The sequence below is a fragment of the Gymnoscopelus microlampas genome (genome assembly GCF_963454915.1).
Source record: "Gymnoscopelus microlampas genome assembly, chromosome: 10".
Taxonomy (NCBI): domain Eukaryota; kingdom Metazoa; phylum Chordata; class Actinopteri; order Myctophiformes; family Myctophidae; genus Gymnoscopelus; species Gymnoscopelus microlampas.
The window spans coordinates 14,310,091-14,454,269 of NC_139947.1; the positions used below are offsets into that span (position 1 = coordinate 14,310,091).

Below are 144,179 nucleotides of genomic sequence, written 5' to 3' on the forward strand. Positions count from 1 at the left end.
GCTCATATAGCGCGGCACCGAGTGCCGCGCTATGAGCTTGTAGATCTGCTATTTTTTTTTAATCGTGAAAATCCTTGAATATATATTGTTTTAAAGCGAACATTTGTAACTAAAATCTTTGCTTCTGGGGGTCCCTGGAACAAAATATTTTGAGATGGGGGTCGGTGGCCAAATTAAATATAATTTTGGGGGTCCTTGACATGAAAACATTTGAGCACCACTGATATAGAAACATACGTTTTTCGGAAAACTGTTGGGATTTAGAAGACATTTGTAGAATCGGCTTCAGGTCTTATGGGTGAAGCTGGTCGGTGCCATTGATACCGGGAGCTGCCAGCAGGGGAGGAAAGTACTGGTGAGCTAGCCAGATGTATGGAGGATGGAGAGGCTCATCCAAGGGTGAACTAGAGAGAGAGAGAGAGGCTCTATCTCTCTATCCATGGATTCCAAAGTTTGACCCTGGCCATCACTTACACAACTGATGAAGTCAAGTAGAAGACGGCTCAAGGTAGGAACTCAAGCTGTACTATTGCTGTCATTTTGGAACCCAATGACTGGGTGGTAATGAAACATGTTCAGTGACTGTTTCTTGCTCTGGGTTTGAAGGCTGAAGTGAATCTAGTGAGTATGTCTGTTGTGTTATACGTTGTGTTATATCAACATGTGTGTTGTGTCTGCCGTTGAAGGTAATGAGTTGTAAACGGGTGCAGTATGTATTGTCTACGTGTCTCTGGTAACTTCAGTTAGCCAATGTGAGGTTGCTATTTCCTTTAAGGTTCCAGCTAGAGGGTTTTGGCTCTGACGCAACAGCCATAAATTGATTGACTGATGTGGATCTACATTATGTGTGTTTGTTGTGACTGCTTTTGAAGGTTGAGTTGTGACAGGGTTCATGACTGGCTTGGTGGCAAAACCTGGCATGTCTATGTAGGCCTATTCCTCATGGCCCATGGCCATAATTCATTCTTTCTATCTTTCTATCTTGATTTCTTGATCTTTCTCACACACGCACGCACGCACGCACGCACGCACACACGCACGCACGCACGCGCGCACACGTTGGCTTTCAAAGACTTGTGGCCAGGAACTGACACAGCCCTGGGCAGGCCACCCGGCCTGGTGAAGACCTGCACTCTGAAGGAGTGCCCCTTTTCTAGTAGTTGTTTTCCTTCAGGTATGAAGGCTCATCAATGGTGACAGCACAGGGCAGGTTGCGTGCCACTTCTCTCTCAGTTATGGCTGTGGTATAGAGATCTATTGAAGTGTAAATGTTATGGATAGGCCTGGGTTCAACAGCAAAGACTGCTTAACGTGGCAGCAGCAGAACTAAGAGGTGTCATGAACAATAATAATTGCCTTTGGTGTGTGTGTGTGTGTGTGTGTGTGTGTGCGTGCGTGCAATCCGTGCATGCATGCGCTTGTGCATGCGTGTGTGTGTGTGTGTGTGTGTGCGCATTTGACTGCGTGACTCCAAACATAGTTTATTCACTTCTTTGTTTTTATTCTATTAAGAATAAAAGTGTGGTTTCCCTGTACAATCTGAAGCCAGTGGAGTAAAGTAACTAAATACATGTACTCAAGTACTGTACTTAAGTACGCTTTTGAGGAATTTTTACTTATATGGGTATACTGGAGTATACCCATTTTCAATACTTTTACTTCTACTCCACTACATCTCAGAGGCAAATATTGTACTTTTACTCCACTACAATTATTTGACAGCTTTAGTTACTAGTTACTTTGCAGATTTAGATTATTACCACAAAACATACATTAACCATGGTACTTTTACTGAAGTAAAAAAAAATGGAGTGCTTTTTCCACCACTGTCTGTAGCTATGGATAACAAGTTACCAACCCTGTGTCCTATGTAGTTTGTGAACGAGGCAGCAATGATTTGCTAATGTGTTAAACGTGAGACTATAGCCGGGTGAGATGAGCTGTATTTGGCATAGCAGTGTCAGCTGAGCTGTGTGCTTCACTGTGATTGGTCTAATGGGCTCTATAGCAGGGGGACAAGACCAAAGCAGGTTGTCTTCTTTATCCCAGGCGCCTATTCCATGGGTGCTTCAGGGCCCGAGCACCCGTGCTGAATGCCAACGCACCCACGGGGAAATGATAGGACTGCTCATATGCACCAGTCAGGCGGTTAATGTGTTATAATACACGTACACATGATGTTCCCGTGTCTGATATGCCACACCTTAGAGAGAGAGAGAGAGAGAGAGAGAGAGAGAGAGAGAGAGAGAGAGAGAGAGAGAGAGAGAGAGAGAGAGAGAGAGAGAGAGAGAGAGAGAGAGAGAGAGAGAGAGAGAGAGAGAGAGAGAGAGAGAGAGAGAGAGAGAGAGAGAGAGAGAGAGAGAGAGAATCTATTCAAGTCCATCCACAATCCAAATAATTGTAACTCGCTTATGTTATGATACAGTAATAGTTATACAACAAAAAGAACAAGGTTTTGCCTCCAGGTACTTATATAAAATACACACAGACAAATGTTGTGCAGTGGAGTTATGGGAAGTTGACCGGTCCAACAAAATTGGTTGAAGTGGGTTCCAAAATGGCATGATCGCTATCCGTGGTGCTGAACTCTTAGCTTCGCCTCTGTGTCCGCACGCTAAAAAGCATTTAATTAACTCATATAGCCTATGTTTTTACTGTTTCAAATGCTTTGAAATTGTGTGAGAAAAATGTAGTAAGACTCGTAAACCCAGCAGTTGCCAGTATGTGTCTGTGGTAAAGCAATGTAACATCAAGCCACTTGGCCTTTTGTGTTGTCTATTGTTTGAGGGCAAAAAGGCCAAATGATAGTGCAGCAAGGCGTTCTGCAGGAATAATAATAATAATAGGGAGGACTTTATTTTGAATACATAGTATGACTATCAGTGAAATAAATAATTGAAAAAGCCGTTTATTCCACAAAATAATTATTGGTATTTACGAAATTACAAATATTATTTCTACAAACTCCTGAGTCCAAAGTTCATACTATACATGCTCAGCACTGGACTAATCAGGGTCACTGGGCTCATTTGGAGATGGGGAGTAAAGGGGATTTAATAATAGGCTCTATGCACAGCAGCCATATTATCACTTCCTTCACAGGTGTTACCAATGATACTAATGAAGGCTCTGTTCCATTTAGTGTAGCACAGTGGTTTCCACGACCCCATAACTCTGAGAGTGTACAAATGGAACCAAATGGACCCTTACGGGTCCATTTGGTTCCATTTGTACACTCTCAGAGTTACACACCCGTAAGGGGCCATTTGGAAGCCCATGAGGGTCCCTGGACCCAAACTTTAGAACAACTGATGTAGCAGAGTGTTTCCAGTGAGCCAACATGCACAATATCAGCACCCTGACTCTGTTTGACCAGAATGGAACAGAGCCTTCATTAGTATCATTGGTAACACCTGTGAATTTCTTCATAATATGGCTGCTGTGAATAGAGCCTATTCAGAATTTCAGTAAATGACACTGGTGTCTAAAAACCTAGACTAGAAAGAGGCAGAGGAGAAAGCAATGACACCAGCTTGGACTCTGGGCTTGTTTGGGTGGGGCATCAAGGCCACTGTGGCCTCAGGGCATACATTTTAGTTATCCAAAAGATAATGCAATACAATGCACCGAATCTAAGAGGGTATTTTAAAGTGACATCTCAAAGCCCTGATCAGACTATACTCTTTCCACTTATCTCTGTATTGTCCTGCCCAGCTCACCAGGTTAATGCTTTTCTGTTTCATATCATCCATCGCTTCCTGTTTTATTTTGGACCAAACTATAACCTCCTTATCTCTAACGTTCTGCCCTTGTGTGTTTCCCGCCTGTGTGACTGTCTACCCCGCCCTGATTACTGATCACCTGCCCCCCCGTCATCATTAACCTAGTTGCACTAAAAGTGTTTGTTAGAACTAGTATAGACCCCTTAACAGACGACGTCACACTGATAAGAACCAGTATGCGTGCAACCAGTATGCGCGCAATGGAACCCATTCTGTCAGGTCTCGCTAGGACGCGCCTCACCAGCCAACACACAAGAGGGGGTTGGGGTGTGCTGAAACCAGCGCACCCCGAAACAACAGGTTGAGAATTGATTGCATGAAACAATCACATGTGCATCCAGTCTCAATGTTGGTAAACAAATAATTGGTCTATATTTTGATTCCAATATTTTTGTACTTTTGCTCAAGTAAACTTTTGAACAGATTGTAACAGAGTATTTATTTTATATATATTTGTTTAGATATTTACTTCAAGGTAGGGTAAGTGATATATTTTGTTTTTTTATTTATTTTTGTTAAAAAGGTTAAAGTACTATATTCTGATAGTAATCATTGCTACAGAGTGTTTGTTTGTTCACAGGGGTCTCCAGCTCTTTAGTAAACAGAATATAGTACATTTTCAGGTAGGTGAAAACATGTTAGCCAATCAGCAGAGAGCACTGAAAATGCATTTTCTGTTTAATAAAGAGCTAGAGACATGGAGACTCCTTTTACTGAACAAACACTCTATGTCTATAGCAATGAGTACTATCAGAATATAGAGCTATTTAACACTTATTTTAACCAAAGTAAATCACTTACCCTACCTTTTAAGTAAATACAATCTGTGTAAAAAAAAATGTTTAAAATAAACTTCTTGCACCATTGAAGAGGTTGGCTGGCTGTGTGAAAAGAGGAACGTTAACCGGGAAAGCATCAGTGTCATTTTAGATGCTAGTGTTGGCTATTCAAAATTAGCAGATATACAAGCTCACAGCGCACCACTTCGTACATCTGCTATTTTAGATTTTTTTTTTTTTTTAATATATATATATATTTATTTTTTTACACAAATCTTCTCTTCTGGGGGGTCCCTGGCACAAAGCATTTTCAGAAGGGGATCCACGGCCAAATACATATCACGTTGGGGGTCCTTGACACGAAAAGGTTTGAGAATTACTGATTCAGAAGGCATTTGTAGAATCGGCCTCAGGTCTTAATGGGTTAATGAGCGTGTGTGTAGCGGACGGGAGGGAATTGAACCACGTGACGCCCTTGTCGTCACGGCGATTGGGACGTAACTCAGCAGCCACGGGGTTAAGTATGGGCCTTACAACAAGATGACAGACAGACTGCAATATTTCATCGGTGAGACCGAGGAGAGCTTCCTGTGTCAGAGGTTGACATTTCTCACTCTCAGTCAGGTAAAAACAAAAAAAAAGGGGAAAAAAAACACCCAGCCCCAATTCAATCCTCCTGACATGACTTCACCCAGTGGGTGTAAAGTAACTAAGTACATTTACTCAAGTACTGTACTTATAAGTACAATTTTGAGGTACTTTTACTTTTACTGGAGTATTTCCAATTGTCTATACTTTTTACTCCTACTCCATTACACCTCAGAGGCAAATGTTATACTTTTTACTCCACTACAATTATTTGAAAACTTTAGTTACTAGTTACTTTGCAGATATGAATGATTACATTATAAAACACACTTTAACCACTTTAGCCCTATTTTATACGTAGGCCATTTGAAAATAGCAGATCTACAAGCTCACAACGCGTCGCATGGCGACGCGTTGTGAGCTTGTAGATCTGCTATTTTCAAACATTTTAGTACTTTTACTTTTGGTACTTTAAGTATGTTTTGATACCAATACTTATGTACTTTAAGTACACTTTGAATTCCGGACTTTCACTTGCAACAGAGATCCACATTGCAGTATTGATACTTTTACTTAAGCAAATCATTTTAAGTACTTTTTCCACGACTGACTTCAGTGACTTCACCTCCTCCCACAACAACATAGGTCACTTAATTTGAAAAGACAGAACTTGCCGTAAGATAATAAACAAAACATGTTTCCTAGCACTGCCACTTCAAACACTATGCGCTTGAAACACAACCAGTTGTATACTGTATATGCCAGCCATTGATTGTCAAGAGATCTTCTGAGGCCACCCAGAATTATGACTTCTCCCCAAACAGTGTGTAACTCAAATATGGTGGAAGTACGTAAGATAAGCTCCAAGCCAAAGTAAATAGGAACATGTTGCCACCATGGTTCTGACAGACAGACCCTATTGTAAGCACAGGTTCATCGAGACTCCTTCAGGTTTATTCCTCTGGTTTTGAAATTAGAACCAACACAAATGAGCTGGAAGAGCTTGACTAGACCAATCGCGTCTGCCTTTTTCAATAACTTTCATATACTATAGTAAAATACCTGCATGCGTACAATTTTTGTCTAAAATACAAAAAAGTGTCAGGCAGATATATATTTTTCATTTTTCATTTCATTTATTTATTTATTTCATTATGGTTTACAAGATCACATTAATTCATTCATTTATTTTACTTTTTACATATTCCATAAATGAAAAGGAGCAGGATGAAGATAAATCTTCATTTATACCTGCCCCTATCTACCATTAAAATCATCAGTTCCATGCTTCATCTCTCTCTCAGCTAGGGGGTCCTTGGCCTGAAAACGTTGAAGACCCCTGCAGTAGAGTTTGTATGACAGACGGTGAAACTGTTCGCGTTTGTCCCCCCCCCCCCCCCTTTGGGTAGAAGTGAAATAGATTTTGAAGGTGCGCTCCATCCACAAGTTTCCTAGGGCGTTGTGGGCATCACTTCCTGTCGATTTGATCAGGTATATCAGTGATCAAATCGACAGGAAGTGATGCCCACAACGCCCTATAGGAAACTTGTGGATGGAGGCCCCTCAACATGCGATTCCAATTTGGGTATTGGATATTGTGTTCATGAGATATGGCGTTTCTTTGTTAAAAAAGAAAAGAAAAAAGAAGAAGCCCCGCCCACAAATTTATGCAGGCAATTACAGGCAAACGGTATCAAATTTAAATCATTTGTGGTGGAGCTTCTTCCCAGTGTTTTTGACATTTTGACAGCAAATTTAGTTTTAGTCATATAGTCTTTTGAATCAAATTCCATTTAGTTTTAGTCATATTTTAGTCATCTGAAATGTTTTCGACTAAATCTGCAGTTGATTTAGTCGACTAAAATGTATTTTGGCGGTGCCTTGATGGCGTCGTATTGGCTGATTTTACACTTGTTTGCATGCTGAAAATAGCCGATCTACAAGCTCACAACGCGTCGCAGCGCGACGCGTTGTGAGCTTGTAGATCTGCTATTTTCAGATCACAACACCCGAGCGCAACCAAACATAAAATGTCTTTTAGTTCTACTGGATCTCTTCTCCACTAGTCCCTCACTAGCATTTTAGTCCAGTTTTTATTTGTTGACGAAATTGTCAATATATTTAGTCATAGTTTTAGTCGTCTAGCTTAGTTTCTATTTAGTTTTTATTTCGTTTTCGTCAGTGAAAAAAGGTAGTCGACGAACATTTTACGTCATAGTTTTAGTCGACGAAATCAACACTGGTTCTTCCTTTGGTCTACTGGGAGTGTGCGTGCAATGTTGCGCGTAGATCGGTGCAGCGGTGCCCATACAAGATTAGCTGCTCACAGACACACGGACAGGGGTGAAAACATAATTCCCACCACTGGCTGGCCGTTCCGGCCTGGCAGACAGAGATAATGAAGTGAGCAGCCATAGTAGCTGCAAACAGATGCCATGGTCTGTGAGCTGTACAGTGGGAGAGGGATCAAGCATTCCTATGAGCTCTTTGACTGAACATCTCTGGTTCATTGCGATGCATTTGAATCGCAGCACAATCATGCGTTTTCAGGATTCTAGAGGAGATATCCATCTTTAGTTCTCTGGCCACGGTACAAGACCTTCCTCATCTCCATGGAGACAGCTGGCTCAGAGCTCTCCCTCGCTGTGTGTGTGTGTGTGTGTGTGTGTGTGTGTGTGTGTGTGTGTGTGTGTGTGTGTGTGTGTGTGTGTGTGTGTGTGTGTGTGTGTGTGTGTGTGTGTGTGTGTGTGTGTGTGTGTGTGTGTGCGTGTGCGTGCGTGCGTGCGTGCGTGCGTGCGCGCTAGTAGAATTTGAGAAATAGACAATTTTCCTGGTCCTCACAAGAGGAATTGTTGTTTTATGGCTAAATAAAAGTTTTTTTTTAGAGTTAGGTTGGGACACTCTGCACAATGACTACTTTAACTACATTGTGATGCCAATACTTTCGTACTTTTACTCAAGTACAATTTTTGTATATATATATATGACTTTTATACAAGCAGCGTATTTCTACATTGTGGAGTACTTCTGCATATATATATGTATGACATCATATTACACACACCTCTAACCATTACAGAAAAGAAGGAATGTAAAGTACAGCAGACTTATAAGAATGAGCCTGGGCCTTTTTATGGTCATATATAGATATAGCAGGGTTCCTTTTTTTTTATATATCTTTTTATGGTGAATTTCTATTTGATCATGGATACCTCCTGCTCATCTCTGATCAAGTTAATTCATACCAAAAAAAAAAGAAGATCAGACATTGCTTTTAAATCAGGCAGAAAGGAATGTGCTATGTACTGTCAGCTCACCCCGAGGCCTTCGCCTGCGTTTTGCACCAAACATGTTTTTGTAGTGGAGAGGTGAACAGAACACTAATGCCTGATTTAGATATACAGTCATACAGTACTGTCTACAACTCTGGTTCTCAAAATGGGGTCCGGGGTTCCAGGGGGTCCTTATTGGCACAGTGTCAATTAATTTATTAAGTAACAGATCAATACTGCAATGTAGAAAAACTTACACTTACAAGTAAAAGTACCAGTATTCAAAATTTACTTGAGTAAAAGTACAAAAGTATTGGTATCAAAATATACTTAAGTACCAAAAGTGAAAGTACTCATTATGCACTATGTGCATATTTCACAATTGAAATAAATAGGAATTGTTTTCCATTTCACAAGTTTCCAAATGTATAACATCCTTTGAAAATAGCAGATCTACAGGCTCACAATACGTGAGCACAATACGCATTGCAACGCATTGTGAGCTTGTAGATCGGCTATTTTCAATTAGCCGAAATGTATATAGGGCTGAAGTGGTTAATGTATGTTTTGTAATAATAATCAAAATCTACAAAGTAACTAGTAACTAAAGTTTTTAAATAATTGTAGTGGAGTAAAAGTATAATATTTGCCTCTGAGATGTATAGTGGAGTAGAAGTAAAAATACTGAAAATTGGAAATACTCCAGTAAAGTAAAAAAAATACCTCAAAATTGTACTTAAGTGTACTTAGTTACTTTACACCACTGGTTTTGAGAACTACTGGTCTACAAGCTCATGTAGTTTGTAGATCTGATATTTTCAGTGCAGGAGTCGGGACATGGACACCCTGCTGGGTGTCTCATATATGCCTGTAGTCGGGCGGAAACCTTGTATGTCCAAAACCGTTATCGTTGCAATGCTATTATTACACTCATCCAATTCCTCTCATAGTCACAATGCTGTATTTTATTGTACTAAAAGGATATTCACACACCTCACGCCTGAGGTGCCTCAACGTTGTAGGACTGGTGAAATAACTGTCAAGACATGGTAGTAATGGCATGACTCAGGGACAGGGAAATAACTGTCTTTCGTTGTGTTCACGTTCAAGGTGTTGACATAAACAGTAGTTTTAGTTTTATTCCTTACATTTTTATCCCACGATTTTGTAAACCCATTTTTTTCCCACCCAGTGCCAATTGTCTAAGTAATCCTGGGCACTAGCCTACACTCCCTCTGCCAACCTAGGGAGAGCTCAGAGCCGAGCGCATGCCTCCTTCAATGCATGAGAGCTAACAAGCCTTCTTATCACCCGACGGGGGGGAGTTTCCCCAGTAGGACGTAGTGGAAGGAACACGTTATTTCAACCAGTTCCTTTCCCCTCCATCAGGCGCCCGTGCTGACCAGGGGGAGGCAGTATAGAGACCAGGATTACTGCATGTTTTTGTGAGGGTATAGGGGACACGGGGAGAACATGCTAACTCCTCACAGAAAGGCCCTTTCGGCAACCCCACCTAGGGTATGGGCACTGATGACGCGGAGGAGAGAACACGCCCCCCCAGCGCCCACAGCATGCCCGGCGGGAATCGAACCCAGGACCTTCTAGCTGTGAGGCGACAGAGCTACCGACTGCGTCACCGGGCCCCCTAAACAGTAGTTTTATTTAACCACTTAAAGCCCTGCATCCTTATTGTAGGGAAGACTTTAGCAGAACGCATCACATTGCGACAATGCCTGTGAGATTGTAGATCTCCTATTTTTGCCAAATGTTTGCCTGTTTTTAGAAATTGCAAAAATAGGCGAAACTTTGGCGAAAATAGCACAATTTCGTATATTATGACCAGAATAGGGATGCTAGTTTTCATTTGGTTAAATTGAACAGCTACTGTACTTCATCATGATGTTACATGCATTACATGTGGGAGTTAGCTATAATGATTAGGAAAATTAGTTATCATTTTGTGCAACATGTAAAAAAAACGTGACTACCTCAAAAAAGACACGGTCTCCCGCCTCCCCTGTGATCTTTAGGCGCCCGCCCAGGGGGGTCCCTGCTACCCACAACCCAGAACCCTGGTAGATGAAAGAAAAAAGGGATGGAATGCTTGACACTGGGTACAAAGACACTAGGGAGGTAGAGATCATGCAGCCTGGAAGACAGTCTTTGTTGCAACATTTTCTTTTATATAGAAAATATTTTTGATTTGAGGTGATGATGATTTAGAAAAAGAATAGCAGATCTACAAGCTCGTACCTACATCACACAGATACAGGAAATCAATGGAAGACGGCCTGTCTTGGTTTCCTATTGTCTTTGGCCATAGACACATCATCAGTGATGTATCCTGGCTTCACTGAGTGTTTCGGGTCTCGCAACATCAGACACCCTCACTAGAAAAAGTGCTATGGTGCTAAGTGATATTTTTGTTTCCAAATGTGTCAAAATTCCCTCAAAAAGGAAGAAAATAAATGAGCAGATCAACAAGCTCAACGCGTTGTGACCTTCCAGATTGGCTATTGTCAAATAGCCAACGTATAGGGCGTGTGTTTTGTATTAATAATCTAAATCTGCAAAGTATCTAGTAACTAAAGCTGTCACATACTCGTTGTGGTGTTAAAAAGTAGCCTACCACAGCATTTGCCTCTGAGATATAGTGGAGTAGAAGTTTTAACGTAAAAATGTACCTCAAAAGTGTATTTAACTAGGCTACTGTACAGCATACTTGAGTAAATGTACTTAGTTACTTTCCACCACTGCGTATCTTCATCTGGTTTCAGACCCCCCCCCCCCCAGTCCTTTACATGTCATCGCTGTCCGGCAGAAACCATGTATCTCCACATTTCAACGCTTTGCGATTCTTTCATAAATCAATGCCTAGTTCATCACTACAAGAGTGTCACACAAAAAAAAGCAGATCTACAAGCACACCACGACGCGTTGTGAGCTAGTAGATCTGCTATTTTCACTATTTGATGTTTTTAAAATGTCAAAAAAAAGGTATGGTTTTGGACATACAAGGTTTCCACCCGACAGAGCCGATGTGCAGGTTTTTTAGCTGCAGGGCTGTGTTTTCAGTGTTTCTCTTCCACTCTGCCTCATTGCCTCTAATAGGAGCTTCCTGTATGTTATCTCCCAGACTTGTTTCCACAGGAGAGGCTTGATGACTCAAAAAAAAAAAAAAAAAAAGATTTCAAAAGATCCCATGATGAGTTTGCAGAAGTTAATTGGAGTTTATGGGGCTCTGAAACGGCCTTGATTTGTTTTATCCTACAAGCCTTAAATCAAACACCAAAGCAGACTACAAAAAAGACATCGGGTAAATGAAAGACGAAATCCACCGCCGCTCTGTCACAAAAGCCGTGTTTCACTCATTCACACTCGTCTTGTGTGTGAGTTATGCCACCTGCAGGGGCCCTGGGGGGGGCCCCTCCTGAGGTGACCCCGTTCCACAGCCAAGCACTCAGTTGTTCTCTCCCATATCACATGGGTTATCACCATTAAATGTAAAAAAAAATATTGACAATATTGTGCATTTTTTTATGCACCATATATATGTGCGCTACACCATGCATATTGTATAGTGCACATACTGTCTGATGCATGGCTTCTCACAGTTTAGCTCATGCACACTTGAACATTCTACTATAAACACACAAAATCTGTGTGTGTGTGTGTGTGTGTGTGTGTCTGTCTGTCTGTCTGTCTGTCTGTCTGTCTGTCTGTCTGTCTGTGTATTTTGAGTATCGGTTGACCAATCGACTTCAAACTTGCCATGTGTGTCTCCGAAGACCGGGCGAGTGATGAGACAGGCGGTTGTCCATAAAATATCAATACATTCACAAATCTCTGTATCTGTCTTTCTGTTCTACAGTATGTTCCTATTTTGGCCATATGGAGATGCCGAATCTAGAGCTTTAACCTTTTAACCAAAACATTTTTGGTTTAACCAAAAATATCAATTACAGCACCTTTCAACATTTGGGAGTTTGTTTTCGAGATATTTCTTCTGTTTCTAGTGGACGTTTGGTTTGTCTTTTTGTACCTTTTTTTTGGGGTCAAATAGATGTGTTTTTTTGTGACGTCCTGCAGCAATGATCCATCCACAGCCGTCTACAGCAGTGGTTCTCAAACTTTTTCATGTCAAGGACCCCCAAAATGATATGTATTTGGCCGCGGACCCCCATCTCAAAATGTTTTGTTCCAGGCACCCCCAGAAGCAAAGATTTGAGTTACAAATGTTCGCTTTAAAAATATATATATTCAAAGGTTTGCACAAATGTTCTCGATTTTTCAAAAATAGCAGATCTACAAGCTCATAGCGCGGCACTCGGTGCCGCGCTATGAGCTTGTAGATCTGCTATTTTTGAATAGCCAAAGTACAAAAAGTAAAAGTGGTTCAAATTATTGTGACGCTATATTAACTCATTTTGCTGGGGACCCCCTGGTACCCCCCCCCAAGGACCCCTGGGGGTCCCCGGACCCCACTTTGAGAAGCAATGGTCTAAAGAGATCTACACAACTGCAGAAGGGCCGCATTCATTCATTCCTCACATCTCTCTCAGCTGGTCCAAGAGGCATTCCAAACTCCTTGGCTCTCTCTCACACAGGCCCAAAGTAACAAACTAGCTATGGAATGCATACTGTCTTCTCTAAGTGGATTTGACTCCCAGGGTAATACATTTTCTGTGTGTGAGCCATAGCTAAGGTAGGGTTGTATAATGATGAAGCGTTGAGGCTTGTCTTGGACGAAACAATGTCACACAAAGTAATGAGCTGGCTTCAAGTGTTTGTTATTACAAAAGACATTTTTTCCCCTGTTCGAGGTGCAATCGTCATAAAGCAACCCAGTCTCCACTGGGTTGCATAAAGATGTGAACTGTGCTGTAGCGCATCGGTTCTCAATGTGGGGTCCGGGGACCCCCAGGGGTCCTTGGGGGGGTACCAGGGGGTTCCCAGCAAAATTAGTTAATTTTGCATTCAATTCAGTTTAACCACTTGAGCCCGATATACATTGGCTATTTAAAAAAAAAATCTTCCCTGGCACAAAATATTTTCAGATGGTGGTCCGCGGCCAAGTACATATTGGGGGTCCTTGACATGAAAATGTTTGAGAACCACTGCTGTAGCGTGCTGTGCTGCAGCTCAGCGTGGCGAAGGAAGGTATACTATTGGGCATTCCAAAGATATTATTGCAATGACATTTCAAAAAGTATAGATAATAAAGAAATTGAGGGTTCTAATTGAGGTTTCTATACATACAATACATGCAGTACGGAGCGGCGGTAAAATGGCTGTCTGGTAATCGGAAGGTCACCGGTTCGCCTCCCAGCCCGTGTCGAAGTGTCGAAGTGTCCCTGAGCAAGACACTTGACCCCACCCCTAAATGCTCATCATAGCCATCTGAGCAGCCATCAGTTGGGTGAAGTTAAAAAAGCATATCATTTCCCCTATGGGATTAATATGTTCGTGAAATCAAATACAGAAATAAACCTCATAGTTGACACGATGCCATCTGGTTGGCTGGGTGGACAGTCAGATTGACTGTTCACCTCACAAACCTAAAATCATTGTGTCCTTGAGCAAAGCGCGTTTTTTTGCCTCTGGGGTCACCACCTCCTTTTTTTGTGTACAAACAGGAACTCGGTTTGGCCCCTCCCCTTTCTTAGTCCACTTCCTCCCGGGTGCGTCTGTGTTTATTCCCACTAACAACAAGCTGGCAGATTCTGCTGTCTTGAGAGATTAAACATCTCCCAAAAATAGAAGTAGAACATTCCTAATTCCATGTCTGCAGTATGTTGGTTTAAGCTCTATGCTAGCCAATTTACATTTTTACTGTGAAGTCAGGCTTAAGAGTTCTAAAAATGATTCCATTTGTTTCATGATCCAGGGGCCTCTTTAGTCTGTGACGTTGCCTCATTTTAAACAGGCCTACACCATTAGTAGGTTTGAAACCGCGGTGTATCAATGCAATCTGGTTCCAAATCAAGGCCTCTTATATGATTAAAGATGTTCCAGCGCACAAGAACAGGCAGGAATCACCGCATTCTGTGAAGTTATGACTTGCGCATGACAACAGGTATGCCTTAAACAAACTTTGTAACACTGGTATTTCATGAGTGAGAAGAGGACAAATAATGATGAATAGACTAAACAAAATGACGTATATTGCAATGTTGTAGGAGCAAAACCCAACCCATGTTAATTTTATCTCACATACTGTATAGTGCCCTAGGGCCAAATAACAGGTCACATTAAGTAGCCTAGTTCACGTGGTTCCCAAACGTTTTACCTCAAGACACAAAAGAGAGAGTAGACGTTGTCTACAAGTTCACAACGCGTCGCTTCACATCACGTGTGAGCAAGCTTGTCACTGGTTTTCAAACCTTTTGGGCCCAAGGCACACCAATGGTCTTGGAGATGAGCATTTTCACAGTTTTAACATTTGTGAAGATGTTTTAACATGAATGAATAAAATGCTTGTCTATAATAATGTCCAAAAATTTGGACATCAGGTTGAAAGTGGTTAAAATATTTTTAAGGTACAGTATTTGCCTCTGTACCGGTATAATGTATTATGCTATATTAAATTGAATAGTCAAATAATTCATAACATTTTAGTATGGTTATGTATGTTGCAATATAACAATGTGTGGTCCTACTTACAGTAACAGTACAGTACGTATCTTCCCAGCACCCAGAGAGACCTGGGTTGTGGTCAAACCTCATTGCTCCACACGTCGAGCCGTGATGTGACGAGCTGATCAAGGTCTGCAGCGCGCTGTCAGATCTGTTTGCATAATCAGAGTAAAGTTTTTGTTAGGGTAAGACACTTCTGTTTACCCAGAGCCAAGAAGCAGTCACTGGGGCGTGTTGATGTTGTTACCTTTGCCTTTACCCACAAGTATCTGTAAGATGTGAGGTTAAATCGCTGCCTTCATGCCTTGGTGTTAATATAGGTGGATTAACCCTTTTAGACCGGGAATGCATCTGTGCCATTTACATTTTTTCTACTATTCAAAAATAGCAGATATACAAGCTCATAGCGCGGCACCGAGTGCCGCACTATGAGCTTGTAGACCTGCTATTTTTTGGGAAAAATCCGGAAAATGTGCGCAAATCTTTGTATATACATTTTTGAAAGCAAACATTTGTAACTCAAATCTTTGCTTCTGGGGGTTCTACTAATGTCTTCTAAATCTCCAACAGTTTTTTGAAAAAACGTATGTTGCTATAATATCAGTGGTTCTCAAACTCTTTCATGTCAAGGACCACCCAAAATGGTATGTATTTGGCCGTGGACCCCCAACCGAAAAACATTTTGTTCCAGGGACCCCCAGAAGTTGTAACAGAGTTAAAAATGTTCGCTTAAAAAAAAAAAGAAAAATCAAAGATTTGCACAAAATGTTCACGATTTTTCAAAAGTAGCAGATCTACAAGCTCATAGTGCGGCACTCGGTGCCGCGCTATGAGCTTGTATATCTGCTATTTTTGAATAGCCAAAGAAATCTTAAAATGACACAGACGCGTTCCCGGTCTCAAAGGGTTAAGCCTGCCACCACGGCTGGCCCCGTTGTGTTGCCGTTCTCCTCGGCGTGGAACGAGGCTTTTCTCTTTGTGCAAATAAAGTGATGCAGGTTGGCACAGAGCGCTGCAGGAATGTGCTGCTCTTCTTCTTTTTTTTTTATTGAATGCATAAATTCTGGGAGTCCAAACATTTGCAGACAGTACTTTGCAACCCCAAGGAGGATCCTCTGAGAGCGCCGTGCCAAAAAGGAAGGAAAAAAAAGAGAAACCCCGTAAATGCACACACAGTACAATCCTGAGCATTAACACAGGCCATGGGAGGGTTGTGTTAATAATAACGCTTATGATTTTACTGTGTTAGAGCAGTGATCTTCGACCTTTTCTGGATCAGGGGACCGCCACTTGACGATCTCGAGTGTTTTTTTGCGGCCCACCCACTTCTGACCGCTTAACACGGCAGTGTTGATTGGTCAGTTGGGTGGGCCGCGTGTATTGTCAGATGCATGTTTATTTTAGTGATCAACCGATCGATTGTGTTTTCCGGCTTGGATCGATGGAGCTAACGTAGTACACTTTAAAGTTCCTGTTCATCAGTATCACAAGGAATTAGAAGAATGAAGTATCTATTTTTTAAAGAACAAATACCATGGCTTCTTTCTTTCTTTTTTTTACATTGTCAAATAGTTTTGGGGGGGGTCTCACTTGCAATATCCTCACGGCCCACTAGTAGGCCATGGCCCATGGGTTGGGAAAGGCTGGCGTATAGAGCAGTACTTCTACAAAACCTTTCAGGCCGTGACCCCCCCCAAAAGAATCCTATTTGAACTGGGGAACCCCAGTAACAAGGACTTGTAAGTGGGAGTTGAGGCATTACATTTTGTTTGACTTGGATACAAATTGTGAGGCGTTTTGAGCATGTAGATCGGCTATTTTGTTTTTTAAAACCTCTCTCTGGTAATATTTCACAATTTGGCCAATGTTTGACAATTATTTATAGTTGTTTGATTACTTTTGGAGTATTAAAAAGGTCACTTAAATTGTCACCTTAGATAACACTTATACTTAATGTTGGTTTGTTTACTGTCCAGTGAGAAAACAATGTTGCACATTAAGCAAATCATCTGAACAGCGGTTTTCAACCCTTTTCGCGCCAAGGACCCCCAAATTGCCTAGCCCACAGACCCTCATTTCAAAAGATATGCCAGGGACTCAATCTACACTGTATCATCATCATCAGTGTTCATTTAACTCTGAGACTCTCAGAGTTACAGACACAATTTGGTTCCTAACTATTAATTTGCCTGGGGACCCCCTGGAACCCCCTCAAGGACCACCGGTGGTCCCCGGACCACAGGTTGAGAACCAGTGCGATAGAGGAGTGAAGCAGAGCCCCGTTGCAGTGTGATGGCTCTCTGGGATGATCCCTCTGTCAGTGTGGCCCTCTGTCTCTGATGGAATTACTGTCATAGTTGGCAGGATGAGGATCTCCAGCGATAAGAGAGGTGTTGATACGGAAGCGTCTGGCACACTGCTGCTGCTTGTGGGAGATCCAGACATATTCCATTCTCACCTTCATCTTCAGCAAATCCCACGCCAGCAACTATCTGTCCGGGCATCGGGGGATTGACGTATTAGCCTGACGTGAATTGTGTACTTTGTGTTGTACGTTTGCAATACGTGCAACAAACGGTGAATTAATCCATTGAGACCAGGAAAAGCGTCTGTTGTCATTTTAGATTTGAGCTAAAAAAGCATTATTTTATGCTTTGGCTATTCAAAAATAGCAGATATACAAGCTTGTAGATCTGCTATTTTTTGAAAATTATGTTTTTTTTGCAAATCTTTGATTGATATTCTTTTAAAGCGAACATTTTAACTCAAATCTTTGCTTCTGGGGGGTCCCTGGAACAAAATATTTTGAGATGGAGGTCCGCGGCAATATACTTTTTGTTGTTTGGTTGCTATATCAGTGGTGCTCCAACTTTTTCCATGTCAAGGAGTAAAAAAATGTCGCTTTAAAAAAATGTACACATTCAAATATTTGCACAAATTGTCAAGATTTTTCAAAAATAGCAGATCTACAAGCTCATAGCGCGGCACTCGGTGCCGCGCTATGAGCTTGTAGATCTGCTATTTTTGAATAGCCAAAGGAATCCTAAAATGACACAGATGCGTTCCCGATTTGAATGGATTAAAAGCAACAACAAAATTCATGTTCATGCTCATCTAGGTCATCTTCAGTGTCTCTATCTTCTTTCCCCTTGGTTCTCAAATAGCAGGGATTTTCCTGAATTATGTTGCCCAAGGCCTCCTTCTGAAAGGGATTGATTGATTACCTGGATTTAAGCCGGAATCTCACAATTTAACACAAATCATGAAAGACACCACGGAATAAAGCGTGAAGGTGTCGGGTGGCGTTTAGAGTTTCACACACATACATACACAGACGCGCTCTTTTTAAACGGTATCAACAGTTTTGTATCATAATAATGGCTCTGTGGTTCTCGAAGTGGAGACCAGGGACGGTTGGTTAAAGGGATAGCTCACCCCCCAAATGACTTTTTTTCTATCGATTAGTCACTATTGGCTTAGGAATGCAAGAAAATGTATAGAAAAAATGATATTTTTTGGGTGAACTATCCCTTTAATATAGCATTAAAAATGTTTAGCCACTTTGACCCTATATCGGCTATTTGAAAAGAGACGACCTACAATCTCAGTTGTCACGGTTTGTGAGCTTGTAGATCTGTCAGTCCTATAGTCATAACATCTGCTGTTTTCCCAAAAATCGTAAAAAAGAATTTGAGAAAACAATTTAACAACACAAATCTTGTATGGGGGTCCCTGCTAGCACAACATATTTTCAGATAGGGGGGCCCGTGACCCACTACATATTGACTCGGGGGTCCTTGACATGAAAAAGGGTTGAGAACCACTGACACAGATGAATTACAAATGTGTGATATTGATAGGGACGGCTCAGGGCCCGTCGTGCTACTGTGCATGTGGCAGGTTGAGTTCTCTCGCACAGAAGCTGACAGGCCGTGTCATTACAGAGTCATAAACAGATTAAAACTTGTTGACATCTTTCCACACGCGCTGGCATCCAGCAGACGAATTGTAAAATGAAGTGTTGTTGGCCGTGTGCGTGTTCATTCACATGCTAAGAAAATACACTCCTCCTCGCAGGACACACACACACACACACACATGCACTCGCACACGCACACGTACACACGCATAAGTGTACACACACATGCACACACAGACTATTTCTGCATGGCATTCTACTGTATCTGCCATACTCTCTTCTCTCTCTCTCTTTCTCTTTCTCTCTCTCTGTTTCTCTCTCACACACACAGCACACACACACACACACACACACGCACATGCACACATACTTGCTCGCTCACTCACTCTCTGTTTCTCTCTGTCTCGCTCACACACACAAACACACATGCACACACACACACACACGCGTGCACGCGTACCCACGCACACACAGACTGTCTTCCTATTTCTACCTGACATCCTACTGTATCTGCCATTCTCTCTTTTCTCTGTCTCTCTCTCACACAAACACACACATACACACGCATGCACATGCGCACACGCACACATACCTGCTCGCTCGCTTGCTCACACTCTCTCTCTCTCTCTCTCTCTCTCTCACACACACACACACACACACACACACACACACACACACACACAGAGATATGGCCAAAACCCTGGAGGGACTTACCATTTTTCATGTAATTACAGCAAACCTGCCTGACTGGCTTTGAGACAGCTTGTGAAATGAGGGACTTAGACTTGACTAGCGTTGTACAGTACATCTGAGCAATTACAATTTGCAAAAAGATCGTTTCACTCCCTTCACTTTTAATTCAGAGGTCCAATGTGTTGAGAGCACCTGGATCTGTCTCAGGCATTCTTTTAGGCATGTCACACACTAAACCTATGGTGGTCACTTCTGAACCACTACACTGCATAAGACAAGTTCCCAATGCTGTGCATTGTGTCCATTATTCACTGTTACTGCTGCTATGGTTTATAACAGTGGTTCTCATAGTGTTTAATTTGGTATGCATTTTAGGGCACTGACCCTTACGGGTCCATTTGGTTCCATTTGTACACTGTCAGAGTTACAAACATGCAGTGGTGGAAAGGTGGAAGTACTCACATTCTTTACTTAAGTAAATGTATCAATACCACAATGTAGAAATACTCTATTACAAGTAAAAGTCCAGTAATCAAAATTTAGATCAAAAGTATCAAAATGTATTAAAATATTTTGAAAATAGCAGATCTACAAGCTCACCACTGCAAAACATGTAAGGTTCCATTTGGTTCCTAGCAATCAATGAGCTGGGGACCCCCTGGAACCCTCTTAAGGACCCCTGGGGGTCCCCAGGCCGCACTTTGAGAACCACTCGTTTATATAAAAGAAAAGAAAACCCATAATTCCCAAAATACACAAGGTTTCTTTTTTCCAAAGGTCAGAGTGGCGCAAATGAACACACACTCCTATGGTAGATTAATCTGCACAAGTTCCCTTTGTTGTGAGTGACAGGAACTTGGATTTCAGGTCTTGAAGTCAAGCACCAATACAGCTCTAACGGGTCAATATTCTCATGTTGACTGTGTTGAGCCTGTTGCTTTATAAGTCTTTCAGAACTCACGTTTATCTTTGTCTGAGCTGTGTGTACCCTGTCAATAAAACCGCCCTCCTCTGGTTTCCCATCATAATACTTCATGCCCGCGTCCTCAGATTGAGCTTATATATATAGAAGCCTCGTCGCACATGTTACCGGTATGTGTTCATGATTGTGGAATGTTTCCACTATAATGTAAGCTATACGCATACAGCATGTGTCGGTGGTTCTCAAACCTTTTCATGCCAAGGACCCCCAAATTGATATTTATTTGGCCGCGGACCCCCCCATTCCAGGGATCTCCCGAAGCAAAGATTTTAGTTAAAAATGTTCGCTTTAAAAGATATACATATTCTAAGATTTGCCACATTTTCAAGATTTTTCAAAAATAGCAGTACAACAGTACAAGCTCATAGTGCGGCACTCTGAGCTTGTAGATCTGCTGTTTTTGAATAGCCAAAGTATAAAATATGGATTAAGTGGTTAAAATGATTGTGACGCTTTATTAATTATTAATTTATTTATTATTATTTATTAATTTTGCTGTTGACCCCCTGCTAAAGTATCCAAAAAATACAAATACTCAAGACACTCAAAACAATTACTTACTGCACTCAAGGTAAATGTACTTTGTTCCCATCCATCACCACTGGTTGACATTAATGTAACAAATGCATACAGTGCATCGTCTCTGTCGGGTGGAAATGTCCAAAACTGTTACTTTTCAGGATTCAAATTCGAAAGCATCGAAAGTAGCAGATCTATAAGCTCGAAACGCGTCGCGATTTGCAATGTTGCTTTTGACAACTAAATTTATGATGTAAAATGTTCGTCGACTACTTACTGACAAAAACGAAATAAAAACTAAGCTATGATGACTAAAACTAAGACTAAATATATTGACAATTTTGTCAACAAATAAAAACTAGACTAAAACGTTAGTGAGGGCCGAGTTTGGTTGCGCTCGGGTGCTGCGCTCTGAAAATAGCAGATCTACAGGCTCACAACGCGCCGTGCTGTGACGTGGTGTGTGCTTGTAGATCTGCTATTTTCAGCATGCAACCGAGTGTAAAATCAACCATTACGACGCCATCAAGGCACGGCCAATTTTAGTCGACTAAATCAACTGTAGTTTTTAGTCGACTATAATCTCACGATATTTAGTCGACTAAAACTAGACAAAAACTAAAACATATCAGATGACTAAAATATGACTTCAACTAAAAAAAACACAAAAAGTTAGAATATGGAGATTCTGCCCGACAACAGCAGCAATACACAAACATTTATATATATCATGATATGACCCAATAATAACTCTCTGACATCCACTGTCTGTTCACACAGAGGGACATTAGTTAGAATGGAATTTCCCCCTCAGGGACTTGAACAGAGCGCTGTCTCTGTGTGTACGTTGAGACGCTGTCTTTGGGGTGTTCGGCACAACGTCTCTGAGGTAATGTAGTGTCTCTGTCTTTGCTCAAGATAAACCTGTCATTACTGAACTTAGGACCTTGTTACATTTCTGACACACAAGCCTTTCCTTATTTCAAAGTGGGGTTTGCAGGAAGCAAATCGTGGCAACAAAGCATTCTTATCAACGGAGCGATCAAAAAACAAACAAACATTTTACCTTTCTTAAAAACCCATTCAATCCGGGAACGCGTCTGTGTCATTTTTAGATGTCTTCGGGCTATTCAAAAATAGCAGATATACAAGCTCCCTATGAGCTTGTAGATCTGCTATTTTTGGAAAAATCGTGAAAATTTGTGCAAATCTTTGAATACATATATTTTTTTATGTATTCAATATTTGTAACTCAAATCTTTGCCTCTGGGGGGTCCCTGGAACAAAATATGTTGAGATGGGGGGGGGGGGGTCTGCAGCCAAATACATATAATGTTGGGGGTCCTTGACATGAAAAAGTTTGAGAACCACTGATATAGCAACATACGTTTTTCAGAAAACTGTTAGGATTTAGAAGACATTTGTAAAGATTTGCAAACATTTTCAAGATAGCAAAAAAAAAATAGCAGATCTACAAGCTCATACTGCGGCACTCGGTGCCGCGCTATGAGCTTCTATATCTGCTATCTTTGAATAGCCAAAGAAATCTTAAGACAGGTTCCCGGATTGAATGGGTTCAGCATCTCTGTGTGATGCAGGGCCTCGTCCCCAGGGGGCGACTGTTCCTTGGCATTCCCCCCTTTGCCATGCAAACTGTACCCAGTATCTCAACTTACTGCAGTGGTTGTCAAAGTGGGGGTCCTCTGGGTTCTTTGAGGGTGGTCCACAAAATGGACCCTTTACAGGTCTGTATAGGTCTGAGAATGTACAAATAGATTCTCAGAGTTGTTGGGGGGGGGGGGGGGGGGGGGGTCCTTGAAGTCAAGAGCGGCTGTTTGGGAACTGAAAGGTTCCTGGTTTGTTCCCCAAGACACTGAACCCCTAACTGCTCCTGATGATCAGGTTGTTGTTGTTGTTGGGTGTGTGTGTGTGTGTGTGTGTGTGTGTGTGTGTGTGTGTGTGTGTGTGTGTGTGTGTGTGTGTGTGTGTGTGTGTGTGTGTGTGTGTGTGTGTGTGTGTGTGTGTGTGTGTGTGTGTGTGTGTGTGTGTGTGTGCGTGCGTGCGTGCGTGCGTGCGTGCGTGCGCGCGCGCGCGCGCGCGCGCGCGAATGAAACAACACTGGACAAAGGAAAAAGGTGCAATAAAAAGCCGCCCATTTACCATGGACAGAAAACTGACTGTGCGGTAAGACATTGATTGTTCCTTTTTAATTTCAAGGAGCCCCCAGTTTTATATACGCATGAGACCTCAGAACCCCACTGACCACCTTTTATCTCTGGGATCCCAAGCTACACTGCAAAATCATCTGTGTTACTGTCAGGCACTTGTAAAAAGGACTTGAGCAGGAAACCAGGTTCAAATCCGGGGTAAAAGAGGAAAGTTACATAGTAGAGCTTTAAATAGGACAGTCTACATAATGAGTCTTACTTTTGGTACTGTATTTTAATGGCAATCCTTTTTTTTTTTACTCAAGTCAGATTTTAACAGAGCATTTTTTATATTGCAGTATTGCTACTTTTACTAAAGCAAAAATAAATCAGAGTACTTCTTCCACCACTGGTTACCTACAGCACTGTATATACTGTACAACACTGCCGGTAAAACAAACAGGTGAGCTTAAGGGCTGTTGTTCCATTCTAATCCACCTGCAGTGTTTGCATGGTCAGGTGCAAGAGAGAGAGAGAAGACACAGGGGGGTCTACACAGTCACCCCATCACTACACTGAGTCACCAACACTAAACAGCAGCTCCTTTGATATGGCAGCCTTAAGTCAGACACCCTGCAGGATCACTCACTCACTAATTATACTCTTATGCCTGTGTTGCTCTATAAACAGGCCTAAGACCATGCCAAGATGTTCAGGGGTGTAATATACATGTTGCTCTGAAGTGGGGTTGCTCTACCCTTTGGAGTTTTGTTTATAAATACACATATACTGTACACACACACACACACACGCACACACGCACGCACGCACACACATGCGCGCGCGCATCATGCATGCCACAACAACCAACCAACCACACACATGCACAAGTGTATGCACAAATGCACACGACGAACACACACGCACGCCCATGCACAGATGTGGAGACACACGCATTCATGCATTCTCACAAGAACCACACATGCACGCACGCACGCACCCACGCATGCATACTCACCTGCAGTGCTTGGAAATCGGTGGTAGCTACAGATTTATGGTCTCCAGTCTGGCTCGCCGTGTGTGTTATTGCTGGAAGGCTGCCATGGCTTCCCTATCTGCTCTCTCCGGTGTGACCCGGTGCATTAGGGCAGCCATGTAGTGTTTTCTCCCGCCAGCAATTAAGCGTCAAAGTAAGTACACCATTATACTTTTAAAACGCATTAAAAAGGCAAGATCCGTCCTGTTTTCTTTGACTTATCGTGACATCAGATTGCCACGGTGCACAGTTAACAGTTGATATTCAACGCGATAAGACTTAACGACGCAGCCGGTTGTCAGAGATATGAAATCTTCTGTCTTTTCTCTCTTCATATCGCACCCGTGTGATTGACTGACACTTTTTATTGATAGTATAAAAATATATGGCATATAAATAGATGAATATAGGCTACTGTATCCAGCCTTTAGCAGGAGGCATCATATCTTGTTGGATATTCTTGAAAGGAAAAACTACGCCAGTGGTTCTCAAACTTTTTACTTTCAAGAAACCCCCAGTTTGAAGGAAACAAAGTCCATTTTGGTTCCTAACTATCAATCATTTAGCTGGAGACCCCCTGAAACCCCCTCAAGGACCCCTGGGGGTCCCCGGACCACACTGTAAGCTCACTGAACTACACAATAAAGGCCAAGTGTTTATTTCCATTGTGGACCTTCTGGTTTTGTCACATAAACGTACGAATGACATAAATTTACATGAACCACACCTGGCTGGCGTCCCTATTTTTGGGCATGTCATTATAGGCAGAAATTGTCAAAATGTTCAAAAATGTTATTGTAGACGGCTTGCAGACCGGCTATTTTTTCTATTCGTCGTATGATGAAGTATACAGACTGCTTTAACCACGTCGTAAACCCTATACTTAAGTTGACCGGCGTCCCCCAGGGCTCTGTACTAGGCCCCCTTTCTGTTCTTCCTTCTACACTAAATATCTTCGCTGAACATCGACGATCGACAAGCTCACAATGCGTTGTGACGCATTGTGAGCAACGCATTGAGAGCTTGTAGATAGAAGGTTTTCTTCAGAATAAGGAAGGACGGTAGGATTGTAAACCTTTTCTGCAATCCACAACTGTACGGTACTGTGAGATTGTATAACCGTAATTCAGAGAATTACGTGTCTACCCTAAAGATAGCCCTTTATCTTTTGGCATTTGATTTGCCAACAAAACCCGGCACACGAGTAAAAAACATATGCCCTCGGTGCACACGGGGGAGGGACTCGCCATTTCACTGCAAAAAAAAGAGCCGCAGAGTGACATTGTACAGTAACTCCATTCTGTGTGTCATAACTGTAACCGTACTGTCTCAACAGCTTCAAACATTTCCCTCAAACAAGGGGGGACACCGTTAAAGACAATAATTTGAAGAGAGGGGAGGAACCAGAAGAAAATGCCCCCCCCCCCCACACCCCACACCCCCACACGCTGCTCTCTTCTGACCATAAATCTTCTGACACATGATTCTGTCACTCATACTTTTGTTTTTCCCCTCTGGTTGAGACATGCACAAGCTCTCCTATAAGCACTTGCACGGCCGTAAATTGCAGAGCACAACGTTGTCTTTATGTGATTCTAAAGGGGGATACTGTGCATTAGCCCACAGAGTCAACTCTCCTAACCCAGGGGTAGTGTTTTAGGCTTCTATACTGTGATATGGATGCTACCAAGATAGCACCGACGATATCCGCTCCCCGCATGAGAGAGAGAGAGCGAGATAGAGAGAGAGATCCACGGTGTGTGTGTGTGTGTGTGTGGTTTCCAGAAAAGCTCTTGAAATATGTAATCAGGGCGCAGTAATGCCTTTCTAGTGAAACGGTAGAAATGGAGAGCCGTGAATGCACACGTTAAGAGCCTTCCTTTGAAGCGTGAGCTTGCTTGGGGTGTATAATGATGTATCTTCAAACGATCACCAACACCCCTTATGATACTTTTCCCCCTTGTTTTCGGAGTGTTTGGAACAGAGCTATGGAGGGCCCTCATACCTGCCCCCCCCCCCCACACACACACACACACACACACACACACACACACACACACACACACACAGTACGTCATCTGAGCCAAGCTTACAGTAATCCTCCGACGTCTCGGGCGTCCTCCTGACACGGGATGTTTTGAACAAAAACACCAAACTCACCCTAACCCCAGGAAGGCCTCGGAGAGAGAGAGACGAGAGAGAGAGAGACTCTCACTGATCTGCCTCCAGCAGCATGCCACTCATCCAGTCTGCTAGCTTACTAGTCAGTCAAGCAGCCAGCCAGCCCAGCCAGCCCTTCCCCTACCCTGCCCTCCAAACAATAAAAACTGTCATCTCCTCTCCTTGATTTGATTGTTTCCTCTCTCCCCTGTGTGACAGTGCAACAGGTTCATAATTAACCACAGACTCGTCTCGGTGGCACAGTTTCACTCGGTTGCTGTAGAGGGATTTCGACACCTCTCCCTTAATAATGAGCGCTCGCCTCGGTATTAACGCGGCATAGTTGAAGCAGAGAGAAGCCACTTCAATATCACAAAATGAAACTGGAAACTCAGCCAAGGCTCCTTATCTCACCCTGATCTATTAGACTATCAGTCATGGACTGTCAATTTTAGGATTTTCTTTGATTTGCACGAAGGGAAACCGTAGAGCGCGGATGAAGGGTGTACAAACAAGTCATTGCGAAGTAAACATTCTACGTGTACTTTACTGATGCCGTCATTGCTTCCAGACTCTTGTCTCTTCTTGGCTTGAAAAAGTTCAGAGAGGGAGTTGCTAGTGTGGTTCGCTCCTCCAGCATCTATGCAACCTGTCCGGACACGCTGCTAAATGTATCATTGCAGAAAGCCATGAAACAATTTGAGCTGATGCTGCCAGTTTAAATAACTAAACCATGTGGTCAGAGCTATTATATCATTAATCTTCTGCCTCGCTCTACTCATGCTCTGCCAAGTGATAGAAACACCCTCACCTTCAACCCAAATGAAGTAAAAAGATACCTGAAAGTACTCCTTTTGATATATAACCCAACGATGCTGGTGCGAAAAATCTTTTTTTTTCGGAGGATGCAAAAGAATAGCTGGATGCATTTCAGTCGTGTTGTCCACATTTAACCCCCATGCGGCATGTTTTGGGAATTTTCTGTGAGAAATATGTAGAAAGAAGGAGGTTTGCCAAAAGGTTGGTTTTATCATTAGCCTGGTCTAACTCTCCTCTATGATGTGAGCACTTGGAGGAAGTTTTATGTTCCTGGCTCCCTGTAAATAGCCAGTGTTGAATGTAAACAAGATAAAGGCCGCTGCAGATGGCTAATGGGTGGTAACTCAGGTTATTCACCTCATAAATGAATCCACTGAATGATATTTTCTACACTCATTAACTGTTTTCCTTGTGCTTGCTTACTACAACACTCTCAGAACCGCAAATAAATAACCCCATCAATTCTGAAAACAACAAAAACTCTTTTCTTCGCGGGAACCATTCAACGTGCACCGAATGACCTCCAGCATGAGAATGGAGGCAGTGACAGTGGTGGATGATTCTACAGTTCAGCCCGGGGTCAAAGGTTTGTCTGTGGGGCAAGAGAAGCCAGCTGGATGCTAGTGCTCCCGAGGGTCAGCCTCAGTGATGGTAATGAGATAAAGAATGGGGACAAAAGGCAGCGAGAATTCCACCTATACTTTGCTTTCACCGACTTTATAGATGCTTTACCTTTACAGTATGTTGATTTATGATTACTGTTGTGTTCTACTGGCCCCCGCCGCCTTCGTTTACAATACCGACCGCAGGAAATGAGTGCGCGGCCAGCATTGTGGTTGTTTAGCTAGTCAGACTTAGAGACTGTCACTTGGCTTAGGGAATGCAGGATAAAAGGTTGGTGGGCAGTGACTCTGACATTGTGCCAGACACTGACAAGCGTCCTAAAGAGCTCCTGGCATCAAGTCTTTAGATTCCATTGGAAGTGACCCTGCCAGGAGACTGACAGAGACGTTATTAGGCCATGTTGTTTGGGAAAAAAGAGAGAAAAAGCCGCCCTTCGGTACAAAGCCTCAGAACGGGCCCGAGTGGAAGGATGCGACTGTTCGCCGCAGCTCCCCATAAGAGGAAATAGTGTAATGTTAACGCTATAATCCATTGTCACCCGCCACCGCTGGAGGGGCTGGGTCATTGTCAGCGGGACATAGACACCGGAGAGATCGTTTCCGTCATAAATCACGACTATTCAAAGGGGATGGGTGTCTAGTGACACCGCGCATGAAGCTAACAAAGAGACGTCTGCTGTGACAGAAACTCGGATGAAGTGAGAGCTGTTTTTCATCCTCTGCAGCGGTTTCTGCTGAGAGGACAATTAAGACGTGATCATGGAATGAGGGAACGACATCATTCAATCTGCTTCGAACTACATGAAGGCATAGAAGTGTTCAGAAGTCTGTCGTTGAGATGGCATCTGACAACATTTCTCCCGAGGGATCTTAAAGGGCCATACCGCTGGTCTGGCATGTTTATAGCTACGGTCCGGTTGCGGCCTGTAGCATTCTCAAGAAGCCACAACCACCTCCCAACACCCCCCCCCCCCCCCTTTGCATTTCTGCAAATGCATTGATACATTCTGAAGTTAAAATTGCACACCAGGTCAACTCAAGGAAAAAACAAAACAAGGCAGGCACGCCGACAGAACCTGGCTTAGGACCCATGAGGCATGCAAGCTGAGCGAGGGCCTGTGGCGAGCAAGTGTTCATACCGAGCGAGTGCCCACACAGAGCGAATGCCCACGGCCTAGCCAGTGCCGAGCAGTGCAATGGCTGTGGTCGACTCAGTGCCATCTGTGTTGTGCACATAATACTTGACAATGAAAGTAAATGAGACTATGCCTAGGTTAGTTTACGCATCTACAGGCGCTACAGGCCTCAGGATCCTCTGTGGTATAACTGTCATTACTGCCGACCATCTTCCAAATCATAACTTGGTTTGGTTCCTTTTCGAGGAGGCCACTGGATTCCATTCATTTCAGTACGATATGAAAATCAACTTGCAGGGACTTGCTTGAGATAGACAATCCAACACAGTGAACTTTATGGTGCGGTTATTTCTTTGTCAAATGTTATCCCAGTTTATTTTACGCATTTTCAAGTGCTAAACATTCTAGCCAAATAGTGGATAAAAGATTGATTTATGAACGAAATTCAAACCTCCATGGCTTAAGTGCACAATCATGTTTAGCCAACACTGCCTCAGTTATTTGGTTAAATTACTGTAGGTAGAGAGTTTTGATAACTTAGGAGAAAATGTAAGACAAATATGGCATCATATATTGACACCAGTGGTCCACTACCATGGCTATAGCTAATCTATTGTACGTGTACCAATTAATACGCCACCCTCATTTGAATGATAATCAAACATAACCGTATAGCCAAAGTAAGAACGTTTGCGGGTTAGCACGCCGTACGTAAGCGCGGCTTCTGCTTAAAGACATTTGTGGTGTCTGCAGACTTCAGAGGATTCTATAGGAATTTTTGACCTAATACGAAATTGTATATTCAGATCCAATTTGCCCATGTCTGGGAGCACAAGCAAGATTACCGACGATAACGTTTTATCACAAATACATTGGCAAGAGTTGAAGCTTCTAGCTACAAGATGAAGCTTGACAGGTGATAGCTGGAGAGACATCCACACCAGAGCTGCACTCATCCCAACAGGTGGAAGCTTGCTGCAGGTGGCAAACCTTCAAAGACGAGTTAAGACATCAAACAACTCCCCTGTAGAACATATAGTATGGAAGCCACACGCTGAGATTATGCCGTCCTGTGCAAACACACATGCAAACACACGCAAACACATGCAAACACACACACACACACACGCACACACACACACACACACACACACACACACACACACACACACACACACACACACACACACACACACACACACACACACACACACACACACACACACACACACACACACACATGTGAGGACATAAACATTTTGGATGTAGATCTTGAATAGGATTACATGTTGTATATTTATGAGCAGAAGTACAAGCTCACAACACTGGCACGTAACTACGTACAAACGAGGCATAACTCCATCTCTATAACCCTTGAATGTGACTTAAATACCGAACCATAACCTGAATCTTTTCCTAATGTAAACCTAACTCTAAAAAAGTTTTCTCTTGGAAGGACCAGAATCATTCAAACCTAAATTCTACTGAACTTGTGGGGATGCCCTCACAAGTATAGTACACACACACACACACACACACACACACAGACGCGTGCGCGGAGTGCCACTGAGTTCAGACAACCCGGTGGTAAAATAATAATGTTGTATTCTCAACACCTACAGTAACAGTCTGTATGACAGGCCAGGTGTCATGTGGTTCCGTGTGAGGCTCTCAGTGGTGCAGAGCCGGGCGACGGCAAAGTTGACACAGGCACTCACACACGCTGAAGTGCTCCATATATCGTCACTGTCGGGCAGAAACCTCTTATCTCCGACCTTTAACTTTGTATGTATTTCTCGTAAAATAAACGCCCTACTTCGTCATACTACAGCGTCTCACAAAAATTGCAAAAAATAGCCGATCTACAAGCTCAAAACGCGTCACGTCGTGACGCGTTTTGAGTTTGTAGATCGGCTATTTTTGCCTTTTTTTTTTTTTTTTATCCTGAAAAGTTTATCCAATAGTTTTGGACATATGAGGTTTCCACCGGACAGTGACGACACGCACTCCTCCCTTCACAGTGGCAGTGTGGAGTGTTTCCCCGGGGATTAATAGAGAAAGGTCAAAGCGACTAGTCATCACAGGGAAAATCCTCCAGCGCAGCACTATTCTATAGATACGTGTTGGAAGTGCCACCGTGCTAAAGACTGCCCACTTGGGGCCTAATCCTTCCCCTTCAATGGGTTTTCTTCATTCTTAAGATGTACGTGAGCATGTATTTGACAGAAAGGAACGGAGAAAAGAAACACCTGCTCTTCAAGGGTGCAGCAAGTACAGTACCTGGCAGGATAAGTGCCATCATCCACATAACTTCCAACATCCCTGCATCCATTCTGACTGACTGGACACCTGCGTTATACTTACATGTCTTACTGTAATCGTTCTCAATGTGGGGTCCAGGGACCACCAGGGGTCCAAATGGACCCTTTAGGTGGCCTATAAGTGTTTGTCACAGTCTGACCCAGGTCTGCGTATGGGTGTGTCAAGACTAAGAGCCAGTGTGACCACCTGCGTTCATTCACCTGCAATCAAGCTGGCGGTATTTAAGCCTCAGTGTCACTCCAGTGTTTGCCACATTGTCTTGTGTGTTTTCCAAGCTCTCAAGCCTTGTTCAAGCCCAGTTTTGGGTGTATCTAACCATAGACATAAAAGGTCAAATCCTCCTCCACCTCTGGGGCGTCTGTATCTGCGGGCACCATGTTCGAAATGGCAAGCTCATCGTAAGAGGCACTGAGGCAGCCGCACAGCAGCAACTAGTTAGTTAGCTGGAACTCCACACTCGGACTTAAAATGGGATTGGGATTTCACAGCAGTCTAAACAGGTCCCCAGAGATATGATCAGTTCGTGTGCAGCTTGGGGCTGTACAAACAGACGTTTGTGTGCAGCTTGGGATGAGATTGGCTCAGAACGAAGATGTGTTTGTGCTCAGCGAGCACATTGAGGATATACAGCCATCATTTTATGTTATTGTCATTAGTTGTGTCTTAAGAGTGCTGACATTTTTACCATTGAGCTAATAGAGCCTGCCTGCTTGATCAAGGGATACATTTAATCTTGACCATCAGGTCAAAATTTTGTGTCAGATCCGTTGTCTAGGTGAGACATGACCTTTGACACGATCTAAATGTCTCAATAGAAGACAGGGAGACTAAATGTAACCACCCCAATTGTTATATTGTATTAACATAGTCATTATACCATACAGATTGGACAAAATTCCATTTTATTCATAAAATAAAGTTCCATAGTTACCTAGTCTTTTGAGAATAGCAGATCTACAGGCTCACAATGCGACGCATTGTGAGCTTGTCACGTTTTTTTCAAATAGACAAAGTATAATATACGGCTTAATTAATCTGCAAAGTAACTTGTGACCAAAGTTTTCAAATAACTGTAATGCAGTACAATATTTGCCTCAGAGATATGGTCGAGTAGAATTACAAAGCATCAGCTAAATGGAAATACTCAAGTAAAGCTAAAGTACCTCAAAATTGTACTTAAGTAGCCTTTTACTTGAGTAAAAGTACTTTCCACCACTGATTATATGGAACAGCAGTTAATCCCACGTGTTTGTTTTAACCTGGCTATATTATACAGTAGGTAATGGCATCAAAGCCTCTGGAGGAATGACGTCTACCCATTCATCAGCAGTAGTGGGATTTTGAGGGTGATTCTGGAGCATTTCATTGACTCCATACAAAAAAACCCTGAGACTCTGCTCTGTCATTTAAAGGCTAACACAAGACATGAATGAGTGAGAGTGAATAGGTGACCCACATTACGCCCTCCGAGATGGAAGTGGTAGCCCATTCAAGTACTTGTTAAAGACGCGGGATAGAAGTGTCATGTGCATATCACACACACACACACACACACACACACACACACACACACACACACACACACACACACACACACACACACACACACACACACACACACACACACACACACACACACACACACACACACACACACACACACACACACACACTCTACAGCCCTGGTTTGACTTTAACCGGGGCTGTTTGGAGCAGCTGTCTATTCTTATGCGGGATTCTTTTGTATCAATATTATGAAAGCTGAAAGCTTTCGTCAGACAAAGAGAAGCCACTGTTATTATGCCCCCCTCCCCCTCCCCCTCTCCTTCTCCCCCCCCGCCCCCCACCTTTTCTCTTTTGTTCTGCGGGGATCATCAGTGCCAATGACACATAATACCGCTAATCTACTGTAAGTTAGAGTTGACTTCGACTTCTTCTCACGTGTCTCCGCCGCTTCGAGGAAGACAAGAAAAAGTAGTCGTTTTTTTGTGTCGCTATAACCTTTGTTGTAATCTTACTCTTTAGTCTCCTCGTCTGTACCTGTACTTTAACTGTCTGTCGTGCTGCCTCTGGCGACTGAATTCCCGCTTGCGATCAATAAAGATCTATGTATCTATCTATCGAGGAAGCAGAAGAAGGCATCAAAATATACTTTCAGTACCAAGAGTAAAAGACTCATTTATGCAGAATGTCCCATTTAACTTTCTCAACATTTTTCGAAATCGTTTGAAAATAGCAGATCTACAAGACCTACAAGAAGAAGAAGACGAAGAGGAAGGAAGGAAAGAAAGAAAGAAAGAAAGGAAGAAAAACTGTCTTTCACTGTAAAAATGCCTGTGTGTGTACTGCACGCGAATGGAAACGTTATAAAAGGCACAGCAACAGGTGAAAACCTCCACTTTACGGGGGGAACATTGCGTCTCTTCCCCCTCCCCAGAGGTTATTGGGAACCGCGCAAGCTTTCCATCAACACCGTCTCCCCGCTGCGCTCACACACTTCCAGGAGCCCTCGGATTGGGGAGTGGAATCCGTAACGATCTGTGGGCTTAAGCATCGTTAACATTTCCCTGACACGTCTACCCCGGCCTCTCCTGGTAGACCGCCCTGCATTTTCTCCGCCGCGCTCGGAGTTGTTGTAGCAACGGTGGCTCTGAATGAAGCAGATGTGCGAGGTCATCTATCACCTGACAAGCTTCCACCACCACCCTCCTCCTCCTCCCCTCCCTCAGCCTGCAAGCCCCCTAATTTATGCTCCTTCCCGAAAACAGCGGATCTACAAGCTCGCGAGGCGGCGCGGACGCGCCGCCTCGCGAGCTTGTAGATCCGCTGTTTTCGGTGTTAGGGCTTGAGCAAGTCATCACCGTGACAACCTTGCCCCGGGTCCAGCCTCATCCATTACTCTCTTGGTACCCTACCATTAGCGCACACAACACTTTTCTCCTCACGCTGACACGTTCAGTCGCTTCCCAAAGTCTCTCTGAGATGGGCCCTCAATTAAGCTTGAATACCCCCCCCGCGTCCCCCCCTCCTATCCCCTCCCCTCTCTCTCAAAGAATGTCTCCTTTTTGAGGCCCTGGCTGTGCGTTGCAACACATTGCGCTTGTAGGGCCAAAATCCCTTTGGGGAAAAGCTGATTTATCTTCATGATAGCCCTATATAATACGATAGCTCGCTCCTGCTTTTATGTGCGATTTTTATAACGCCTCTATGAAGTGCAGGGCCTGATTACAATTCATATACGGCCATAAAACCCGGGCAATTACGGCAATCTTATGTTTTATGTCTAGTTTGAATGGGACAGAAATGAATCCTTTGTTAATTAATGTCCGTGGAATGAGCGATTTAAGATAACTAATGCAATAAGGGGTAATGTTCGCCGTCTGTAAAGCGACATGGTCCCTTGTGGGAGATCCTTTGAGGCCAGCGCTGCCCTTATCTCAATTCCCCATCGTGTTTCATTTAATGAGCAGTCTCAGCGATGTGTTTCTTGTCCATAGACTCCAGATTGTACCTGCTCTGACATTGTACAAAAAAAAAGATCTCCCTCCTCAAAGATGGCACAAGGATATTCCCATATTATGTGAACATACCGTAATATAGAGTACCGGTAGATCAGTCAGTGGTTCTCAAAGTGGGGTCTGGGTACCCAGACTCCTTGGGTGGGTTGCAGGGGGTCCCCAGCAAAATAAGTTAATATAGCGTCACCAATGTAGTGTTTTGACCTCCATATTTGAATCTTTGGCTATATTTAAAAATAGCAGATGTACAACTCACCTGCTTGTACATATGCTATTTTGGAAACGGTTTGAAAATTGTTGAATCTTTTTTAACACAAATCTTCTCTTATGAGGGTCCCTGGCACATCATATTTTCAGAGGGGGCTCCGCGTCCAAATACACATCAATTTGGGGGTCCTTGACATGAAAAAGTTTGAGAACCACTGCAGTAGATCAGGATGAATGGTAGACGGCTGTATGTCAGTGGTGGGAAAAGTACTCCAAACTATCAATACCACCATGTGCGAATACTCTGTTACAAGTAAAAGTCTAGTATTCAAAATGTACTTGAGTAAAAGTATTGGCATCAGAATATACTTAAAAGTACCAAAAGTAAAAGTACCCATTACGCAGAATGTCCCATTTCACAAGTTTTCTAATATATAAAATAGCATAGCAGATATAAAAAATAGCAGATCAACAAGCTCGCAAAGCGACACGTTGAGCTTGTAGTGACAAGCTTGTAGATAGGCTATTTTCAAATAGCCAAAGTTGGGCTGAAGTGGTTTGTGTATGTTTTGTAATAATAATCTAAATCTTCAAAGTAACTAGTAATTAACATTTTCAAATAATTGCAGTGGAGTAAAAGTACAATGTTTTCCTCTGAGATGTAGTGGAGCAGAAGTAAAAGTATAGAAAATTGGAAATACATCAAAATGGTACTTATACACAGTACTTGAGTAAATGTACTTAGTTACTTTCCACCACTTGCAGTAGTAATGTACTGTACATCCAGACATGAAAGAAAATCAAACTCTCAGAGCCATGTCTGGTTAATTTTCCTGTTTCTGTATTCCATCAGCAGTAAACACACAGCAGTTTGAACAGTTTCTATCACATACGATATACAACTATGGCAGTGACAGTGAGGGTCATACTTAACATAATTATCAGCTTTTCTCACATGGGTTTAACAACAAAAGCATGGAGGAGGGGGGATCTTGGACATTGAATATGCAAGAGATATAAATAAGACATTCATATAAAAATAGCCTTTTACAAAATATACTCTATCAACCAATATTTTACCAAAAAGTGGAAAATGTGCCTGTGTTTCTGACCGGTGAATATGTCGCGTAAAAAAAAGGCATAGCCTGAGTTATACTGAGTTGCACGTGGGTCTCAACTAAGTATAAAGGAGGCGTACTGTTAAGGACGGGGTAGTTCACCCCAAAAATAATGACTTATTTTCGATCAATTACACACCACCATGAAGCCCTGAATTCATTGAGACTTTTTGTTTTTTGTCGCATTCCTGAGCCAATCAAATTATTGGCTTAGGAATGCGACAACTTTTTTTTAAATTGATATAAAACAAGTGATTTTTGTGGTGAACTACTCCTTCTAATGGCTCTTTTTGACTACGGGTAACCCAGTACCTTCCATTACCTGAAACTTTCCAGAACCAGAGAATTTCTTTGTTTCAATTATAACTACGACCACCCCAGAAGGGGGCAGAGGTACGTCATAAATTAAAAGAAACTCATAAAAAAGTGAAAATAGCCGATCTGCAATCTCACAATGCATGTGTGGCATGTTGTGAGCTTGTAGATCGTCTATTTTCACTTTTTAGTTAGACATTTACAACATAGTTCTGGATTCCCGTAACTCACGTTTTACATACAACCTCCTGAGCAGAGCCCAAAATGACTGTAGGTACTGAGAACCTTATCTGAAACCGAGCCGTATAGCTAGCATAATGGAAACAAATCCAGAACCTGGGAAATACGTTACACCGCACGTCATGGTACAGTGCGCTCGGTTCTTTGTACAGTCCAAAAGAGCCATATGTCAGCTTGAAGAGGGAGTGTTGAAATCAGTCAGTTAGTGTTCAACGTTCTACCTCAGAAAAAGTGTGGGATTCTCTAGACTAGCAGCAAACAGAGGTAAGACAAAACTCATGAGAAAGACCAGGTCAGACATCGAGCCCACAGCAGCTTCACGTGGAACAACACATTCCAGTCATTTCCAGTGTATATTTACCGTGTGGACTAGTTCCGATTGCATTTATATAAACCACAAACCTCCCCTCATCTAGTCATTGTTGTTCCAGAACGGATAAAAAAAAAAAAAAATCAGTAGTTTTTTTTTAATAAAATAAATTAATATTAATTATTTTTTAAATCTCTAAATACAGCATGTTAAATATTCCCGATGGCTGTGTCGTTTTTTTCCCCGTCTGTGCATAAAGGTGTTCCTAGGGCAAGCTAGGAGCAGAGAACTACAGCAGTCAGTCAGTCCAGCATTCCCGATCCAGCATTGATTTAAGAGTGTCGGCTAGTGTCCGTTTCCTCAGCCGGCCCAGCGTGTCCGTACACATCCCATAGCTTAAAGTCTTCCAGTCTAAATGACTCACACACACACACACACACCGTGGCCCCGTCCAACCACACGTCCTCGTTTTGAGTTGTTTCCCTTTATGGTAGATGTTGCACTGATTCCTCAAATTGCACTCCAGCGAAACACCCAAAAAATCCATCACATGGGGGCGGGGGGGTTGGTTGGTTTAAAAGGGGCTTTGTGTGCAAAAAAAGACGTCAGGCTCCATATTCAACGTATTCAGTAGCTTCCACATTGTCGACGACTAGGCTGCGAGAAAACACATCACCTTCTTGTACAACATAACGGTTACTCTGTCCATGAAAACATACATAGGTCAAACTCAAGAACAACGTAAGACAGACGCGAACAAAAATGCCCCGTATGCATACGTATCCACACGCACAACTCTCACACGCACACACACACACACACACACGCACGGCCGTCGTCCAATAAATAATATCACTTGCAGGTGTACACCTCTGTCCTCTCGCTGCACGTGTTGCACTTGACGTAGCAGCACCACAGGAACTTGCAGTTGCACTGCCACACGCGGGAGTACTGGTGCGTGTTGTAGCCCCGTCCGCAGCACATCAGGTCGCACCCGCTGATCTGCTGCATCATTGTCTTGTTGCACACGCGGCCCTGCGTGCCCAGGCTGCCCGTGACCGGGTCGGCCTCGCAGTAGTTGGGCGACTTGTCTATGTAGACCAGGTCCGTGTCCATGGGCTTGCGGTACGAGTAGGGCTTCTTGACCTTGAGGAACTTGGGCCGCTTGTGGCGGCTGGCCTTGACGGGCTCCACGTGCACGGCGTGCGCGTACTTCTCCTTCAGGATGTAGCCCAGCTCGCGGAACTTGGGGAGCGTGGTCCAGCAGGTCTTGGTGGTGCAGGAGCCGGAGACGCCGTGGCACTTGCACTCCAGTCGCATGTTCTTCTCCAGGACCTAGTAGACACAAAAATACATTTGGTTTAAAAGCCGTTAAGACCTGAGGTCGATTCTACAAATGCCTTCTGAATCAGTAGTTCTCAGCGCGGCACGAGCTTGTATATCTGCTATTTTTGAGAACCACAGTTCTAAACCAATGTTCTAAAGCCTAAGAGTTTTCATAAAAACATTTTGCTATACAGTATATAGCTAAAATCTATAATGACATGCTTTCCCGGTTTTAACGCGTTTTAAAAGCTGCAACACATAACTTTTATGTCCTACCCGGGGATTCGAACCCAGGTCCCCTACGTGTGAGCCCAAATGTATATGTTAAGCCTGTTTGGAGAGAGGATACATTGCACTTTTCGTGCAAATTCGTGCAACACCACTTACAGTATTTGTCAACCAGTAGTGGTCCTCCCCGACCACAGGATCTAAATGTCTCAATAGAAGAGCATGGTAGACCCCAGTTGTGTTAGTTATATTATAATAACATACTCTGCCGTACAGATTGGTCAGAAATATTCACTTTAAGTATTCACTTTAAAAAAAACAGTTATGTGTTGCAGCTTTATAGATATCGCTTGTTTTTATAAGTGCTGTTGACAGAGTTTGGAGAAGCCTACAGCCGCATGTAAACGATGGGAACCATTCATTACTCAATTAGGCAAAGTGTTTCATATTGTAGTCTCAATTTACAAAAAAAAAACATTTTGATGTAAAATGAAAAACTCAAAAAACAAACAAATAGAAAAAAAACCTATGCAGGTGAAATGCTCTGTATGGGTGGGGAGTGGGCGTGCTGCAGCACTGTGGTACTGTATACACAGAAGCCAAAATACTGTATCAGATTTCAGGCTCTGTGTGTGTAGCCACCACACACAATACACAAATGTCAGGAGTGATTTGTACAAGGTGCTGAGTGACTGGGATCACGGCAAAACCCTGAGCCGATGACATACGTATACGATGACACAGGATGACACACCACCGCACCGCCACTCACTGCAGCGTCAGGCAGTCACACACCGCAAATAAGGTCAGCACCGTTTTTGAAAAGGAATTTCATTCACACGTCTTTACAACTCTTAAAATGCTGATCGTTTGTGTCCCGCCGTCCTTAACCACCATCTACGTAGTTGAAGGGAGTGCCCCAGGGCTCTTTACTAGGACCCCACCTGTTTCTGCTTTACATACACATCTTAAATAATATATAAGTGAATATATAAATAAATAAATACATATAAGTTATAATATAAGCTTGTAGATTGGCTATTTTTATTTTTTTATTTTTTTTCAAGATATTTTTGGGGGCTTTTATGCCTTTATTTAGACAGGACAGTAGGCTGACAGGAAATGGGGAGAGAGATGGGGGGAGACATACAGCAAAGGTCGTCGGGATCGGGAGTCGAACTCGCGACACGCTGTCAAGCTGGATTACCAGCATATGTGGTATGCGCCTGGACCGCTAGGCCAGCGGACACCCCTAGATTGGCTATTTTTGACGGATTTTCGACGTTAGGGTTCATTCAAGCAGTTGAATTAAAAAGTCAAACTTTTAATACGTTAGCTATGGGTTGTTACCTGGAAAAATCAGTTCTTGTCGGCCAGTTGACTCCGTCTTACCACGGACTATAATAAATTAGACATAAGACCCAAATGGAAACGCAGACGAGGGAGAAGGAGAACTGATAAACAACCTGTCTTGGCTCTCCTTTGACTAATCCATCAGCCGTCCTGTGACCAACACTTGTGACAGCCTTTGTGTGGACGTCTTGGAACCTGGGAGCTGTGGGCACTGCTCACGCTCATTGCTGCTGCTTTGATTAGCATAAATAAAGGCTAGGGGGGGGACGGGACAGCCATCAAAACAGAGAGTCCATTTATTACCAGAGACAAGGGGACGGAGTAAAACCACTGATGGGTTTGAAGCCATGAGTGTAGCTCGCTTCGCTGGGAGGCAATTTAGCTGTCTAGATAAGCCAATCAGAGTCCGGGGCTTCAGAAAACGGCGCACAGAAAGGCAGCAGTGATCTGCTCCCGGGTACAATGTGTGAGAAGGAGGCTTTTCAGTCTGCGTGGGGACGCGTCGCTGGTGTGAATCGCCCCTCTGTGGGCACCCAGAGAAAGAAAGAAAGGAGAGGGAAGCTGGGTTGACTCGGGGAGAGGTGCTTCTTTCCTCTTCACTAACCCCAGTGTGGTGTAAAAGAGCCTCACCCTGGCTGTTTGGCACACTATTCCACTCAATCTTTAACCTCCAGACTTGCTGGAGTCTCTCAGTCTCTCCACAGTGTCTGCAGCCATGGATGCAAGGGGACCGCGCACCGAGCATGTGAACGCATCACACAAAAAAAACCTGGACGGTCTGCTGCTGTTTTCGGCGATTATCTTTATCTGGCACTCTAGTCGGTAAAGTCCACAAGTGTGCAAAAATGGAAAAACGCATGACTCAGTGATGAGCAAAAAGTTGTATCAAAACAGCAAACATTTCCATGGCACATGTACTGACACATCACAACTGATGTGGGTTGATGATATTAGATAAACCATGTCAGGGAATGCAGCAAAGGTAACTGTATACTGTCCCAACAGTGCAGCGCATGGGGGACCGAGCTAATGCCCTTTTGTACAGTGTCAATCTGTTTTCAGCATGAGAGATCTGGGTTGTAATCAAACCCTGCCACTTAAAGAGCTCTTCCCCTACAAGAAACCCTTTATTCCGCTGCCTGTTTAATCTTGGCCCCGTTGCCCAGATCCCTGGCAAGATTCACCCGTCCAAAAGCACGGCGAGGCCTCCCGAATCGCCACAGCCACAGTTACTACTGTGGCCGAGCTCACACTTGTTAATCCCTCTCATTAATCAACATCTCAACCTAACAGTCTGTCATCGCTTACTTGCCATTATGTGCCTCCAAAGATTTGCGATAATGAGCCATTTCCCCGTGCTACACGGTAAATGTGGTGTTCATTTAGAATTGGACCTGTGCAATCATTCATTAAGGGTGTATAAAGCCCTTCATAAACAAATAGTATGTGAGGTTTGTGTCACAATCGTGAAATCTTAGTACAAATAACTATGATTAATGATTTAATTGTGTTTTTAGCATTGAACATTGGAGCATATAAAACTAAATGTTATTTCTGTTTGCCCTTTGTAAACTAAAATTGCACAGGATATGTGAAATAACAGAAATATAAACAGATAAGACTGAATGACCGGCACCAATAATCAAAATAAATGATGTACTATGGCCAACACTTTCAAATGTTTTCTATAGCGAAAATAACCAATCAACAAGCTCACAAAATTGTGAGCTTGTAGATTTTCGCTATTTTTCACAGATGAATTCATACAGATGCAGGGAAACGATTCTGACAATTATGCAAAAATAATTGATGATTAACTCAAATGATTTTGTTCAGGCCATTATGTGATAACTGTGACAGGCGTGTGTGGTTGTTGTGAGTTGAGCGTGACCACCTACCTTGCGTCCCACCTCGTTATTGTGCAGGTTCATCAGCGTCCTGGCGTTCTGCTTGACCTCGCGGGCGTCCACGAACACCTTGGAGAAGCCCAGGCCGTAGCTGATGTCGGCCGAGCACCCGCCCCACTTCCAGCCCTGGCCCTTGCCGTAGAAACCCTGCTTCTCCTTGTCACAGCTGCAGTCGCTCAGGTTGCCCTGGGTGCACGCCGCCGTGATGGCGTGGGCCACCCCCGCTGCGATGATGGCATACGTGAACGCCGCCTCTTTGCTGCCTATAGGGGAAAGACAGGAAAATGGAGGTAGAATGTATGTTTTAATAAGTGTTGTATCGTCTCTGTCGGGTGGAAACCATGTGTCCAAAACTGGACACTTTCTAGGATTCAAATGCTACTTTTGATGCTTTCCTGTGACGCTGTAGTATGATCAAGTAGGGCGTTAATTTATGAAAAAACACAAAAAAGTTTGAATATGGAGATGAGAGGTTTCTGCCCGGCAACAACGGTATGTTATTTCATGAATACTTTTGCATACAAAGAGAACACGATGGGAGGTCAGAAATGGGATCATCATGTGAATCTTGCGGATCCATATGGGAACAGCGTAGCTCCCATTGTGGAATGTGGGACGTCATGTGACCACAGCCAGTGACATCACACATCTATAATGACGTCAGGCGCGTATCTATGACGTATCTATGACGAATCTATGATGTATGTTTTCCAAATTTGGGCAAGGTTTCAGCGCCGATCTGAGCCCCATTGACTTCCATTATAATATTTTAAAAGATATATAAAACAGGAGGTACTTCTTCGGCCTACTGGCAGACATTTGGTGCTGATCGGTTGACGGGTTTGCGAGATTAATTCTGGACAAACAGACATACGGAAGGGCGGTCTGTCCAGACAGACGGACGGACACGCACACACACAAGACCCTCTTATTGACGGCTAGCCTCCTATACAGAGCCACGCTGTAAAACCTCAGCGATGCTCCTCCGGTCTCCAGGGAAAATACAATAAGCAGGGAGCAGAAAAAAAAGCGTTTAACCATTAACAGTATGTGTGCTTACATCACAGTCTTACTGACACATCACTCAAGGGCTGCAGTGTTCTGCAACCTGACCTGGAAACGCTCACTGCCTTTTGAACCAAAATGGCTGTGAGCAGCGCCGTCAATAACACAGCATGAATAAAAGGGGCTTGTTGGGGAAGGAAGAGTTTATTGATCCGCCATCAGAAACTGGTACGCTTTGTGCAAACTCATAGGAGGCTAACATCAGAATCTTCACGCCGGCGTTATCTCTTCCCAAGTCCAGCTACACAAATCATTTACGCACACTGGAGAGGGCCTGAATTATCGACAAATAATTAAAAGTTAACCTGCCAGAATTTACGGGGAAGATCCCAAAGCAAGGTTTCCTGAGTCAAAACAAATAATGAGGCCCATGAGGAAATATGAGCCATAAGGAAACATTTTATTCAAGAGCCCAGGTTTATATCCATCTTGAGATTAGATCGGCTTCCACTCTGCCATAATGCAAACCATTTCTTCTCGCGGAGCACGCATGCAGGAACATGCACCGTGTGCAGATGTGCATATTCATAAATGCGGTATTTATCATGTTTCAAATAGCAGGTATCGCGTTCGCCCAGCATGTAAACAGGAAACCCACCGATGACAGCATGCATCATATCTAGGTGTAAACAAACTCATCTTGTCTCTCTCTTTTGTTCAAAACAAACGTGATACTCTCCCCCAGCCACTTCCTCCTGCAACGTGGTTGACTGTGAGGCTGCCATGTTTCTGATAAACATCTTGGATGCATGCCCTTGCCATTGAAGAAAAAAAAGAAAGAAAGAAAAAAAAAAACTCATATTGAGGCATCAATTATGTGGACGTTTTTATAGAGTCAATGGGCTCGTAGCCAGAAATGAAGGTGTGTCGACACAGTTGGCCAGTCCTGACTGCACTGTTGTTAATTTTTCCCCTTGAGTTCTGAATGCAAGGGGCTCAAAAACAAAGGATGGTATGCATTCCTTGTGATCTCGTAAGAACCCGGTGGAAGAGCTTAAAAACAGAAGAGACACTGGAAAACAAAAAAAGAATGGCTATAATGTCTACTGTAGTACACGGCCCTACTGTTGTGCCACATTTACTGTTTAACAACTATATCGGTGGTTCTCAACCTTTTCTGGCCGGGACCCCCCAAAATAATCATACATTTGAACTGGGGACCCGTCAAAATAATCATATTGTGAAACATTGTGAAACATTGTGAAAATAACTGATCTATAACTTGTGAAAATAACTGATCTATGTTTGCCTTTCTTACATTATTTGACAATTTGGCCAATGTTTGACAATTTTTTATAGGATACTTTTGATGCAGTAATGGTCTTTTTCTCATTTGGTATTAAAAAGGTCTTAAAAGTCCTTAAATTGTCACTTCACTGTCATCTGGGGACCCCCCCCCCCCCCCCCCCAAAATCAAGCTGGACCCCCAGGTTGAGAACCACTGGTCTATATCACATAGTAACTCTCTACACCCCCACCTCTTAATATTACTCACGAGTAGCTAAGATCGATGGCACCGAACATCAAAACACCTCACACACACATTCATCTGAGTGCAGGGTCAGTTACTCTTCCTATGTCCTCAGTGAAAGCGGTGCAGACTGCAGAGAGAGAGAGAGCCTCGCTCCGGCTAAAGCGCCAACAATGGCATTCATTTACACCCGTTCGCCTTCTACCGGCTTAATCTGATCAGTGAAACCAATCTATTTGGCACGGTTGTCCAAGCCATAGCCTTGGACTCTTCTCTTAAAGAACCATAGACCCGGAGAATCTTGACGGGCTTAAGCCATTCATTCAGAGGAACAGATTGGGGAACCACCACTGCTTTCACCTCAAACAGCATGACGATATAATCCCCTCTCACCAGCAGAAAGCAGGAAAGATGGCCCCAAACAGCTGCTATACTGACCATTGAATACAAAGGTATTTGGGCCATTATTGTTCAATAACAACACTAGTGGCGGTGAGAAACTCGGTGGTGTAAAGTAACCAAGTACATTTACTCAAGTACTGAACTTAAAGTACAATTTTGAGGTACTTTTACTTTACTGGAGTATTTCCAATTGTCTATACTTTTACTTCTACTCCACTACATCTCAGAGGCAAATGTTGTACTTTTACTCCACTACAATTGTTCGAAAACTTTAGTCACTTAGTTACTTTGCAGATATAAATTATTATGTTATAAAACATACATTAACCACTTAAGCCCTATTTTATACCTAGGATCTGAAAATAGACGATCTACAAGCTCACAGTCGCGACGCGTTGTGAGCTGGTAGATCTGCTATTTTCAAAAATGTTGGTACTGTACTTCTACTTTTGGAACTGACATGAAGGAGGAGAAGGAAAAAACTGTGGAAAACAAACTCCTTGCAGACTGCAGGCAGTAACCAAAGAGATATATTATTACAAAATATTGCAATGTTCTGTCGTCATGCTTTTACAAGAGAGAACACATTTTAACATACATATTTTATCATACAACCACTGGTGTATGTCAACAGAGCGCTCACGCAGAAAGCCACTGGTCATAATATCAAGACTTGTCATCCATTGTAACGTCCCATCTGCCTGTCTGAGACTATTGTGTCAACAATGACAACACCGGTTTGAACTTTTTTTCTCTTCTCCCTTTTTCTTAATAATTCCCATGAGTGTCGTTGAGCACTTTCAAATCTTCCTGTCCTCTCGACTGTTCCGTCAATGTAACTTATACCCGTGGTAAGATCCCAACATGCCGTATACAGTGAGAGCCACAGCACCCATCGTTAGACAGGATAAAGACTGGTGGACATGCGTCTCTGGAGACTCTCTCTGTCTGGCTGAAAAGAGAGGCCGGCAACATTCACAGGAGCTTTGTTGTAGTGCTGGCTTCAGATGCCTTTTATAAAATGCTCAGAGAGCCTCACTCGGTTAGCTGGAGAACTAGGCCTGCTGTAAATGACACTATAGCTGCACATTGGACCCTCTGGAACAGTGGTTCTCAAACTGTTTTTCTATTTTATCTCAAGGACACCCATACATCTGAGAGTATACAAATGGAACTCTCAGAGTTACAGACCTGTAAGGGTCGGAACCCTGAGGGTCCCTCCATAGACCCCACTTTGAAAACCACTGCTAACATTGGCAGATTGAAATGCAGAGAGCAAGCAGATTTTATCATCCTGGAGCATTGGACATGCAAGACAAAAGTCACCATTTTGATAATGTAGGCTATACTGCATTAAATGATATTGCACATACATTCATTCTTAATTAGCCCACAACATGTAGGCTATTAACAAACATGCCTCCTTGTACTGGATGTTTTAATTGAAGACCAATTGTTGCATTTTAGCTTGAATGAAAACATACCACATGGCAACGTTTGCGCACTTGACGGCGCGTTACGCACACGTGGATGCGTTGGTAACTGGAAGACTCGCCCCAAAACACGCTCACCCCCATTTATTTTCGTATTAGTTTTAGGCCTACTGAGGATATTAGGTTAGAAATAAGTTTAGGTTTAGGTGTAGTTTTACTGAGGTTAAGTATATGAATAAGGTTAGGTTCATGCATTGTTCACTGAGGTTACGTTTAGGAATACCAGGTGGCGACCGTTCCTAGGTCGCCGGATTTGCCCCGGGGCGACTGTGTTTTGGGGCGAGAGTTTTATAATGGACGTTTTGAGATGGACTCTAATGGAAAGGCTCACAATTTAAGGCATTTTTAGTGACAAAAACAAAACAAAAACAAGTCTCAAAGTTGTAATCAAAAATGTATAATTGACAGGCAAACATACCCACTTTCAACTCTTTTCCGAAGACTGTCCTCTCTCCCAGCGCAGAGCAGTTCCACCGGCCGCTCTTGAACTGGAACTGACACTCGTTGATGCCCATCTGCGCTCCCTCTCCGATGACGATGATGGCATCGGGGCGACTCTGGCAGATGATCCGCTGTCTGGGAGCCAGACCTGGGATCTTGTTACAGATGATACTCGCACCCAGGGCCACCACCGACGAGAAGCCACTGTGGATGATAGAGAAGATCATGGATGGATGTGAGATAGTGAGATAAGCAGATCAGTCCTTCAATTAGTGAAGAACATTTTAGTGACTGTTCGAGGCTATTTTATTAGGACTAATGTCTTCCAGTTGTGGAAAAAGTAGGCTACTCCATTTTTGTCACTTAAGTAAAATACTCGATATTGCAATGTAGAAAGTAAAAGTCCAGAATTAAAAATGTACTTGAGTAAAGGTACAGAAGTATTGTCAAAATATACTTAAAGTACCAAAAGTACAAAGTACTATCATGCAGAACGTCTCATTTCACATTTTTTCAAATGTAGAAAATAAAGATCTTTTGAAAATAGATCTAAACTCTGTGAGCTTGTAGATCTGCTTGTTTAAAATGGCCAAAATGTATATAGGGCTGAAGTGGGAAATGCATGTTTTGTAATAATAATCAAAATCGGCAAAGTAACCATACCTAATCAAAGTTTTCAAATAATTGTAGTGGAGTAAAAAAGTACAATATTTGCCCCTGAGAGTGGAGTAGAAGTAAAAGTACTGAAAATTGGACATACTCAAGTAAAGTACTTGTAGCCTACTTAGTTACTTTACAGTACACCACTGGTCTTTCGTTTAGTGAAGAACATTTTAGTTTGACTGTCCGATCCGAGGCTATTTTATTTGGCCTAAATGTCTTAATTACATTTGGACATTTCTAGCATGTAGCCTATAGCTAATTAAGTTTAAACCCTAAAACAACTACATGACTGACTGAACTAAATTATAAAACCTATAGACTACAAGGCATTAGTATATAGCTAACTAACAGCCTGTTAATTTAACATAGTGTAAAAATGTGCCATTAATGGACAACATTTGAATAATTGATTACAAATTGAAATTAAATGGTTAACAATAATGTGCATCAATATGCCAATAGACTTCACGCTGCAGAGCCTACCTTGGTGTTATTGTCAAATTGACAAATTATATCCAGTTATTTAACATAACCAAGAGCCTAACTGATAAATTATAAGCATGGGTTTTATATAATACATGTTTTTGTTTCTTTATAAATCACAAGGTGAGTTTGATTCTTCTCTGCCTTGTGCACATGCACGAGATTATAATAATAAACTTTAATTATATTATAGCACATTTCATGACATCAAATGCAGTCCAGTGTGCTTTACACAAAAAAGAAAAATAACATATTAAACAAGATTAAAAATAATAAGATCAAAAACATGATCAAGATGTTTTTTGGGCAGGATAAAAGGAAATAAAAGCCAGTAGCAACTTTTTACAAGTTTATTTTCAATGTGTAGGCTACATTTTACAATAATAGAAGTCTTTCGAATCGGTCTGCAACATCCACTCCACGATAAAATGAGTAAAAGTACAAAAGATTGGTATCAAAATGTATTTAAAGTACCAAAAGTAGAAAGTACTCATTATGCACAATGTCCCATTTCACAAGTTTTCAAATGTAGAAAATCTTTTGAAAATAGCCGATCTACAAGCTCACAGTGCAGTCGCGAATTTTCAAAAAGATGTAGTAAAACATAACTAAGTAAACAACGGCAAAAACTCACCCAATTTTCAAATAAACAATCGCCAGACAAAGTAAAACTCTTAAAATCCAACGGCGAGTTCTCCGACTCATGGTGAATCCTCCACTTCATACAACGATCCCCACACTGTGCTGATGTCTGCTTCTCCGGTGATCGTCCTCAACAACAGCAGCCCAGGTAATAAGTAGTCCAAACAAGAAGTAGAAACTCCAACTCCAAGTGACGGATCTCATCAAAAAAATCAAAAAAATGTACACTCAAATATTTAATTGATTCATTGCCTGGCACCAAAACAAAAAAAAAGTGATCCCCACAAAAAAGTGCCTTTTTTTTACGTGGCCCCTTCTTCTTTGCTCTGCCCTCTTGTCATTGCGAGGCTGGTGTCCCGGGACAGGTAGGATTAACCCTTAGTGCTGGTGGTGGTGGAGCAGCAAGTGTTTGGTGCTTCTTTTTCTCACAGTTGAGTTGTTCTCCTCCTGGCTGCTGCTGCTGCTGCTACCCGCACAGGTCTGAGCTATGAGCTCTTATATCTGTCTGATCTCATCTATCTGGGGCGTGTTCACACTGTTCACACAGGAGAGCAGCGGTGGGAAAGTAACTGAGTACATGTACTCGAGTACTGTACTTGAGTACAATTTTGAGTTTTTTTTCTTTCTTTTTTAAACTTTACCAGAGTGTTTCCAATTTTTGGTACTTTTACTGTACAAATACTTGTAGGCCTACTTCTACTCCACTATAGTGTTTTGAAAACTTTAGTTTAATACTAGTTACTTTGTAGATTTTTATTATTATTACAAAACATATACATTAACCACTTCAGCCCTATATACAGCCCTATTTCGGCCATTTGAAAATAGCCGATCTACAACCTCACAATGTGTCTCGATGCAACGTGAGCTTGTAGATCTGCTATTTTCTAAAGATTTGAAAACTTGTGACATTCTGCATAATAATGAGTGGGCTACTTTTACTTTGGGTACTTTAAATATATTTTGATACCAATACTCATGTACTTTTACTCAAGTCAATTTTGAATTCCTGACTTTTACTTGTAACAGAGTATTTCTGCATTGCAGTATTGATACTTTTACTCAAGTAAAACATTTGAGTACTTTTTCCACCACTGCAGGAGAGACATGCATGGGGCCCATGCTGTGGAATCCCGCCATGCAGGGCTGAATGAAATGACTGCCTGCCTGAACCACATATTCCACTTGTTGTGTGCTGTGTGCATTCACCTTGTGGTTGATTGAGTGGCATTCCTATTTATTTGGCCATCGGGCATCATGGTGTGTCGACTACATCAAATGTGGATAAAAGGTTGTTTTTTTTTTACTCAAAAAACAAATTGCTGGTTATAGTCCTTACATTTAAATTCCACTATATCTCTTCATGGCAAACAGGCTTTGCATCTGAGCAAAATAAATCTACAAAAAGTATGCTTCACTTTCATTCAACACATGTTGATTACTTTTAATTTTGGTACTTTAAGTAGCCTACATTTTCATGCCAATACTTTTATACTTTTTTTTTACTCAAATAAATGTAGAATTCCGAACTTTTACTTGTAACAGGGTACTTCTACATTGCAGTATTGATACTTTGACTTAAATAAAACATTTGAGTAGCCTACTTTTTCCACCACTGCTTTTTACTCATTTTCTTTCTCTAATGAAATTAGACGGGGCGCTGGCGCGCACTGCGTCTAGTGCAGTGGTTCTCAAACGTTTTCATGTCAAGGACCCCCAAATTGACACTTATTAGCCCGCGGACCCCCATTTGAAAAGATAAGTCAGGGACCCCCCATGAGAGAAGATTTTTACTTATCTAGCAGTGATTCTCAACCATTTTAATATCAAGGACCCCCAGTTTGACATGCATTAGGGCTACGGACCCCATTTAATGGCATCTCTATCTCTGGGACCCCAATTCATATTGTAAATCAATGTTCATTTAACTCTGAGAGTGTACAAATGGAACCAAATGGACCCGTCAGGGTCCATTTGGTTCCATTTGTACACTCTCAGAGTTACAGACCCATAAGGGTCCATTTGGTTCCTATCCATCATTTAGCTGGGGACCCCCTGGAACCCCATCAAGTACCCCTGGGGGTCCCCGGACCCCACTTTGAGAACCAATGGTCTAGTGCGCTCCAGTGGCCGTCGTACTCGTACCTTTGATCGCGGCGCCATCTAGTGGTTATGTGACGCCAATGCTGGTAAAAACTGTCGGTTTGACCCTACATACTTTCCGTAGTTGTACTAAACGTACTGTTCGGTTCGTTTAGTTAGTTTACTTTACCCACGTCTGCTGCTTGTGTCGTTTGTTATTAAATGCTGACTTCCGTAACAACATGGACAGTGAAGCTCCGTATATAGGCAGTGATGGCCTGATCCACATCTTTACTTTCTTAAGTGTGGAAGATCTGATCAACGTCTCAAGCGTTTGTAAGGTAAGCAGGAGTGGCAGTAAAGTGCGGAAGTGATGTGGGAGGATAAGTCACATAGTTCAGTGATACAGACGGGTGACACATTAAAGGGGGAATAAAACAACATAATGATAATACGATTGTCTTATGTCTGAGTAAGATGTTGGTCTGGCTGGCCACTAGCCGCCTTATTTATTATAACTGTACTTTCCTTAGTCATGGTTCACATGACGCTCGTCTGTCACAAGCGTCATGGCGCTACTTGTTCCTGGTTTTTAAAATGTCTACGTTTACAACCGTACATCTACATAAACGTACGGATTTCAAATATAAAGTGCTGACCCCACGGCCACGGATGTAACAAGCTAAAACGCCTGGGTCTAAGTACCCGTATCTTCCGTATTGTTCAATAAAAAGCATTTTAACCCGATCGGTGGCCATTTTCGCCATATGCTTTCAACTACGCGACCCTATCGGTTGGGAGGTGTACTGCACTCTGATACATTCACTGGTACTTAGAGCCGGGCGTTTTAACTTGTTACATCAATGGCCGTCGGGTCAGCACTTTATATTTGAAATCTGAACGTTTATGTACGGGTTGGGTTGTAAATGTAGAAATGTCAAAAACCAGGAACAAGTAGCGCCATGACTGTCATGATTCAGGGCTTTACTTTCCTTTTTTTTTGGTAAACTGCTAATACAGTATTCAATCAATCAATCAATCAATCAATCAAAAAATCAAAACCTAGCCCTGGTCCAGAGCGTTAGTGAGTCAGAGAGAACTCACTAACACTCTGGACCAGGGCTACTAGCCACCTAGACAGCTCTTATGGAGAGATGAAACAGAGAAAAATAAAAGCTATCCCCTTACACTTGATGTTTTTATTATGGTGGTTGGTCATTATGATTCATATAATTTTCATAATCATAACAAACATGCAGTTACCCCTCGTGCAGCTGTGGAGGGGGGCATTGTCATCCTGGAAGAGACCACTGGCATCAGTATAGAAAGTGATCACTCAGAATAACTTTGTATTGATTTGCACTGACCCTCCCATCTATGGGGACAAGTGGTCCCACGCCTGGAAAATGCCCCCCATAAAGGGATCAAGCATTCATGATGACTGTACCGTTCTCTTAGTGTACAACACACATGTACTCGCACACTTTTGGAGAATATAATGAAGGATGACTCATCTGACCATTATCACCTTTTCCCACCTCTCATTGCCTATGTTTTTTTGCACCACTGGACGCAAATACCCCAATAATGAGCCCTCTTTCCTCATAGTCACTTAGATCTCTTACCATCTTGGTCCATATCAAGGTCAGCTGGACCTGTTCAGCATTTTTATAGATGCCACAGAACATGAAGGGATGTTAATTTTATAATACAGTACACCTGTATGGAAGCAGATGCATTTGTTATGTTTTGCCACTCTTATTCAGGTGTTTTACTTTAATTTGTCTCCTGTCTGTATATCTTTTGTCTCAGGGTATTTACTGTTAAAATAGCCTTTTATTAACCATTACAGGATTGTATATATATTTTTCCCTTCTTACCCCTATGTACATTTGTGTGTTTTCAGGATTGGCTTGAAGCTGCACAGACTCCTTGGTTATGGAGGTAAGTTTTTTTGTGAGCTTGTCGATCTGCTATTTTCTGCCAAAGCCCCGTAATAAGGATGCTGGGGTTGAAGTGGTTAATGTAGGATAGGATGGTCAAAACAACGATCTCTCAAAAAAAAATCACTAATGGATTGATTCATGACATATATAATGGGAAAATATCTTTCTCTCTCAGAACTGAGAAGTTTTTTTTAGCAATTGAAATTGCTTTTTTTTGTTTGTTGCATTTATCCACTTATGTGATGAATCATGTTTGAAAGCTTGGCATTGTTACGCTGTAATGCTGCCAGGGTTGAAGACCCTGTTGAAGACTCCTGTTCTATGTGATTTGTTCAGGAGGATGTGCCTCCAGTGCTGGGGCTTCTGTAATATCGCCGTGGTGGACAGTGAACACATGAGGGACGCGTGGAAGAGGTACTACCTGCGTCGCGCCCACATGGAGAGCAAGATGACGCAGGGCAGGTCCGGCTGCGACTACGCCTGCAAAGGCCTGAGGGGTCACACAGGTATTTGCTGTACATGATACTGTACCAGGTCTGTTTCTGTGTCTCTACAGCAGTGGTTCTCAAAACCTTTTCATGCCAAGGACCCCCCAAACTGATATGTATTTGGCCGCGGACCCCCCATCTATTATCTCCCTAGCGATTATTCTATCAATGACTTTTTCGATTAATCAAATGATCGAGAACGTCTTTGTTGTAGTATATTATTCAAATGTATATATTTTAAATTATTTATTTATCAACGAATTGATGAACCACTTAGCCCTATTTTATACTTAGTGTCACGCAAAAAATGTGAAAATCGTAACGCATTGTGCATTGAGCTTAATTGTAGATCGGTTATTTTCCCTATTTTAGAAAGTTGAAGTGCAAATGTTTGCCAACAATGACACATCCAAAATAAGGACAGATTATTAATTGATTATTTTATGAAATCATCAGTGATATATTTTTGAAAATATACAATTGATTTAATCGATTAGTTCGATTAAGTGTTTCACCCCTTCTGCCATGATGCCACGCCACTCTAACCTCATTCTATTGGTGTGAAATGGTTGTCATCATCTATTCCAGGCAGAGTGGTTGGTTTGGTGTACCTGGAGAAGAACACACCCACCGCTACGGAGCCCTGGAGTTTCCGTAGCACCGTCTGCAGTGCCTCTACTGACGGGACAGTGCGAGCGTGGGATGTGAAGAATGTTAGTAAAAAAACAACATTTCATAGACGGATTCATTGTGGATTTGCTGGGTTTGTAGCTTAGGACCAGAGTTGCCCATGCCTTCAAATACTATTTAATTGTTTAATGTAAATATAGAACAATGAAGGCACCCGCACACCGTGCCCGTCTTACGCAGAGCAGGAGAAGAACTTTAAGTAATCATTTCGGTCACGTTTCGGTCACCAAGACCTTCAAGCTGCATGACTGAAGAAGGTCCTGGTGACCGAAACATTGTGTTTAATAAAGTTCTTCTCTTGTATTGTGCAAGTCGAGCAGTATGCGGGTGCCTTGCTGCCTTTTATTGTTCTTCGTTCATGGTTGTGTGCTTCACCTACGCACCTGTCACAACGACAGTATTACCTTGTGTACAAAAGCCTTGCAACAGTTAAAGGTAGGGTAAGTGATTCTCTTTGGCTAAAATAAGTGTTAAATAGCTCTATATTCTGATAGTACTCATTGCTATAGAGTGTTTGTTCAGTAACAGGAGTCTCCATGTCTCTCCAGCTCTTTTCTTTAATAAACAGAAAATGGATTTTCAGGCCGGGATACCAATTTTATCCAATCAGGATAGAGAACTCTGTCAGGATACAGATTAAACAAGTGAGATTGGAAGTGATGACACAAATAAATGAGCAGACACAATTGGAACTGGATCACTATCAAAATTAAGCTGATAAATGGGTATGGTACTCTCTTCTGATTGGCTGAAATGTCGTCACCTACCTGAAAATGTATTTTCTGTATTACTAAAAAGCTGGAGAGACGGGGAGACTCCTGTGAGTGAGTGAACAATCACTCTATAGCAATGATTACTATCAGAATATAGTGCTTTAACCTTTTAACACAAAGCTTTTTCTTCTAACCAGAAAATATCACTTACCCTACCTTTTTTATGTGTAAATATAAAATAACAGTCAATCCTACTCTTCTTTGAATCTGATTATAATAGAACATTTGGTAGGAATGCAACCTTAATTACAGGCAGAGAAGCAGAGACAAATGTGAAAGGTATTGAAGCTCAATTATACTGTACAGACATGAGGGAATTGGCAATGACTACAATAGGGTTGAAAAGTCACTATAAACAGTACCAGTAATGAAACAACATAATGTCAACAGGGGGCGGCATTACTGTATTATTATCTTTATTTAAACATTCATACATCATAAAGGTGGACCACAATAGAAATAAGCCCTCAAGCGTTTTTGTGTTTTATCATGTTGACAGATATGTACCAAAATATGTCTGTCTATGCATTTCAATAAAAAAGTCAATCAATCGATCAATTAAACTCCAAATGTATTATGTATACATGTAGCTAGCATCTTGTGTGGCCATTTAAGTGAACTGAATTTGCTTGTGTTTTTTCGTTTGTTTAGGGGGTGGAGTTGTGGCGCAGCGCCGTGCAGAGTCCTCTGACAAGTATTGTCAGTGACAGGGAGCATGGACTAGTGATTACATCCGATTCCTCGGGGCTTATCAAGAGCTGGCAGGCTCAGACAGGAGTGGAGGTGGCGTCATACGCCACTGCATCTCCACACTGCACGTTACTACCATACACTGTTAAAGACAGCTGCTTTCTCTTTGTAAGTTACCATACCAATTCTTCAAATCTTTGCCCACGTTATCTTTACTCAAGTTCCTCAGTTTCTTTTCTAAAATGTCAACGCTTTCTCTGAATTCAAATGTTTCTCAGGTAGGCACCGCACAAGGATCACTGCACACTCTGAGTGGTCCTGAGTGGTCCAAAACGTCCAGTCTAGTGGTGTGCGACTCTTTCAATGTCAACCTCCTGCTCGCCTCTCCTGACAAGAAATGGATCTTGGCGGGAACCAAAGACAATCGTGATTTGAGTCCAAAGGTAATTCTATCTTTGGTTTAAGCCATTATGACCGGGAACACATCTGTGTGTCGATCTGAGTTATCTGAGTTCGATTTCTTTGGCTGTTCAAAAATAGCAGATATACAAGCTCATAGCGCGGCACCGAGTGCCACGCTATGAGCTTGTAGATCTGCTATTTTTACATCCCAGAGCGGGACCTGAGGTCTTCCGACTCGGGGCTTCTCACCACCCCTCGTAGCAACAGGCGGACCCTTGGCGATAGAGCTTTCAGCGTGGCAGCCCCTGACCTCTGGAACTCTCTCCCAATGGAGATTCGCCAGATGCAAACATTGGACTCCTTCAAGTCCGCACTGAAGAGACACTTATTTACCCAGGCTTTTGGCAATTGATTGTTATTTTGTGTACTGTAAAGCGTCCTTGGGTTTCTGAAAGGCGCTATATAAATCCAAGTTATTATTATTATTATTATTATTATTATTATTATTATTATTATTTTGGAAAAATCGTGAACATTTGTGCAAATCTATGAATATTCTACAAATGTCTTCTAAATCCTAACCGTTTTTTGGAAAAGATTATGTTGCTATAATATCAGTGGTTCCCAAACTTTTTCATGTCAAGATCCCCAAAATATGTATTTCACCGCAGACCCCCATCTCAAAATATGTTGTTCCAGGACCCCCCAGAAGCAAAGATTTGAGTTACAAATGTTCGCTTTAAAAAAGATCTATTGAAAGATTTGCACACATTTTCAGCATTAAAAAAAATAGCAGATCTATGAACTATATATCTGCTATTTTTGAATAGCCTTGAATAAAGTATGGATAAAGTGGTTACACGGATGCATTCCCGGTCTTAATGGGTTAAGCGCCGTAATGCTTGCTTTATATTACATTTCGGTGGTAAATACAGCCGATGATAATTGATAATAGTGGAAAATAAAACCAGGATCAGACGTTTAATTTCTTCTGTATGATGGCAGGTGATCTCTGCTGCCAGTTTGATCAATCCGTCTGCGGAGGAAGATCCTCTGAGCCAATGTCTGCCCGTCCCAGGGTTCCACACGGCCGTCTTCATGCCCACCCAGCCTGCTAGACTGGCCATCGTCCACCAGGGGGAGCGCTCGGGCCCCGCAGTCCTCACTGTGCTGGATGTCAGCATGAAGACATCCAAATACAAGTCAGAGATCCAGGGTATCTATCCACTTTAATCTGTGCTGTGAATGTTGTACCTGTATTCTAAAGCTGGGATAATGGATGCATGCCGTAATCCATGGGACTCCTAGGGGTCCTCAGAGTTACTACAGGGGGGGCCGCCAAATCTTTGTGTGATGGGAACTTCTTTTTTTTAAATACATTAACCCTAGCATCCCTATTCTTAGCTGAAAATAGCAGATCTACAAGCTCACAATGCCTCGCGCTGCGAGCCGTTGTGAGCTTGTAGATCAGCTATTTTTGGCATAGAGGTTTGGTGTAGAGGCGGCAGTGGCTCAGGGGTAGAGTGGCCGGGTAGAGTGAACTGGAAAACCACGGCCGAGCTTCTAGTCTATAGAATCTATGAAAAAGTTTAATCTGCAACACAATTTTTATACAATATGTAGAGCGGGGGGGGGGGGGGGGTCCCTGGGGGTTCCTGCTTCATCTCTCTCTCAGCTAAGGGGTCCTTGGCCCGAAAGACGCTGAAGACCCCTGCCGTAATCGATAAGAACATAAGTATAAAATAGAACTTGCAGCCCTACTTTCAAGTCATGTGGCCCAAGTATGAATTTGCCAATAGACCTCAGTTTGCCCGTGTATAATTTAGAACAGTGGCCCCCAACCAGTGGTCCGGGAACCACCAGTGGTCCTTGAGGGGGTTCCAGGTGGTCCCCAGCTAAATGATGGAGAGTTGGTAACCAAATGGACCCTTATAGATCTTTAACTCTTGAGAGTGTAAAATGAAACCAAATGGACCCTTACGGGTCCATTTGGTTTCATTTTACGCTCTCAAGAGTTAAATTATTGTTAAACATCTGCATTACTTGATTAAAGAATTGTTATTTTTATCAACATTTGCCTGTTATCTATGGTACCACATCAATACAGCATGGAATTGTGGACAAAATCGTACCCAACAATAACAAAATATAATACATTTTGGGCCTGAGAGTCTAAATCTCATCAAACGGTGGTTCCGTGGCTCAAATGCCGAATAAATAATGGGCCTTGATATGAAAAGGGTTGAAAACCACTGATTTTGAAGGTCTCCATTGTAGTGGTGCAGCACAAGAGTTCCTCTTGCCTGCTGTTGAACAAATCTGCACACAACGTCCTTCTGGAGGCCAAGGACGACGACACGCTCGTGATGGCGGATCACCAAGACCTCTGGATCTGTTCTTTGAAGTTCGACACCAGCGTGAAATTCCTGGCTGCAAATGTTTCGTCCATATCTGTGGTAGGCTCTTCTCTTTATGGTAAAAAGTCATATACAATGCACTTCGTAGCTAGCCTGCTAAACCATCCCGCTCGCGTGAATACACATTATTATAATGTGTGGTCGGTGTCTGTCAATTACAGGGCCCTGAGCGCAGACGCTGGTTGGCTCTTCCACTTTTTGTACTAGTGGAGTAGAGTAAAAGTACTGAAAATTGGAAATACTCCAGTAAAGTAAAGAATCCTCAAAATTGTACTTAAGTACAGTACTTGAGTAAATGTACTTAGTTGCTTTACACCACTGCACACGATAATGTCAATTTACGCGACCGGGATGGTTTACCAGGCTACTTTTATAGGTGTGAAACATGTCAATTGTTTGTGTGACATTTGCGTTGGTTAACTTGCAGGCAAGTTGTCAAGAAATCAAGCGTGGCTTCACCAGTGTTGCCAGATTATGTGAGAGAAACAAGCAATCAGGTCTAGGAAAACCAGCCCAAAAGATGCGACTATGGGCCACATGTGCACGATGCGACGCGTTGTGAGCTTGTAGATCGGCTTTTTTCAAATAAAATCTTGCGGGGAAATTATAATAAGCAGATCTGGCAACCCTGGGCGTCACACTTTTCTCAGCTATAATTAGTCAACTATTTTCATGCACTTGTGTTTACAGGATAGCTTCCGTGTGGTGGCTGCGTGTCGGGACCTTTCTTTAAGAGTGTACACATGGACAAAAGACCAAGACCGAGATGAGGGGCGTCACTCCCTGAAGAGCCGATATCACTTACTGGGAGGTTCCCACACAATGTCCAGGTATAATACAGGAGCACTGCGTCAACAACAGATCAGTTAAAGTAGGGCTGCAACAGCTAATGGAAAGAATCAATTTAATTGAAATAATCGATAATCTAAATGAGAGAATCTGTTAACCCATTAAAACCGGGAAAGCATCTGTGTCATTTAGATCATACTAGACCATACCCGGTGAAGTGTGCAGGCGAAAGTAAGCGTGGGGTTATTGCATGTCCTGTCGCGTGAGCAGTGTGCTTCCCCAACTCGTTTCACTCAACTCACCTGTCTCTCCCCGCACCCGCCCCCCGCTATTGAGACCGGGGGTAAAAAGTCCGCGCTGTAGACACACACAGGCGCGACGCGACGCATGCGCAGTTTCATCAAGAGTCCACCATTGTTTGACACATAAACGCTAATAAGAAGCTGAGTTTTGATGAAATTGAAAAACGGGCTTCACAGTTAAGTTCAGATGGTAATGGTCAATGGCTGTGTGCAAAATCAGAGCAATTGCTTGCTCCAGCCACTGAGGAGAACCGGGTAGCTTCACCACTACAGACAGTCACCACTACAGACAGAGGTTACTAGAATTATAGTAGGATATATATGTGTGTGTGTGTGTGTGTGTGTATGTGTATGTGTATGTGTATGTGTATGTGTATATATGTGTATATATATATATATATATATATATATATATATATATATATATATATATATATATATATATATATATATATATATACACACACACACACATTCAGAAATGTAAACAGCACATGGTACAGTAAGACATTAAAGCTAAAAAGATAATCCAGAAAGGTATTGGGGACTTGTTTCCATTGTGGTCCTGTTTATTCAATTCATCAACAGAGCATAAAATAATTAACACAATAATACATGTCATCAACAAAAACAAACACTGCTTGTGTTTAACCACTTGAACCCCAAGCGTCCATATTTTTTGGGGGGACATTAGTCAAAAAAATTGCCAAGCTCACAATGTGTCCCGTTGCGGTGCATTGTGAGCCTGTAGATCTTTGATTTTATGTACAATGTTTATGTAGTTTTTTTTGTCATAGTGTTTTGAATACAATTCCTTTTAGTTTTAGTCATATTTTAGTCATCTGAAATATTTTCTACAGTTGATTTAGACGACTAAAATGTATGTTTGCACAGTAGGCCGTGATGGCATCGTAATGCCTGATCTACAGTATACTTAGCTGTGTGCCGAAAATAGCCGATCTACAACGTGAGATCACAACGCAGACGTGTTGTGAGCTTGTAGATCGACTATTTCCGTCTGCTTTTTGGTCTAGTTTTGTTTTTTATTTGTTTATGAAATTGACTGTGTATTTATTCATAGTTTTAGTCATCATAGCTTAGACAACATTAAAGGGATAGTTCACCCAAAAAATATTGGCTTAAGAATGTGACAAAAAAACAAAAAAAAAGTCTCCATGTGGTGACTAACCGATAGAGGTGAATCATTTTTGGAGGTGAACTATCCCTTTAACACTGGTTGTAACTCAAGTCCAGGACTAGAGGGGTTGAAGACTAGCTGAACACTCAGCTGAACTCAGGGTTTCTTTGCTGCGATAGTGGAAGGCTTTCTGAAATCTTCCTGAAGCTTATCTTGATGCTGACATGAACTGACATGGCATTAATGGTGGCTGAAACACCTAGGCTGATTTTGTAGTATGTTTTTCAATTCCAGTTATACAAAAAGAAGGGAAAAAAAGAACCAGGTCAGGGTAAAAAAAACATGCCAGATCAATGGGCTCTATGCACAGTAGCCATTGGGCCCCTTCATTACTTTCTATACAGCTGTTACCAATGATTCTAAGGCTCTGTTCCATTTAGTGTCGCACAGTCACAGTGTTTCTCAAACTTTTTAATTTCAAGGACCCCCATAACCCTGAGAGTGTAAAAATGGAACCAAATGGTCCATTTGTACACTCTCAGAGTTAACAACAACAGATCCCCAAACCGGTTGTTTTGGGGAGTGCTGCCTGGTGCTTGGTTTGCTCTCTTTTCCCCCTCTACACCAAAGCCTTGTTGCTGAAAATAGTTCACAATATGTTGCATGTGAGCTTGTAGATTGGCTGTTTACGGCAAATACTCCCCCGAGAATGGGGATGCTAAGGTTCAAATGAATCATGTAAAAATATATATATATACGGTATATATCACAGAAGGATTTGGTGGCCCCACCTGTACTGTAGTAAATCAGAGGACCCCTAGGGGTCCCTAATCCCTGTTGAAGACGCATGCAGAAGAGCATTATTGACTGTGTTCAATTGATCTGTAGTTTATGAATGTTTGTTTTTTAGTGGACTGTTTTTTTGTTGTCTCCGCCAGGCCGAAAGGCATGGCGAGAGAGTATGTTTTGCACCCTGTCCGTCCGCGTTTCCGTCCGTCCGACCGTCCATGTGTCCTTCTGTCTGTGAACAGCTAATCTCCGGCACCGTTGGCCCGGTCGCTGCGAAACTGTGCACACACACACACTCCCTGGATGCCAATGCTGAACCTCTGCCCCAAATCTTTCAGATCAGCCTGTCATAGCGCCACCATGAGGCCGACTTTTGCAAAACACATTACTCCTACAGATTTTGTCCAAACATCACGCAAATCGGTACACAGTATCTCTATAGTCATGTGATCAACATGGATCTGTCCGATCTTTCATATTCCATCCTGATTGGCTAATATTGGCTTCCAAAGTTTGCAGGATTGGTTCGTTTTGAACAAAATGCCTCAAATCATGAACGCAGCATGCGATTTCCGTAAACCTTTGCACGCACATTCCCACTGTTGGTAGTCAAGGCAGCCAGTTCCCACCTGATGTTGTGTGGCAGTCCTGACTGCTCCAGACGGTACTGAATAACTGCCAGCTTGCATAAAGTCTTCAGACTAGGACTCAAGTCTAAGATGTACAGGTCATAGGGTGTTTCAACTCCTCCACAGAGGATGATACGATCTCCCAGCATGGAACAGCACATATAGAACGTTTGGGGCGGTCCTTTCCCCTTGGGCTCAACCTTCTTCCAGGAGAAGGTCTTCGGATTGAATTTCCACAGATCAGTGAAAATCTGATTGGCGCAGGAGAAGCCACCATATATGTACAGCTCTCCTTTGTAGGCAAAGGCTGAATGCATGTCGCGTTGTTTTGGAAGAATCTGTGCAGAAGGTGTTTTCAGCCAGAAGTTGGTCTCTGTGTCAAACACTCTGATGTCGTTGCACTGGTTCCCCCAGCCCCCAAATACAAACATCTTTGTCCCGATGATGGTGGCAGAGTGACACAATGAAGCAGGTGGTGGAGTGCCTCCTGTGTTAATTAAAGACCACACCATTGTGGTGGTGTCCAACTTGTGGATGTCATTAGTGCATCTAGTCATCTGGTTGTATCCTCCATGTATAAAAATGACCTTCCCCAAGACACAGGCTGAGTGGTAGTTCCTCCCCTCTGGAACAGTCCCTGACACCTTGGGCTTGAACCATCTGTGGGTGTCGACATCAAATGCATGAAACACGCTGTACTTCTCACGTGTAAGGTAGTTATACCCTCCCCAGATGTAGATGATATCTTCTACCAGCACAGTTGGGTGGACGTAGCACATGGACGGACCCTCAAAGGGACGTTCTCCTCTTCCAGGTGTCACCGGGGGTAACGTCCTCCAGCGTAAAGACACTGTGTTGAAAACTTTCACGTTACCCCTAGCAAAGGCGTACACCTTGTCCTCCACTGCAACAACAGAGGAAGCTTCTTCTACTGGTGTTCCATTCAGATGGACCGTCCAGCGAAACATTTCTCACACCGTAGACCGAGTTGGACTCGTAAGAATCTGGCTCTGCAAAAAAATGCCGTCCTACTATTAAGCAGATACTTGGCTGTTTGTTTGACCAGATCCGAAAGCCGCTATGAGATTATCCAAGAAGTAGGTACAACCGATATGTAATGCTTTAGGCTGGGAAACCAACTACTGATGAGTTGTATTGATGCTTATTTCTCTGGAGGGAGGTCTTGTCGCTCAGGGTCGCTGATGGAACTGAACTAACCAGCCAGTTGTATTGCCTTTATACCATTGGCTGCGGCCCTGGTGTCACTATGGTGATGTCAGTGTGTTCAGCTACGGCAGACGGTGTTCTCGGCTACACGGCAGACAGTGTGTTCATCTACGGTAGACGGTGTGTTCGGCTACACGGCAGACTGTGTTCAGCTACAGCAGACAGTGTTCTCGGCTACACGGCAGACAGTGTGTTCAGCTGTGTTGGCAAATAACTTTCAGCGCAAGTCGCTACAGGCAGATACATCTGTTGGTAAAAGTTGCTAAATTATGTTTTGTTAATTTGACAATTACTTTTAAAGGACATAGTCGTGATGATGACATTGTGATGTCGTTGCACGATGACATCATCGTGCAACGACATCACAATGTCGACACCTTGTTAGTAGAATCTCCTGACCCCCGCCCCCACCCCTACTTTCTCTGTAAATATACCTTATGATTCTACTGAGCTTTATTCCAATATGTGTTGTAGGATATTTTGTATTGTTTTGTATTGTCTGTATTACAATGCGTTGTACTGATGAATTGAGTACTGATGAATTGAGTACAACAAATGTGACTGTACTACCTGTGGGCTACTGTTAATAAGCATGTTAATAAAGTATTCAATCAATGAATCAATCTTGCTAGTTTAGAAAAGGTAACAAATTACTAGACGTCAGCGTTAATTGTTGACGTTCTGTTGACATCTTCCAGACTACAGTCAGGTGGGGTAACCTCATTGGGTATTCTACTAACAAGGTGTTCAAGGGGTTAAACTATGTCCACTTGTATTTTGACAAAATACATTCTTTAGTTGGTTTTAGGGTTTATATGAGGTCACAATGCCATGTTGTGAGCTTGTGGGTCGGCTATTTCTACTCAATTAATTATTTCTAATGTTTCCCCTCAAAATATTAACGAGTTGGTGGGATGATGGAAAACACAACTACATTATGCTATCGTTATTCACATTTATTCAACATTGTGTTTGGCATCAAAACCAGTTAACTACTTTAACCCTGTACATCGGCTATTTGAAAATAGCAGATCTACAAGCTCACAACGCATCACACTGCGAAACGTGGTGAGCTTGTAGATCAACTGTTTAATCTTTTTATTTTTAAATCTTGAAATAAATGTAACACAAAAAACAAATCTTTTATGGGGGTTAGTTGGAACTAAATATTTTCTGAGGGGGGTCCGTGGCCAAACACATATTCATTTGGGGGTCCTTAACAAGAAAACGTGTGAGAACAGCTGTTCTCACACTTTTTGCAGCTGCAGACACGACGGGCACCCGATTGTAAACAATATATGCGTGCACGATGGTGGATGGTCCTGGCTAACGCCTAGAACAATAACATCTCTCACGCGAGTCACCACGGCGGAGTGATCTCGGATCGAAAATTAGTGGTTTTCCCCACTGTAAAAAGTTAAGGAAATGTGGAGTCTATTTTGCAAGGAGTTAGAATGGGAGCAGACGGGAGCCAGTTTTTTTGGCACAGTGATCCATCTGTCTCCTCCTTCTCAGAGTCACCGTGGTGATTCCAGAGCTGCGCTAGCCCCCCCCTTGTGAAAAAAAGCGAAAACATCTAAAAGATTGATTTCACGTAGATGTTAGTTTTGGCACTCATCGTCACTTTTTGCAAAACCGTAGATTTACGGTTTTGGCACCCCAAGTGTTAATTTGAAGCCCATTGACCGAAAGTAAAAGGTTTACGTTCGTCTGACTTGACGAACATGCTAAGCTTTGCTGACCACTGATCGTTCAATAAACTAAAACTAAAAAATAGCAGATAGACAAGCTCACAACTACTGATTTAGAAGGCATTATTGTGGAATCGGCCTCAGATCTTAATGGGTTAATGATGCCTGCCTTGGGTATGTCGTTATAGGAGAAACATTTTCAGAACATTTACAAACTTTCAAGAATAGTAGAAATAGAAGATCAACCAAAAAAACACTGTTTTAAACCTTTCCCTGCTACGTGGTGTCTTGTGTTCCAGGGGCTTCAGTCATGTGGCCTGTGACTACTCCAGCATTGTGGCCGTAGCAGAAGGCAACGATGGGAAAGATGTCCTGAAAGCTTACTCTTTCACCTCCTAAAGACCAAAAGCACCTTGTGAAAACCATGATGGCACTACTGACATTTGCACTGTCCATCCACTACAGTAGCTTTTTTTATTCAAGGGGAACTTTGCCTATTTGTAAAGTATAGTAAGTTTTGTTGTTTGTGAAAATAATCTGACATAACTCAAAACTTACCAATGCGTTCTGTGCCGAGGGCTCGCTTTCTAGGCGCTGTTAAATCTGATTTAACAGATATGCTTATTGTGTATTATGTGGTATTTTAGAAATCCTATGTTTACAAATAATAAATAATAAACACCCACACATTGTCTACTTGCTCAAGACCTTCTACAGGCATTTGATATGCTGAAACATTGCTAATAAAATAAAATAGTTTCTTTATTGAGCAAGTAGACGGTGTGAAGGTGATTTTTATTTTTATTCAGTGTGCTTCTGTGATGCTCCACCAACGCACCTGGGGTCGCCAAATTATTTAGTTTTTTCATTGCCAGAAATCCTATGTTTACAAAAATATATTATACTTGGTTAGTTACAGACCCATAACTCGTCTAGGACCCTAGGACCCCCACACCACTGTGGGGGGGCCAAACGATATGGATAATGTTTTGTTTGTTTTTGTTAACTTCTGTGTTTCTGTGAGTTCACAATCACATTAAACTACTGTACTATGACACTGCATAAAGTACTATATTATTTTTGTTTATCAGTTTCAATCGAGACAAACCGTATTTGTTTTTCATTTGTGTTAGCAAACAACTGTAATATATTGTTACACTATTTGTGAAATCTAATTTTATTTCCCAACATTTCCAGTTTGTCTTTTGTCACGTTTCCAAAAACCACCAACAGGATGTTGCGGTGCAAATATCAGAAAGTCAGAAAAATTATTGACTTTGCACTTAAAAGTCCTTTATTGCCTATACGCTTGTCAATACTGAAAATTACAGAAATTAAGCCATAATGCTGTGTGTGTGAGAGAGAGAGAGAGAGAGAGAGAGAGAGAGAGAGAGAGCTCGGCAGTCAGGCTGGGCTGTGTGAGAGAGAGGGCTCGGCAGTCAGGCTGGGCTGTGAGAGAGAGAGGGCTCGGCAGTCAGGCTGGGCTGTGAGAGAGAGAGGGCTCGGCAGTCAGGCTGGGCTGTGAGAGAGAGAGGGCTCGGCAGTCAGGCTGGGCTGTGAGAGAGAGAGGGCTCGGCAGTCAGGCTGGGCTGTGAGAGAGAGAGGGCTCGGCAGTCAGGCTGGGCTGTGAGAGAGAGAGGGCTCGGCAGTCAGGCTGGGCTGTGAGAGAGAGAGGGCTCGGCAGTCAGGCTGGGCTGTGAGAGAGAGAGGGCTCGGCAGTCAGGCTGGGCTGTGAGAGAGAGGGGGCTCGGCAGTCAGGCTGGGCTGTGAGAGAGAGAGGGCTCGGCAGTCAGGCTGGGGCAAACCCTGCCTGACTGCCGAGCCCTCTCTCTCTCACAGGCAGAGAGAGAGAGGGTGCGCGGTTGGTTGACAGGTGGTTTCCTATAAAACCATTGACTTCAGTAGACTTGTACAGTTGCAGGTGAATAAGGCTGGGAAAGAGGCTAGATTATTATAGTCATCAAAACGAACATGGTATACCGTTGGTTCATCCTGGTTCGGGTAAATCTGGGTGTTTTTAATCTGCATTTTGGTTTCATCTCATTCAGAAGTCGTTTAATTCTACAACTGGACTGGACGTTATTTCCGCGTGGTGATAGCCCAGTCATCCAGATCTCTTTACAGACATTAACGTTACAGTAACTTTGCGATCTTACCGGAGTCTGGATCTCTGGAGTTTGATTATAGAGGAATGAAGAGGAGAGACATGGGTCTCAGACAGAGCCTGGCTGCAGCTGGTCCTGATCACTTTAATGTAAGTATATGAATTATTATAAAGCAGTGTTGTGTCCTATAAAACGTGAATGTTATTTTATAAATTGATGAAACAATTGAAAGGAATGAAGTTGTAAACGGGCCTGCAAAGTAACTAGGGAGACTGGGGTCAAAAGTAACACTATTTACATGTTCCTTCATAATTCACAGAATACTTGAAATATACTAGTCATCATTTGTTATAAAGAAACATATATATGTGCCCTAATTACTAATACAGTTCATCTAAGTTTAAATTGTTTTAGCCGTCATCTTAACTTTAGACAGCAGAAGGAAAATACTGTACATTCAAAAATGTACTGTTTTGAATCAGTTTTTGTTTGTCTGCTGAGATGAGATGATCATTCTATCCTTCTATAGGCAGAGAGAGGACCCTACTGAGCATGTGCAGAAGAAGTCTCATCCCTCTAGCTTGTTTCTAACTTGAGTGTGTTACATTTGCCCCCTGTTACTTTACTGACCCCATTCTCTACGTACTCCAAGTACTGTACTTAAGTACATGGTACTTTTACTTTTCTGGAGTATTTCCAATTTATACAATACTTTACTTACATGTCAGAGGAAAATATTGTACTTTTTACTCCTACAATTATTAGAAAACTTTAGTTATTAGTTACTTTGTAGATTTAGATACATTACCCACCTCAGCCCTATGTACATTTCGGCCATTTGAAAATAGCAGATCTACAAGCTCACAATGTGTTGCGACACATTGTGAGCTTGTAGATCTGCTACTTTCAAAAGATTTGTATACATTTGAAAAGTTGGGACATTCTGTATAATGAGTACTTTCTACTTTTGGTACTTTAAGTACATTTTGAAACCAATACTTTTGTACTTTTCAAGTACATTTTGAATCCCAGACTTTTACTTGTAACAGAGTAGCCTATTTCTACGTTGCAGTATTAATGCTTTTACTTAAGTAAAAAATTTGAGTACTGACTGGGTCTACTGGAGTGTTGGTGACAGCTATTGATAGCCTACTATCAGTTTTGGCAGAAAGATGCCAACTATGAAAAATCATCTCATCTCATTTAGGCTGTAGTGAATCCTGAAGTGAATAGCCTATCTGCAGATTCAGCGCCCTGCAGTCACAGTGGTGGTTACTGTCTTAAACGACCATAAAACAACAGTAACAACAGACTCTACCAGCCTTCAGTGGTGGAAAAAGTACTCAAATGTTTTACTTAAGTAAAAGTATATACTGCAATGTAGAAATACTCTGTTACAAGTAAAAGTCCGGAATTCAAAATGTACTTGAGTAAAAGTATAAAAGTATTTGCATAAAAATGTACTTAAAGTACCAAAAGTAAAAGTACTCATTATACAAAATGTCCCATTTCAAGTTTTCAAATGTATACAATCTTTTGAAAATAGCAGATCTATCTAGATATAGGGCTGAAGTAGCCTGACATTGGCCAGACTGATAACGTGGATTCCCTCTCACGTTCCCCCCCGGTATCAGTCTGGACTTCAGCCCATAGGGAGCGAGTGTGAGAAATCAGAAAATGATCGGGCCAATCAGTGACTGCGTTTGAACTGCTGTCCATACAACAGTGAAAAGCATCAAAATCATTTTCTGATTTCTCATACTCGCTCCCTATGGCCCTAAGTCCAGACTGATACCGGGGGGTTCACGTGAGAGTGAATCCACGTTATCAGTCTGGCTGCCAGGCTAGGGCTGAAGTGGTTACTGTATGTTTTGTAATAATAATCAAAATCTACAAAGTAACTAGTAACTAAAGTTTTCAAATAATTGTAGTGGAGTAAAAAGTAAAATATTTGCCTCTAAGATGTAGTGGAGTAGAAGTAAAAGTATTGGAAATTGGAAATATCTTTCCAATTTTGATAATTTAAAACCTATATAGAATATATTTTAAAGTAATATTTATTCAAGGAAGATCTAGGTTTAGGAGAGGTGGTGTGGCGCACTACCGCCCCCTATTGACGGGCCACCACCGAGTGGAGGAAAAAGTAGGCTTACTGAGTTGTCTTACCTTGATAACTTTGCCTTCTTCAGGCGTGGATCCTTTGATGTCACGGGTGCTGTGGGAGCCTCTCCCCTGCCCTATGTGACTGTATGTATTGTAATAATAATCAAAATCTACAAAGTAACTAAAGTCAAATAATTGTAGTGGAGTAAAAGTACGATATTTGCCTCTGAGATGTAGTGGAGTAAAAGTATTGGAAATTGGAAATAATCGAGTAAAGTACAAATACCTCAAAATTGTACTTAAGTACAGTACATGTACTTTCCACCACTGCCAGCCTTTACTAGCACCATAATACTGTGTTGATAATCTAGCACCTAGCCTACGTGGTTCCGTGTAAACTTGTGACTTTGTCACTTGTAGTGAGCGCGCGCACACAGACTGACTGACTGACTGACTGACCACTCACTCACTCACTCACTCACTCAACAGCTAGTCGCAAGTCACGTCACCTCTGTAATTTAATTCATGAATCCCAGGACCATTATCCATTCTCTTTTGGACTCCTTCAGGACATCTGACAGTAGCATATGACTCCTACAGACTACAGTACTTAACAGCTCACACATGGACCATGTGTGTGGTCAGTGTCTGTCAATCACAGGGCCCTGAGCGCAGACGCTGGTTGGCTCTTCCACTTTTTGGTTTCTGCAAAACCCAGCACTTGGGGTCAGATTGGTCTGCAGAAGACACATGATGATAATGTGAATTTACGCGACCGGGATGGTTTACCAGGCTACTTTACAGCTGTGAAACATGTCAATTGTTTGTGTGACATTTGCGTTGGTAACTTGCAGGCAAGTTGTCAAGAAATCAAGCGTGGCTTCATGCTGCAACACTTTTCTCAGCTATAATTTGTCAATTATTTTCATGCACTTGTGTGTTCACAGGATAGCTTCCGTGTGGTGGCTGCGTGTCGGGACCTTTCTTTAAGAGTGTACACATGGACAAAAGACCAGGACCGAGACCGAGATGAGGGGCGTCACTCCCTGAAGAGCCGATATCACTTACTGGGAGGTTCCCACACAATGTCCAGGTATAATACAGGAGGAGCACTGTGTCAACAGACAGGTTGATGTTAAAGTAGGGGTGCAACAGTTGATGGAAATAATCAATTTATCAATCGATTATTAAAAAAAGAATTGATAATCTAATAAAATAATCGGCTGATAATTGATCCCTGTCTTTGGGCATGTCATTATAGATATGTTTCAAAACCTTTTTGAAAAACTTTCAAGAATAGTGAAAATAGAAGATCAACATGTAATTGTAGGGTGAATGATACCAGAATTTCAAAGGTTACTGGCAGATATAAAGGGCTGGAAAGAAGCCAGAGGTTATGCAATTTATGTAACGACAACCGAGTTCAGTTGGGGATGAGTTTCATGTTTTTGAGTGCAAGGATGTTAGCATTATGAATTTTAGACAAAAATATCTGCCAAAGCCTAAAGTTATTTGTAAATTGGGTGCTTTTCTGAAAAACGTTCTTCCTCTGTTCAAATAATGCATAACTGCATAGTGGGAAATGATATTTCAGCCATGCCTTTTGCTACATCTGTACGAATATTGTTATGTCTATGTATGAATCTGTGCTCCATACCATGTGAACATGGTCTTGAGTTAAATAAATGATGATGATGAACAACAAAAAACACTGTTTTAAACCTTTCCCTGCTACTGGTGTCCTGTGTTCCAGGGGCTTCAGTCATGTGGCCTGTGACTACTCCAGCATTGTGGCCGTAGCAGAAGGCAACGATGGGAAAGATGTCCTGAAGGCTTACTCTTTCACATCCTGAAGACCAAAAGCACCTTGCACCCATAATGGCACTACTGACATATTGCACTGTCCACTAGCCTCGGAAACCCATGCTTTTTTTTATTGTTACAAAAGAAAAAAAGCCTGGGCGAACCATGCAGGAACGTATTCCTGCATTATGTATTATTAGCAACGTTTCATTACAAGACTTCTTCAGGCGTTTGATATGCTGAAACGTTGCTAATAAAATATAACCGTTTCTTTATTGAGCAAGTAGACGGAGTGAAAGTGATTTTTATTTTTCAGTGTGATGCTCCACGAACGCACCTGTCGCCAAATGATTTTGTTTTTGTTGAATACCAGAAATCCTATGTTTACAAAAACAAATTATCCTGGGTAGCATCATCATAAGAGGCCTTATGTTATGGAAAAGGTATGGAATAGATACTGTATTTTGTTTACATACTGTGAACTAAGATCTTCACTGGTTCAAGGGTAACCTACTGTACTATAAATAAACCTTTTGAAACTAAGGTATTCCATTGTTGTACATGCGTATAACCTAAGTCACAAGGCATATTGTATTGCAGCATTTATTCTGATGTGGTCCATTATAAACGGTGCTAAATATTGACAAAAGATATTACTGTGGCAAGATAGTTCTTATACATTGTGATGTTTCACATACCATGGAATTAAGATATTAAGTCTACACAAATCCATTATGTTTTAGGTTTAAAATATATATAATTTAATTTTACATAATATATTGTCGATGTCGGGCAGAAACCAAAACTGTTATAATGGAAAAAATAACCTCTGTTCCAGTGGATCTAATGAAATTATTTAGTCACAAGCTCTTGTTATTACTTTTAATTTGTCAAATATGTATACAACCCACAGACAGACTTAACCACTTTCAACCTGGCGTGCCTATTTTCCTTTTTTATTTGTTTAGTGCAACTCTTTCATATAACAGTAGAGTATGAATACGGACATTCATGAATGAAAAAAACTTTAAAAGATTGAGAATTGAGAGACATCGTCTCTGTCAGGTAGAAACCTCATACTGTATGTCCAAAACGTATTACTTTTCAGGATTCAAATTTAAAGTATCAGATCTACAAGCTCAAATCGAGCTTGTAGATCTGATACTTTTGTGTGACACTGTAGTATGATCGAGTAGGGCATTTACGGAAAAAAACACTAAAGGTTAGAATGTTGAGATAAAAGGTTTCTGCCTGAACAAGGGACGATATACGATATCTTTATATTTATAAAATGATCGTGACAACAAGGCACAAACAGACCCCCTCGTTACCCATTCAATCCGGGAACGCATATACTGTGGCATTTTAGATTTTTAGCTGTAACCATTATTTTATACTTTGGCTATTCAAAAATAGCAGATCTTCAAGCTTACGAGCTTACGACCCCCAGAAGCAAAGATTTGAATAAAAAATGTATATTCAAAGATTTGCACACATTTTCACGATTCCTTTTCTCCAAAAATAGCAGATCTACAAGCTCATAGCACGTGTCGCGCTAAGAGCTTGTAGATCTACTATTTTTTGAATAGCCAAAGAAATCTGAAAATGACAAAGATGCGTTCCCGGTCTTAATGGGTTAACAGGGCTCCACAAGGGTGATGCCCACACACAGCACGCTACATGTAGAAGTCCATTTACATTGGTTATGTTACAGTGAAGGCTGGCAACACTGCACTTTCGTCGTCCTCCACAGCGGCCGTCCATCTCATGTCCAGAAGGATGTACCTCAGGACTTCAGTCATAGTCTTGTACACATTCCTTCCATTCTCTGAGTTCTTCTCCAGCTGTGGAAAAAGACGTACATGGCATGTTCTCAGTCCCCACACACAGACAGGGCTTTGATCAGGAAGTTGTTGTTGAACAGTGTTTCTCAACGCTGGGGACCACCAGCAAATGGACCCCTTATGGGTCTGTAACTCTTTGACGAGTCCGTTTGGTTCCATTTGCACACACTCAGTGTTAAAGGGATAGTTCACCCAAAAAATGACCTATTTTCTATCAACACACGCCATGGAGCCTTGAATTAATGGAGATTTTTTTAGTTTTTGTCACATTCCCAAGCCAATAATTTGATGACCAGCGGAGACTCAATGGAGACTCTTTGAGTCTCCTCCACTAATAGGCTCTATGCACAGCAGCCATATTGGACAGAAATTGGGCCCCTTCCTCGCTTCCTTCACAGGTGTTACCAATGATACTAATGAAGGCTCTGTTCCATTTAGTGTAGCACAGTGGTTCTCAAACGTTTTAATTTCAAGGACCCCCATAACTCTGAGAGTGTACAAATGGAACCAAATGGACCCGGTCCATTTGGTTCCATTTGTACACTCTCAGAGTTACAGCCTCTCAAGGAACCATGAGGGTCCATGGACCACACTTTGAGACCCACTAGTATTTCTAGTGAGCCAACATGCACAATATCAGCACCCTGACTCTGTTTGACCAGAATGGAACAGAGCCTTCATTAGTATCATTGGTAACACCTGTGAAGGAAGTAAGAAGAGGCCCCATTTTTCTCCAAAATGGCTGCTGTGCATAGGAATGCGACAAAAACAAAAAAATCCCCATGAATTCAAGGCTCCATGGGGTGTGTAATTGATGGAAAAAAACTACTGTACACACTGTAGTTTTTCCTTACCCGAGTGAAAGCCTTGATGGTACGATCCAGGAAAGCGTTCTCTACCTCCGCTGGTATTTCCTGCATATGAGCCATACAGTCTAACAGGCAGATTAACGTCTGCTTTGGAGCCTTGGAAGAGATATGAAAGAGATGAAAATGATGAGATTTTGTACATGATTAGTTGGTGTTGGACGTTCCCTAGCTGCTTTGCCAAAGTAGAAAGTGGTTGGTTGAACTACCTAGTGGTGGAAAGTAAGTACTCAAGTACTGTACTTTTTGAGGAACTTTTGCTTTACTTGACTATTTCCAATTTTCAGTACTTTATATTTCTACTCCATTAGAGCTCCACTACAATAATTTGAAAAGTTTCTTATAACTACTTGAAGGGACATTTCACTTTCAAACATGTTTAGGGTAATTTTAACATCTACTCTGGCTTTCGTGAGCGCCCCAGACTTCTACCATAATGGTACTGCTAGCACATCTTCCACCAGTGGAACTACACTGACCTGGTCCAGAGTGTTGAGGACAGTGTGAGCCTCAGTGTTGTTGGGGTCCAGGGTCAGGGCAGCCTGCATGGAGATGACCGGCTCCTTCAGCTGCTCCAGCCACGACCACATCAGCCCAGTCAGCACGAATGGGTCCCTCTCTGAACACAGCTGCTGCTCCCATCCACCACCCAGGTTCAGCTCCGTCTGTACAAACACTCAACGTGAGACGACCCGAACAGCTGCTCTTTGAGCAAAACTAATTATATATTATTTTATATCGTCGATGTCTGGCAGAAACTACATTTTCAGCTTTTAATTTGTTCGTCATAAACCAGTGCTATTTAACACCCTTTACGTCTGTGTGTTGGTTAAAATAATATTGAACCAATGAAAAGTATTAAAAGGCGCTTCTGACAAAACCAGCTAACTCCATTGGATCCTCAAAGGGGGGTGGAGCTAGCTGGTTTTGCTGACTCCAGGCTCCACACACCCTTTGATCTCCAACCTCATTGTGAGCTTGGAGGTTCATTCAGCTGTTCTTATCAATGATGGACAAAACCTCCTAAAACGTTTTGTTTTGTTTTTTCATTTCCTGAAAAATTAACATCTTTGAGTTAGACACCAGAGATAAATTATATATTCCGGCATCACCATAATTTAATAGGGTAAGAGGTTCAGTCACCCGGGAGAGACTCGGAATAGAGTCGCTGCTCCATTACGTGGAAAGGAGACCGTTTCGGGCATCTAGTACGGATGCTTCCTGGGCGTCTCCCTAGGGACGTCCTAAGGGCACATCTTACTGGGAGGAGGCCTTGAGATCCCCCAGCATGAAGTGGCTAATTTGGCCCAGCTAAGGGAAGTCTGAAATTCTCTGCTGGAACTGTTGTCTCCATGACCCAACTCCAGATAAGCGGATGAAGATGGATGGATGCATGTATTATATATTTTATATATACCGTACAGTATATTTATAGCTAGTAGGGCTGTCCTCGACTAAGGACATTTCTTAGTCGGTTAGTTGATTTAATTGACAAATTGGTACAATTTGAGATCCCCCACACGCAATGATGCTAAAGTCCTCTTTAAATCTCTTACTTATACCGGTGCTCATAACTAATTCACAATGGAAAACAAGCACGGAATAGTTGATATGCTGTGACAAGCTCTTGGTTTGTGCTTGGTTAGGCTACTGGACAGAAAACCAGACAGCCACAACAGAGTGGCTCATATGGTAACCGGAACGGTCGGTTACAACAACCCTTTTTTTCCGCAGGGGACCACTCGCCCCACTTGGTGAGAACAGGTAACAGCCCCTAATATTAAGTTAGGACGTAGTTGGGCAAAACAACTGTTACAGCGACTGAGGCGCGCCGTCTGAACACTGCACGTTCGGCATGGCGACTCGCTCGCCTCATGCCTCTTTCAGCGGTGCCTCTCGTGGCTTACTGTAAGTCCGCTTCAGCCGGCTCAGCGCCGTTCAAGTTACGTCATCATCAATCATAAATCATGAACCCCCCCATAGTCTCGCTACCCCGTCAAACGTGGCCGACTGTTCCGAGGTCGGCAGATTTGTGTTGTTGGGGTTGGCGAAAGGGCCTACTCTGTGTGGAGTTTGCATGTTCTCCCCGTGTCTCCTAGGGTAGTTAATACCCTCACAAAAACATGTATTAATCCTGGTCGCTATACCACCTCCCCCATGACAGCCGGGGCGCCTGATGGAGGGGAAGGGAACTGGTTGGAATAACGTGTTCCTTCCACTCGCTAAGTCCTACCGGGGAAACTCCCCCTTGTCGGGTGACAAGAAGGTCGGTTGGCTCTCATGCATTGAAGGAGGCATGAGCTCGGCCCTGGGCTCCCTAGGCTGGTGGGGGGAGTGTAGCGCCCAGGATCACTTAGAAAATTGGCACCGGGTGAAAAAAGGGTTACAAAAATTGTGGGATTTGTGGGGAAAAAAAATAAGATTTGTGTTGTTGTACCGACCGTTCTTGTATTCATTCATATTAGCCGTGTGGTTGCAGCTAAAAACAACAAACGGACAAATTCTGGATTGACTGAGACCAAACTAACCGCTTAATGGACTCTGACACGACAGCCCTAGCTAATGGACGGGCGATTTGAAAACGCAGCATGTAGAGATGACGAGTGTGGATGAAGTTACCTGCCAGGTTAAGACGGCGCGTCTGTGCTGCTCCTCTCCGTCCAGGAACAGGTCCACGGCCAGAGCCTGGGCCACCAGGAGCCTCCGGGACTCCGCAGATAGCTCCGTCTGCAGGGTTATGAACGGCACCTCCGACTCCTCCGCTTCCACCGGACACGGCTTGTTCCCGTTCCTCTGCTCTTCCCTCAGCCTGGCCTTTTTCAAAGACGACTGGCTGCACTGCCTGATGGAGCTCTGCTTGTCGTTTGGCTTTGTCATTTTAATGTTCTCCCACAGCGAGCCCGTGGAGCAGCAGGAGGCGCCGCCCATCGACTGGTTCTGGGAGGAGACGCTAAAGGGCGTGTGAATGTTACTCTGCGACAGCGAGCCCAGAGGCTGAGCCAGCAAGTTGAGATCGGAGCCGAGTCGCTGGAGGTTGGAGTCGCTGTAGCACAGGCTCTTGTGGTGGTAGAAGATGGGCGGCTCGTTGAAGTGTCGGGGTAAGGTGGGAGAGCCCGGTAAGCGGGGCCGCATTTCGTCCGAGTTCTGGCGGCCAAAGTCGGGGCCCAGCTTTTCGACCATGCTCATGGTCATCTCTATGTCCTCGATGTCGGGGGCCTGCAGGACGTCTTCCTCGATGACCTGCCGGTTCTCCGCGATGTCTCTCAGCAGCCTGCAGACGAGCTGGAGGATCTTGGGCAGGTGCCTCAGCTGCCGCCGCTCGTAGCCGTGGAGCACGTGTCCCTGGCGGATCAGGTACTGGGACAGGGTGACCGGGTCGGCGGACCGGGGCGCCGCGCAGGAAAACACTCTCCTCAGGGGGACGAGGAACTGCACAAACTGCCTGACACACTGGAGCTGACCTCTGGTCTGGATGGAGTTGGGACGCTTGGCACGTACGTGAGAAATGGCCTGGTTGGCGGACATCCTGTTGGTGTAGGCCATGAAACATGCCAACAACACACCTGGATGGGGACGAGACAATCTTGTGTGTTAAATACTTTAGGTTAGACTAGACACCTTTACCTTATAATAATTCCTATAGATTCATAATCTGAAACTGTCTTTTTAAAGGGATAGTTCACCCCCAAAATGACTTTTTTCTATCGATTAGTCACCCCGTGGAGACTTGAATTCATGGATATTTTTTAGTTTTAGTTGGAACCGCTGCCTACCGATCCGCTGGTCATCAAATTATTGTTTGATATTAAAAAAAATGAATTCAAGTCTCCGTGGGGTGACTAATTTTAAGATTTTTTTGGGGTGAACTATCCCTTTAATATGTGTACCTGTCCTTCCTAGACCGGCATGACAGTGGACCGCTATCTTCCCCTCCTGCATTGCGAAGGCCATGACCTTCACCATATCCAGGACCCTGGTGAGGTTAGCCACTCCATAGTCAGCCCAGACGAAATTGTAGAAATAAACTGAAATGGTGAGAATGAAAGAATTAGATAAAAATAGTTTCCAGTATTACAGCACATTAACCTTAATTAAAACCGTGAAAACATCTGTGTCATTTTAGATTTTAGCTAAATATATAGCAACATAGGTTTTTCAGAAAACTCTTTAAAACAGTGGTTTGGAACAGTGGTTACCAAAAATAGCAGATCTACAAGCTCACAGTGTGTCACTTCGTGCAGCGCTGCGAGCTTGTACATCTGCTATTTTTGAAAATTTGTGAACAATCTTGAAAGTGTTTGAAAAAAGAAATTGGAATATTTTTTCTTTTGTTTTGCACAAATCTTCTCTTCTGGGGAGGTCCCCTGGCACAAAACATTTTCCGATGGGGGTAGATTCGTCTGGTCCAAGGCTAGGTCCGCGGCCAAATACATATCATTTTGGGGGGTCCTTGGCTCAAAAAAAGGCTTGAGAACTACTGATTTAGAATCAAATCAAACAGAACGGCAGATAAGTGTTTGCACAGCACTCACTGTCGTTCTCCATGAAGACCTCAGGCCGATAGGCAAAGCCACTGTCAGGCTCCAGAGGGTTTCCACAGCTAGCATGTTCCCCAGGTCTCTGGAGGTTGATGACGCTTTTTATACCGTTCCTTCACAGACACACAGATGGTCATAAACACATGGATGGATTAAAGCAAAAATAAAATCTCACCACTGAAAATGTCTGTATGACCAAGTAGTAATGTGTGATTTATGAAACAGTGTGAAAGGAACCTTAAACAATTAACACGATAATATTGTGTTAATTGTTAATTTTACATATTATGTAAAGTTATGATGCTTTTGTAATATTGTTCCTGCTGTAATACATATATGTACAGCCAACCAGGTGAAGAAATCACAGATTGAGGCTTTAACCTTTGTTTTTATATCAAATATACCAGACTATTAAGATTTTAGGAAAGATGCTTCTGAACATCTTAAAATAGCCGATCTACAAGCTCTCAATGCATCACAGACGCATTGAGAGCTTGTAGAATAGGCTATTTTCACTGCGTAACATGCTTCCATAGAAGACATTACATGCTAAACTTCTATAGAATCCAAATGACAGAAATCAGTCGTGAGAACTTTAATCCATGTAAACGAACACACTTTATTATAGTATTGCTATTGACATGATACTGTACCCTAATGCTCTGGAAGTTATCAAAGAACTTTGTAGAGAAAAAAAAGCTGTACCTTTTGAACTGATCAATGATGTTATATTTCTCAATGATTTCAGTGGAAGGTCTGGACGTTGCCAGAAGATAATCAGTAACCCTGAAATGACAGAAACATCATGAATAGGACGTCTCATAGATAAATATTAGTCCATCTCACTTGACACTAGAAGATGCAATAGTTAAAGCAGCACTTTGTAATGAATACATTTAAATGTTGTCCAATCTGTATGGTAGAGTATGTGAATACAATATAATTGGGGTGGTTGTATTTGGTTTCCCTGCTCTTCTATTGAGACATTTAGATCATGTCAAAGGTCATGTCTCACCTAGACACAGGATCTGACACGAAGTTTGACCTGATGGTCAAGATTGAATTTATCCCCTGAGCAAGCAGGCAGGCTCTATTAGCTCAATGGTATTAACCCATTTAGACCTGAAACGCATCTGTGTCACTTTAGATTTCTTTGGCTATTCAAAAATAGCAGATATACAAGCTCATAGCGCGGCACCGAGTGCCGCGCTATGAGCTTGTAGATCTGCTATCAAAAACCTGTTTAGGATTTAGAAACCATTTTAAAGAATCGCCTCAGGTCTTAATGGTATTAAAGAAAATCATCACCTGCGCAGGAAACCGCGTTCAAATCCGAAAGTTACATAGTGCAGCTTTAAACGTGTGCTTATGTAAAGTACTAATGAAGCTGAACGGGTTTACCAGGAGGAGTAGAGGCCTTTGATGGCCTGCTTGTCGTCACTCCAGTGGGCTGGGTTGTCATATTTGCAGGCCGGACCTCCACAGCCCATCGAGCATTGCATTTCTTCGGGGATGACATGGCGTATGAGCTCCCCCACCACCGTGTAATTGGCCCGGGGGGCCGTGACTGCAAAAGTACCCAGATATTTTACGTAAGTAAAAGTAGCAATACCACAATATAAACATACTCTGTTACAAGGAAAAGGCCTGTGTTCGAAATGTTACTTGAGTAAAAGTAAAAAAGTATTGGCATCAAAATATACGTAAAGTACCAAAATTAAAAGTACTAAAATGTTTGAAAATAGTAGATCTACAAGCTCACAACGCGTCGCATCGCGACACGCTGTGAGCTTGCAGATCGGCTATTTTCAAATAGCCTATGTATAATAAAGGGCTAAAGTGGTTAATGTATGTTTTAAAATATAATCATTTATATCTGCAAAGTAACTAAAGTTTTCAAATAATTGTAGTGGAGTAAAAGTACAATATTTGCTTCTGAGATGTAGTGGAGTAGAAGTATAAAGTAGTGAAAATTGGAAATACTCCAGTAAAGTAAAAGTACCTCAAAATTATACTTAATTACAGTACTTGAGTAAATGTACTTAGTTACTTTACACCACTGCTATGTACTATGAATTAACGTTAATCGCTGTATTTGTACAGAGGAAAATTATATGCATTTGAACAACCTTCTGTGTGATTTGCATAAGCTAGTGATTACCATAGTCACAAATAACCTTTGATAAGTGATAAATAAATGATATCTTCACTGGTGAGTTCTAATCCTTGGCTAGCACTATAGCCATATGTATCCTGACATATGAATTTAGCACTAGTCCTTAACAGTTGATATATTACTTCTTATTAGATTAACAGCTGCATTTTAACATCGTAAATCTGTGCCATCTTTACCAAAATCAATCAGGAATCCCCCTCTTGTCTTGGCATGGACTGCCATCTGTACGGTGGGTTGAGGTGACATCAACAGTCATAGCAGAGCCAGACGGTACACATAGCTGTGCTGTTGTACTTGCAGAACAAAAGATGGGCAATACCAGAGTTAACAAATTAAATGAAACACCTTCTTTGTGAAGGCTAGAACTTTCTATTACAATCAAAGGGTTTGTTTGAGAAACACAAATCTTGATAAAAATCAAAAACCAAGATACAAAAATCAACAAAATCAATCACACAGACATTTTTAATCTGCCATAATCCATTTGTAAGGATCAGTGTATAGGATCAGTCATGCTGAACCAACAGTTATGTCTCCTAGTCCTATCTCATTATAATCCACGACCACCACTCAGTCACACAAAATGATCTAATCCAATCCAATTACTTGCTGTAAGGAGGTCGCAGCCGCCATCCCCACCATGACACAAACGTGTCACTTTTCCAAAATGCTGTGACATGAACGTCCACTGCTGTGATGTCCTTTAGATTGCTTGTAAAGATGTCCCCCTCGCCTGCTGTGATTTGACTGTCCTCAGATTGTCCAACAGAATGATCGTAAGCATTCTGTACGCTCTGTCGTAATAACAATAATACATTATTATTACTCTCTGTTGTAACACAGAGAGTAATAATAGTAACACATCCAGGGATCTCACCAGGACCAAAAACTCATCCTTGTATTATAGCAAAAAGAAAAAAAATATTGTCTGTAGGTTGTTCCACTTGTCACACACAAGCACACACTGTAGCCTCACACTGTAGCCTACAGCAGCTCTGGGGTACAGTCACAGTTGGTCTATTTCTGACTCCTTCTGGATTAGTACACTAATCTTATTATCATGAATGTTAGTTCCCACTCCTCAACAAAAATACAATGTAAACGATGAGCACAGTACCGCCGAAGAAAACAAAACTATTGCATTACACTGTCATCTGCAGCATATTGTGTTATGGTATGTTGTGTATGGGGTTGTATAGGCCTGTGACTAGTCATGATAAAAGTATTATCACACCTTTAAGGATAATGTCTGATAATGACGCAGCAGTTCTATTTGTGTCATGAGTGGATGTAATGCGACGCTTCAATTGACTTCATTCAAGTTCTAATAATTTTGTCCAACGGAGGAGCCTCTGTAGCACAGGAATTAAGTGGTGAGAATCTGCTTGCTTTACTTAGAGCATGTTAAAGCTGATTAAGGTAAGGCTACCGAAGTACAGTCTTAAAGGGACATTTCACTTTCAAACATGTTTGGGGACATTTTGAGGTCTATTCTGGCTTTTGAGAACACCCTGGGTAGTTTTTAAGTTACTTGATTCAGTATTTAGATACTTGATATTCATTTTATCAGACACGCCCCCTTCCTATATAAACCCATTGTAACTTCAAACATTTTAACCATGTTAGATTCATTGAAAACACCCGTCCTTGGTTCTGGTTACTGAACCAAGGACGCGTCACCTCACGCGTCTAATGTGTGAGGTGACCCCTCACGTATTAGAAGGCTAATACCAGTCACCAGAACCAAGGACGGGTGCTCTCCATCTGATCTCTTGCAACTAACAGTGTAGACTAGACAGTCAGTCCTGAATAGCAGATTTGAGAAACAAATTGGATTTGCTTGCAGTCTGAACAAAGCCTCAAAATCAGAGAGTGACATGAGAGCAGGATGATTTGTGGCCTTGCGTCCACCTAAAAAGCAGGCATGTGGGTGGGCACACACTTGTGCAGTTAATAAACACAGTGTGGGTTTAATGACTGGGATGGCATGTCTGGAATTTGTTATTAGAATCTACTGGGTAGATTCTGATACTGAAACAACGGCTCACCTAACAATGCATAACAAAACATATAGATGTTTTGATAATGTTTTGATAATGTTATATTTGATAATGTTATTTCAGTATCAGAGCTCAAAATGTTACAGTGGCTGTGTGACTTCATTAGAGAAATTATATTATTGCACATTATCTATGTATTCACATGCATGACCAAATACAATATAAAGTTGGTTAAGTTAGAATTGAAAAGTTTTATGGATATGCAATAATGTGCATACAACAGTTAGTATCAAACTCGCGCGCATAGTACACCATTGAAACTACAAGTTTGTATTTGTTCAGTTATGTTGTAATGTTGTATGTTGGCGTAATTAACACATAATACGTAGAGACTAAGTCAGGACAAGAAACAAGTGATTTTGTTGGAATCTCATTTTCAATTTATTCATGATGACTTTCAGAGAAACACTGAACTGCAGAAAGCCGGTGGCTAAAATAATCATGGATGAAATTTCATTTGAATTGATTAATGGCTGCTCAGTTTTACATTAAAATGCTGGTGCTCAAATTAAAGGCAGCACACAATGTGGTTTACTCTGAATCGGAATCTGTTCACTTAGGGCTGCGCAATTTATTTATTTATTATTGAAAATAATCAGAAAGTGATTTTATGTTTTACAATAAGCTTAATTATGAAACTTTGTCAATTAATTCAAGCACATTATTTGGTCAGCTGTTGTTCCTGTCCATTACACAACAGTTATTTTTTTAATTGGATGCAATCGTGAACAATAGCCAAGTCAGATAATATATCCATTTGGCCAATCATACGGTTCACTGCAACTCAAAAGTCAATGTGAGGGATGGTCAGGAGAAGACCAGTGTCTGTGATGGGTCATACATGCTCGGGAAGAATGTTCCACACACGGACAGCAGTGTGGAGAAAGGTTCTGTAATTAGCCAGAAGATTATACATCCATCTCTCCAATAAAAATATGTAAATATAAAATCTCCCAATCAGGCACAATAAAATGACATTTTGTCATTACAAAGATATGGCACCGAATGAGTAACAAAGACGGTAAGAAAATAAACCTTTTAGATAAAAAACATACAAAAACTATATTTTCTACCACAAAGCATCATTATTAATAATTGTGATTAAGATATTAAGTATTGGGGATTATCTTTTGGGCTTTTTCTGCCCTTTTAAAAATGTGATAGTATACAGTAGACTGACAGGAAATGGGGGGAGAGATAGATGGGGAGTGACAGGCAGCAAATGTCGTCAGGATCGGGATTCGAACCCACGACACACTGTCAGGCTGTCATTAGCAGCCTAGGTGCCGGACCGCTACGCCAGCCGATCGGGCCAGGGATTATCATTTTAACCATAAATGGTGCAGCACTATGTTTATGGTTAAATGTCTTTGGTTCTGCTCAAATACCTGAAGTCGGCATTAAAAAGTATATTGTCACTGTCAGATGGAAACCTTGACCCCCCCCCCCCCCCAAAAAAAATATATTTTCAGGAATAGGAAAAAATAACCTGTGTTCCAATGGATCCAATGTAGTTAATATTTTAGTTACAAGCTCTTTTTATAAAACCCACCACTTTCATTTCAAAGATGTTCAGAAATAGCCGACCAACAAGATACAAACTTGTAGATTGGCTATTTTAGCTACTATTGCGACACTGTTGTACGACAAAGAAGGCCATTAATAAAACATTTTTTGTTAAAGTTTAAATATGGAGATACAAGGTCTCTGTCTGACAGCAAAAATAAAACATTCATAGTTTGAATTTTAGTTCACCAGGTACAAGCTGCTCCTCATGACCTGACCTGAATTGTAAACTATTACAAAGAAACAGTTGTTTTTTTTCTCCACACGTATACATGAGAAGCAACCAAATGGTCTCCAACATATATGACAACAAGTCTGAGAGGTCACATGTTGTTCAGTACACAGCTCATTCCAGGGGTCACAGGTCATTCAGCTCACATGTCGTTCAGTTTCACAGGTCATTCCTCCACTCTGGCTCCAGATGCTGCTGTACTGCACTCTCCTCAGTCTCCACTGGGGGGCGAGAGAGAGTTAGGGAAAGGAGGAAGAAAGAATTACAGTTAGTCATTTTAAAATAATATTGATTCACATGAAAAGTGTGTATGTGTGTGCGTGCATGCGTCTCTTCTAAATTTGTATCCGATAGAGGGGAACACATAATTCCTTTTTTATGAACGTGAGTTTTTTTGTTTAACACTCACCATCACCATTAATCTCCATGTTGAGGAAAAGTTTGGCCATTCTGTTCTCCACCTCATCGTCTGTGTCAGAGAAACCGGTGTAGCCTCCTCCATCTTTACAGTACTGGATAAACCTGTGTGTGTGTGTGTGTGTGTGTGTGTGTGTGTGTGTGTGTGTGTGTGTGTGTGTGTGTGTGTGTGTGTGTGTGTGTGTGTGTGTGTGTGTGTGTGTGTGTGTGTGTGTGAGATTAGGGGAGACCGGGAGATTAGGTAAGACACGGTCGGAAAGACAATTTACAGGGTCCCCACGGTCATGAAATTCCTGGAAATATTTTGAAATTAAAAAAAAAAAAATCCAGTACTGGAAAAGGTTTGAAATTGATCAAACTTCATCAAAGGTCCTGGAATTTATCAAGGGTCCTGGAAAAATATTTGGCTATGCATTGTTTTTGGCTATTGATTTTGTTAAAACAAAACATTTTCATAAACATGAATAATATTACACGAAATATGTAACTTAAGTAGTTTTTCGCCGAACGGGCTGTGTGACGGCAGCCTAATGTATGTCTCAAACTTTATTTTTGCTACACTGCCTATCTTTGGGCATTCTACATAGGAGTAAGAGACACATTATTGCGCCGAATGATTGTTATATAGGCCTGGAAATTAGGCTAAATATTCTGGAAAAGTTTTGGAAATTCATTGCTAAAAATGTGTGGGGACCCTGAATTTAGAATCATAGAATCTTTGATTAAAATAAGTGTTACACAGCTCTATATTCTGATTGCCATAGAGTTGTTTGTTCATTAACAGAAAAGTTATTAACAGTTATTAAACAGAAAATGCATTTTCTGTTTAATAACTTTTATCCAATCAGGATAGATAACTCAGTCAGGATACAGATTAAACAAGAGAAATTGGAAGCGATCACACTCATGACACAAAGAAATGAGCAGACAAAATTGGCTACTGGAACAATATAAAAATGAAGCTGATAAATGGGTACTCTCTCCTGATTGGCTGAAATTGTGTCACCCACCTGAAAAAATATTTTCTGTTTGATAAAGAGCTGGAGAGACATGTTACCCCTGTTACTGAACAAACACTATAGCAATGCTTGCTATCAGAATATATATAAATATTTATAATATAATATATATTTAACTTTTTAACAAAAAAATGTTTGTTTTAACCAAAACATATCACTTACCGTACCTTTAAATATGAACAACATTTTGCAACGATGCTGTATACTGTATATGGAGCTGCTGACATTGTTACACTCACCTGCCCCATGTAGGGTCTGTTTTCAGCACTACAGGGTTTCCCACCACAATCAGCAGGGCCTTGGCTCGAGTCATCGCCACATTGAACCTCTGACACAGGAAAAGAAAAATGTGTCAAGATACACAGGCAAATCCTCAGTGATCATTTATCAATTTGGTAACATTTGAGTTAAATGAACACCCAGGATTTTTTTTTGTTTTTATTTCTACAAGCTACCTTCTCATTCTTCACAAAGCCCAGGGAGAAACGCGTGTCAAACTCCATATACTTTGCGCTGCTGCGAACTGTAGACACCAGAATGACCATCCTCTCTTGACCTTGAAACTCTTCTACCGAACCCACCTGGACACACACACACACACACACACGTAAAAATCTATTTCTGAACCGCCAAATGGCTGATATATTTCATGTGACCTGTAATGAGTTCCATTTCAGTCCTTGTACCTTCAGTTCATCCATGTTCTCCACATTAAGGTTCGCCTCCACCTTCTTAAGGGCCTTTCGGATCTTCTGCACCTACATGAGCAGCATTCCCAGAAAACACCTCATTATTTCATTCTACATTTGAATCATTTTCCACCTCATCCACACACATGAATAAGTAGATTCCATCACAGCGGTGTGTTTAATATCGATGTTATGTTATCAAAAAAGTCTTAGTGTCTTGCTAAATAATTTGGGGGCCCACTTGCAATATCCTCACGGCTCAACAGTGGGCCCCGTTCCACAGGTTGAGAACCATTGCTCTAGTCTAGAAGGATAAAGTGAACTGTGGTATGAAAAGGCAACGGAGGTGTATTCCCCACCTGTTTCCTGTAGGGGGCAATGATGCCAATGTCTTTGGGTTGGATTCTGGACAGGCCCTTCTTGCCCTGTGTCCGCAGGAGTTTCTTCAGGTAGTCCACCAGCAGCTCCACCTCCGCTACGTTGAAGTATGAAGGACTGCTGGCCTCACGCGCATCTACGCCCGTCACCCCGTGGAAGATCACCGGGAACTTCTTAGAGGATAAAGCCTACAGAGACAATGAAGCCTATTTCATACTTTGGTTGTACAATGGTGACGCTCGCAGTCGCGTCACGTTTTTCACTTGAAAATCTATTATTTTGGGTCGTAGGACTGACAGTCTTACTTTAGGTAAGTAGAAACTCTGTATGTACATTCTTAGGCTGTGTTAATTAGTTGTACGAGCTCATGTCTTATTGGATCTTGTTTATTCGATACTTATTTGTTTTAGCTCTTGCTCATTTGATTTTCCTATTTTGTCTCATCTGTTTATGAAAGTAGGTAGCTGATATATTGCACTTTTACCTTAGCGCTAAGTACTCTTAGTTGCTTGTTTTAGAAGAGAATACACTTAATACTTCTGGTGATTAGTAGTTTTGTTCCCTACCTATGTTGAATGCACTTATTGTCAGTCACTTTGGATAAAAGCCTCAGCTAAATGACTGTAATGTAATGTGTATCCACCAAGGTGTTTTTTCAATCAATGGAGCAATCGAAGCAATGGCTCCCCCAATTTTATTTAAGGAGCATTGCTAACCCAGAACCCCCCCCCCCCCCTTGTCTGTGAAACGACTTAGCTGGCCAACATTGGCGTGCTTTAAACTGCATCAAGATGAATGAGAAGAACAACGCACACTAGCCTTCCCCAAAGGTTCAAGCCCCCCCCTTATTTGTGTCACACTAATGCCTAAATTGTAAATTGTAAGTGTGTGTGTGCGTATGTATAAATGTTACCTTTTTGGGCAGGTATTCCCATCTGCAGTAGGAGTCGCGTACCACCTCGTCAGCACATGCTTGGAGATCTCCATCATAGAACAGTTCATTGGGAATCTTCAGAATGGCAGGATGGGACCTGCCACAGCAAGACATCAAACGTAATTATGACAAGTAGCCAATTACTTTGTACCCCCTTTTTCTCCCCAATTTAGTCGTTGTGCCAAATAATTCCTCACTACACACATTGCTGTGTCACTGCTGTTGTATCTTACTGACTCACCTACCAGTGAGGAGCCCCCACCGGGAGGACGTAGGGCCTTCGTCCTACTCCTACCGCCCAACACTCCCCGCTGACAGGTCCCAGGATTACGTGCAATAACCAGTATCACCCTCCCCGTCCGGCTTCCCTCCCCCAGAACACGGGCCAATTGTGTTCACATAGACGCCCGACAAAGCCGGATGCACCACGGTGGATTCGAACCCACAACGTCCGTGGTGGTGGGCAGGGACTTTACCACTGTGCCACCCGTGCACCAAATAATACATCCTTTCTGTCATGATAAACGCTACCATTATCATTATCATTATTATTGTTAATGAACCTGTAGTTATTCAGCAGTTTGGTGACATAACGGCTGTTGAACCTCCCCTCTTGGTTCTTCTGGTACAGAGAGACATCTGTGGTGTTCATCAAACGCTCCAACAAGGAGACGCCTGCAGATGGAAGAACAAACATCTGCACATTGAGCAGGAAGATAGTGTGTACAGCACTGGTTCTTTAAGTGAGGTCCCCCATTTGATTGATTATTTGATTGATTGATTGATTGATTGATTACGTTATTAATTATTATTGTCTGATAACAGTACGGCAGTACCATCAAAAAAGCTCTGCTAAAAGGATGACACAAAAAGCCCAGAGGGTCTTGTTCCCATTCCATTGGTCCATTGTACTAATTTCAGACATACAACATATTATATATTGGTAAAAGCTCCAGTAGCAGCAAAAGATACTATATTTACAGGAAAAGGGAGGGGTGGCCACAAACAAAGGGGCTTGTTCACAGGGGTCCGTGTGAGGGTTCCAGGGGGTCCCCAGCAAAATGAGGAACAGTTTAAACACTTTTTTTTCCCGGCTATTTGAAATTCTTTATACATTTCTATTTTTGGAAACACCTTGACAAATCTTGATAAATCTTCTCTTATGGGGGTCCCTGGCGCAAAATCTTGGGGGGCCGTGGAAAATACGTATCAAATTATTTTTTCACTACTTCTTACGTTTTCTTTTTCTAATTTATGAAATGCCTTTGATTTTTGTATTTATTTATTATGAAATTATTATGAAAAACAAAATGTGGGACATTTTGTGATATTTTTTGAAATAATAATTAAAAACAAAATGTTGGACAGTGGTTCTCAAACCTTTTCATGTCTCAAATGATATGTATTTGGCCGCGGACCCCCATGTCAAAATATGTTGTTCCAGGGACCCCCAGAAGCAAACATTTGAGTAACTTAGAAATGTTCACTTAAAATCATATATATATATACAGTATATATATATTTAAAGATTTGCACAGATTTGCACGATTTTAAAAAGAAATGCCAAAGTATAAAAGGTTAAAGTGGTTAAAATCATTGTGACGCTATATTAACACATTTTGCTGGGGACCCCCTAGAACACACCCCCAAGGACCCCTGAGGGTCCCCGGACCCCACTTTGAGAACCGACAATGTAGGAAACAAAAAAGGGATATTTACTCGCGACCCACAAAAATGTGTCCGCGATCCACAAATGGGTCCCGACCAAGTGTTTGGGAAAAAGTGCACGACCATAACGTGTGGGTGGGGGTGCTGCAGTTCCTACCCAGGCCAAATTTGAGTGCCAGTGGAGATCTGAGGATAGGTCCGAGTTGCTTGGGGTCTCCCGCCAGGACCACCTGACCAGAGTCTGCATTGAGTAGCCCTGTGTTCCATGGATCATAGACATGAGCAGATACAGGATCAATACAGCTGCAGCACATGAACATTTGTATCAATTATCTATTATAATCGATTAAATGGATTAGTTTGATTAACTGTTGCAACCCTACCTGCCATTGGGATGATGCATTCAGGCTCCACCGCATGTCCTGCCTCGTCCACAAACACATGCGTGAAATGACCTTTAGGTATCCCTCCTGCAACCAGCCTACACAAGGGAATACAAACACATTATTATTAGACAATAATATCACCTTCTGTAACCAGCCTACACTATGGAATATAAATACATTAATATCCCTCCCGTAACCAGCCTACACAACGGAATACAAACACATTAGACTTAACTAGATTTCACCTGCTTAACCTATATATATTTTGTCGTACAACAAATAGTTTAAATGTTGCATCGCGAGCAGTTAGGGGTTAAGCGTCTCTCTACCACCTGCATTTATAGGTTAAAGGAGAATTTTGGACTAGCCTTTTTCTTCTTTCTCTTTCTTTTTTGTGAAATCTCGTCTTGCGAGACACATTTTGCTGGGGGGCTCGAACCTGGGTATGATGTGTATATGTTAGCATGTACGATAGCACTAGCTACCTTCCAGCAGTAAACAGTGTGGTGACGATGATCTTGTACTTCATCAGTTCTTCTTTAGAGGGAATCACGAACAAGCCTCCTTTCAGGTTACAGCAATCCTGTGAAAATACATCATCAGGCTGTAAATACATGACATAATTAGTTAAAAGGTAGGGTAAGTGACATTTCAGCCAATCAGGAGAGAGTACCCATTTATCAGCTTCATTTTATAGTGTTCCAGTTCCAATTGTGTCTGCTCATGTATTTGTGTCATCATCAATTTCAATTGTTTAATCTGTATCCCTCCTGACTGGGTTCTCTATCCTGATTGGATAAAATTGGTATCCCGACCTCAAAATGCATTTTCTAATAAAGAGCTGGAGAGAGATGGAGACTCCTGTTACTGAACAAACACTCAATGAGTACTATCAGAATATGGAGCTATTTAACACTTATTTTAACCAAAGAGAATCACTTATCCTGCCATTAATTAGAAACTAAGAGGGACAGACGTGTCAGTTACTGACCAGTAGACAGTCAGGAACATCGTTGGGGTAGCAGCTCCTGGCGTACATGCGGTACACCTTGTGTTTGTCCACGTGTTGCACTATCTTCTTACAGAGGAGGTCAGTGGCACTGTTGCACGGAGCACATGCCAGGATGTGGCAGGAACCCTGGGTCTGCTGGATCTGTTTGATGGCCTCAACCACAGTCACCGTTTTACCTGACCAACACACGCACGCACGCACGCACGCACGCACACACACACACACACACACACACACACACACACACACACACACACACACACACACACACACACACACACACACACACACACATTTAAGTTTGGTTTTATTTTCTCTGTGGTGAAAGAGTCAGTTGGTAGGATGTCCAAAGTACTTGAAATACTGCTGCACTGGCCAATACATATTACACAGGTTTAAAGTAGGTACAAATGGTATTGTTTAAAATATGTTTTGAATACTGGTAGCTTGAATAGAATAGCTTGTTGTCAATTATTTGTACGAGCTCTTGTTTTATTGGATCTTGTTTATTTGATGCACTTATTTGTTTTAGCTCTTGCTCATTTGATTTTCCTGTGGTGACGTCAACTCGGACTATGCATAAAAAAATGAATAGTCTCAGCAACGAGTGCCGCGCTATGAGCTTGTAGATCTGCTATTTTTGAAAAATCGTGAACATTTGTGCACATATTTGAATATATATATTTTTAAAGCGAACATTTCAAATCTTTGCTTCTGGGGATTCTACAAATGTCTTCTAAATCTTCTAAACAGTTTTCTGAAAAAACGTATGTTGCTATATCGGTGGTGCTTAAAAACCTTTTCATGTCAAGGCCCCCCCCCCCCCCCCCCGTGCCGCGCTATGAGCTTGTATATCTGGTATTTTTGAATAGCCACGGTATAAAATATGGATAAAGTGGTTACACGGATATGTTCCCGGTTTGAATGGGTTAACTTTAACCCCATAAAAAAAAGTGTTTTGTCTTAAGTAAAGAAATATCACTTACAGCACCTTTAAATACCAAGCAAACCGCAATCAAGACAATAACACTTCCTCCAGTATACCTGTGCCAGGTGGTCCAAACAGCAGGTAAGGAGCTGGTTTAGAAGATCCAGCCACGATGTGTTTTACAGCCGTGTACTGCTCTGGGTTCTTCTCCAGCTGTTTGTCAAACAGTCTACAGAGAGAAAGGTACAACCATGTGGTATAAATGAGTGTTCAATGAAGTTGGCTTTAAAACCACTTAAACCCTATGCACTTAAGTTGACAAGAGTCCCCCAGGGTTCTGTACTAGGTCCACTGGTATTTCCCCTCTACAAGCTCACAATGCGTTGCAAGCAGTGGTGTAAAGTAACTAAGCACATTTACTCAAGTACTGTACTTAAAGGGTAAGACCACTTTGGTAGAGGTTTGGGTTGTGTAGTTACCTTGCCATGATGTAATTCCAAAGGTGGGCAAGAAATCAAAAATAATTGCTCCATTGATTAGAAATTGATAATTCAAAATATGCTCCTCATTGACTTACATTGTACGGTAAAACAGCTCTCAAAGTCACTCTTTCAGCACGTAAATGATCCCAAACAAAGTTGATTCAGACAATATAGAGCATCACCAGGGAGGCATGCGTTAATCCGACAGACCTTTTCTCCGACTATGTGGCATCCGCGTGCGGTTAGGGTTAGGGTGCGGGTTTGGTTCGGGTTTACTGTTTAATGTCGGAGCACTGCGCTGTCGGAGGAATGCGCTGTCGGACTAACGTATTGCACCCGCATCACCAAACCCAGTACTGTTGTTTTTTTGATAAAAATGTCAACTTCCTGTTGATTTTACTATTTGAAGATCTGAATCCGGATCCGCGGATCCAGTCCGGATTTTCTACTAAAAATGGCAAAATCAACAGGATGGGTCCCAAACCCACTTATAGGAGCGGCTACACGGCTCAAAAATGGGTTTTGCAATAAATCTGCCTCCAGGTGGCACAATAACAGGCCCATGTGAAAAATCTGAGGCAGAGGTTCTGAATTGGCATCCAGGGAATGTGTGTGCACAGTTTCGGAGCGACCGGGCCAACGGTGCCGGAGATTTGGTGGTAACACACGGACGGACAGGGGCGAAAACATACTCTCTCGCCATGCCTTCGGCCTGGCGGAGACAATGAGTGGATGACTAGTGGCTAGAATGACTGACCTCAGTGTGGGTAGCTGTAGCTCCCCCTGGTGTGGGGAGGAGGGAGCGGCAGGGAACAGCACCTTCCCCAGGCTGTGTTTAGCCATAAAACACAGCTCTACTGCTCTGTGATTGATGCGCATGAGCAGACGGCTGGGGATGAACTCCACACTGAACTTCATGTCTTCTACGAAGACATCCAGCAACCTGCAGTCCCAAAATTCACACAAACACACTGGATGAGCTTCAAAGAATGAAAAAAAACGACTTTATTGTCACATCACTGGTTTTTACAGGTGTAAAGAAGTGGGCGAAATCCATTTTTGCGCAAGCCCCATTTATTTCCCTTTTTTGTGGGGGGGGGGGGGGGGGGGGCGGCAGGGAGAGGGAGAGCAGGAAGAAGAATCGCGTGTCAAAGAGAACACCCCTGTCAGGTGATAAGAAGAGGCTTGCTAGCTCCTCATGCATTGAAGGAGGCATGAGCTCAGTTCGGGGCTCTCCCCAGTCTGGCAGAGGGAGAGTAACGCCCAGGATTAAAGCTTAGGCTATTGGCACTGGGTGAAAAAATGGGTTACAAAAATCGTGGGATAAAAATGTAGAAAAAATATATACCAATTCATACTAATTCAAGATTTGTATTGTTACATCTTACATAAGAGTACGCAAGAGTAAAAGTCTTTGGTACAACATTGTAGCAGCAATAACAACAAAAGTAAAAATTCAATAAGAAGAGCAACAATAGTAATACAAAATACCAAAGTACATCAGACTACCAGTACTATACATTGCTTACTTTTTGTCGAAGCCCAGTTTGATTTTGTCCAGCTCCACGTTGTGGACGTAGCCACGGTATTTAACCCCTCTCTCCCCTTTTAGGGAAACCAGCAGCACATCGCCACACAGCACCGACGGACGGTTCTCACACACACCTGGCACCTGACAGAGAGCAAGAATGAGTGAGTGTCTGTCTGTCGGTATTTTTACTTTACTGGAGTATTTCCAATTTTCAATACTTTTACTCCACTACATCTCAGAGGCAAATATTGTACTTTTACTCCGCTACAAAAACTTTAGTTACTAGTTACTTTGCAGATATGAATCATTATATTATAAGAGACACATTAACCACTTTATCCTTATTTTATACATAGGCTATTTGAAAATAGCAGATCTAATTTAACTAAAATTAACCTCCAGAACGAGAAGTCTTCCGTTGCCTCTGTCTCGGACCATGGAGGCGTATTGTTTGTCGTTGTTGGGGATGTTGTATTTCCTGATGTCCACCAGCATCTGAATCTCCTCTAGGTACAACATCAGCTGGAGCTTCTTGCAGTAGTTATCCTCGTTCAGTGGACTCTTAAGCGCTTCCACATTGCGGTCCCTATGGTGGGCATATCAAAGATGTTTTAGTTTTTAACCCTTTAAGACCGGGAACACGTCCGTGTCATTTTTAGATTTTTTTTTGGCTATTCAAAAATAGCATATCTAGATCTGCTATTTTTTGAAAAATCTTGAAAATGTGTGTAAATCTTTTAATATATATATATATATTTTTTTAAGCAAACATTTGTAACACAAATCTTTGCTTCTGGGGGGTCCCTGGAACAACATATTTTGAGATGGGGGGTCCTCGGCCAAATACAATAATTTTGGGGGCCCTTCACATGAAAAAGGTTTGAGAAGCCTATTAGAAGATATTATAGCAACAAAGTTTTTTTTAATAAACTGTTAGGATTTAGAAGACATTTGTAGAATCCCCCAGAAGCAAAGATTTGAGTTACAATGTTTGCTTTAAAAATATATTTATTCAAAGATTTACACAAATGTTAAGGATTTTTTTTAAATACCAGATCTACAAGCTCATAGTGCTGCACTATGAGCTTGTATATCTGCTATTTTTGAATTGCCAAAGAAATCTAAAGTGACACAGATGTGTTCCCGGTCTTAATCGGTCAAAGATGTACAAGTTTACACAGCGCTACATCGCGGTACATCGATGACAAAGTATGAAATAGTGCTTTAACAAGGACTTTCTACAAAGATTAAAGAATGCATGCAGTGTGCTACATAATGAATTACCTACTGTAATGTAAAAATACATATTACTCTACAGTATAGTGCCTTTCTAATAGCAGTGGTGGAAAAAGTACTCAAATGTTTTACTTAAGTAAAAGTATCAATACTGCAAAGTAGAAGTACTCTATTACAAGTAAAAGTCCGGAATTCAAAATTTACATTCAAAAGTACAAAAGCATTGGTATCAAAATGTACTTAAAGCACCAAAAGTAAAAGTACTAAAACGTTTGAAAATAGCAGATCTACAATCTCTACAATACAAGCTCACAACACGTCACGAATCACGATGCGACTCGCTGTGAGCTTGTATTGCAGATCTGCTATTTTCAAATAGCCTAGGTATAAATTGGGGCTTAAGTGGTTAATGTATGTTTTATAATTGTAATAATTTATATCAAGTAACTAGTAACTAAAGTTTTCAAATAATTGTAGTGGAGTAAAAGTACAATATTTGCCTCTGAGATGTAGTGGAGTAAAAGTAAAAGTAGACAATTGGAAATACTCCAGTAAAGTAAAAGTACCTCAAAATGTAAAAGTACAGTACTTGAGTAAATGTACTTAGTTACTTTACACCACTGCCAAATGATTCAGTATGAATTGTACTGAATGTACTCATTGATTGTTGAATGTTTTATCTGTGCAGTTAATCCAGCATGATGTGTTACATTTACCTTGAATCACGGACAGACTTGGAGTCCTTCAGTTTACGGACCAGCGGGTTCATGAAAGGTGGAATCTCATACGGCTTCAGAGGAACCACTGTGTTGAGGCGCAACTCTGGCACTCTGTTTACAGAAGAACATTCACAGCACAATGACACTTTGGCAGAGGTTTGGGGGGTGTAGTTACCTTGCAGTAACTCCAAATATTATAAAAAATATCTTGCTCCGTTGCTCCTTTGATTAGAAAGGAATATTCCAAAGATAACCTCCTCATTGACTTACATTGCAGAGTGAAACTATGCAGCATTTTATTTGCCCGCACACTGTCTGGAACTTGCAAAAAAAAATCTTCTTTATTCAACCATCCAATTAAAGCATGACAAATCACAGCATAACATTAAGTGCAAATTCATCATTTAAGCCTTTAGGGGCTGTTTGTAGTGTAAAGATCCAGTAGGCTTCTCTTCTCTTTAATTTAAGCTCCATATCACCACCTCTAGGTGGCATCCGGATTTGTTCCATCCCTGGAATCTAAAGGAGGATATGTCGTGTTTTGCATCATTGAAATGAATAGGCCACAGGGGCATTGAAGCATGTAAATTACATGGGTGCTATCGCAGGTGATGATACCTCTAATAGAGAACTTTTTTCCCGTGTGTGGATGTCTAACTTAGTAGTGTTATTACACTGCGCACAATGACCACAGCGATAGTTTCCTTTCGGTAAGGGGCAAAGGCGTGTTTGGATGGACTGTGCTGCTTTGTTTTGTGCAAAATAGGCATGAACAAGGTTGTCTCCGAGATTGCAGTCACGTTTAAAAACAAACAGAGGAGGATCACGAAAGGCAGTGGTTAGTTCGGGGTCTGACTGTAAAATGTGCCAGTGTTTTTTGAAGACTCATTTGTTGCTTGCGAGTGAGGGGAATAAGTTGTGATACAGGTGACTGAAATGTTCTTTTTCTTTGTGTTCTCATTACTGGTGGTTATCGGTTCAGAATGAGGTTTGTGGAGCGCTTGATCGCTTGATCCACACAAGTGGTCGGGTAGCCTCGCTGCACTAATCTCGCATTTCTGAGGCTTTCTCACAAAAGTCTTCGGTAGAATGACAGACCCGTCTTCATCTATAGAATTGGCTTTTGGGGAGGCGCTTTTTCAGTGGTGTAGGGTGGAAACTGGTGGCCAAAAGGAGTGTATTTCTATAAGTCTCCTTCCTGTATAATGTTTGTGAATAAACCTCCATTGCCTTTCATGACCCCAAATGTCTAGAAAATGTACTTTGTCTGTGCTGCGGTCCATTGCAAATAGCAAATTACAGTCAAAACTATTCAACAGTCTCAGAAAATCTTTTAGTTCATCCACATTACCCTGGAAAAGCCAAAAAACATTAATGTACCGGTACCGTTTTCTCTGTAGGTAATAAATTATAGGAGACACGATAAGGCTGAGTTACAGTGTGCATAATGTTACAAGCGTTTGAGACGTTAGGACTGAATCTGCTTTTCGGTCTAAAGGACGAGGGCACACTTGTCACGGTATCACTGTGATTAAAGAAATGTCTCAGTTTGATCTGTCTAAAACACTTGAACAAATCAACTTTAAGGCCAAACACATTTATGCGTTTTTTAGGGACAAAGGATAGGCCCTTAGATAATAAGTAAGTTAAATACGGTCCTTCTGGTCGATCGACACGGTCACGACTTTTTTCTGTTCTGGCCCCACAGTGGTGGAATGAACTTCCCACTGATGTCAGGACAGCAGAGTCACTGCCCATCTTTCGCCGCAGGCTGAAAACCCACCTCTTCAGGAAACACTATCCTTCCTCTTTGCCTGGCCTACTTGTTGTTAACTAGTTGTACGAACTCTTGTTTTATTTTTGTATTGTTTTATTGGATCTTGTTTAGTCGATACACTTATTTGTTTTAGCTCGTGCTCATTTGATTTTGCCATTTTTGTCTCATCTGTTTAAGAAAGTAGGTAGCTGATATATTGCACTTTTACCTTAGCGCTAGGTATACTCTTGGTTGCTTGTTTTTGCAGGAAATGTACTTAAAACTTCTGGTGATTAGTAGTTTTCGTTCCCTACCTATGTTGAATACACTTATTGTAAGTCGCTTTGGATAAAAGCGTCTGCTAAATGACTGTAATGTAATGTAATGTAAATAATCCCCCTCCTGCATTTCTTTTTCGGCCGTTGTACCTCCTGAGTTGCTAAAAAAGGTTGTTCGTGGGAGTGCTGGCTGGAATCGCTGTCCTGGGTGAAGTCACAGTCGGACTGCATTGCCTCTCTATGGTGGTGGTGAGATGAGGTTGAGATGGGCTGCTGTGCGCTCCGCTGGCTGGTGCGTAAAAGGTGGTGCTGCTGGTTGCAGGGAGCCGGCGACGGTAGCCTCTTCCTCAGTCTTGTCCCAGTCGTAGACCGTGTGTTAAATGCAGTCGTCTATATCTCGCTTGTATTTGTACAGCTCTGTTTGCTTTTAAATGTGCCCGCAATCTCCGAGACAACCTTGTTAATGTCTTTTTTGCACAAAACAAACCAGCACAGTCCATCCAAACATGCCTTTGCCCCTTACCAAAAGGAAACTATCACTGTGTTCATTGTGCAAGTTAACCCACTTTAGGCATCCACACACAGGAAAAAAGTTCCCTGTTAGAAGTGTCATCACCTGCGATAGCACGCATGTAATTTACATGATTCAATGCCCCTGTGGCCTAGCGTATGTTGGTAAAACAACTAGAAAATGTAAACAACGCATTAGTGAGAACAAGAGCTCAATGCGCAGGAACGGTCTCGATTATCCTGTGGCTATTCATTTCAATGATGCAAAACACGACATATCCTCCTCCTTCAGATTCCAGGGATTAGAACAAATCCGGATGCCACCTAGAGGTGGTGATATGGACCTTCTATTAAAGAGAAGAGAAGCCTACTGGATCTTTACACTACAAACATTGGCCCCTAAAGGCTTAAATGATGAATTTGCACTTAATGTTATGTTGTATTTGTCATGCTTTAATAAACCGTAAAATCAACAGGAAGTTGACATTTTTTTTTTTTTTTTTTTAAATGCCATACTAGGTTTTGTGACATTACACCATATTGGCAGAATCTGCTTTGTTTGCGTTCATTTATGTGCTAAAAGAGTGACTTTCAAAGCCGTTTCACTCAAGTCAACGAGGAAGCTGAATTTTTGGAATATCAACTTCTCACCAATGGAGCAACGGCGCAAGATATCTTGCTTTAAAAGACAAACTTGTGATGCATCAATATTAGAGAAGATTTACACTCCACTTGTAGTAAAAATCAGGAGTTTATGGTGTACCTCTCAGGTCGCACGCCGTCCACAATCTTGCTCCTCTCATCTTCTATTACCATCATCATCATGCAAGCATTGAGGCCCGGTTTATAGGGGGCCACGGGCCCCAGCTCCTTTCCCAAAGCTGTAACACAGTTGGCCTCAAGAAAGCGCACAATGTGGAAGGGTTTTGAGGCCGGCAGGTCTGCTTTGAACTCAAAAACCAAGGTGGCTGGATAGTAACCAACCCAAGTGGTACGGAAGGACACTTTGATTTCATAGCGATCACCTGCGGACAGAAAAGAATAAAAGATTCCATAACATTATATATATGCAGTCATGTTAAAGTCAGAATTTGTAGATAATTAATAATCATTTTCATCTGTGATATCTGGATACACAGATCACTATAAGAATCCAGTCTAGGTCCTAGGTTCCCTAGGTTGGCAGAGGGAAGGTAGTGCCCAGGATTACATAGACAATTGGCACTGGGTGTAAAAAATAGGGTTACAAAATCGTGGGAAAAAAAAAAAAAAAAAAAGAATCCAGTCTATAGCATTATAGTGATTAACTCACTGAGTGCCTCATGTTCAGAACCCAAGATATCATCATCTGAAGATGTGCAGCTCCATCCACTCCTTGTTTAACTTAGAACTGAAAAAGGCTGTATCTCGCTTCCTAAGCACTTTTTGTTTTCTGTGAAAAAAACTCTGGCACTTTTCAGAATCAATTCTGAAATAATTCTGGCAATCCTGGCACTCAGGGAGTTAGTCAGGGAGTTTATTAAAGGTAGGGTAAGTGATAGTTTGTGATAGTGAAGTTTTTTTGTTAAAAGGTTAAAGCACTATATTCTGATAGTAATCATTGCTGTAAAGTGTTTGTTCAGTAACAGGGGTCTCCCTTTCTCTAATAGCTCTTTAATAAACAGAAAATACAGTTTCAGGTAGGTGACAAAATTTAAACCAATCAGGAGAGAGTACCCATTGATTAGCTTCATTTTTAGCGTTACAGTTTCAATTTTGTCTGATCATTTATTTGTGTCACCACTTCCAATTTCACTTGCTTAATCTGTATCCTGACTGAGTTCTCTGTCCTGATTGGATAAAATGTGTATCCTGACCTGAAAATGCATTTTCCGTTTAATAAAGAGCCGGAGAGACATGGAGACTCCTGTTACTGAACAAACACTCTCTATCAATGCATACTATCAGAATATAGAGCTATTTAACACTTATTTTAATCAAAGAAAATCACTTACCCTACCTTTAAGAAACAAGTCGTGCTTCCAACTCTGGGGCAAACATTTGGCGAAAATCTACAAGCTCAATCAGTTATTTTCAGGAGAACTTGGTGGGGGGGGCGGGGGCGGGGTGAACCTAGTATATAGACCCCGGACAACTAATACATTCAGTTAGTAGAAAATCTCACCTGGTTTCAGTTTATGCGGTTTGGCTGGGGTCACTTTACGCTCATCCTCCAGAATGAAATATTCTATGAAGTGTAGAGGACTGTAGTTGGTGAAATACACGTGTTGTGCTCCAGTGTTGTTGACGTACAGACGTACCACATGCTGTTACAGTGGGAAGAAATAGACAGTCACTCAATGGAACTCTATAGAAGACAATCTTCTTCTTGGTGTTCTATCAGATACTGTGTGTTACAGACACGGACCTTGTACACTTCTTCAACTCCTAGAAGACCTTCAACACCTCCTAGAAGTACCTTCCCGTCCTCGAACACGTGGTCTGAGGTGATGCTGACACCATGTTTGTCAGAGATCATCTGAGGCCTGTGGATACGCCATGAGACCATTTTAGTAACTGCTATTTCACATGACATGAGACCATTACTGTACAGTACTGGTACTTCACTAAAGTGTCCTTTTGAGGTGTGTAAGATATCTAGGCTTGTGATTGCATGAACAGCAGAACTCAGATTTGACCTGGAAACATGGTTGACATGAAAGAGTTGTGATAAAAGAATAAAATAAAAAGACACATTTCGACACGTCGTGAGCTTGTAGATCAGCTATTTTCAAATATCCAAAGAATAAAATAGGCGGAAGTGGTTAAACTGATTTTCATGCTATATTAACTAATTTAGCTGCACCCTGGAATCCCCTCAAGGACCACTTTGAGAACTGTCCTCTTACCTGTCAGTCTTGAGTTTGTCCATAAGAAGGCGGGCCTGTTTCCTTTGGGGCAGAACTGCTCTTGTGTTCTGTTCATCAGCGGAGGTGACCTGTCTGGGGGTCCGAGACACTCCATTCTGGGCAGCCAATCGCTGCGGGTTCCTGGGGGGACGCCACTGGTCCTGATATTGGTAGGGCTGACACCATCATGAAATGTTAGTTGATGATTAATTGTCATCTTGATATGAAAAGGGTTGAAAACCACTGCCCTAGTTCAACCTACCTGTTGCTGACAGGAGCCCTGTCCAACCTGTAGGGGTCACTATTGCAGTGACAGAGATCACAAATAGAACCGAGACTCTGCGTGGTGGGCAGACCAGGAACTAGAGCTGAACCACCCTACAGGCACCCTGCTATGTGAGGCGGGGAACTGCCAATGGTTTGTAAAGTAACTAAGTACGTATACTGTCTGTATACATTTCGGTCATTTGAACATAGCTGATAATATACATGCAAGCTCGGATTGCATCACAAATTGTAGATCAGCTATTTTCAAATGCGTTTCATTCATTTGAAAACCTGTCAAATGGTAGCCTGGTAAACCCTCCCTCCGGACATCTCATTTCTATTTGATTTCAGGAGAGAAAATAGAAATGAGATTTCCGGAGGGAGGGTTTACCAGGCTAGTCAAATGGGACATTCTGCAAAATGAGTAGCCTACTTTTACTTTGGGTACTTTAAGTACACTTGATACCAATACTTTTATACTTTTACTCAAGTACATTTTAATTCCGGACTTTCACTTGTACAGAGTATTTCTACATTGCAGTATTGATACTTTTACTCAAGTAAAAAATGTGAGTACTTTTTCCACCACTGCTGAATCACCCATTTAATAATCTACAACAGCGTGTGCCTTTAATTCATATTTTCTTGCATTTGAAAAAATAAAGAATCAGCGCGAAGAGTTGCGCTGATAACGGTGCGTTTTAACAGCGGGCGATACTGGGCGACATCGTCCAAAAAGATAAAGAAAATCCATCTTTCATCGCCCCCCCGCCCACTTCGCCCGATCGCCGGCTCTCATAGACTTTCTTTATATTTTGGGCGATGTTGCCCGGCATCGCCCGAGAGTTGCCCGCTGTTAAAACAAAAGATGCTCACCTGGGAGTTGAAAAGAACTTTCCCTGAGTAGATGTAGACATTATAGGAGCATTTCAGAGCATAAAGAACATTACTAAAGCCTGGATCCCCATTCCTGAAACAGAATAAATAAAGGATATTTTATAGGGACTGACTGACACAAGCAGTCAAGCACCCAAATGTTTAGTCTTCGCTAGCCTTGGATCAAGAAGACTATAGATATATTTTATCGAGTCTGACTTTTACTTTCGTATCTACGATAGTCTTGGCTTGCACTCTCCAGTGCCCGTACTTCTCCGTTCATGTACAAAATAATATATGTAAGGTGCTTACCCGATTGCAACAAATGTTAACTCAGCATTCGGAGTCTTTGTGCAATGTATTAGTCCGTATTTCTCAATAGAGATGTGTTTTAATCCCGTCTGTGGCCGAACACTATTTCCTTCCCCTCTTTTACTTCCTGTTTACATTGAGTGTAATTCCGGCGTTCACCGGATGCGCCCCATTGAGGAATAAAGGGAACTTCCGACAGAATCCTTCACAGACGGGATTAAACACTTCTTTATTGACAAATACTGACTAATAAATTGCACAACGACTAGTTAACATTTGGGGCAACCGGGTAAGAACCTTTTATATATGTATACATATATAATATATATATTTGTACATGTACGGAGAAGTACGGGCTTTACTGGTGAAAATGCAGGACGCACCTGGGGGGTGCTAGTCAAGACTATCGTAGATACGAAAGTAAAAGTCAAGACTCGATAAAAAATACATCTATGATGGTCTTGATCCAAGGATACATCTTCTCCTAAGCTTTAATCTGAAACTAAAACAATCTGATTCTCACCTGTTGTTCTTGTTCCTGAAATCACGATTATAGATGTCTTTGAGCTCATCCTTGTTTGTGATGTCGTCTCGATGTGTCCTTCTCAAAAAGTCAAAGAATTTTAATCCAACTTGGCGAAGATCGTATATGTTCATGTTTTCATGTCTGGGTTTAAAGAGCTGTGCAGACTGCAGGAAACTAAAGTCACTCGGTTGAGCTGCCGTGTTGCCAGATTGTGCGAGAGAAACAAGCAACCAGGTCTATGAAAACAAGCCCAATTTGAAAAAAAAAAGCCCCCAAAAAAAAAAAAATCTTGGGGGGGGGGGGGAATTGGTAATTTTGGAACTTTTAAAAAACATTTAACAACACAAATGTTGAATAGGGGTGTCCCTGCCCTGGCACAAAATATGTTCAGATAGGGGGAATGGTCTGTGGACAAAATAAATACATTAATAGGAGGTCCTTGACATGAAAATGTTTAAGAACCACTGGTTCAAACAACATTTAGAAACAAGCCCAAATGTTAAAGCAACTACACTTTAGAAACAAGCCCCAAAAACAATATTTACGAGCAACTTTACAGGAAAAACAAGCCCAAAGTCGCTTATAAAAAGCAGACATGGCAGCGCTGCAGTCGAGTTGTATAATTTGTGTACCACCAGCTAACCTCGCGTTACAGCAGTCTTTCCGCCGGCATGAACTGTGAACCTGGTCTATATAATAACTGTCTGTGCTCCGTGCTCTGATCCGGTCTAAAGCCCGCCTACTGTATCCGGTAATTTGCACACACTTTAACATTCAAGCATACCACCCGTTTCCGTATCCTGTGTAAACCGGATCTGCAACCTGCAAAGAAAATTGAGCCTAGTCTAGTTCTAGCACAGTTTGTGTGCCCACCAGGTGCGCACCCACAAGTACCAAAACGAAACTAAAAGAGAAAAAAATCAACATAGATTCTATACAGTTATTCTATAGTTATTCATACAGTTATTATTCAGTTATTATCCAGTTATTATTCAGTTATTATTCAGTTATTCATACAGTTTGTATGGGTGTATGATGAGGTTTATATGACACAATTTAGATAAACTTACATCTCTAACATTTTCTTACCCTGGGAATAAAACAAAATTTACATTGCTTGATTGCCCCCTTCCTATATAAATCCATTGTAACTTCAAACTCAATTTGTACCATGTTAGACTCAGACATTGAAAACACATGTCTCTGGTTCTGGTGACTGATATTGTCCTTCTAATGCATGAGGGGGGCGTGTTTTTTCAATTACTTTATTCATTAAAAAAAACAATGTTAAATGACCTATAGGCCTACGGGGGAAAATATCACATAATTATGTTTAATGTATGGGGATGTGGAATGTTTGGGAAAGATGACATTACTAATCCAGTATTTACATCTACTTATCTGCTTCACATGTCCACATGTGTGAGAATGTTGTATGGGAAGACATTGCAGAGGACATTACTCATCTGGTACTTATGTCTACTATCCTTATCTGCTGTAAAGCTATTGATTTAAGATGACAACCAAGAGGTATGGAGTACTCCCATCCTCTAGCAGAGCGGAAAGGGCACTTGCCTTTTTGCTACTGCCCTGGTCATGAACAGCCTTTTTAATAAACTTTTGAACTTTTCTTCCCACGTGCAGCAGACTGAGGTCACCAGTGGCCTTGATGTTATCAACCTCATATGAGCTCTTCCTTCACCAGCCAAGCATTTCTGTTATGGTGTAGGAGTGTAGGAGCATCGAGCCAGAACGTCTGAGAAATAGCACTGACACATCCAAAATGTTCCATTCTCCAGGTTCTTTCCTTAATTATGAACACAAGACCTACTGTATGCACAGGGATAGCTTTGTTTTGGCTCCCTTACGGCGGGGCTCTAAAGATGGCAATGTCTTGTCAATCAGTTGGTTGTTCAGAATCAGAATCAGAATCAGGTTTATTGTCATATCACAGGTTTACAAGGTAAAGAAGTGGGTGAAGCACAGCTGTCTAATGTCACTTTTCCACAGCATAGTAGGCTAAAAGGTATCAGCTCTACCCTGTGTTTTTGCTTTCGCACTAGGCCAAAGTACCTGGTCAGAGGCAGAATGTGCCACTGGCAGGGATGATGTGTGGCATTGATGTGTGGCATTCCCAAAGACATGTATGTTGATGTATGACGCAAGCACTTGCACATAGTAAACATCGTGTGGCTAAAATGACTGGGTATGTGGGTATATGACAGGACTGTGTTTATTAGAATCTGTACTGTGTATTATGTGTATTACGTGTTGATATGTTTTTAAATGAGCTGTTGTGATATTGGAGCACACATCTGTCGTCCTATGAAAGCGGCATTGTTTGAGCAATGGTGCACATTAAGAGTTACTGAGTGGCAAAATAAATGTGACTGTTTGGATGACAGAAATGATAGTATTGCATGTAACAACAATGTTGCATAATGTTCTACTTCACAGCTTGATCAAGTACCAGGTGGCATCAATACAATATACACACAATAATTCATATTATTATCATTATTATATCATTACAGTACTGTATAACATAAAATAAGAAATAAGAAAACAAAATAGCAGCAGCAGCTAATCTGCCAAATTAAGGGTGGGAGTATTATAGACCAAACGACAAACATCCGAATGTCAAACTAAGTAATTCCTAGGCTATATGTACATCTATCTGTGCTGTAAGACAACACTGCATACATCATTGTATACACCTGATATGGGAAAAAAAACACGTTTTAATGATGTTATGAAATGACCAGAGCAAACTGTGTGTGAGGTCCTTTGCAGTCATGTTTTGTGAGAATGGACTTGCGAACAGGCCTGCTTTGTGCTCTATCTATGCCAGGCACCAGAAGCACTCCTTTAATCCCCTGACCTTGTTCATGTATGTCTGAGATAACCCGGGGTTCACCTTAGAGCAGCGGTTGGTTCCCAAACCGTTTCAGTTCGGCGCCCCAAAACAGAATCTAGTGTCTCCCCAGGACCCAAACGTACAAAAATACATGATGAATTAATCACATCAAATCGCAGCACCTTGGTCTACTGGGAGTGTGTGCGCAAAGTTTCACAACAACGGTGCTGGATTTTAGCTGCTCATAGACAGTGGCGTGCACAGACATTTTGAGGGGCAGGTGCTCAAGTAAATTATACTTTTTTTTGTTTACTTGGTCTGCTCTTTTTTCCCTCTACACCTATACCTCTTTGCCAAAAATAGCCGATCTACAAGCCCACAACGCCTCGCAGCGCGAGGCGTTGTGGGCTTGTAGATCTGCTATTTTTGGCTAAAGTTCTCCTCGGAAAAGGGATGCTAGGTTTCGAGTGGTTATGGTAAAAAGAAAAATCATATCACATAAAGATTTGGCAGACCCCATGTCGTAACTCTGAGGACCCCCTAGGGGTCCCGGACCCCCTGTTGAAGACCCCTGCTGTAAACTGGAGGAGAAAGGGCACTTCTGGTCAAGAGGGCAGGTGCTCTAGCGCCACCTAGAGTCTATCTGTGCACGTCCCTGCTCATAGACACAGACGGACAGACAGGAGTGAAAACATTGCCTCCGGCCTGCAGGCCTTCTGGCTTTCGGCCGCCCGGCCTGGCGGAGAATACAATAACCAAGCCCCCATGCATTCTGTAGTGTTTATGTCGTTGGATTCATGGCTTTGGGATGCACACTAGCATCATACTCAGAGGCCTGTTTGAAGGAAAGTGCTTATCACAATGGAACATCCTGTGGTTTCAACTTGATCTGGCACCTGTGTCTCAAGTCACCAAACCACACAATGCAAATTGACAGCTCTCTGGTGACAGGATGTGACTATAGAACATCCTGAAGATGCCAGATGGTCGACGAAACCTGCCATGCAGGAGCTCAACAGTGGTGTAAAAAAGTACTCACATTTTTAACTTAAGTAAAAGTATCAATACTGCAATGTAAAAAGTAAAAAGTCCGGAATAAAACAATGACTTGAGTAAAAGTACAAATGTATTGGTATCAAAATGTACTTAAAGTACCAAAAGTAAAAATACTCATTATGCAGAATGTCCGATCTCACACGTTTTCAAATGTATACAAATCTTTTGAAAATAGCAGATATACAAGCTCACAATACGACGCATTGTGAGCTTGTAGATTGGCTACTTTCAAATGGCCAAAATGTACATAGGGCTGAAGTGACAAAACGTTGGAAATTGGTGGAGCATCTTCCAAATCTTTTAATTATTTCAAATAGATGTGGCCATTCAATTTGGTCAAAGGGCTTTTGTAACAGTGACATGGCAACGCAAGAATAAATAATCTTCATAATTTGGCTTTACTTATAGACTAGCTCTGGTCCATAGCGTAGGAGAACTCCTAACGCTATATGGACCAGAGCTATACTTAGACCATGCTTTCTTTAGGTCATAGTTCAACAATGCAGGTCTGTAAAAAGCAGGGTCTATTTAATATTTTCCCTTCTATAAAAAAATAAACACAGACTGGCCCCATAGAGAGAAGTTGTAAGTGTATTTTTTACAGTGGTGGAAAAAGTACTCACATGTTTTACAATGTGAGTACTTAAAAAAGTATCAATATTGTACTGTTACAAGTAAAAGTCCGGAATTCAAACTGTACTTGAGTAAAAGTACAAAAGTATTGGTATCAAAATGTACTTAAAGTACCAAAAGTAGAACGAACTCATTATGCAGAATGTCCCAAGTTTTCAAATGTATACAATGTCTAAAGATCTTTGAAAATAGCAGATCTACAAGCTCACAATGCGTCGCGATGCGACGCATTGTGAGCTTGTAGATCGGCTATTTTCAAATGGACGAAATGTATATAGGGCTGAAGGGGTTAATGTATGTTTTGTAATAATAAACAAAATCTACAAAGTAACTAAAGTGTCCAGATAAATGTAGTGGAGTGAAAGTATAATATTTGCCTCTGAGATGTAGTGGAGTAGAAGTTAAAGTACTGCAAATTGGAAATACTCCAGTAAAGTAAAAAGCACATCAAAAGTGTACTTAAGAACATGTACTTTAGTAAAATGTACTTAGTTACTTTACACCACTGAGTTTTTGTCAGTGGAGGGGTTTATCAAGTGGTATAAAAACTCAGCCTTGAATCCATCTGGGGCCTGTAGCTCTTACAGTGGGAATTGTTTTAATTGTAACATTTTAATCATTCCATGGCAAGTGAATCTGAGGCGAGCACTGTCTCATTCAATTCAATTTGGGTGTAGAAAACCCTCCTCCTCCCTGCCCCCATGTGGGGAGCAGGTGCCGGAGGAGGTACTGCATGTGGAGGCACCACTGGGAGTGTACGAGGTGCCTGAAGTGGAGTAACTGCCAGTGATGGAAGAAGTACTCACCATCATTATTAACTTCAAATATACTATGGAACACATCAGTGCGGTGGAAGAGATAGAGGAGCGCCCCCCTAAAGACGCCTTCATAACAACCACAATGTGTACACTGTTGGTACTGGACATTTTACATGTATTTATTTATTAACACATTAAGACTGGGAACGCATCCGTGTCATTTAAAGATGTCTTTGGCTATTTTGTTTTTAAATCGTGGAAAGTTTGGGCAAATCTTTGAATATATATTTTTTAAAGCGAACATTTTTTATTCAAATCTTTGCTTCTGGGAATTCTACAAATGTCTTCTCCTAACAGTTTAAAAACATATTGCTATAATATCAGTGGTTCTCAAACCTTTTTCATGTCAAGGACCCCCAAAATTATATGTATTTGGCCGCGGACCCCCATCTCAAAATACCTCTGTTACCAATGTTTGCACTTTTCATTATTTATTGAATCATGTTGCACAGCCTTACACTTTATTAATTTGCACATCTAGATTTTGCAGTCATGATTTTATTGTTGACAGGATTGGTGTTGGTGAATCCTGATGAGCAAGTGCAATAGTTAGAGTGATGTTTAGTGTGCAATATTTTGGGAAGTGTGATTGTTAAAGGGTAAGACCACTTTGGTAGAGGTTTGGGTTGTGTAGTTACCTTGCCATGATGTAACTCCAAAGGTGGGCAAGAAATAAAAAATAATTGCTCCATTGATTAGAAATTGATAATTCAAAATATGCTCCTCATTGACTTACATTGTACGGTAAAACAGCTCTCAAAGTCACTCTTTTAGCACATAAATGAACCCAAACAAAGCTGATTCAGACAATATAGAGCATCACCAAACCCAGTACTGTTTGTTTTTTTAATAAAAATGTCAACTTCCTGTTGATTTTACTATTTGAAGATCTGAATCCGGATCCGCCGATCCAGTCCGGGTTTTCTACTTATTAAAAATGGCAAAATCAACAGGAAGTTGACATTTTTATAATAAAAAAAAACAGTACTGGGTTTGGTGATGCTCTATATTGTCTGAATCAACTTTGCTTGCGTTTGTTTATGTGCTAAAAGAGTGACTTTGATATCTGTTTTACCGTACAATGTGAGTCAATGAGGAGCATATTTTGAATTATCAATTTCTAATCAATGGAGCAATTATTTTTTATTTCTTGCCCACCTTTGGAGTTAGATCATGGCAAGGTAACTACACAACCCAAACCTCTAACAAAGTGGTCTTACCCTTTAAATTGGATTGAATGCTTAACCACACACTGGTGTGTTTCCAGTATAATTGGGCAGGACCATAGTCAGGATGGCAGAGAGAGAGAGGGGTGGTTGTGATGTGTTCTGGTAATTGCTAATGATATTTAAGTTGTAGGCCTACTGAGAAGGAATCATTACTTGTATAGTTCATTAAGATTGTTAATATCATATGTGTATTTATAGTGTTTATTTGTGTATCTATTTATGTATGTCTTTATTGCATGTTTGAGAACACACCTATTGGAATGGTGCAGTCTAGCTCACCTGGGCATAAAAAGCTGCTGCCAGTAGGTTATCAGAGATTTGTCAGTGAGCAAACGTCATGGTTCTGTACTGTTTCCAGCCGGGCATTCTAACAAAGAGACAAGCAGGACTCTTGAGTAAAATCCCCAAATTGACTGGGTCAAAAACCCAGGCCAAGCTCCAGCGGTAAGGATAATTCCGTTTAACAGGTCGTTCATGAAAGTCCTTGCGGTCTTGTTTCCAATGAGAACCTGTGAGCAATTAGGGGTTAAGAGTCTTGCTCAGGGACAAATTTCATTTCATCGACACATATGCTGACCTGGCCTGGAATCGAACCTGGGGCAACCAGGGCCTCTGGCTCCTTAGGCGGGCTCACTAACCATTCAGCTATGGCCGCCCCGGTGCTGATAGCCACACGGCCCCGGGTCACACGCACGCCCAAGCCGGGGGGAAACCCCAAGACTCCGCCAGCAGCAGGACCAGCGCGGCCGCGGCAGGCGCCGGGTCTCCGCAGCCAGTCAGAGTTAACGGCTATTTTATATTGGAATATGATACATATCATATTCCAATCCTTTGGTAAACCTTTTTACTGCCTACTACTTTGATTGAACTCGTTCTCATGTCATGTGTAGCCTAGTTGGTTTTGGTTGAGCTTTCAATGGTTGCCCCTACTACAACACAACGCCCCCGTAATCACCAGGCTGATTGATAGGCAGCTGTAGTACGGGACCGATCTGCGTTTTGTCCGTATAGTCCATGAGCCAGACAAGATTTCATTATCGAAAGAGTGGGCAAAACCAAACCTATATTAAATTGTTCATAGGGTCAATACGAGTAAATAAATATATGATAACGGATAACCTCTCCACAGGAGTAGCTTTTTCATGGTTATCACACATTTTGTTATTTTCCCCATGTCATGACAGGTAAAAAAATGACAAAATTTAAAAAAGAGTTATCATAATGAAACTTCCTGAGTTGATTACTTACATGAAGACAATGATTTATCATATTACAAGTTTTCTGAAATTGTATATTTAAATATGCAAGAGATTTACACGACGGTTGGCACGCACCGACGCACGTCCGTTTGTGCTTATCGAAAATACGCACCCCTTTAGTCACTTTATTTAGGCACTATTTACGAACATCTTAGTGAATCAGGCACAAATATGTATATTTTTCTATTATAAAAAAAAGAAAAGAATTTGACTGGGTCGTTAACACTCGCTGTGCGTTGATGGCTTGTTAACGACAGTCATTGATTCTAAATAGAGTAGACCAAGGTGTTACTGGATTTGAATCCTTTGTATCCTTTGAAATAGAGAGGGGTCATTGACCACTGTTCTGCTGTACTAAAAAGGTATATAAAAAACTGACTTTCATCAATTCAAAATTGCATGACCCTCCCTTGGATTCAAAGTAAAATTAGCTGATTACCTTGGACTAAAATTAGAAAGGCATGACCCTCCCCTATTTTCCTCCAGGGACCCCCTTCTGTAAATTTCGACTGGTGGTCCCTAAGGCAGTCACGCTGCGCACATTGTAGTTTTTGTCTTAAGTCATTGAGGTCCCTTTTGTTTTGTTAAGAGAGTAATAAGAAGGTATATCTCAGGTATATTTGGCTCCGGCTGTGCCAGTAGTAGGGGTGGCCATCGTTGTAGTCCCGACAGGTGGTTGGTCACGGGTACTGGTGTGTTTCCAGTATAATTGGGCAGGACCATAGTCAGGATGGCAGAGAGAGAGAGGGGTGGTTGTGATGTGTTCTGGTAATTGCTAATGATATTTAAGTTGTAGGCCTACTGAGAAGGAATCATTACTTGTATAGTTCATTAAGATTGTTAATATCATATGTGTATTTATAGTGTTTATTTGTGTATCTATTTATGTATGTCTTTATTGCATGTTTGAGAACACACCTATTGGAATGGTGCAGTCTAGCTCACCTGGGCATAAAAAGCTGCTGCCAGTAGGTTATCAGAGATTTGTCAGTGAGCAAACGTCATGGTTCTGTACTGTTTCCAGCCGGGCATTCTAACAAAGAGACAAGCAGGACTCTTGAGTAAAATCCCCAAATTGACTGGGTCAAAAACCCAGGCCAAGCTCCAGCGGTAAGGATAATTCCGTTTAACAGGTCGTTCATGAAAGTCCTTGCGGTCTTGTTTCCAATGAGAACCTGTGAGCAATTAGGGGTTAAGAGTCTTGCTCAGGGACAAATTTCATTTCATCGACACATATGCTGACCTGGCCTGGAATCGAACCTGGGGCAACCAGGGTCTCTGGCTCCTTAGGCGGGCTCACTAACCATTCAGCTATGGCCGCCCCGGTGCTGATAGCCACACGGCCCCGAGTCACACGCACGCCCAAGCCGGGGGGAAACCCCAAGACTCCGCCAGCAGCAGGACCAGCGCGGCCGCGGCAGGCGCCGGGTCTCCGCAGCCAGTCAGAGTTAACGGCTATTTTATATTGGAATATGATACATATCATATTCCAATCCTTTGGTAAACCTTTTTACTGCCTACTACTTTGATTGAACTCGTTCTCATGTCATGTGTAGCCTAGTTGGTTTTGGTTGAGCTTTCAATGGTTGCCCCTACTACAACACAACGCCCCCGTAATCACCAGGCTGATTGATAGGCAGCTGTAGTACGGGACCGATCTGCGTTTTGTCCGTATAGTCCATGAGCCAGACAAGATTTCATTATCGAAAGAGTGGGCAAAACCAAACCTATGTTAAATTGTTCATAGGGTCAATACGAGTAAATAAATATATGATAACGGATAACCTCTCCACAGGAGTAGCTTTTTCATGGTTATCACACATTTTGTTATTTTCCCCATGTCATGACAGGTAAAAAAATGACAAAATTTAAAAAAGAGTTATCATAATGAAACTTCCTGAGTTGATTACTTACATGAAGACAATGATTTATCATATTACAAGTTTTCTGAAATTGTATATTTAAATATGCAAGAGATTTACACGACGGTTGGCACGCACCGACGCACGTCCGTTTGTGCTTATCGAAAATACGCACCCCTTTAGTCACTTTATTTAGGCACTATTTACGAACATCTTAGTGAATCAGGCACAAATATGTATATTTTTCTATTATAAAAAAAAGAAAAGAATTTGACTGGGTCGTTAACACTCGCTGTGCGTTGATGGCTTGTTAACGACAGTCATTGATTCTAAATAGAGTAGACCAAGGTGTTACTTGATTTGAATCCTTTGTATCCTTTGAAATAGAGAGGGGTCATTGACCACTGTTCTGCTGTACTAAAAAGGTATATAAAAAACTGACTTTCATCAATTCAAAATTGCATGACCCTCCCTTGGATTCAAAGTAAAATTAGCTGATTACCTTGGACTAAAATTAGAAAGGCATGACCCTCCCCTATTTTCCTCCAGGGACCCCCTTCTGTAAATTTCGACTGGTGGTCCCTAAGGCAGTCACGCTGCGCACATTGTAGTTTTTGTCTTAAGTCATTGAGGTCCCTTTTGTTTTGTTAAGAGAGTAATAAGAAGGTATATCTCAGGTATATTTGGCTCCGGCTGTGCCAGTAGTAGGGGTGGCCATCGTTGTAGTCCCGACAGGTGGTTGGTCACGGGTACTAAGCTGTATTGGGGTTGTTTTAGCTTTAGTGCGATAACCTGCTTGCATGCCCTTTTAACCCTTTTTGATACTTTTTATATAGTTTGTACTACATTTTAAATAGTTTTGTAATTGCTCAATACATATATTTTCTAACCTCATGACCGTGACCTTTTCCAGTTTGAAGTCTTATTTTTAGCTGCTTATTCTGCCTTGAATTATAAATAAAACTAATATTCTTTTTAAACTGGAAACACGTCTCTGCTCCTCCTTATTATTATCAACCTGTGGTCTGGTATTCAATGTATTTTGTGCATTATATGGTATTCTCTGGGTGAAACTCCCAGGGTGGCGTAGTCTGGTATCCTGTTTCCGGACCTAAGTGCCTAGGTTACAAATGCAACAAAAATGTGGAATGCCCTACGTGAAGGAGTGTAAAACCCTACTCACTTTCAAAACTGCCCTAAAAAATACCTTCAAGAGGCTGCAATTCCAAACTGGCCCCTGTCCAATTCTTAACCTAACACCCCCCCCCCTCGAACTGTCTACTGTACATATTTTTTGTTATTCATACCTTGAACTTTCAAGCATGATGTTATGCATAGTAGTGTATATCTGTCTTTTTTTGGTCACCATGATTTACGTACGTACGTACTGCATATTGGTGAAGAGTCAATCAGTCAGTCAACAGCTATTAATATTGCTATTCCAACCCGTAGGTAAACCTGCCAACAACACTGATAGCAGCACTGGGGGCCACCGCCACCATTCTTCTCCTGAACTGTAAGTTTGCCCTTTTTTGCTCACAAGAGTGAAGACATATTTTTGGACAATAAGGTATCAGGCCTGCAACCGGGGGGTTTGAGTACTCATTTTATTTTGGTTTAATTGTGTTTTATATGCCGGCTTAGATAGTTGTGTTAAAAGGTTATAAGGTTTTACCATTTTGAATACACATGTGTCTGAAAAGGTATTGTAAAGTTCATTGATTGAAACTGAGTATAACATACTGTACCAGTAAGAACTTTATTATGGGGCCAGGCTTCCAGCATGGACCCATATTGTTATTGGCATTATTCCGTTTCTTCTTCTTTTTCTGCCGTTTTTGGCAGTTCTGGCTGAACCGTGCAGTCGCTTTTTATGAAACTCGGCCATGTGATAGATGGTCATGAAAAACGATCAAGAAATAATTCTCACAATCTTTCGTCAAAAGGTGGCGCTATAGCACTCAGTTGAAAATGGCAACTTTGAACAGGTACAACTCATGCCCTGTTTCACCTACAGCCATGAAACTTCGATGCACACATGCGTCTCCTCATGCTGAACAACTTTCACACTCTGACTTTTGACCTCTGACCTTTAGATCTCCCACCATTTTGAATTATATGAAAAACAGTTAAAACCTATCTCCTCCTGGGATTTTTGAGTAATCTGCACAAAACTTTTTACACATGAACTTTGGACCTATGCCAAAAAACGTTTGCAAAATATTTTCCATAAGTGAAAAAATGAAGCTTTAATGAGCCAATGAATATTGCAGTTTTATGACAATTATTCATCTGCCCCTAACACATACATGCAGACTTACCATTCTTTGAAACTTTGCAGAAATGTAAAGGGCCATTCCAAATATCACTGAAACCAATCTTACTCCAATTGGTCAAACGGGGGCGCTATAGCAATTTTTTGAAAATTGAAACTTGAAACAGGCAAAAGTCATGCCTCGTTTGGCCGACAGCCATTAGACCTGCTTACACATGTGCCTTAACTAATGAGGAACACATCTATCACGTTGACCAGTAAGCACCGCCCTTAGATTGTCCGCAATCTTGAGCAGTTTGAAAAACACTTAAACCCAGGATTTTTCAGCTATTTGTGTGAAACTGTATGATCAGTGTGATCTCTTTTTTCAGAGGTTTGTCTGTTGGTCCAATAGCGTCCCGCTTTAGTGTATGTCTCACAACCTCAAGGTCACAGGTTCAAGCCTCACTTGGTGCAGACTTCATCTAAGTTGCATTTCACACAACATGACTATCAATGAATACATTTGCAATTGTTAAAGATAACATGAAATACTTAATTGAGTGTTTTTTACATACTTCATTGTGAAAATAGCTGATCTACAATCTCACAACTTTTCAGATAGCAATGAGAGTATGTTTTTTCAATGTATAACATACTTCATTGTGAAAATAGCCGATGTACAATCTGACAACTTTTAATGGTTTGTGAGCTTGTAGATCGGCTACTTTCACTAGTTTTGGTTCTGAGGAGATGTACAACTTCTTCATTGGTAAATGGTTTGTGAACGAGTGATCTTTGTGTTAGTGAAACAGGGGCTTGGGTCATGACAGAAGGCAAGAGTTTGTGATCCTCAACAGACTATAACAGTCTGGACAAAGCTATAGCACTATAGGTAGTGTTGCAGCTACCTAAGAGTGCCTCACGATCGCAAGGTTGCCGGTTCAAGCCTCACTTGATGCAGACTCATTTAAGTTGAATTGCAAAAAACATGACTCAATCTATTCCGTTTCCATGGCTCTCTCTCTCTATTCAATCTATTCCGTTTCTATCTTCAATCTATTCCGTTTCCATGTCTCTCTCTCTGTCTCTTCAATCTATTCCGTTTCTATCTTCAATCTATTCCGTTTCCATGTCTCTCTCTCTCTCTCAATCCATATTTTTTTCTTTTACGTCAAAATTTTATATACAGTCAATATATTTTAACCGTTCAAGCCAGTTGTCACAACACTAATTCCAATACTATATTGGATTATTACTGTGTTACCGATGCAAAATGGAAACAATACCTCTGCAGAGTAGGCAGGCAAAATGCCTATTTGGCATTTTGCCTGTGGTTCCACCAGCTCCTGGGTAGCAGACACTACACCTTGAATTTTCTGTGTGACCTATTGCAGGCCTTGAGCTCCATCGAGAAGGTCGCCCACATGCTGCCTCAGGGACTACAGTTCGGACGGCTCAGTTCTGGAACTGAGACATTTCACAAATCATTAGCAGATCAAGTTTAAGCTTTGAGAACAAACATTCTGGAGTGAAAAACAGGTGAAGCAGGATTATAGTGCATACTTAAGCACTTGACAGACTTAATGCTGCTGTGAGAAATATCCCTGATATTAGACATAGAGGAACAATTTCTCTTATTGATGGAGTGATTCAAATTCAACAGCTAAAAACTCACTCAACAGTAGCTCTCACTCTCGATAAAGCAACTGTTAATTTTAAAAAAAAAAAGATATTTTGTTTTACAATACCCGACTCTGTCTTTCGCACCACTACCTGAAGGCCGTTTCATCCACAGCCAGCACCTTCCTGGCATTTTTGCTTCCAGTAGCTGGACCCTACATTGAGAATAATGCAGAGTCAAGCTAGCACATTTAAGAAGGTGCTCATTTACTAATGACACTAATTTCAGATCATTTTAATTACAACATTCAGCAATGCATATATGAGCACAAATGACATGAGGATTGACCTGTAAAACAAACAATAGTTAAGTAAGCCAAGCTAAGACAACATGTAGTCTACACTGCAGTGAATCATGTTGTCTAGCGACAGACCAAAGTGAGACTTATGCACTTGACAGACTTTATGCTGCTGTGAGAAACATGGGATTAAACTAACGCATTAAAGTAACTGTTTTCCTGTTCTCTGTTATACATTATAGTTCCTAAGTACAGTAACCAGGTTAAAGTTACTAAAGTTAAAAAAAATGGCATTACTTGGGTGAGGCCTTCACTGAAATCTGTCATGCACGTCCCAGCAGAGTGATTCAAATTCAACAGCTAAGAAGTATCACAGTAGCTCTCACTCTCGATAAAGCATATGTTAATTCCAAATATTAACACCTCAGTCTACAGTCTTTCTATGCTTATGTGTTCACTAATGATTATTTGTCCTAGTGTCTATGCTGACCTGGTCTTGGCTAGACACCTGTCACTCCCCTTCTCAGCTCATGTGTGATTAGAGCCTGACACTATAAAGAGGAGCTGTAGCCAGCTCTCGGCTATTCCCCCCCCAGCACCTCAGCAGAGCACAAGAGTTTATTGGTTCCCTTGACTATTTGTACTTTCTTTATTTCAGTTACGATGGGCTGATTGTAAGTGTTTTTAATGTTTGGTATGATTTTCGTTATTGGTTACTTTGTACTTTGTGTTTTGGTAGTTCATGGGACTCTGGTGAAAGGACACAATTGTAACTTTAATTAGAAATATAAATAAAGATTATTTATTTAACTGCTGTCCCTTCAGTGATTTCATTTCCCATAGAGTGTGAGGACGTAGTCTTCTTCGTTTGCCACCTTCACCTTCTCGACGATGACAGGTGTGACAGGGTGGAAAACGAGGCATTCTTATTATTTTTTGTTATTTAATTGATGCACTGTACTCATCATCTTAACACCGCTTTTAACCTTGATTGTAATTGTGCACTGTGTATTTATTGAATGGACAATGTTTTCCCCCCGGTCCCCGAGCTACTTGGTACGGTCCAAAATGACAATGACAGTAACCAGCTGATAGATTGACTGACGCAAGGGCGCGGTCACCAGCAGCCAACCACGGCGGAGAAGGGCGCGGCCACACCAGAGCAATGAGAAGAACCGCTCAGTTTAAAAAGGCAGCAGAGAGAGAAGGAAGCAGTGAGGAGCCGTGAGGAGTGTGCGAGAGAGGACGAGGGAAGACGGGAGAGCGCGTGCTGCCAGCCATTGAAGGCCGAACAAACATTGTGGCAGACGACTCCATTGTTACCTTGACCCGTGGAAGACGTTGTGTGCAGAGGGGAAGGAGAGGAAAACAGCAGCAGTGACCAGACCATATAAGGAGCGGCGACAGAGGGTTAAAGTGTTGCACGCGCAACTCCATCAGTAGGCAGCGAAAGCTGCCTTCGGAGTAAGTTTTCGATCCATGCAACACTCGTATTGTGATAGCCACCACTGTAGCAGCCACGATACCTTGTCTGTGAATAGATGAACTGGCCTATTGTTCTGTACTTCCAGACGGTGATAAAGAAACAGACGAACATTGAAGAGTCCTGGCTGGCTTCCCTCCACCTGTTTTCCCCCAGTATTAGCACACATTGTCTTAAGTATTTATTGCATTTTAATAGCACCTGCACTTTACTTGTCCATAAGTACTTGATGCACTATTGCTATTATTTGCACAATTGCTGAATTTGCACACTCTGCTATTGGCCGAAGAAAACCCCTGGTGTTGCGCTTGAATTGGCCTCATCCCATGTAGTACAGAATGCACTTTAGATAAGCACCGCACTTTACTTTTATAAAAGTATTGTTGCCTATTTTGCTATTTATTGTGTGTTCTTACTATTATTGTTGTTTGCCATTGTTTTGCATTTTAGTTAGTTAGAGGCGCCATAGGAGGTTAGGGTTTATATTTTAGGATTGTTTATTTTTGTATATGTTTTAAAGGCACAGAGGCCTCTTGTATTAGGGAATTCTTTAATAAATGTATGTTCATCCCTTTTTATCCGTTGTGTGGTTTCAGTTCCTCCTTGGTTTTATTGGTGTTGTGTTCTCTTAAATGTACAAGTACTTACCCAGTTATCTCGAACCTGAAAAAAGCCTGTTGAAACAAAGAAGGTTAATCCAGGAGTTCTTAGGCTCCTATAATTCAAACCTAAGTGGCGTAGTCTGCAAGGTTAATAACTTTATTACAGTGGTTTATACAACAATTACGCACCCCGCACTTTATTGTGCAATTGATATTTTATTGTTGTTAGAGCCATTTGTGAACAAGTTAAGAGGTGTCATTATTCCATCAAACAAATTGACACAGTTAAATGTGACTCAGTCGGCAGTAGCTCACACAGGGAGTACTGCTTCTGCTTCGACAAAAGGACCCGCAGATTAACATGTATTTGTCCACAGACCCCCATCTGATAAGATTTGTTTTTAAATATACTTATTTTCAGGTTTGTGTGTGATTGTGTGCTAACAATGTGTGTTAACATAATTTATACACTAGTCTTGACTTTCTGTTCTGATTCAGATTACACAAACTAGGTATACCACCTGTTTGATGAATGTAACCGATATAGGGTGATGAGTTAAACAAAGGGGCTTTGAGGAATGTTCAGGATGATCTTATACAAGACCATAGATGTAATATAGTTGGATGATTACATTATGTGATAAGATGGCGGACAAGTTTCAAATAACTTGATCATTGAGAGACAAATCCTTTAAGGTGTGCATCTTTTTTGGAAGCATATATTCATTCTGTAGATTTATTATTCACTGTAACACCTAATACAAGGGCACAGAAATGTGGCAGTCATAGGGGTCTTAAACGTTTTCAGGCCAGTCCCCGTTGGGGGGTGGTACAGCATATTGTATAATGCAGGGGTCTTCAACGTTTTCAGGCCAAGGACCCCCTAGCTGAGAGAGAGAGAGAGATGAAGCAGGGACCCCCTCTATATTGTATAGAATGGTGTTTCAGATATACTCTTTTCTCCCTCTACACCTATAACTCTTTGCAAAAAATAGCCGATCTACATTCCGATCTACTATTCTCCTCAGAAAATGGATGCTAGGGTTCAAGTGGTTAATATAAAAAAAGAAAAATCATATCACACAAAGATTTGGCGGACCCCCTGTAGTAACTCTGAGGACCCCCTAGGGGTCCCGGACCCCCTGTTGAAGATCCCTGGTATAATGTATAACATTGTGTTTCATATGTATAGACATACGTACCATGTTGTGCATTCAAGCTATTCAAATAATAGATTAATATATTCATTCATTCATATCCACTGCCATTAACATACTTTACTAACTGAGAAGAATGTAATACTATCAACAATCTACCACACTTTAAGTATATTTTGATGCCGATACTTTTGTACTTTTACTCAAGTACATTTTCATTACCAGACTTGTACTTGTAACGGAGTGTTTCTACAATTGGAGTATTGATATAACTGATTCATTGATATTCATTGTTAAATAAATATTACAATGTATGTCTATTATTATTATTATTGCTGTTATATATTTCGCTAACTTCTTCTCTTTAACTTTTAAATTAGTGAAATGAAAAAAAATAGATACAAATGTATCTATTTTTGGTTCGTGCGCATGTGCGTGCTTGTAATTGTGTGTGTGTGTGTGTGTGTGTGTGTGTGTTTGTGTGTGTGTGTGTAGGGAAGGGGGGCGGGGCTTGTGTCGTGTTCGTGTCGTGTTTGTGTGTGCACGTCATAGAGTTGTTTGGGTGCGTGCGCATGTGCGTGCGTGTAACAGCGTGTGTGTGTGTGGGCGGGGGGGGGGGGCTGTGCTTGCGTACACGCGAGAGGGCATTCCCGGGGATGCCCTCTCGCATGTACGCATGTCTGCTTGTCAGACCAATCACAGCCCTTGCTGTGTTGTCCCTCCCCTTAACTACGGCGCTCTTGCAGTGCTTGGCTCACTTCTCAAGGTTTACAGCGGATGCTAGGTCGCTCGATACGAGGTCTCTCCGGTCGATGATAGATTACTATGGAAACTCTTCTACTTGATTTCGGTTCATATATCACTGATCTACTTTCATTTCGTCGTCTTTTGTCTGAGGTGAGTAATATTACTTGATATATACTTTTTTCCCGCCTTTATTACTTTATTTTTATTTTTTCCCGCCTTTTTTGGACTACATGAACGTTCAGATTTCAAACACAGTTTTTACCCCATGGCCACGGATGTTATAATTATGTACGGGCCCTTAGAAGTAGCCGTATCTTCCGTATTGTTCAATAAATTTGCTCATAGCTGGCACACTATCAGAGTGCAGTACACCTACCAACCGATGGGTAATGCAGTTGAAAGCATACGGCGGACATGCTGAGAAAATGGCCACCGATCGGATTAAAATGCTTTTTATTGAACAATACTGAAGGTACGGTTACTTCTGAGGGCTCGAACAGAATTGTCACATCCGTGGCCATGAGGTAAGAACTTTATATTTGAAATTTGAACGTTTATGTACATGTACGGGCCTTAAATGAATTCAGTGCAAACGCCAGGTTCGGTTTGTTTCAGGCCCCAGGACTCTGTTGGTTTGTTTTCATAAACTCATGTCACAATCGACCTGTCCATAACAATTCATTATACAACGCAGAATGCAGCTTTTAATCTACATTGCATTTGTTATATCTTGTCTGTTAAAATTGAGCTTGTAGATCTGCTAAAACTAACTTTAAGCAGCCTCTGAAACTGGGTTAAAAACAACCTATGGCCGCCTTTATTGTCCAACCCTAAAATCACTCTAATACAAAGCTATGGTTTATATTATTATTATTATTAACATTATCACTTATTTTAAGTAACCACGGGTGTTTGAACTGGACGCAGCTACTGCTGCTGTTCATTACTATAGCCCTACTAGCCTACTACTACCAGTATTATTATTACCAATATTATTATTATCAGCAGTAGCAGGCTAGTTTTCTTTTTTACTAAAACATGACTACTGTAGACTTTGTTTTCCGTGACACTATCCCCGCAGCTAACGGCCACAGGGACAACTAAATATCCATCCATCACGTAGCTGGCTGAGGGAAACGTCTTCCATTTACAGTGGTTTTCAGGGTTTCTATGACGACAATCTGTCCATTCACGTCACCACACGGGCACTCCCAACCATGGGATCTAAGGCTCATTCATATAGCTCCATACTGGGGTTTTCATGGGGTTGTCGGGTTTTCAGGGTTTCTATGACGACAATCTGTCCAATCACGTCACCATGGGCACTCCCAGCAATGGGAACTAAGGCTCATTCAAATGACTCCATACTGGGGTTTACAGCTTTAATTTGGATAGACAGTGCCACGCAGTGGACAGAATACCACATTGCACTTAAGGCTTATGTTTTAGCTTTGTAGAAGAGAGAAGTGGCTGCCTTTTAAACCTAGCCCAATTCCGTCAGCATTTTAATTTTTGTGGCTTCTCTTTAGAAGGCCCCATATGCAACAACCATTTATTTCTCCCTGCTAAATTGGATGCCAGCTTTTTACACTGGAAAAGATCCGGGCTGTATAAATTTACTGACCTCTACATAGAAGGGACTTTTGCCACTTTCAATGACCTCTCACTAAAATTCAAACTCCCCCGCTCACATCTATTCCGGTACTTCCAAATTAGACAAAATTTGTTAAAGCCCAAAGCCCAACCTTTCCTAATTTAGATCCAGACCTGAAATTTGATATTTTGTTACAGACCCCTGCTCAACTTCAAGGTCTCATATCAAACATCTACAGCTCTATATCCTCTTTTAATGACGCCTCACTTTACAAGATTAAGGGGGACTGGGAGGGGGAACTTGGTGTAGTGATACCGGAAGACACATGGGACCGGGCTATGAGCGCAGTGAATGGGATTACTTCCTGTGCCCGTCTTAATCTGATACAGTTTAAAGTTCTCCACCGTGCCCATTTTAGCAAAACCAGACTAAGCAGAATATATCCCACCTGGATGGGAGCTGTGAGAGATGTCAACATGACCCAGCCAACTTCAACTTGACTCACATGTTCTGGTCCTGCCCCAGTTTATTAGTTTTTTGGACAGATGTATTTAAAATTCTCTCAGATGCCTTTGAGGTGAATATTCAACCTAGCTTTGAAGTTGCTATTTTTGGGGTGGCCGGCGTCCAATCTCCACCTTGGAAAAAAATTAAGAATGCTATTTCCTTTGCGTCCTTGTTAGCCCATAGGAGAATTTTACTAGAATGGAAATCAGCCATCCCACCTAAAATATCACTTTGGTTACAGGACCTCATGTTCTTTTTAAAATTGGAAAAAATAAAGTACTCGATCAGAGGTTCAGCTCAAATGTTTTACTCCATCTGGGGCCCCTTCCTCTTATAGGCCTACTTTCAAAACCAAAACGCTGTCCCTCCAGACTAAAAGTGAGGTTGAGGGTAAAATTGATCAGTGTTTTAAGAAAATTGAAAATCCTTTTGGTGTCTTAAATTCTGAAACTAAGAGAAGGAAATATTTTAAAGAGAAGTGGGGAAGGGTAGACCCAGTTGAATATGTTCTTGGTACAAGATTTGATACCCTGCACAATCGGACTACTGGAACCTATGATCCGGCTGTTGTTACTGATAAATTTGTTTATATCCCAATTTTGAAAACATTAGATTGTATTTACAAACACCCTAATATAAAAGAGATGCTGCAGAGTGATTCCTGTTCAAGAGAAGATCTTAATGACTTTTGTGATGGTGAGCTTTTCAAAAGTCATCCTCTATTTATTTTCCGTGCAAGATTTTTTTTCCCCGTGCACTCCTAATTTGGCTGAATTTACTTAAAATTTAGAATATCATTTTGGATAATAACAGTAATAATAGTAATAATAATTATTATAGCATCAATAATATATCTGTCAATAATAAACTGTTTACAGGCATTGTAATAGTTACCATAATATATAATTGTATAATTATCACTAATAACTATAATTAACCTATATATAGAATCATAAAATATAACCATACTATTATTACATATATAATCACAATAACAACAACTATAATAACAATAATTGATAGGACATTATACCAAATATATTGATGGTGTTGCTTACAGTAAAGGTACCAATAATACAATTGTGTTAATAAATACTTTAAACTATATCTGCTCTGCTTTGTCTCTACTTATTATTCTTTTTACCCTGTGCTTGAAAAGTGAATCTATATGTTTGGTAATGTATTTAGTCACATGTATTTAACATTTACAATGAATACAGATGTGGGTTTTTTTTTGGAATTACTATTCACGATCAGAAGGGTTCTTCACTACTAAAGCTGAACAAAAAGTGAAACTTTGGAATGTAACCTCTCATTAATGCCTAAGCCCATACACATATGAACATAATACACAAAAGTTGTTTGTTTAACTGACAATCATTTTTGCCTTCTACAATCTGGTGTTTTAATTTACTTGACCAACTCATACACTTAACGGTTTGATCCATGCATGAGTCAAAGCTTGTAATTGAAATTGCTGTCAGACTATAATCTCTGCCTGCTGGACAAAATGGACTTCAATCCCTCTACTGTGTGTAAAATTGTGAAGCAGTTTCACCAGACTGGACCTGGCCATGTTTACTCTTCCACCGAGTGTAGCATCATCCATCACATACAACAAGCTGACTTTGCTTCATCAAATTCCACCAGGTGAGATCTTCGACTGTATGTACCTGAGTTAAAAGTGATGTATCACTATGCTGTTATGTTCACATGTTATTAGCAGTGGTTATGTTTTTCCCATTGCATTTCTAAAATCAACAAAACTTTTTCTGTGTATACTTAGGCTGCATTATCTACAGTGGAGAGGTAGGTACCTGAAATGATATTCACATTTTAAAGTCTAATTGACTAAATGTCACCAAATTAAAAACATTTCACTCTTTCTTTCTTTCCCAAGTGCAATGTTACTTCAGCAAATGGTAAGTGTATAGTAGTTTTGATTCATTGTTATGAATTTTAATGTGATTTATTTTCATAATGAATGAATGAATTAATGTTTTCACAGAAACAGACATTTGACTTGGAATTAACAGGTGAGTGTTCTGAGGAAATGCTTACAATATCTCAAATATATTTAATGAACAAACTTTTCGTTTTGCAACTCAAGAAACATTTGATATGTTTTCCTTTTCGGCTACCAAAGCACTGCACTACAGCTCCTCCTCAACAACGGACAGATGAATGGACGTTTTTGTGACTTTGGCATTGAAGAATACACGTGTGCTTCAGTAAGCCACTTAAGTCTCTCACATTGAACGCAACAGTTATCATTTTCCAATTTTTACTTCATTAAAGGTTTCCTGTTTTTTCTGTTCTGCTTTGTCCATTATCTCCACCCAGGTGTCCATGTTGACAGCACAGGATCTGGCAGCAGTGATGAAGTGTAACCAGTCCCCCAGCTCCACTGGTTCCAGACCAGTCTGGAAGCTGTTCCTCTCTAAGACCTCTGGGGTGTTGGATGCAGCTCTGGATCTTCTTGCCAACACGGTACAAAAAGTAGCTCTAACCAGACACTGAAAACAACTTTTATGGTGAAGACAGAATGAACAATCTCTAAAACGAATTAAAAGTAACACATCTGAATTCTGAAATTATTTAAATTTAAAGCTCATGTTTTTAATAATCTTAAAAAGATTTGCTAATGAAAAAAAATGCTAATAAAAATTCCCTATTCACTGTCAGGCAAACAGTCTATCAAGATTTGAAAGAATATCTCTATTATAGAGCCAGAATCTTTATCTACTATTCCATACATTAAAGACCCTCACGTAATATTAATGCAAATTTAATAATATTAAATATTGACACATGTAATCCTTCCCCTAGTCCATGACCATGACTGGTCCATCAGCGTCTGTGGTTCTGGATGTGATTGGAGAGATGAGAGTGGCAATTCTGACTGCTGGATTTCCATAGACTTTTCTGTGCACCTTCATTCTTCCTGGGGGATGATTTTGATTTTGATGACTCCGTTGCCTTTTCTCTAGCTTCACCAATAAGCTAAGAAATAAGTATTTCTCATTCTGTGTTTGATTCACCAGTTTGAAGGAGTTTAGCCATCAGTTTGACAACATGACCTCACAGCAGCAGCATTTGGGCCTGAAGGAACTAATCCTCCCTTTCCTCTCCCGACCACAGCCAGGTACTGACTAACTGCAATATCTCAATAACAGTTTGGCTCTCATTTTCAAATGTATTTGCTAAATAAATATATTCCCATTCTATTCTCAATTAGAATGGGATATCTTTACTGGAAAATGTTTTGACTGGTATTTGCAGCCATTTTTCTGTTTGAATGCCTTAATACTTTGTTCTGATCTGTCCCCTACAACAGCAGTGCTCACTGGCTGCAGAACAACTTTGGGCCATTCTCAGCCCTTGTGTCTGTCAGAGAATTCCTGAATCTCAACCCAGGCTTCTCCCCTGTAAGACTTCATCGCTGCCACATAAAAAAAACTCTAAAGAATGATTAGACCAAATAGTTACCTTATTATTATCAAATAAAATCCAGTGGTGGTGATAATCTTTTCTTGACTGTCTTTCTGTCCAGCTGGAGGCTGTAAGGCTCCTGTCTCCAAAGCAGAGTGCAGAACTTGTGGTGTTGCCTCTTCCTGCTGAGAAAGACGTTGTCATCAACGCAGTGTTTGACTCCCTGACTGGATCTCCAACTGGATTGGCTGAGTTTGTGTCCCACCTTGTTATGTTCTCTGGAACGGTAAAAAACATAAAGTAAAGATAATAGAAAATGTAACCATGCACATTAAGGTTTGAAATGACAACATATTTTTGCCACTTTTCAGGGAAACATTTCCTGCTCATCATACCAAATAATGTAAGTAGATCCATCAATATATAGTATCATGGTTTTTGAAGACAGGTAGATGTGATTTCATTCGTTATTATTGGCTGATGTTAACCCCTGACTTGTTGGGTCTCAGTTTCACCAGACTGGACCAGGCCATGCCTACTCTTCCTCAGAGTGTGGCATCATCCATCGCATACGTGAAGCTAACTTTAGCTCATCACGTTCCACCAGGTGAGATCTTCTATCTACATGACGTAAACATTGCCGTTACATTTACATTTTATTTGTATTGGTTACTTTGCTTTTCCATGGTCTTTTAGAAATGAACAAAATCCTAATATCTGCACTTTTCTTTTCTTAGGCTGCATCATATACAGTGGAGAGGTAGTTTTCAAATAATTGTAGTGGAGTAACAGTACAATATTTGCCTCTGAGATGTAAGTAAAAGTATAGACAATTGGAAATACTCCAGTAAAGTAAAAGTACCTTCTAATTGTAATTAAGTACAGTACTTTAGTAAATGTACTTAGTTACTTTACACCACTGGATATTTCATACCAGTGTATTGAAGGATATTTCTTTCTCTTCCACAGGGAAGTCATGTGGCTCTGCTGGGGAAATCTCCAACGGTCAGTTTGTGTACACCGGATCAAAGTTTGGAGACTCTGCTACAGGTGTCTGTGATGAAGGGTAAGAACATTATAAATATGTATAATAAGAACTAGGGCTGGGACTCGATTAAAAACATTTATCAAATTCATTAGAGGCTTTGTAATGAATTAATCACAATTAATCACATTTTAATCGCATATCAATATTTTACTTGAGAACAGGGAAAGGCAATTTTTTCATACGTCTTTTAAGTACATGTAAAACAATAAAAGGCTTAAAAATACTAAAAAGAAGGAAAAACGTTGCGACGCTGAGGAGCGTGTACAGAAGCAGCCTTCCCCCTCCATTGGCGCTCCCATATGATGGGAATTCAATACCCATATAACAATGAATTCAATACCCATATAACAATGAATTCAATACCCATATAACAATGAATTCAATACCCATATAACAATGAATTCAATACCCATACTTCTAGCTTCACATGTGTACTTTTTATAGAATGTCATATCAGAAGACCGAGCATCGCAGTGTAAAGAATAGTTCTACCCTTCCATTCAGAGCTCTGTCTTGAAGGAGCAATGTCTGTCCCGGATAGCGCAAGCTCTGAAGCTCATATCCACCTCTGACTGAAAAGAGCCTTGCCTTTAGGGACAGTGTGTCAATAGGATTAATCTGTTGATTGGTTCTATCTTTAATCGAGTGTTGATTCCAAGTTCCTTGGAATCTATAAGCGAATAATACTTCCCCTCCCTACCGGCGTCTATAAGGTTTATGTGGCATCACTGACTGTACTCTTGCCTTGAAGACGGTCCGTGTCCGCCGGGATATGGCTCTTGTCTGGAAGGGTATAACTATTCTCTATTCTCTACGCTGCAAGGGTCTGTCTTCTGATGTGACAATTCTATAAAAAGCGCAAATGTGACGCTAGACTTCTGGTCATTAAATTTGTGCAATTATAATGCTCGGAGGAGGTTGGCCCCCAGACGTGCGGCACGCAAGCCTACCGAACTACTGGTGCCCACGAACCAGCCCCCAACTATGGGACAAATAGTACCACTGCCTAGTCTCGGAGGAGGTTGGCCCCCGGACGTGCGGCACGCAAGCCTACCGAACTACTGGTGCCCACGAACCAGCCCCCAACTATGGGTTAAATAGTACCACTGCCTAGTCTCGGAGGAGGTTGGCCCCCAGACGTGCGGCACGCAAGCCTACCGAACTACTGGTGCCCACGAACCAGCCCCCAACTATGGGTTAAATAGTACCACTGCCTAGTCTCGGAGGAGGTTGGCCCCCGGACGTGCGGCACGCAAGCCTACCGAACTACTGGTGCCCACGAACCAGCCCCCAACTATGGGACAAATAGTACCACTGCCTAGTCTCGGAGGAGGTTGGCCCCCGGACGTGCGGCACGCAAGCCTACCGAACTACTGGTGCCCACGAACCAGCCCCCAACTATGGGTTAAATAGTACCACTGCCTAGTCTCGGAGGATGTTGGCCCCCGGACGTGCAGCACGCAAGCCTACCGAACTACTGGTGCCCCAGCTGCACTGGTTCCAGACCAGTCTGGAAGCTGTTCCTCTCCAAAGCCTCTGGGGTGTTGGATGCAGCTCTTGATCTTCTAGCCAACACGGTACAAAAACTAGATCTAACCAGACACTGAAAAAAAATGAAACTAAACTGCTGAGTGTTATGGCAAAGATAGAATGACCAATCACTGAAACTAATTAAAATGAACAATGATGACTGAGTTAGTACATCTCAGACCTACACATAATTACAGTCTATGTTTATAATTAGTAATTATAAAATGCACCAATGCAAAATAAAAAATCAATTATTTCTGCCCAGAAGCTGTTATTTGTCCACATAAAGTCCACCCAGGTTTAGAATGAAAGTTCTCTATTGTAGAGCGAAAAGCCCTGTCCACTATTCTTTACACCAAATGAGCTCACACGTAATGCACATTTAAATGAAATATTGACCCATGTAATCCTTCCCCTAGTCCATGACGATGACTGGTCCATCGGCGTCTGCGGTTCTGGATGTGATTGGAGAGCTGAGAGTGTCGATTCTGACTGATGAACAGTTGAGGGACAGTGATGTCATTGGGAAGTGGTTCTCTGGACGTTTGAGAGGGTTCCTGTCATCTGCATCAGGAGAGTTTCTATACTGCCTCAGCAGCAGGAACCTCAGCTGTAACACATACCAGCAAGTGTAAGTATTGAGCTGGAGACTTCGGTCATCTGTATACCCTTTGACTGAATTTTCCCACCTGGGGCTATCATCTTTATGTGGATGTATTTCACATTTCATCTCCCATAATGGGGTGTTTGGGTGAAAAGCATAGTTAAGTCACAATGTTTTGAATTTCTTTTCTTTTTTCTCGTGAGTAAAAAGTCATATAGTGAAGTTGAATTGAGTCCAAAGTAATGGGTAGTGTGGAAGAGAGCTGAAGAAGCGATAGGTAGGGTGGAACTGATGGAGTCAGGGGTGATTTGTGAGAGAAGGGTTCCAGCGTGAGAGGGAAGATGTGTATGGCTTGGAAATGGTGGCACTGATGAAAAGACAGGAGGCGGAACTAGAGGTGGCAAAATTGAGGATGCCAATGATTACATTGGAGGATTAGCCCAGGTTAGAAGGTTTTGGGATAAAGCAAGAGAGGCGAGGTTTGGATGTTTGTTTGGATATATACGGAGGAGGGATGAGAGGTATATTTGGAGAAGGATGCTGAAGATGGAGCTGCCAGGCAAGAGGAGAAGAGGTAGACCAAAGATGAAGTTTATGAATGAGGAGGGAGACGACATGCAGGTGGCTAGAGTGACCAAGGAAGATGCCGAAAACAGAAGCAGATGGAAACAGATGATGTGGCGCACCCTGATGGGAATTGGCCGAAAAAAAAGAAAGAAGTGAAAACAAGTGTTTACGGGGCCAGAGCTCAGCTCTGGACCTGTTTTGTTATTGGCAGTATTCTGTCACTTCTTCTTCTTCTGCCACTTTTCGCAGTTCTGGCTGAACCGTGCAGTCGCTTTTTACGAAACTCGGCCATATGGTAGATGGTCATGAAAAACTATCAAGAAATAATTCTCACAATCTTTCGTCCAAAGGTGGCGCTATAGCACTCAATTGAAAATGGCAACTTTGAACAGGTACAACTCATGCCCTGTTTGACCTACAGCCATGAAACTTGGATACACATATGCGTCTCCTCATGCTGAACAACTTTCACCCTCTGACTTTTGACCTCTGACCTTTAGATCTCCCACCATTTTGAATTATATGAAAAACAGTCATTGGCTCCTAACTTCTGCATTTTTTCACTTATGGAAAATCTCTATGGAAAAAAAACTCCTTGGAAAGGAGTAGATAGATTTTAACTATTACAGTTTTATGAAAATTATTCATCTGCACCTAAAACATACATGCAGACTCACATTTCTTTGAAACTTTGCAGAAATGTACAGGGTCATTCCAAATATCACTGAAACCAATCTTACTCCAATTGGCCAAAGGGGGGCGCTATAGCAATTCTTTGAAAATGCAAACTTTAAACAGGCATAAGTCATGCCTCGTTTGGCCGAAAGTCGTGAAACTTGCTTACACTTGTGCCTTGACTCATGAGGAACACATGTATCGCTTTGACCAGTAAGCTCCGACCTTAGATTGTCCGCAATTTTGAGCAGTTTGAAAAATACTTGTTTTTGGCAATTCTGGCTTAACCGTGCATACGCTTTTTACGAAACTCGGCCATATGGTAGATGCACATGAAAAACTATCAAGAAATAATTCTCACACTCATTCGTCAAAGGGTGGCGCTATAGCACTCAATTGAAAGTGCCAACTTTGAACAGGTACAACTCATGCCCTGTTTGACCTACAACCATGAAACTTTGATACACACATGTGTCTCTTCATGCCCGACAACTTTCGTGGTCTGACTTTTGACCTCTGACCTTTAGATCGCCCACCATTTTGAATTATATGAAAAACAGCCATTGGCTCATAACTTCTGCATTTTTTCACTTATGGAAAATCCGCCGCTTTTGTTTTGTCGGCAAAGGTCCTAAGTTCATGTGTAAAATGTTTCGTGCAGATTACTCAAAAATCCCAGGAGGAAATAGATTTTAACTATTGCAGTTTTATGAAAATTATTCATCTGCCCCTAACACATACATGCAAGACTCACATTTCTTTGAAACGTTGCAGTAATGTAGAGAGTCATTCCAAATATCACTGAAACCAATCTCACTCCAATTGGCCAAAGGGGGGCGCTATAGCAATTTTTTGAAAATGCAAACTTTAAACAGGCAAAAGTCATGCCTCGTTTGGCCGAAAGTCGTGAAACTTGCTTACACTTGTGCCTTGACTCATGAGGAACACATCTATCGCTTTGACCAGTAAGCTCCGCCCTTAGATTGTCCGCAATTTTGAACAGTTTGAAAAACACTTAAACCCAGGATTTTTCAGCTATTTGCGTGAAACTGTATCATCTGTGTGGTCTCCTTTTTCACAGTTCCTTGTCTGTTGGTCCAATGGCGTCTCCCTTAAATGAGTGCCTCACAATCTCAAGGTCGCCAGTTCAAGCCTCACTTGATGCAGACTTCATTTAAGTTGAATTGCAAACAACATGACTGTATCAATGAATACATGTGCAAATGGTAAAGATAACCTGAAATGCTTATTTGAGAGTACGCTTTTTCAATGTATGACATACTTCATTCTGAAAATAGCCGATCTACAATCTCAAAACTTTTCGTTTTCGGTTGCGAGGAGACATACAATTTCTCTATTGGTAAATGGTTTGTGAACGAGTGATCTTAGTGTTGGCTTGGTTCATGACAGAAGGCAAGAGTTTATGATCTTCAACAGACAACATCAGCCTGGACAAAGCTATAGCACTATAGGTAATGTTGAAGTCTATTAGTCCGAAGGTTGAGAATTCGATTCCTGTCAATGGCAATAGGTTGAGATGTCCAATCAATCCATTCTGTTTCCATCTCTCTCTCTCTCTCATCAATCTATTCCGTTTCCATGTCTCTTTTCAATCTATTCCGTTTCCATGTCTCTCTCTCTCTCTCTCTCTCTCTCTCTCTCTCTCTCTCTCTCTCTCTCCAGTTCCCATCTCTCTCTCTCTCTCTCTCTCTCTCTTTCCCTCCCTCTCTCTCCAGTTTCCATCTCTCTCTCTCTCTCTCTCTCTCTCTCTCTCTCTCTCTCTCTCTCTCTCTCTCTCTCTCAGTTTCCATTACTCTCTCTCTCTCCAGTTTCCATGTCTGTCTGTCTCTCTCTCACTGGCCCTTCAGAGGTTTGTCTGTTGGTCCAATAGCGTCCCGCTTAAGTGTATGTCTCACAACCTCAAGGTCACAGGTTCAAGCCTCACTTGGTGCAGACTTCATCTAAGTTGCATTTCACACAACATGACTATCAATGAATACATTTGCAATTGTTAAAGATAACATGAAATACTTAATTGAGTGTTTTTTACATACTTCATTGTGAAAATAGCTGATCTACAATCTCACAACTTTTCAGATAGCAATGAGAGTATGTTTTTTCAATGTATAACATACTTCATTGTGAAAATAGCCGATGTACAATCTGACAACTTTTAATGGTTTGTGAGCTTGTAGATCGGCTACTTTCACTAGTTTTGGTTCTGAGGAGATGTACAACTTCTTCATTGGTAAATGGTTTGTGAACGAGTGATCTTTGTGTTAGTGAAACAGGGGCTTGGGTCATGACAGAAGGCAAGAGTTTGTGATCCTCAACAGACAATAACAGTCTGGACAAAGCTATAGCACTATAGGTAGTGTTGCAGCTACCTAAGAGTGCCTCACGATCGCAAGGTTGCCGGTTCAAGCCTCACTTGATGCAGACTCATTTAAGTTGAATTGCAAAAAACATGACTCAATCTATTCCGTTTCCATGGCTCTCTCTCTCTCTTCAATCTATTCCGTTTCTATCTTCAATCTATTCCGTTTCCATGTCTCTCTCTCTGTCTCTTCAATCTATTCCGTTTCTATCTTCAATCTATTCCGTTTCCATGTCTCTGTCTCTTCAATCTATTCCGTCTCTCTCTCTCTCTCTCTCTCTCTCTCTCTCTCTCTCTCTCTCTCTCTCTCTCTCTCTCTCTCTCTCTCTCTCTCTCTCTCTCTCTCTCTCTCTCTCTCTCTGAGGGTCGGCCATAGCTATCTATCTATATACAGAGCATTACAGGAGCAACAAAAAGTAAGCATATTACAAATTCAATAGTGTATATTGCACTAGCCCCAAGGTTTCAGTGAATTCAGTCTGTCAGGCAGTTTTTATCGCTGGTGGCGGGTGGGGAAGGTGAGCGCTCTGAACTCATGTCCTCCTCCCCCATGGTCCGGAACTGGGTCTCTGAAACCATAATAGCATGGATCAGTCAGTGTGTCTTAGCCCTCACAACGTGGGTACTTGCACGTCTCTTATGGGCTCCAGGTCAGCTCGGCCCTTGCAGCCCATAAACTCGCAAAAGTTCTGGGCCCACCTGGCCTTTTAGCTGGGTATTGTCCCGCCCTCTCTGATTATGGGCCAAGGTGAACAAGTGGTCAGCAAAATCCTGGATCGATGTCTCTGTAGACGGAAACATATGTGAGTGGTTACAATATTTAACAGTTTTGTCTCAGTCAAAAGGTAACACGTAAAGATGACTTAGATGAGTCCTTACCATAGAAGCCCTGACTGTCCTCCCCCTTAAACATGCGCTTCCGGCCGGGTGCCGGGGCATGGCCTGGTGCTGGGGCATGCTCCGGGACCCTGCCGGAAGCCGGGTCCTGCTTGCCCTGCCCCCTTAAAGAGACTCTTCCGGCAGGGTGCAGGTTCTTTCCCTAATTATCAACACAAGACTTACTGTATGCACAGGGATGGCTTGTTTTGGCTCCCTTACGGCAGGGCTCTAAAGATGATTGTTCCAACACTTGTGTTCCAAACAAGGTTTTGTATATAACTGTTAACGCTCTCCTTGCGTTTTTGCTTTTGCATTAGGCCAAAGTATCTGGTCAGAGGCAGAATGTGCCACTGGCAGGGATGTCTCACATGGAGGTACAAACGGGTGAACAGGTAGAAGGGGAACACAAAGCCAGAGGAGAAGGGCAACCAAGCTTCTGCAGCTTGGCTGGAATCCTTTCCTCTGGCTCAATGTAACGTGTTATTTGGTCAAAGTTGGCAATTCTGGAGCCCAGTTTGTGGACCAGGATAACACTCTTCCCTTCAATTGATCTTATTTGCATAGGACCCAGCTTGTCACTCTCCATCTTCCCTCCCTTGCGCTGCTCCTGCAGGATGTTTTTTTATTATTTTATTTTTTTATAATATCTGGTTATTTATTGGATTCTGTGATGGCATCACAATTCCATCCGGGGCTGAACAGTCTTAAAGAATAACTATGACCTTGCCCGCAACCAGGCCACGCGGCATGCGTGTTCGGGGTGGTCGGCGCAGTGGGGCCACTGCCCCGGGTTGGGGCCAAAGTAAGGGGTTCAGTGGAGGCACGGGTGGGACGGGGGGTGCTGGTGGTGGTAGGACTGGTGGGGCTGCTGGGAAGGGTCCCCACGGGGTCTCGAGGGTTGGGGGCAACTTCATGTGATCTTCAGCAACTCCATTGCCCAGCCGGGCACGTACGTTCATACACGGTCTCGTCTCTCGGAGGAGTTGAGATCTGCAGGATGTTTTTAACAATAAATTGAACATTGAATACTAGGGTTCTTGATGTGATGATACGCTCTGTGAATCAACTATTTCACATGTATTATGAAGTTTAGCATGACAGGTCTTGTAGGTCTGTCCTACTTAATCATCATTAAATGCATGTATGCATGAATGTGATCTGCATGTGCTCATCAGCGCACGTGCGTATCTGTGTAATTAGGCTAGTTTTTGCAAACCCCTTGAAGTGCCTACAGGTACTCATGAGGTTGAGATGCTGCTACGTCAAAGGCATCATTTGACTTGTGGTTTGCATGACCACAGGGCCGGGCCGGGTGAGCTTCCCCGTGTTGAGTCAAATTAAGCCGCAGGCTCCACTCCTGGTGGTGCCCTTCCGTCAATTCCTTTAAGTGTCAGCTTTGCAACCATACTCCCCCCCGGAACCCAAAGACTTTGGGTTTGGGATTTTTTTCCAATAATTGTGCTTACATCTTTGAAGTCAACAGTAGGCTGGACTGTACCTTAGCCACCTCCCATTTATCAACAGTGTTTAATATAGATTTGACCTTGTTTAGATTGGTGGTTTGGATATCTATGAAAGCAGTTGTTTTTGCCGTAGCATAGAGGCGTGTGGTTGAAACCACATGGCACCTGATGGAAGGTTGAATTCAGACATAAACACTTTCCAGGAAAACGTGTTTATTGCACGCACACTTTGTCCCTGAAAACTCTTGTTTCCCCGTCGCCTACTGATGCATGAGTATATATGTGCACATATTTACACTTTTATATGAATATATTATGTAAATATGTGCCTCTCAGTTGGAGAAACATTGGATTTCAGGTAAATATATATTTTTTGTTTTTTAAGTGTACAGTGGAATTTGTGATACTTGGTAGAGTAACAGAAGTTGTGTGATCAGCAGAGCAATCTAAGTTCCATCAGCCCTATGCCCCCTAAACCCCAAACCTAACCCCAGCCCAATCCCTAACTCACCTACCCCAACCGTTACCATACCCCCACTCCTAAAATGAGAACATGGAGCTGAGGGAGGATAGAGCTGAAGGAACATAAAGTGGGAACATGTAGAGCTGAAGGAAGGTAGAGCTGAGGGAACACTAGTCTGGGATCCAGACTGCTTCGCTACGTTTGGTGGGTTTTGTTTCTCACTCGCTAAGACAAGTGAGAAAAAGAAATCAGCCGAACGTAGCGAATCAGGCTGGATCCCAGGCTAAGGGAACACAGAGCCCAAAGTATTTTCCTGTCTGCTTCCCAGCAGGAGAGGCTGAACGTGGTTGTTTTTAAATAAGAGAACAATATTGTGTTGAAAATAGTGTAGTATATATTGCTCATGTAGTTAATTATTTTCTCTCAGATGAACATACAGATAATATACAGTATTGGATCATTTGATAGGAAGGATGGGAGACTGTAATTAGATATGGTTGGGAGCCACGTAGAGGGTAATGTGAGCTGATCACATTCCCAGAGCTAATCAAGTTCTGAGTTCTGGGAACATATATGTATCTACTCATATGAACACACAGTATGCAACGTTGTCATTTCCCAGCCTACACATAGCCTACACATAGATCTGCAAGCTAATAGCGTGGCACATTAGCTTGTAGATCTGCTATTTTTGAGAAATCGTGAACATTTTTGCAAATCTTTGAATATATATATTTTAAAGCGAACATTTGTGACTCAAATCTTTGCTTCTGGGGGTCCCTGGAACAAAATATTTGGAGATGGGGGTCGGCGGCCAAATAACATTCATTTTGGGGGTCCTTGACATGAAAAAGTTTGAGAACTATTGATTTATAGCACTCTTGTGTAGACGCCTTCCAGGGCCTTTTCCTGCTGTACTGTGAGCGTCCATGTCTCGGACCCATACAGCAGTACTGACTCCCACTGTAGCTACTAACAGCCACCTGTACATACTCATGCAAATACTCACCATCGGCTCTCATCTGACCCCTTGTGGGCATTAGGAAGCATGACAATGTCTACAGGTAACAAGGATCAGTCAATCCTCTCTGCAATACTGCTGAAATATAGTCATTTTCAGTAGGTTACTCAAACATGTTCTTTAGATTTAATACTTGGAACAAGTAATTTGTCAAGCATTACACTGCACCTGTGCTTTCTGGTATACACTAGGCCTGCATTAAATAAAATACATGAATAAATATGTACGAAACAAACAACATAAAATAACGCACTCCATATATATAATATATTGAGTAGTAAAGAAAAGAAACCAGTTAATATAAAAATAAATAAATAAATCTGAACATTAAGAGATAAATTGCAAGGTGCTTCTTTGTGACATTATGAACCATATTCCTCCATGAAATAGAATAGATCATGGATTAGCACCAGTCTGTCACTTTGGTGCCAAAAAACAGAAACACTCCTTATTTTTAATCTATATTTGCCGGTGCATAATAGAAATCGCAACTGCTGTATTTTTTAATCAATTTATTTTGCAGAAAACATATTACAGCAAGAGCTACAGTAAATGAAACATTTCCCCTGTAGTAACATCAACAGTCAATATCCCATCTGCTTATGAAAACCTATTTTTCACAAAAATATTTGTAACTATTTGTAATAGTTTTGTCATTTATTATAATAGGAAAAATGTGTTTAATAACTCGTACAGTATTTCTTCCAGGATAAATTGTTACTTTTAGCAGCAATGTACTTAAAATAATGCCATTTCAAAATAAAAAGCTTAATTCATTTCAAATTCTGTGTTAAGTCAGTCAATATTCCACCTGCTTATGATTTCTTATTTTGCCAATCTATGTTTATGAGCAATCAATAGCCGCTCTACAAGCTCAAAGCGTGTCAAGTGTTGACAGCTTGTAGATCAGCAATTTTCACTATTTTAAAAGGAAAATTGGCCTGTAATGATTTTCCCAAAACAGGGACGACAGGCTTAAAGTGGTTAAGATGAATGGAACATAAACATATGGTTATGTTCATCTGTGAAAGTAGGAATATCATTTTCAGTATTACCTTTTGCAAAAGCTCCCCCTATTGTTTCTTCCATTTCAGTGAAAAACAATAATCAGCACAGCAGCAATCACTTAAAAGCAATTCTTAACATTATTATTCATTAAATCACTGTATATCATTTTTAGCAATAATTCTTTTTACAAGTTACTTTAAAAAACATCTTTATCTAAATTCAGCAATTTGATCAAACAGTGCCTGAACAGTAGGAATGGTCCCTTCACACAGACTAAATCTACAATATTGTTTCAAACAGGATTATGATGTAAGTATTGGAATAACACACAGAGAGACATAAGTATTGAATAGTGTGTGTTACCATATGAGTAAATCTGGTCGTGTGATAAAGGTAATGGAATATATGAGAGAGAGAGAGAGAGAGAGAGAGAGAGAGAGAGAGAGAGAGAGAGAGAGAGAGAGAGAGAGAGAGAGAGAGAGAGAGAGAGAGAGAGAGAGAGAGAGAGAGAGAGAGAGAGAGAGAGAGAGAGAGAGAGAGAGAGAGAGAGTGAGAGTGTATGAGAAGTCAAAATAAGTGTCAAGTCAACTGTCAGATACAGTGCATTATAAAATAGCATGATGATGATGAAGAATATGCTACGTCAGTGCAAGTCTGCTCCAATGAGAATCACAAGAAACTACTAGGACAGAGTTGATGTGACAATATACATTGGATGGATTACAGTAAGTTGTCATCCTACAGTAAATATGAAGGTAATATTCTGTAGTCATAGACGGTGTTTCCCACTCTGTCCTAAAGGAGGTAGTCAGTGCTAGGGGCGTGTCCCTTATGACCTGTCCCGCCATAGTAGGCCCCTCCCTGTCCCTCAGCTCACTCGCCAACAGAGTCTCACTTCTTCTTTTTCTTCTGAGGTCCTGTCAAGAGACAGGAGACACGTTAGGAAATCTTGTTAATGATGGCCACACCAAGTCAAGACTGATAGATTTTGAAGGGGCAACATCGCCGATTTTCTATCTGAATACTGCTGGCAGAGATTTCTAGTGCCGAAGTGTTAGGTCAGATTTTCACATCTCACAATGGAACGAGAGGATTCAGGCTCAAAATCTGTTATGTTGCCCATTCATTTTATAATTTCCAATATTTAACATTTATAAATTATCTTTTTTTATAATATTTATGAATACCATATTTATAAACCGTGCTAAGACACACAGCTGCATGCAATTTATACAAATTATAGGTCATTATTATTATTAGTTATGAACATTTGCTATTTCCGTATCTTCCTACCGGCACTGGCCCACATCTTGCGGGAGAGTTTTTCCCCCAGCAGGTACAGAGGAGCCATGGTGAGGGCCGCAATCCCAAAAAACAACCCCAGACCCACGGGACTCAGCTTGGCCATGATGGGATACACCCAGATATCTGAGACATAGTGCACCCACAGGACCCTGACACACACAGTGACACAGACACAAAAACAACACCGGGACACAAATCTGATTAACTATTTCCACGGTAGAGGAATTCATATATTGTGGTTTATTAGGGATAAAACCCTAATAAACCTTTAATAAAAGGGGAAGCTATTATGGATAATACCATAATAAACCACATCATTTAACAATACTACCCAAGGCACCCTTGAGTGTAATATTGTAATTATAAACTGTTTTTTAAAAGAAAGTTGTTTGTTCACAAGCTCTTAATACTTTTCATTGCATCAATATTCAGATAAAACACACAGACTTATTACCATTGTCAATCTGGTGTCCCTATTTTGGGCATGTTAGAGAAAAGGCAAACATTTTAAAGAATTGTAAAGATAAAATAGGGCATACATTTATATTAAAAAACATACAAAATGATTTTGTATGGAGATACAATGTTTGTGCCTGACAGCGTGGATATCTCAAGTTGTCTTACCATGAAAGGTACACAAACGCAAAGAGAGCCAAGCCGAGGATGCTTTTGATTCTGCCGCCATATTTATGGTTCTGGATGTACATCTGCACAAATACCAAGGGCAGGATGGTAGTGTGCTGCAAACGGAAAGAAATGCAGAAAAGGAGGTTTATTGCAGAACAAAAAAGGGGAAGCTAGTACATAGTAGTTAGTCAGGACATAACAAAAAACTGTGTTGTGAAACATGTTATCAGTGTGAAACTTCAACCGGAGACACGCCAGCAGTAAACATACTGTAGAATAATGGGTATTTGAAGAGAGACTGTGGGAATGGCAGCCTTCGGCAGGCTAGCATTACACCATTTTGTCTGACTGTAAAGCGCAAATAGATTAGATAACAACCTTCAGTTACTAGCTAAAAATGACATAAACGTTAATAAGCAGACAAGTTCAAGTTGTACTGTATTTATGTGCATTTCACAGTTGAGTGTGAAATATGCAATTAGGGCTGGGGAATAATACAATATTATATCAATATTGCTGTGATACGAGATTTAATATTGTGCTATGGCTTAAGTCTTGTCCTGACTGTTTTAACTGATCTATTATTTGCCTTTAACATAAGTTATTATAGTCATAACTGATGATTACTTAAAAAACATCTCATTGTGTAAATAAATATTTCAAGAAAGTTCCCGCAACATTCATAGAGAAAGCCCTAAATGCAATAATCAACGCATAAAAAGCAGTAGTGTTCAGGACAAACCAACGCTGCTACTACACACACACACACACACACACACACACACACACACACACACACACACACACACACACACACACACACACACACACACACACACACACACACACACACACACACACACACACACACACTCAATTGAAAAACCTGTCTTGTGATCTTGTCTAATGAGCACGTGATAACAAGGTCATGCCTTTAGAATTCAACTGTAAAGTGAATAGATACAGCCTTAACTGTACTGACCACTAACCACCAGTAGACCTAATTTAACCCGATTTGTCCAAAGTCCAGTTTAATGTAACACACTTACCATAGCATGGTTCAACCAGACAGGGATAATGTCATCTAGGTACTTGGGATATACCAGCTCTCTGTCATAGTGGTATAATGACCAGAAAGAGGAAAACACAAACTGTGGAAACATAAAGGAGTCATAGATTATATTAAAGGTGCTATAAGTGATATGTCTAAGTGTTAAATAGCTCTATATTCTGATAGCAATCATTACTACAGAGTTCAGTTAACAAGGGGTGTCCCTGTCTCTCCCGCTCTTAAATACATTTAAGTCAGGATACCATTTTCATCTAATCAGGAGAGAGAACTCACACAGGATACAGGATAAACAATTGAAATTGGAAATGTTGAAACACAAAATGAGCTGACAAAATTGTAACTGGAGATATACAAATAAATATATTGCATAATGTGTAACATAATTCTTTCTATATTAGAGGTGCTGTAAGTGATTATATCTATCTATCTATCTATCTCTCTCTCTTACACCACCTCTAAAATATAGAAAGAATTATGTTACACATTATGCAATATAAGTATGACAAAGAGGCAAATAAATATACTCACGGCAGCAAGAGGGAAAGCCAGAATAGTGAAGAGTTTGTCCCTTAGTTTAACCAGCAGAGATGGAAGACCTTTGGCAGGGAGTATGAGGTGAACGATGTCGATGAAGACGCATAATCCAAAGAACACAGACTGCAGGACCTATAGCAATTATTGGCAAATAGCAATGAATGATTCAGTCTTAACAGGGCATTAGAAATAGTTTATGATTGTGTGATGCATAAAAGCAGTGGTGTACTGTACTTAAGTACAATTTTGAGGAATTTTATATTTTACTTTACTGGAGTATTTCCAATTTTCAGTACTTTTACTTCTACTCCACTACATCGCAGAGGCAAATATTATACTTTTTTACTCCACTACAATTATTTGAAAACTTTAGTCACTAGTTACTTTGTAGATTTGTATTATTATTACAAAACATAGCCATTTGGAAATAGCCGATAGGCATTGTGAGCTTGTAGATCTGCTATTTTCAAAATATTTGTATACAGTACATTTGAAAACTTGTGAAACGGGACATTCTGCAAAATGAGCACTTTTACTTTTGGTACCTTACCTACAATTTGATACCAATACTTTTGTACTTTTACTCAAGTACATTTTTTATTCTGGACTTTTACTTGTAACAGAGTGTTTCTATTGCAGTATTGATTATTTTACCCAAGTACAAAAAAAATGAGTAGCCTACTTTTTCCACCACTGTGTGTGATGCCGCATGCATAGCATAGACAGTGCATTACCGCCACCATGCCTTTGATCTAGCAAATGCAGACATAACATATAGGTACAATTAAACACCTTCTCTTACCAGATCGAGGAAGGTCAGATACTTCCATCGCCCCCCGTACGTCTTCGCCCCCGGGTGTCTCTCGTCGTTCAAGGAGCAGTTCTTGGTGATGGTGAAGACGTACCATGTAAATATGACGATATGAACGCACAGACACGACCCCCAGGATGATGAAGCGGCCGCAGCCATTTTGCACTAAAAGAACGGTCTGACAGCTCCCTCTGGTCACGTGACAACAAGAGGAGGCTGTCACTGCTGTACTGCCGCTGGGTGGAGTTTGATCTGTTATTCTAACTGATTATTGTCGCAATAACATTGAATTATGGTTGATTGATTGATGAACGAAACAAATGCGACGTATATGAAAAAATAAATAAAGATATAAACAAATAATACTGACTTTATAGGCTAATCAGTGAAGAACGAATTTGTTTTATCAAGAGGTAACATTTGGGCTCAAGTCATCAAGTGGTTAATGCAGGTTTTGTAATAATAATCTTATCTAACTAAAGCTGTATAAATACATAGATGTAAATATAATTTAAATATAATAAATAAATATAATATAAATAAATTAAAACACACATATATATATATATATATATATATATATATATATATATATATATATATATATATATATATATATATATATATATATATATATATATATATATATAAATATATAAATAAAGGTAAAAAGTACAATATTTTCCTTTGAGTAGTAAAGTAAATTAAAAGTAACACAAAATTGTACTAAGTAGTCTACTATAAAGAGAACGTGACGTGACACCATTGAAAGTAATAGCTGAAAAAAAACTCCCAAGATGGTGCCACCACTGATAAGCATTGATTGATTGATATTTGTATTGATAAAAAAACATGCTCCACTGTAAATAAACAATAAAGACATTAATAAATAATTAAGACATATAAATAAACAATACTGACAAATAATTCTGACTGCAAGACGGTAAACTATCTGCCAGCACGCGTGGCCAAATTATATATAATATATCAACTAGTCTCAATAAAGTTTCTGTCTTAAAAAATAAATACAAATTAAACCGACAGACGACTGCATGGCTTCATTTAACCTCGCGTCACCAGTCTTTCCACCTCGGAGGAAAAGGCTTCATTTAAAACGGACCTGAAAATCCACCTTTCAAGAGGCCAAAGGGAGAGGTAATTATTACCACTTCTCCTTAGAAAGGTGTGACCTCAATGGAAACAAGTCCACTTTTTTGTGTTATCCTTTTTAGACCAATAGGCTATATGCACAGCAGTTCCTTCACAGGTGTTACCAATGATACTAATTAAGGCTCTGTTCCATTTAGTGTGGCATATAGTGGTTGTCTTATTTTCAGGGACTCCCATAACTCTGAGAGTGTACAAATGGAACCAAATGTTTGGTTCCATTTGTACACTCTCAGAGTTACACACCCACCATAAGGGGCCATTTGGGAACCAAAATGGAGTGTTTCTAGTGAGCCAACATGCGCAATATCAGCACCCTGACCAGAATGGAACAGAGCCTTCATTAGTATCATTGGTAACACCTGTGAAGGAAGTGATAATATGGCTGCTGTGCATAGAGCCTATTGTTTGACTGCACTTGTGCTGTTTGCGTTTCTGTCCAATAAATATTCAATCAATGAAACTTCAAACGTGTTATTTGCGGTTATCTGACAGTAAATTTCCGCCAGGGGGCAGCAGATGCATGTAAACAACGCCATGCGACTTGGTCTGTCGCTTCCATTCGTTCTATTTCTACGCCGACCAAACCGTTGTCGGCGAAACATTTCCGTGCTCCACATCGGCACGCGCGCAAAGCCTCAAGGGAGTATGAGTTCAGTATATAGCAGCCACCAGTGCCTGAGTACAAAAAAGAACTACATTTCCCGGCAAGCATAGCGGTTCCATTCGTACCTCGTAGGTCGTCCCAGCTGGGTGATGATGATGATGTGACAGCGGACTGCCTCCCCTCTAGAAGCTCCAATAAGCCGGCGAGAGGCGAAGAGGCAACACATCAACCGGCGATCATGAAGCAATTTTGAACA

At 41.5% G+C, this 144,179-nt stretch overlaps 8 protein-coding genes across 12 annotated transcripts in view; 3 read left to right on the forward strand and 5 right to left on the reverse strand.

Moving 5' to 3' along the window:
• Positions 1-35,976: 35,976 nt before the first annotated feature.
• LOC311053498 (protein Wnt-7a) lies at positions 35,977-49,054 on the reverse strand. Its single transcript, XM_084069086.1, has 4 exons — positions 48,588-49,054; positions 46,785-47,011; positions 41,927-42,198; positions 35,977-38,456 (listed from the first exon to the last, which is right to left on the reverse strand). The coding sequence occupies exons 1-4, from the start codon at positions 48,656-48,658 to the stop codon at positions 37,974-37,976; spliced, it is 1,053 nt and encodes a 350-aa protein (XP_083925212.1). The 5' UTR covers positions 48,659-49,054; the 3' UTR covers positions 35,977-37,973.
• A 1,774-nt stretch (positions 49,055-50,828) lies between these two features.
• LOC311052852 (F-box/WD repeat-containing protein 12-like) lies at positions 50,829-65,703 on the forward strand. Its single transcript, XM_084068082.1, has 10 exons — positions 50,829-51,018; positions 52,584-52,621; positions 52,960-53,129; positions 53,700-53,824; positions 55,226-55,432; positions 55,543-55,707; positions 56,672-56,882; positions 57,944-58,122; positions 58,774-58,913; positions 64,948-65,703. The coding sequence occupies exons 1-10, from the start codon at positions 50,920-50,922 to the stop codon at positions 65,045-65,047; spliced, it is 1,434 nt and encodes a 477-aa protein (XP_083924208.1). The 5' UTR covers positions 50,829-50,919; the 3' UTR covers positions 65,048-65,703.
• Positions 61,476-63,260, reverse strand: LOC311052857 (kelch domain-containing protein 3-like). Its single transcript, XM_084068088.1, has one exon. The coding sequence runs from the start codon at positions 62,696-62,698 to the stop codon at positions 61,652-61,654; it is 1,047 nt and encodes a 348-aa protein (XP_083924214.1). The 5' UTR covers positions 62,699-63,260; the 3' UTR covers positions 61,476-61,651.
• Positions 65,704-66,586: 883 nt separating the features above from the next.
• On the forward strand, positions 66,587-70,745 carry LOC311052863 (uncharacterized protein). Its single transcript, XM_084068096.1, has 3 exons — positions 66,587-66,902; positions 69,804-69,949; positions 70,610-70,745. Exons 1-3 carry the CDS (start codon positions 66,840-66,842, stop codon positions 70,707-70,709), a joined length of 309 nt encoding a protein of 102 aa, XP_083924222.1. The 5' UTR covers positions 66,587-66,839; the 3' UTR covers positions 70,710-70,745.
• A 1,588-nt stretch (positions 70,746-72,333) lies between these two features.
• Positions 72,334-80,378, reverse strand: ptpdc1b (protein tyrosine phosphatase domain containing 1b). The gene is made up of 9 exons (XM_084069960.1): positions 80,260-80,378; positions 79,309-79,474; positions 78,613-78,693; positions 77,902-78,020; positions 77,257-77,394; positions 75,989-76,932; positions 73,849-74,034; positions 73,358-73,468; positions 72,334-72,503 (listed from the first exon to the last, which is right to left on the reverse strand). Exons 1-9 carry the CDS (start codon positions 80,327-80,329, stop codon positions 72,363-72,365), a joined length of 1,956 nt encoding a protein of 651 aa, XP_083926086.1. The 5' UTR covers positions 80,330-80,378; the 3' UTR covers positions 72,334-72,362.
• Positions 80,379-82,510: 2,132 nt separating this feature from the next.
• Positions 82,511-102,946, reverse strand: LOC311052845 (putative helicase mov-10-B.1). Its single transcript, XM_084068071.1, has 23 exons — positions 102,751-102,946; positions 101,916-102,009; positions 100,773-100,948; positions 100,292-100,409; positions 100,049-100,190; positions 98,648-98,909; positions 95,338-95,451; positions 93,782-93,971; positions 93,384-93,526; positions 92,612-92,797; positions 91,489-91,601; positions 90,424-90,620; positions 89,918-90,015; positions 89,430-89,527; positions 89,204-89,302; positions 87,942-88,053; positions 87,358-87,475; positions 86,426-86,632; positions 86,064-86,135; positions 85,833-85,958; positions 85,617-85,705; positions 84,351-84,463; positions 82,511-84,162 (listed from the first exon to the last, which is right to left on the reverse strand). The coding sequence occupies exons 1-23, from the start codon at positions 102,882-102,884 to the stop codon at positions 84,101-84,103; spliced, it is 3,063 nt and encodes a 1,020-aa protein (XP_083924197.1). The 5' UTR covers positions 102,885-102,946; the 3' UTR covers positions 82,511-84,100.
• Positions 102,947-137,289: 34,343 nt separating this feature from the next.
• adtrp1 (androgen dependent TFPI regulating protein 1) lies at positions 137,290-142,311 on the reverse strand. 2 transcript variants are annotated; one of them, XM_084068091.1, is made up of 6 exons: positions 142,141-142,311; positions 141,333-141,470; positions 140,782-140,883; positions 139,730-139,845; positions 139,094-139,254; positions 137,290-138,709 (listed from the first exon to the last, which is right to left on the reverse strand). In XM_084068091.1, exons 1-6 carry the CDS (start codon positions 142,306-142,308, stop codon positions 138,669-138,671), a joined length of 726 nt encoding a protein of 241 aa, XP_083924217.1. In that variant the 5' UTR covers positions 142,309-142,311; the 3' UTR covers positions 137,290-138,668. The 2 variants fall into 2 exon arrangements, with proteins under 2 accessions (XP_083924217.1, XP_083924218.1); XM_084068092.1 differs by having other exon boundaries at positions 137,290-138,717.
• Positions 142,312-144,137: 1,826 nt separating this feature from the next.
• The window catches only part of LOC311052848 (protein bicaudal D homolog 2-like), a 424,382-nt gene continuing 424,340 nt past the window's right edge, over positions 144,138-144,179 (forward strand). For all 4 annotated transcript variants that reach the window (XR_014601558.1, XR_014601559.1, XM_084068076.1 and 1 more), the window contains exon 1: positions 144,138-144,179. This exon is cut by the window's right edge and continues 461 nt beyond it. The gene's annotated coding sequence lies outside the window, so the exon portion shown is untranslated.

Excerpts from the sequence above, each read along its gene's own strand:
- ptpdc1b (XM_084069960.1), bottom strand. The coding sequence starts at position 80,329 with ATGTCACCTCAACCCACCGTACAGATGGCAGTCCATGCCAAGACAAGA. Across the intron at positions 79,475-80,259 it reads GGGATTCCTGATTGATTTTG|TCACGGCCCCCCGGGCCAAT; the intron begins GTAAAGATGGCA and ends GTACTTTTGCAG. Across the intron at positions 78,021-78,612 it reads ATCATTGATCAGTTCAAAAG|GAACGGTATAAAAAGCGTCA; the intron begins GTACAGCTTTTT and ends GTGTCTGTGAAG.
- LOC311052863 (XM_084068096.1), top strand. The coding sequence starts at position 66,840 with ATGAAGAGGAGAGACATGGGTCTCAGACAGAGCCTGGCTGCAGCTGGT. Across the intron at positions 66,903-69,803 it reads CTGGTCCTGATCACTTTAAT|GATAGCTTCCGTGTGGTGGC; the intron begins GTAAGTATATGA and ends GTGTGTTCACAG. Across the intron at positions 69,950-70,609 it reads GGTTCCCACACAATGTCCAG|GGGCTTCAGTCATGTGGCCT; the intron begins GTATAATACAGG and ends CCTGTGTTCCAG.
- LOC311052852 (XM_084068082.1), top strand. The coding sequence starts at position 50,920 with ATGGACAGTGAAGCTCCGTATATAGGCAGTGATGGCCTGATCCACATC. Across the intron at positions 55,708-56,671 it reads ATCGTGATTTGAGTCCAAAG|GTGATCTCTGCTGCCAGTTT; the intron begins GTAATTCTATCT and ends GTATGATGGCAG. Across the intron at positions 58,914-64,947 it reads GGTTCCCACACAATGTCCAG|GGGCTTCAGTCATGTGGCCT; the intron begins GTATAATACAGG and ends CTTGTGTTCCAG.
- LOC311052845 (XM_084068071.1), bottom strand. The coding sequence starts at position 102,884 with ATGAACATATACGATCTTCGCCAAGTTGGATTAAAATTCTTTGACTTT. Across the intron at positions 90,621-91,488 it reads GTTTGGACCACCTGGCACAG|GTAAAACGGTGACTGTGGTT; the intron begins GTATACTGGAGG and ends TGTGTTGGTCAG. Across the intron at positions 87,476-87,941 it reads AAACTGCTGAATAACTACAG|GTCCCATCCTGCCATTCTGA; the intron begins GTTCATTAACAA and ends TTGCTGTGGCAG.
- LOC311052857 (XM_084068088.1), bottom strand. The coding sequence starts at position 62,698 with ATGTTTCGCTGGACGGTCCATCTGAATGGAACACCAGTAGAAGAAGCT.
- LOC311053498 (XM_084069086.1), bottom strand. The coding sequence starts at position 48,658 with ATGAGTCGGAGAACTCGCCGTTGGATTTTAAGAGTTTTACTTTGTCTG. Across the intron at positions 47,012-48,587 it reads ATTGTTTATTTGAAAATTGG|TGGCTTCTCGTCGGTGGTGG; the intron begins GTGAGTTTTTGC and ends TATCATCCACAG. Across the intron at positions 38,457-41,926 it reads ATAACGAGGTGGGACGCAAG|GTCCTGGAGAAGAACATGCG; the intron begins GTAGGTGGTCAC and ends TGTGTCTACTAG.
- adtrp1 (XM_084068091.1), bottom strand. The coding sequence starts at position 142,308 with ATGGCTGCGGCCGCTTCATCATCCTGGGGGTCGTGTCTGTGCGTTCAT. Across the intron at positions 141,471-142,140 it reads ATCTGACCTTCCTCGATCTG|GTCCTGCAGTCTGTGTTCTT; the intron begins GTAAGAGAAGGT and ends TAATTGCTATAG. Across the intron at positions 139,255-139,729 it reads GCGTTTGTGTACCTTTCATG|GGTCCTGTGGGTGCACTATG; the intron begins GTAAGACAACTT and ends TGTGTGTGTCAG.